General features: G+C 36.3%; 1 long non-coding RNA gene across 1 annotated transcript; it reads left to right on the top strand.

Annotated features, from left to right (window-relative positions):
• The first annotated feature begins 42,206 nt into the window (after positions 1 to 42,206).
• LOC145691575 (uncharacterized) lies at positions 42,207 to 102,978 on the top strand. Its single transcript, XR_014132414.1, has 3 exons — positions 42,207 to 42,268; positions 92,587 to 93,000; positions 97,088 to 102,978. It is a non-coding gene; the product is annotated as an uncharacterized LOC145691575 (long non-coding RNA).
• Positions 102,979 to 144,179: the final 41,201 nt, after the last annotated feature.

Below are 144,179 nucleotides of genomic sequence, written 5' to 3'. Positions count from 1 at the left end.
GTAGAGATGGGGCCCAACTCCACATTATCTGCGGAGTGGTCCCCAAGCTCTTAGTTACGCCACTGGTTCCTGCTACTTGCTCTGCTTGCAATCGCACCTTTTAATTTCCGCACTTCCCGATGGGTCATGAAGGAAATTCTCTAGTAGAAACATCTCCATATTAAAATGCTACGTTTACATGTCTATGACCAATATTACGGTTTATGTTTGTGGCCAATATTAAGTTTATATATGTGTGTACTCAACTCCTTTCAACAATGAGGTTTCGAAAACCACAACTTCTGGCTAATCGATACCAAATTTGTATAAATTTGCCAGTTCTTGTTCAAATTTTAATAAAGTTCCTTTGTTTCAGTATTTGATGTTTTATTGCTATGAGTAGTGATGTGAGGTGGAAAATTTTCCGCTATATTTTACCGGAAAATTTTCCGTTCTAAAAAAAATATCAGTAATCAAGTAACAATTCAGTAATCAAGTGAAATTGATTGAATTCATGTATAGAAATGTTAAAAAGTGAAGATTGTTTAAAGAATCTGAAAATTTTCATGGCTCAGACAATTTTCAGTACTATGTAGGAACAAGTTAAACAATTTTTCATGAATCGAAATATTTTCTGCCTTATATGGAAAAATTGAACTTTTTATGAGTCGGAAAGTTTTCATCATTTTGAAGCAAAAGTAAAACAACTTTTCTGTGATTCGCAAAGTTTTATTGCTCTGTAGAAACAAGTGAAAGAAATTTTCATAGATCGGAAAATTTTCATCACTATGTAGAAAAAAGTGGAAAACACTTTTCATAGGCCTGACAATTTTGGATATTATGTATAGTGATGTTAGGTGGAAAATTTTCCACTATATTTAACTGCACATAGAGCTACAAAATTGAATTTCAGTAGAGGAAAGTTAGTCAGCAACAAATTATAATTTTCCAATTAGCTTTCGGGAACCGGAAAATTTTCTATTTTAAGTTGGGAAACAAAATTTTACAGTGTTTCTCTCTCTCTCTTGCTCTGCGAGCTCCTTCGTTGCTAAGCGGTTAGCATACGCACCTTTGGCATGGAAAACCTGGTTTTGATTCCCAGCGGGAACTCATGTAGTTCGGATTCCACGTTAATCAGTTGGTACCGTTTTATATAGTCTCGCTGTTCAAAGGGACGTTAAACTCAAAATCAACTCAATTCAACTACTCTCTCTCTCTCTCTCTTTCTGTGTGTGTGTGTGTGTGTGTGTGTGTGTGTGTGTGTATGCAAAGTGCAGAGAACATTCCTCGAGTTCGTAGAGTACAAATATCCCATTCTATTATTTAAAATTTTAATTTATTAAGTCATGAATATTTTCCAATTCATAAAACCATACTCCACTTATTCATTCGATTCATGAAAAATTGTTCCACTTGTTCCTACATAGTACTGAAAATTGTCTAAGCCATGAAGATTTTCAGATTCTTTAAACGATCTTTCACTTTTTAACGTTTCTATATATGAATTCAATCAATTTTATGAATACTGACGAATTGCTACTTAATCACTGTTTTGTTAAAAACGGAAAATTTTCCGGAAAAATATAGAAGAAAATTTTCCACCTCACATCTCGACTAAACAACGATGTAGGAATAAGTGGAGTATGTTTTTATGAATCGGAAAATTTTCCGTTTCAAAATTTTCCGGAAAATTTTCATCACTGGCTATGAGCCCGTACGATTAACGCTGATGTGACGTGCGGGTAGTGGTGAACTCATCATTCATATTTGTTCCATGAGACGATATGCCTTGAAATTATACAATTCCGCACAACCACTATGACGTGCGGGTTGTTGACGGGCTAGGCGTCTGGGAATTTTGCTTCCACCAAGATTAATCTTATTAATATTATCAATTCGTTTGCAAATCATGGGTTTTTTCTAAATTTCTCATTCCTACAATTATTACACTTGAAAACTATGCTATCGGAACTCTTATAGAGCGGCTACGTCTGTCCGTCTGTGTATCTGTCAGTCTGTCGACAGATATCAGAGATAAGACAGTATGAAATATCGAGAAGCGGATTTTTGGAGTCGATTCAGCGTCCCACGATTAAGTTCCATTTTCTCCATTAACTCTATATTCAAATCGAAATTTGTAGAAATCAATTTACAGTTACCTGTTTCAAACATGGTAAGAGATATCGAGAAAGAAAAAAAAACTTTCAGTTGGACATTTATGCCTCTATATGAACCACAAGTGGTGGGAATCTATGATTTCATATTTTAACATGGATTGAAATAGTGGAAAAATGGTAGTAGAGAGAGAAGTGAAATTTCTAATATAAAGTATCTGGTTCATGATAGTTTTGTTTCACTGTAGTAATTTCACAAAAGAAAAAAAAATATCTCTGAACAAAGTAAGTTTTGATTTAAAATAATAATTGTGTTCAAGTTTCGACAACTGACTAAACATATTGACTTCATCCGACTCATTACCACGATATTATTTATTTAAAAATATATATATAGTTCCACTAAACGCCGCTAGAGGGATCTGCCAGGACTGGTAAGTTTTGTTCGCAGTTCAGAATATTTGTAGTATTTGTTTCATGTTCAAAATAATATAAATAATATTTTTCCAATGATATAATTGAAAATTCTTGCATCTCTGAGAGTTCACTCCCTTTGTGAATCTTCACGTTCTTCACTTGTGTCTCTAAATACAGTAAAGAAGTGACAAGGAAATTCATGCTCTTATTAGAATGATATGCTATATAGACAGCGTACGTTCAGCTAGTGCCTAGTAAAATGGGAAAATTGATAATAGCATAATTCTTTTCAAGACATTAGAAGAGATTTATGTAAAGATAGACTGTAGTAGTTATTGTATAGTATTCTTTAGGTTTGTCAACATGGCGGGAATAAAAATAGGAAAGTCCTTATAGACTAAGCCTTTCGAAGGCAATACGAAGATTTTTTCTGTATCGAAATAGTAAACTTGTACTCAGCATGTAAAAGTTTCCAGTGTTTAACTAATCTCTTAAGTCTATTTTAAATGAAATGAAATGAAAATGTCTTTATTGAAGCGGGCGAGGTTCAGCCATGGCTGCTTTACCACCTAACCCTTGTCAAAAGAATACAATATTAAACATTACACATCAAAAGGAACGGGGGGAAAAATTTTAAAAAATACAAGTAAAAGAATAAATCAGAAAATAAACAAGTCACATATGCAATAAAAAGTATCGATATTGTTGGACTTAGCTAAGTTGTTACATAAAACTGCATGTCGTAAGTGCCAGAGGCCAGTCGCTGGGATTTCATCAAATGTGATTTTAATGAATTTCGAAATGAATTAAATGATTCTATTTCCGTGAAAGCTTTTCGTATCGCATTCCATACTCTTGGACCTGCTCTAGAAAATTATTTTTGCACTATCTTCAGTTTAAGTCTTTGTATATACATTGAATTTCTCACTGTTGCGCGTAACGTGAGAGTGAATTTGTGACCGCTTTGTAAATTTACAATATAAATATTGTAGGGATTGAGTTTTAAGGATTTTATATATCAGACAACTATAGCGCAGGTATCTTCTCGACATTGTTAAAATATCGTTTCTATTTAGCACTGGTAGGATATGTTCCGATTTCTTTAAGTTAAAGGCAAGCCTAATGCACGAGTTCTGTATTTTCTGTATAGTTTTAGATTGTAAACGGAGAGAGATGGTCCATATACAGCGTCACAGTAGTCTAATAACGGTAAAACAAGAACTTGTATGAGATATAATTTCATAGACTGAGATAGAAAGTATTTGGCTTTGTAAAGTCGACGTAATAAAGTAATAGCTTTATTACACTGAGTAGATATATGATTATTATAATTTAGTTCCTTATCCAATATAAGTCCTAAGCTTTTCACATGGGTAGAGTAAGAAATATGTGTCCATAATTTTTATTTTTAGATCCGCTGACTTGATTTTACTCAACTGTTGTGGGGTTTCTATAATCGTAAATGTACACTTACTGTGGTTGATGACAAGACCGTTATCGGTACACCATTCAGATATAGAGGTCAAATCTCTATTAACAAGTTCTACAGTTTGTTCAATATTTTGTGGTGATGACATGATGCAAAGTTGTGTGTCATCCGCGTAGCAATACAGTAGAGTATTTAATGGAATCTATGAAGTCAGCAATGTAAATAGAAAATAAAAGGGGACCCAAAATTGATCCTTGAGGTACTCCTTTGCTTATAACGAGTGACGAAGATGAGGGATTTTGAGCTGTCCTAAGATATACTTGTTGCTTCCTGCCTAGTAAGTAGCTTTCAATCCAGTTTATAACGGTATCAGAGAATGTATAATACCTTAGTTTAGCCAACAACAGGTTATGATTAATTAGATCGAAGGCCTTAAAAGAACAATATCAATGTGTATTTAATTCTCCTGATACCGCAAGCCACTACATTGACAAAATAATAAGTCCTTTGATACCGTAAGCCATCGTATTGGCGTATGCAGAGGGCCCGATGTGACATGTGACTGGCCGGTTGGGAAACGGAGTTTTTGGTTCGTTTGGGTGTCGAATATATCTTCACACATAAAATTAAAAATTTATACTAATAATACTAACAATAAAAAATTATAGTAATAATACTATTTCGTCCTAACACCTAAACCAAACAGATTTCGCATTGGGAAGGTTGTAGCTACATTTCAAATAAAATTATTTACAAACCAAATTGAAAACGGGGGTGTTTTGGGGTGGTTCCCCCCAAAACACCCTTTTTTCTAGAATTTTCGGCTTTTGCCCCCGTGGCCCCCCTGAATTTGAAAAAATATCATGAATATCACAAAAATTAAACTAGAGACCCTATACAACAAAATACTTGTTACTTCATGTCTCTATGCACAATAGAAGTGATGCTATACGCTTTTATTTCATACACTATAGACTATTAAAAATCATTTAAATGGCTCGCGAAATCGCGAAGCATACTGAGTGTTGGCGGCGGTATCAGGAGGGTACGATAGGTTACTTATATTTGTAAAATGTGCCGCCACTGAATTTCATACCTTCCTCCAGTGCATTTCCTTCTTGATAATTTAGGTATTATTTTACCTTTCAATTATTTCTGCCCCCTCCCCAATCCCACTCAATGCTTTCATTCCTTATACCTGGAAGTGTCATTATTCAAATATTAAAGGAAGGAAAATGTCGACACCCAAAAGGAAAAATATAAATGCTTATTCACGTGTTGTGCATACCTCTCCTCCCCCGAAACAAAATCCTAAATACGCCACTGACTGTATATATAATAGTAAAGTCATCCTAGTAAATTAATGCAGTCATATTTCTTGCAGTTGCGTTTTACATTTCCTGTTGTAATGCGTGCGGTTCTTTGCATTGTCTAATACAAAAAGTCCCTTCTTGTTCATAATTGCAGAATGAAATCTAAGAATCATAAAGTAAGTTGCAATATGGATATAATTACGCCCGGTCTCTTTCTTTTTTTTCTTACGGTACATTTATACATGAAGTGTGTGTTTATCAGCAGACTGGATCTCCATGAGTAATGCCAGAGATATTTCAAGGTCGAAGAGGGAGGCGTGGCACTGTGATTACGTGTATATCTGTGTGTATGTGTGTATGATTACTACAATTACCCACCAGGGGGCACTAATGCGGCTGACAAGATATTGAAATTTGCCATTTTGTTCACTGGCTGGTACCGATTATTTCCCCATCGTTTGAAACGGAAATTATCTGTGACGTTGGTCTGCTCATATTTATGAATTCTGGCGTGACAGCAGCAAGTATAACCTTCGCCTTGAAAACCGTTCTTCTCTGCGTGACGAGATGACTGCCAAGCACAGTTAAAAATAGTTCACATTTTTTAAGACGTTGTCAAAAGAAAGTGGTAGTATTTTATATATAATTGGGTTCACATAAAACTACATTTTATAAAGGTAAAACAATGTTATTAGTTCCGCCATGCATTCTTTTTTTCATTTTTTTTTATTGCAATGCATGTTATCCTGCATAACTTTCAGAAAATGCACTGACTTTTTTTTATAGCCAATTTAATTTTTAACAAATTTCAAAAAGTAGATAAATGCTGAAAAACAGTTATGAATTCCTCACAAATTTATCGACATATTGATTTTACACACACAATACTAAAACTATTCACAAAAAAAGAAAAAAAAAAGAAAAACAGCTGCACATAGGTGCCCTTGTAAAATGTATGCATGCGTTTTCCAATAGTTGTCCACAATACCAATTTTTAATCATTATTAGTAATCATAGCCATTTTGAATGTTAACATTCTGATTTTATAGCCATTATCAGCGATCTCAACAATAAGAAGAAATTAGTTTTCAGTCTATTTGGAGAATTTTTAAAGATTTTGCCCGTCATATTGGATTCGCCATTTTGAATTTTTGATTTTTGACCTCATAATCGTTATCAGCGTCCTCGAATACCTATACATTCATAACATCATGCAAATTGAAGAGCGTTTTCATATTTTGACCAACTTTTTGGGATTTCAGCCCACAGTACAACTGCATCTTCAGTCACAACTGCTATTACGTGTGCTATTTCTTATTTTCAGTAGCCAAAGTTAATTAAAGACGCCCACAGGTACTTGATCTGGTACCCTACATGAGAACCCCCTTATCTGCGTTTCTTCTGTGTTCTATTATCACTTCTACATGAAATACCATAAATTTTCTACGTAGTGCAATAGTAAGAAGTATCCATGTGCACAAGACATGCGATATGCGTTAAATCCCCCCCTCCCACACACACACACATAATCATAGATAAAGTACAAGGGCACTACACATGCAGATATAAAGTACACGTACGTCCTTTTTAATTTTCGTATCAGTCGATAAGTAAATAAAAGTCGCTTTGTTACTCCCTTTGTAAGTTCGTACATACTCAATGAATAATCCCTAAAAGTATATGCGTCCTGCTCCTTCGGGAACTGATGCAGCTTCATGTATACTATATCCCTTGATCTTTATAATTATATACTTGAAAGTGAAAGTACACAATATTGATGTTCCTTCAACACATCTTATTTATAACGAGGACACAGCTTAATGAATTTCTAAAAATTAGGGAAAGAAGTATAGAATCTAGCATAAGGAGTCCATATCGGAAGGTCTTTCAGGATAAGACAAGAAATCGTAAAGCTGAGATGTGTGCGTGCATGACTAATCTGGAAACTGACTGAAGTAATGAACACAGCGCCACGATGGCACGGAGCAGCTAATGAAATCTGTCACGAAGTGTTATAGAAAACATGCAACTCCTAAGTAATGAAACTCGTCGCACTTACACATTCTCGTTTCCCTATCATATTATCAGCTGATTCACAGACTCACAGAAAAATTGTTGAGAAACTCTTTAAAAAGAGTTAATATAATGTAGAACTTACCTTTAGTACAGTACAAGTAGGTGTAAATTTGAATTATTTAAATAAAGTTATTTCGAAAATAAATTGGAATACATAATAGATAGTTTCTGACGTCAGTATTTACCGAGTTTGCAACGATAATATTTATGTGTTGTTAAGGATAATGATCCAGTACGTAAGATATCATTTCTCAGTAGCCAGACCTGCACATTTATACTGTTAAATTTTGTGACCATGCTTGTACATATAGACTGTTAAGATATAATAATTAAGGACGTCATCAATTATACAGGATGTGATTGAAAAGTACCGGAACTTTTCCCGCCGCGTGGCTCCATGGCGTTCGAAAAATGTTAGGGGTGGGGGAAATATGCGCGGGACCTTCCTCTTTCAAGCGGAACTTGGCCCAGTGCGCTGCGAGCAGCGGTTGAGAAAGCATCGCTGTCCGCGCGAACGTCGTTTTGGTCGTCGGTCACATTTTTTGAGCGCCGAAAATGGGGAAGATGTGATGTCCCGTACTCGGATCTTTGAGTGGCACAAGGCCTTCAGGGAGGGCCGGGAGGACGCCGATGACAAACCACGCTCTGGGAAGCCGTCGAAGTCGAAACCCGATGAAAACGTCGACCGAGTTCGCGAATACCTTAACCTGGACCGTCGGAAAACCCTTCGGGAGATCAGCAAAGAACTTAATTTGACATACTATGCAGTGCAAAAAATTGTGACTAAAGAATTGAACATGCGGAAGGTGTGCGCCAAACTGGTCCCCAAGGCGTTGACCGAGGAGCAAAAAGAACTGCGAGTGAAAATGAGTCGTGAAGTGCTGGATTGTGTGGAAGCCGACGAAGAGTTATTAGACAGTGTGATCAGTGGTGATGAAACATGGTGCTACATCACATCTTCCCCAAAGGCTTCCTTGAGCAGGTCCTGGGTCTCGGTGAACGTCTTTTTTAGTTTGACACAAAACTTGATGGCGTAGCGTTGGTCAAACTTTGACTCCATTTTCGGCGCTCAAAAAACGTGACCGACGATCAAAACGACGTTCGCGCGGACAGCGATGCTTTCTCAACCGCTGCTTGCAGCGCACTGGGCCAAGTTCCGCTTGAAAGAGGAATATCCCGCGCACATTTCCCCCCACCCCTCACATTTTTCGAACGCCATGGAGTCGCGCGGCGGTAAAAGTTCCGGTACTTTTCAATCACACCCTGTAGACGTGTTTTCGAGATATACAGCGAAGAAACGACAAGTATTAAGGAAATATAAAGTTTTAAAGGAACAAAAATAGTTTAATTTCTTGAAGTAATTTTATTGGTAATAATATTGGTTGCTAAAACTAGTTTTATCGAACTGGGAAACATATCTAATTGTGTAATTGTGTGTTACAAGTTGGTTTCTTAGATTTGACTAGAAATGCAATCACTTAATAAACTGAATGCTAACCTTTATACTGAAGAAAACAGCAACAATAATAATTTGTTTGGTGCTATTGATATGCCCAATTTTGCGTCCTGGGGAAAATTATCTTTTGTAACGCAACTAATGGCTGGACAGAGGTCACATGTATGATGTTACAAACTCCGTATAAGTTTACAGAGCAGACTGAGGCGGCCAATCATTTAGGGGCAGTACGTTGTAGAATATGCTCGTGTGAAAGTGCACCGTGAAGGACACACAATTGTGATTATGAACATTCTACATATCTAGCCCTGAAGAATACCGACCCTGTGGTGAATGAACGTCACCGTATACCGTTGATTAGTAAAATTTCGTGCCGGTGACACAATATTGAAAAAGAAGTCCCTGTATATAGACCAACAGTTTGCCTTGATAAGCTCCTTAGGAATACAATAAAAGCGTATCCTCGGAAAAGCATTCGTACATACCACAGCATGTTCTGATAAGCTTCTTAGGAACACCATAGTAACAGATCCTCGGAAAAGCGTTCGTGCAGTTAGACATACACCATACCACAGCATATCACAGCATGCCCTGATAAGCTTCTTAGGCATACCACGGAAGCAGGTCGTCGGAAAAGTGTTCGTGCAATTAGGCATACACAACAACACAGCATGTCCTAATAAGCTCCTTAGGCACACCACGGAAGCCGGTCACCAGAAAAGCGTTCGTGCAGTTAGACATACTCCATATCGCAGCATGTCCTGATAAGCTCCTTAGGCACTCCACGGAAGCGGATCATCGGAAAAGCGTTCGTGCAATTAGGCATATATCATACCATTTACATTCAGCAATCGGTAAGAAAATAATTGAATGGGTGTCACAGAAGTTGACTCCGGCCAACAAGGCTCGTGTGAAGTTCTCTGAGCGTGCGGAATGTCTGGAAATGTTTCATGCATCGCGGATAGTAACCTCTGATGAAAAATGGATCTGCTGTGTCAATTGCAAACGGTCAAAATATTAGCTGGATCGGGATCAACGTTTAGGATGGTTTTCCCGGGCACGGGATACCTAGCCCCCAGCTTTTTGAGTGACAGAAATTATTTAAGCTATTATTTACATATTTTTGAAAGTTTATAGTAAACTCACGATATACCTATCATAGTCTGGGTTTTAGCTGGCCCCCCAGTTTTTACCGTCCAGATCCACCACTGGTTTCCAAAGCCCTCCCTCTACCCGTTGAAGTTGTGTTTCTGATATGATGGTCTATGGTGGGGATGATGTATCATGTATTCATCCGTCGAGGCGAAACAATCATTGTGAATCGTTAAAATGGTGAACTCCATTTGATACAACACAAATTTGTTCGTAACCATTCAGCAATGATCAACAGACATGGCGTCCTCACATTGTAGAATAATGAACACCCAAACTTCTTTCAATGGAAGATGGCGACTCCCTCTTTCAGCCTGAGCGTTGAGGTAGCTGAGCCCTCAATGGTTTAGTGTCGTTCAGAGGCTGATCCAGAGTTTTCTTGAGCATGGGGCACAAATCTACGAATAAATTAGAGCCATTTTAAATGCATATATATTCGTTCGAGCATGTCCCTGTCAATGTTCGCAGTGTCCTTAAACTGCAGACTACGTGCTTAAACTGTCGATAGTATTACAAAATGCTTTGGTGGGTTGGTGGTTGTATGTTGTACTGTCTTCGGAACGCACGCTGCACGGTTCTGTCTGCATATATTCCATCACACAAAATGCTTTCTGTTGATTATTCGCCATTTTGCAAACTGTTATCACCCTGCCACCTGGTGAGTCACAACGGAACCTGCAATGACATAAACAACTTTAAAGTATGCTCTTTCGATTGGTTATTAGTACAAATAGGTGGGTATTAAATATTTGAAACTATAAGATTAATCATTTGTAATAACCCAGTATATACTATGTAGACTATGTTAAGATTTCTGATCGTTCCGACAATTCAGTTCTCAGTAGTGTTGACAGAAAACTGTTGTTCTATTATACTAATCGAGTCTATATCTAACAATTCCCTTTTTTCGATTTAGAGTAATTGAGCCCTCTACAGTTCCTGACGAGATAAGAGTTGAAGTTGTCTCGTCTCGAAAACATGTCATGACATGATATTTAGTCTCGGAAAGTATATGCCTATTTGTTTTTACTAGAAGACCTCTGTTTTGTCACAAAAAAAAAAAAAAAAAAAAAGTTTCGTATCGATGCTTAGGGGAAGGCGTTGTACCTTTGAAACAATGTACCTTTGAACACCTGTGCTTTTCTCGAATTCAGAGCTATCTAAGTGCAGTGATTAAAATTCATTTGAAAGATTAAATAAGAAAAAAAGCACTACAAACGCGTTTGGCTGTTGTTTACTGAGTGTTGTGTCAAGTAATGTTCCTTTTAATTTTTTCACCCCCAAAACGAAGATTTTTTCTAGTTAACTTTTGAGTTTTGTGCTCTTCGGTTTTCGCAACTTGTGGTATTTATTTGTCCAAACTTGGGGTAGAATCATTGGTGAATACAGTAATATTTTTAGTTTTAACTTCTGTTCAATATTTAAGCTAGTGGAGAACTTTTTTCATAATGGTGGCCCTCTTGTACCTATGAACATTAATGCATCCTGTACCTTTGAACGATAAATAATACTGTTTAAAGCTACACAATGTAAGTAGTTAAAACAATTGTTATATTTTATACAGGTTAGGTTAGGATATAAAGTTATTAATTATAATTTTAGGTAGTTTCTATATATTCACTTATTGTATAACATAATGTTAAGAGTTGTATACGCTTAACTTTATTGTTAACAAGCTTTTGTTAGAACTTTTCTTCAATTTTTAATTTCATTGATAAAATTTTAATTCTGGGAAGCTTTTTATAGTTAAACCTTTTATTGCAATTTATAACTGTTAATATTTGTGGTTTCTTTTTATATTATTGCCGCAGAAACATTGTAATTATCACTTTTCAAAGGTACAAGAGGGTCTGTTCAAAGGTACACGACCATAATGTACCTGTGAACAAAACGGATTTGTTCTTTTTTTATCTTATAAAAGCTATTGTAATTATGTAACACGTTTAAAATCATCCTATCTGATAGCAAAGAGATGACTCTTCAAATGTATGACAAAAATTGGGGAAAAGGTGCTGAATATTAGCACCAAAATTTCAAAGACTTTAAAAGTGTTCACAGGTACAACGCCTTCCCCTATGTATGAGACATTGAATCATACAGTTAATGGGGATCCGAACCACGTGAACTCCCACTGCCACATATTTCCGTCATCGTCAAATCCAGGCATCAAAACCGTTTTGGAAAACTTCAGGGGTTTCCTTCTTTACCAATAATTTTAGAGAAGTTTCAACTTCATTAAAGTCATTGTATAATATCATTGACATGTTCTATACCATATGACAATCAGCCAATGTAAATGGTCATTGAACGCAATAAAATTCAATTCAATTCAATTCAATCTTGACTTTGTGATATCCCAAGTCATCATTTATTCCTTGTGCAGAGCCATACAAGCATTCAATGCACCAGCAACATTCTGCACCGTAATGCGCCTCTCTCCTTGAATCAATTCATCAGCACATTGTCGATTTGCGTCTGTCGGCCACTTCTCGGTTTATCTGCAATTTCTTCTTTCTCCCCGTTTCTAAACTTCTTCACCCAATGCCACACATTGCTGATCTCCATTAAAGCGTCCCCATAAACAGTTTTCAAACGAATATGGAAAAAATGAAATAAAATCTTTTGAGTTTTACGTCCCACGATTATGCCGGTTAGGCGAAAGGAGACAGCGATGATGAGTAATGAATAAAAATGGTGGAATGAAGAAAGTGGGAGGAAACGGGAGAATCCCGAGGAAACCCACGCACATGGCGTTTGTCCACCACAAAGTTCACTTGGCGGAGGCTGGGATCGAACCCGGGACCCCAAGCCCCAAGCTCTACCACTGAGCCACCGCAGCCCCTAACGAACATGTAGTTCCTTAGGTAGACAACCTTCTTTTGTCACAAATTGAATGATGAATCTTTCTTTTAGCTTGAGACCCATGGCTCTAAGCAGTCAATCAGAAGAATTACAAACTACATTAGTAGAGTAAGCTTACCTCTATAATAGCATGCATAGAAAGTTCATTAGCTGAAATAGAAACAAAATTATAGCATAAGCATTACATTTTGATCGACCCTTATATATATATACATATATATAGGGTGTAACAAAAATTTGTCACAATAATTTGGAAATAGATTCCTCATATCAAAATAAAAAAAAAAAGTTCACATGGACCTGTGGTAGGAAATGCATGGTTTCGTAGTTATAAGGTGCCGGAAACGTGAAAACACGAACTTTAAAGGTTCATAGTACCACTATTATAGGACCGACCGTAATCGGGTCAAGGCATCACTGAGGAACTAGTAGTATGTGAACTATTCAAATATCCATCTTTCAAAACCTCCGGTACTTGCACAATCATTTTTAGAAAGGCTATTTGGGAGTACTTGAACACTCTCCACCTACCTCTCGTAAAAATTGATGTGCAAGTACTGGAGCATTCTTAAACATGAATATTTGGGTAGTTCACATACCAGTTCCTCAGTGACGTCTTGACCCGACTACTATAGGTCTCATAGTAGTGAAGCTATGAACTTTTAAATTTAACTTATTTCACATTTTCGACACCCTATAACTCCGAAATTATCCACTTTTTAGCACAGGTTCATATGAACTTTTCTCTTATTTTGATGTGACAAATCTGTTTCCAATACACACACACACACACACACACATATATATATATATATATATATATATATATATATATATATATATATATATATATATATATATATATATATATATATATGTGTGTGTGTGTGTGTGTGTGTGTGTGAGAGAGAGAGAGAGAGAGAGAGAGAGAATGTCAGAATAATTTTAATTAAAAGTCAATTTTCAGTGCTCCAATATTCTTCCCCATTTTCTTTTTTAAAGTTATCTGTTTCATTCATAATGCAGTCAAAATGGACTAGAGTTACAAAGCTTCATTGCACCTACATCAAACAATATAGTTTCTTTTTTTTCCTCTGTCGGACAGAAAAAGATCAGAGTTTGCAGAAAAAAAAAATGTAATTTTATTCAACGGAAAAGCAAAATAAAACAAGTGATGCGAATATTTTCTAATGAACAGTTCGTGGTCCATTAATTTGTATGTAAGCTTTTTTTTATGTACATTTTTATTATTTTTATTCTTTCAGATATTTCGTCTGTTGTTCTCCCTTTCTGTGTATGATGGCGTCCATTGACCTATCGTATAGTTGGACAATGCGATGCTCTTTTGTCCTCGACTCCTGATTGGTTTTCACGATGCAGTTTTATTTGATTACTGGTTTTATTTTTGTTAGCTCTGTAAGTGGTGGAATAAAATGGCGCATTGTATAGAATGTTGTAAAAAGATATTATTCTACAGGATATTTAGCATGTCGCGTTGAAAATTAGCATCCGCTGTTGTTTGTTGTTGTTGTCTAAAAGCAAGACACTGCGTTCTTCACTCGATTTGCAGGTGTTAGATTTCTCTTCAACCATTTGAGGTTCAAGGTAAAAGAAATATTTCTGCTACTGTTGGATTAACCCTTGGAGTACCAATATATACATTTTACTTAAATACCCAAAATGGGGTCAATTTGACCCCATAGGTTTTTGTGACTCTAAGGCCAGCAAAGAGATCAAATGATATTCTATTGTTACAAAACAAGCAATGAACATTTATTGTAAAGAGGAAAATGTACCACATAAGAGAAACTAACAAAATGAGGGTGGCGTCAAAACTCGCTTGCACGAAAATGCCATGCCCTCGGCGCCATCTACATTTGGCGGGATGAGAAACTTTTTCTTCCCTCCTCTCGGAATATGACTGAAAACTCTTTTATTCCATGATTGACCAAGTTGCGGTCATTTTGAACCCATTTTTCGTTTCTGTAAATAAAGAAACAAATTAGACTCTACGATACTTGTTAAGTGTACAAAATTATTCAAGAGATTCTTATAGAAGTATTCCTAGCAGACCATTTCAGCATATATTCTTTTAATGCAATAAAAAATGAAGATGTGTCGCTGAGGTCAAATTGACACCACCTTGGTACTCCAAGGGTTAAAATATTTTCAGTAGTCCCCCATAGACGGATTTTAGGAGCCATTTTGTGTCCATGAGAATATTTGGAGAGAAGAACAATTTTTGATTGAAAACAGCAATACCAAATTTCAGGCTGATAAAAAAAAATAATAATTTTGGGGAGTTGTGCCCAAGTCTTTTATGGGATAAACGCATCTGGATACTTTTATCGGACGAAGAGAATTATTTCTTGTTTGGGATAGCAAATTATTTTGAAGAAGAGCTTTATAATAGTATTAGCATTAGCATTCAGTGAAAAATCCAGTGTCGTGCCGTGAGGGGGAGGCACAGCCTCGGACGCCGAAGTAAGGGGCGCAAAATTTTGGAGGAAACAAGAAAAGAAGGATAGATAAAAGGAAAAATTACTTGGAATATTTTAGATTAACAGCAGTATTTTTCAATCTAATGTATAATTTGAATGTGTAATTGTCAAGCTCTCCAGTCACTCACTAAAGATGTTTATCTGTGCAGATCTACATTCCTCCGGATTCAACTGTAACGACATATGAATTGTTTTATGAATTTATTGAGAGTAATGTTCCAATAGGAAGTACCGTTGTTTGCATAGGGGACTTTAATATAAGTCAAATAACGTGTTCTAACTTTGACCTCCTAGTTTCAACAAATAAATGTAAAGACTTAAATAACTTTATGTCCCTGTATAATTTAATATTCCATAATGATATTCAAAATATAATGGCCGAAACTTAGACTTAGTGCTCTCAAATTTTAATGGCGTTTCCGTAATAAAAGAGTGTTCTCTTGGTTATAAAGAAGACAAGCATCACTCAGCTTTACTTATCTCTTTCTCATTTAAACATCTGCAGAAATACAAGAAAGAAGTTAAGGAACCCGGTTTTAATTTTAGAAAAGCAGATTTCCAAAAGATGTATATACATAGAACTCTTTCAAGTAAACTGGGATTGCCTTTCGCAATCTGATTATGTAAATATAGCATTAACAAACTTCTATCAAATGATTAACAACATATTTTCTATATGTGTTCCACCCAAAAGACATACCACCATAACAAGTGGAAAAAGGGATCAACAAATATACTTTATCATCGCGATCTATTTGCGAGACTGCGTAAAGAAATAAAATCTTGCATAAAATTAGCCTACAAGACTTTTATTTTAAACTCAGAATTCTCTATCGAAAAACACCCAAGCCAGATCTGGATCGCAAAACATAGCATTTGTCATCAAACTCCCTTACATACAATGGTCATGATATTCAATATGTCAATGAAATGACACAGGCATTTGCACATTATTTTCATTCAGTTTACAACAAAGTACCTGATACATGTAACGTTGACTCTTTGCTTTCTAATCGGACCGAGGTCCTGATAACATTCCTCCTTATGTTGTGAAAGGTTACAGTGATATATTTAAATACCCATACTATATTCATACTATATTTAATATTTCTATTAGAACAAACACTTTTCCAGATAAATGGAAAGAAAGTTTAGTTTGTCTATTAGCAAAATCTGGAAACAAGAGAGAAATAGAAATTTTCTGTCCGATTTCTATTCTCTAGTCCTTTGCCAAAATTCTTGAAAGTATATTATATGCGCGAATTTTAAGTCGTGTAAAACCTGTTCTTTCAACTTATCGACACTGCTTCTTACGTAATAGGTCTACTTCGACAAACTTATCAATTTTAACAAATTTTATAGTAACAGAATTAGATAAAGGCGGTCAAGTAGATGTCGTTTATACTGATTTTACCAAGGCATTTGACGTCGTTGATCATGATGTCTTACTACTAAAAGTAGCTTCCCTGAATTTTTCGAAACAAGCAATAGAGTATCTTGTATCACACTTGCATAACCGAAAACAGTATGTTTCATACATATGTTTATTGAAAAGTTTAATACTCTATTAGGAGTCCCTCAAGGATCTAATCTAGGTCCCCTGTTGTTTCTTATTATTATTAATGATATTCTTCTATGTACTAAAACTTCTCAAGTTCTTCTTTTTGCCGACGATCTCAAATTATACTCCAAAGTAAGTTCAATTGATGATTGCGTGAAACTTCAACAGGATGTAGAGAGAGTTCAAATGTGGTGCGATAAGAATAAATTAGTCTGAATGTATCCAAAAGTAATTCTGGAGTCCTGTATCTTTCAGGAGGAAAGAAAATCCAATTAACTTTACGTATACAGTAAGTGGCACTTCCTTGTCTACCTCAAATACTATCAAAGATCTAGGAGTTATATTCGATAGCAAATTAACCTTTGCTCAGACGCGATAACGACTAGCGCATATAGAAACCTAGGTTTAATTTATAGAATAGGACAGGATTTCTACAAAGAATCGACATAAGATTATATTTTTCGTATGTGAGCTCAAAACTAGAATACTGTTGTACTGTTTGGACACCAAATATCACTAAATACTCTGATGCAATAGAAAATATACCGTTTAAATTCGTAAAAATGCTTGCATACAAGAAAACCGGTCTCTACCCAAAGTATGTTTCCTGTGAAGACTTAGTAATGAATTTTAATTTCCAAATATTAGAAAAATGGGGGTGGGTTTTTGATTTGTTGTTCTTACATAAATTATTAAACGGTAAAATTGATTGCCCAGAATTAGTTTCAGAAGCATTATTACGTGTCCCAACAGGTACGATTAGAACAGCAAACACTGGGACATTCTATTGTAAAAAAGGAAGTACTAACATATTACATAAGTCTCTTCTGTGGAGAATGTGTGCTTCCATATAAAGAAATGATTAAAGTTCATGTAGTAGATATATTAAGTATGTCAGAAAACAAGTTCAAACGAAGTGTCAGGCAATAACTTATGTATAATTAGACGACGTATATTTGTGTATGTATATAATGTATGTATAATAGTATGTTAAATAATTATGTATACGATACTATAACTGGGCATTAAGCCTGTTGTGTTGTCCTTATAATATAATATAAAATAAACAAATATATAAATTTAACCAGGGTCAAATTTATATGTACTTATGCACATGTATAAAATGAAAGGAAAAAGTACTAAAAAGTGCTCAAAATCAAGGAAAAGCGGGGTTTATTTTAGAAAATTTCTTTACGCTTCGCGCCAAACATGGTGGTGCTTCGCTGCTGATCTGTCGATCTCACTCATATGTACGGTGGTGCTGTCGTATACTCTCGCCCGAGCGCTGATTTTCCACGGCACGGCACTGGAAAAAGCTAGTGGTTAGCGCGCGACTTTGGTGCACGTACGGAGCAGCACTTGAGTTTGATGAAACCTTAAGCTATGACAAATTGTCTGCAGCCACTCCATGCATAACGTAGGCATCTGATTTACATACAGGAATGAGCAAAATATGATATTTTAAAGAGCAGACTAGCAGGAGATGCCCCATTACTAACATCCATACTGATCGCGAGGAATCGTGAAGCTTGACCTAGATGTACCAATTTCAGCATCCAATAGAAAGCGAGAATGTGTCTCAGTGTCGTTTGTTGCGCTATACAGAGAAAATCTTCTTAGGGTACATTGTTGTCGGATTCACGCTAAATTTCGTTTTGTTTATTTTTGTTGTTGTTTTATATTTTTACTGTTATTACCACTGAATTTGAATAATTGTTAGTGTTCATGTCATGGTTCTTTATGCTGTTTTGCTTTGTCGATGGTTTGCCATGTCTTGGCAACATTGTTGGTACACTTACTCATGTTCTGTGAGTGGTGAGCTCCTCCGTGGCTAAGCGGTTAGCGTACGCGCCTTTGGCGTGGGAGACCCGGGTTCGATTCCCGGCGGGAGCTCATGTGGTTCGGATTCCACGTTAATCAGTAGGTCCACGTCTCATATAGCCTCGCTGCTGAACGGGACGTAAAACTCAAAATCAATCAATCAATCTGTGAGTGGTGTAGAAAGCCAGGCTTCACGAGTCGTTGTCATCCCTATAGGAACCCACACAATACAAAACATTGTTTTTATATGTAGATTTTGTTCTATTTTCCTTTATCTTATATTTTGGAAATGTACGTATATTCAGTTTATTACAGTGAAACCTCCCTTAACGAACACCTCTCAATAACGGACACCTCTATAATACGGACAGATTTTTTTGTCCCGGCAAAAATATATGTTCTCTTATACCAGCCATACACTGACGTATTTTTCCGCCGTAGCCATAAAATTTCATGCGTTAGTCTTGTTAGCAGCTGTCAATACGTTAGTGTATGGGACCTGGCGTACGTTTACGTACCGAATTTTTATACGCTCGAAAAGTCTGGCTGCTTTTAACTTCGAGCGTAAATACGGCGCGTAAAAGCGGCTCAGATGAAAGGATTTTCGAGCAGCAGGTGGTCTCTTGCCCTTTCCACGGCCTTCTCCCTGGTCTGGTCTTATTGTTTTCAGAAGAGAAAACCTGTTCTTGTGTTGTCCTCGCGAATCGTTGCTGAGGTTTGCTGGTAGACTCACCAGAAATCATCATTCCAATCTAGTTTCAGTCTTTTCATACAATATGCGATTTCGGTTAAACTAATATTTCCTATTGCACAAAACGAGACATTATTTCCTAATTAAAATTCATAATTAATTTTGAGTGCACAGAGAAAAAGGTATTTAAATCCAATACTTCCTAATCTGAATTCGCAAATTATGAGAGCTCCTCCGTGGCTATATAGTCAGCGTACGCGTCCTCGGTGCGGGGCGCCCTGTTCGATTCTAGGCGGGAGCTCATGCGATTCGGGTTCTACTTCTCATATAGGCTCGCTAAACTTATCGAACCTGATGCCTTTCGACTGGGAATTTAAGATTTAATTTAATATTTGGATATTAGTTTTTTTTTTCACACAAGTAAAGGCGCATATAAAAATGAAGTCATACCTTCAGAGTTACCCATGTTGTGATACTGAAATGAAATCTTTGAGTTTAACTTCCCACGATTATGCCCTTTAGACTAAAGGATACAATAATTAAGGCAAGTGAATGATGGTGAGAGAATTGGTGGAATGAAATGTGGGAGGAAACGAGAGTACCCTGAGAAAACTCACGGACATAATGTTGCCCACACAAACTTATTTGCACGGGGATTGAACCAGGGACCCCACGCACCAGAGATAAGTGCTTTAGCACTGAGCCGCTGTGGCCCTCTGTTGTGATTTTTTTTAAAGTATGACTGTCAATAGCATTTGACCAATTCTTGCCGAATTGAAAATTATAAATCATATGTTGCTCTCACTATTGAGTATTGTTCTCCTATCTGGTCTATGGCCTGCCCTACCCATTTAAAAAATTAAATTCCGTAATTAATTTCTTTTTAGCCTTTGTATCCTACCGAGTACCTTTGAATATTTTTCAACATTGTATTATATCTCATCATGATGGGGATATGTTTACGAACACTTACCTGAAAAGTGCAATAGATGTAAGCCCAAAAGAGATCATAACTGAGACCAGAATTGAAAATTACACCCATTTACAGGAAATACACTCATAAATTTATATTAACTTATTAAAGCATTTCTCAATCTCAGTGTTGGGACTACTATCAAGCCTTCCTAGATAAATGTCAACTTAAGATATATTGCCATAAAATATTATATAACACTCAATAGTTGTCATTTAAATAATTTATTTCACGAACAACTCAATCGTTTTACTATGTTTATAAGTAGTATATGCATCATTATTAGGAGACTTGACATAATTGACGCAATCTGCTACTTAATAGTGTATATTTTTCATAGACATTACATATTGAACATAGTAGAAACTCATCTTCAAGACTGCTTCGTGTGGATGTTTCCATATTGCAGGCTATTAATTAAACATTTATTTATGAAATATGAACTATCGCCTAAGGCGTTTTTCAGAAATTCGAAAAAAAAAATTCTCCCGTTGTGGATCTTTTCAGGGAAAAAATAGTTATGTCATATTGCCCGGTTATTAATAAAAAATTTGTTTATCAATTACAAACAAAATTAACTGACTCGTGTTTGAGAAAATATCTCGAAAAAACTCACAGGCAAGAGTAAACTAACCTTTTTGTATTTTTACCACAGAAATAACTTATCCAGATAATAAAAGTGGTAATGAAATATTGATGTACGAGCAGAATCGTTAGTCATTTTCGATAAAATCGCGCTTGTCTTTTTATTTTCATCTATCAGTGAACTTCCTTTATTTTGGGGGATAGGAAGAAAATTCGAAGACCTTCCCTTGGAAATCTGATAAAAGTATTAAGTTTAGAAACTTATCACTCGAATTTAAAGAAAATTGTCCGATGTTGAGTTCGCCCTTACTACTACTCAATTGATTTGTATGTATATGTGGAAACTCTAAAGTTCGGGTGGATTTTACCCTCATGTCACATACCCGACAGCAAGAACGAAGAAAAAAGTCATTAAGTGTTTAAAACATTATTTTAATACAGTAAATTGCTAAAGACTACATTTAAAGAAAACATGAAAATAAACAGTGATAAACTGGCAATAAACGAAAACCAGAGTAGAACTGAATTTAACCTGACCCCGCATGCTAATACCGGGCGGCGGTAATTTTGTCACCGAAAAATTCGTCACGGTAATTTCGTCACCGGTAATTTTGTCACCAAAATATTACCATATAGGTAATTTCGTCACCGAAAATAATGTCACGATAATTTCATCACCAGTGTCTTTTAGAACATAATACAAGTACAATGAATGAACTCGAAAAACTTTTTGAAATTGTTTTCTTTAATCTTCAACTGAAGCAAAACTATGCAGCATAATCAAAATAGATTATTATTATTAAATAAAGAGTTACATATTTTAGATATCGTATTTGAGACAAGAGATAAAAGTTTCCAGTAATTCTATCACAGAAATATTGTCATATAGGAAATTTTGTCATGGTTATTTCTTTACCTTTGTTGAATTAAATAGAGACAAAGCAAACGATCAAACAGCTTACGTTATTTTAATAAAACTTAGAAAACAATTCAGTTGGTGTTGAACTCTGCAAAATTGAAGTTTCTGGTACTCGACGCAAGAACAAGCACCAGTAGAAGAAAATAATGTCTGCTTGAGCAAATGTTAAAAGCACAGGCAACATGGGGCACTAATGGGTTCATTATTCACTATTTACAAATATTAAATTTCGCGAATATCAAAATTTCAGAACAGAAAATAGCAAACGAATATGGGAAGATACGCCAATCTGTTAATTTTCCCGCAGAATAGACGAAAATTTTCATCGTTCTAGTACCGTTTTCTGAGCCCAAACTCTTGGACCTTCCAAGTTAAGAGTCATTTGAAAAGAGTGGCCTTTTTTTAGGAGCTATTAAAAATTATATTATAATTATTTCAACTCTGAGTAAACATTGGCAAATTGTTATTGGATATATGTGAGGAGAACAAATTTCTATAAATGAAGAAAAACGTATAAACATTTCTGGATGTTTCCTTTAAATATAGCCTTATGAAGCTATTAAAAAGTGAAACATGGATAGTGAACGCCAACTTCCGATGGCTCAAAAAAAAAAAAAAAAGTGTATGTTATTTGAGGTGAGACTTCCTTTACTAGGTATACGCCCTAATGTAGACCAAGACACAAAATTCATATGAAGAACTGCGGTGGTGCATCAGTGCAGTGAATTTAGTGAATATCCGGACCTGTAACTATGGTAATGGATTTTGATATAGCGTAAATGCTGGCTGTAAATGCAACTTTTTGGAGATTCAACTCGTTTATAGCGTTACTTTTTTCACCTGACTCAGTCAACGTGGAGGAAGGTCCAAGAGCTTGGACTCTTAGAACGGTACCAGAGCAATGAAAATTTTCGTCTATTTTGCGAGAAAATAAACAGATTTGCATTTCTTCCAATAGAAGATGTGCATCGATTAATACAAGTGACTTCGGAGGAAGAGCTGGAACTTCTGGACTATTTTAATAGCACTTACGTGTCAAACACGTATCGCCGTGTTAAAGCTCGGTCTGGGAATATTTGTTTGCGTAATGTGCCCCGTCTATATTAGGGATGGCCACAAATTTTCGGATCCAGATATCCCGGATCCAGTGTCCGGATCCGGACCGAGATCCGGATCTCGGATTTGGATCCGAAATCCGGATCTCGGATCTGGGTCCGGATCTCGGATCTCGGATCTTGATACGAAATTCGGATCTCGGATCTGGATCCGAAATTCGAATCTCAGATTTTGATTCGTATCCAAACCTACATCTGAAATTGTGATGATAAAATTGAATATCTAAATTTCGTCAAAACTTTTTTTCGGATTCACTAATACAGTAGGTTGCTGTGCTTTTAAATGTTTCCATAACACGTTTGTGCTACCTTTGTTCTTTATTTTATTTTAACCTTGCAATATTTACATGTTTCACTTTCTGTCGAAGTCTCTTTAGTAAAATGTTTCCAAGTTTGACTTCTTCCCATTTCAGAGTATATTGAACTGTCTGAAAAGTGATGTAAATGGTAACAAATTCTTCTGTTTAGCTCCTCTTCGAAACTTAATGTTAGCTTCACATTGAAAATACTTATTTTATTCTGAGAAAATAAACTTCGCTATTTTCTCATATACAAATGAAATATCTTTTAGATAAGGCCCTTCTAATCGCAGGACAAAACAAACTCTTTATTAATAGTAGTTTCTGACTCACTAGAGTCCAACCATCAATAAATGTAATAATGAATATCTTTCATTTCGAAGGTATATACAACAAAAAATATAGACTGGTTGGCGTGGAACAACAGTAGACTTCTAAACATACACACGAGAATTTCAGAAGAGTGATATGATTGTGTTCATTGTATGGCTTTATTACCTAACTTATGTTTGCCCTTCTGAGGTCTGAGATTTCTTTTATTTTTCTTCACCTTCCAGATTTCTTTAATCATACATTGCAGGACGTAACCAAAACATATCCATGCATCGTATCATTGAAGCGTTTTGTGTTTTATATATTAAAGTGTTCAAAAATATTTAACATATTCGCATTTGTTCATGTGATCTCAGGTTCAATTCTCGGTGGGAACATACAAGAGAAAATTGAAAGCTGAAACAACATGAAAATAGTATTGAAAAGTCAGGAAATTGATATTAAAACTTTAGCTATCTATTGGGACTGTAAGGCTGTAGTTAAATTAACAACACGTTTTGTGAAGATATATTACGTCGTTATTGTTTATTTACTATAAGCTACTAGATACATCCAAAGAGACCACTTTACACTGTAGTAATCAACAGATGAAAACAACATTGGAAAAGAAATGGAAGGTCTCCAGAGCCTTAGATCACGGTACCAACCTAGCATTTGCCCAGTATAACTGAGGAACAACCCTGGAAAATCCTCAGTCAGGATGGCTGGTCTCCGAATTCGAACCCGGTATTAACCAATTGCGAAGCAAGAATCCTAACAAGTAGCCTGAACTCGCTCCGTTTAACTCGTAATGTTTTAAAATTAGTGCAAATTAAACCCTGCTTTCTTTATTGCTGATGTTTTAGTTAATAAGCCTACATGAAACATCAGTCCCCCATCAAGAAAGAATACTAGAACTGGAATTCAGGAAGCGGGGGTGAAGAGATTAATGAGGATGAGGAAACTATATACGATGCAAAAACTGAGTAATTATGACTTCGTCACAGATATATTCACTTACATACGTCAATTAATATTTCTGTGATACAGTACACTCTTACTTTCTATAGTGGCGGGAAAATGGCCCGCTTTTGTAAACGAACACACTAAGCACGTGCGTATAGGCGCAATGTCCGTGCAAAGAAACATAGGTAAAACTAGAAAAAAATAGGGAAATCGAGGGGAAAATGATAAACCGCCCTTCAACTTAAAAAAAAAAAAGCTTAAAATAACTAAACTTAGAGCTACGAAAGACGCGAGGCGAATTTTATTGAGAAGATTGTTTTTCCTTAGTGATTAGTTGTGCTAACTATGAACATGAATTAAAAAGAAAACAAGTAGCTAGCTCTGAGTTTCGCAAACTAGTTGTAAAGAAAATATTGGATAAAATTTAATAATAAAGAAGACATTTATGATAATTAAAGGAAACTAAATTCTTGGCACGACAGTCCTTTGGTTCCTACCAGCGGGCTTACGTTCAAAGTGGGGATGTGTAGTCAACGCATCGACACCCGAAGTCCCTAATGGAGGCTTTCTAGACTGGAGTCCGCTACCTCTTACTTAAGATAACTCCCCAATTGTCCTCACGATGCTGGGTCAACATCGAAATTGTTGAGTGACTCTCCGGAAATTGAACCCATGACTACGGGCACCGAAGGCACGCGCTAACCACTATTTTTTATATATAACAAGGTAACAGCTTTTTATCAGATTATTTAACCTGTTGAACGCTTTGCACGGATTACACTGTAACCATTATGACACCACACAGACATAGAAGTAAACAGGAGAGTTAAAAACAGCTATGCCCGAAGCGGGATTTGAATCCAAGACATTCACAGCAAACGATCCACAGTCTAATGCCGCAGACCACTCGACTATGGCTATGGGTAGAGGTCTGCGCGGATACAAAATATCGCATCCGCATCCGTACCGCATCCGCAGCATCTCTATCCGCATCCGCACCCGCATCCACAACATCTCGATCCGCACCCGCATCCGCATCCGCAGATAATGAGGTAGCAAATATATACAACTTACATATTCTATAATACACGTAGTTTTCTGAATCAAGCGAAATAATATATTATATCAGTTTCCTCGTGATCAAATACCAACTACGATAAGTAAAATGCAATATAAACCGTGCAGATACAAATTAAAAATTAATGAACGTTTTATATACTTACCCGAGATATTCAAATGTAGATATCGGACCAAAATAATGCCACGTAGGTAATATCCCCTCAATCGACTAGTTTTAGAGCACGTCACTAAGTTTTTAAACTTCATCATTACTCATAAAAAAAAGAGGGCATTTGTTCTAAACACAAAGGCGAAATAGAAATAATGGTTATTAATAAATAAAAATTAATCACAGGACCGCAAACAAATCCACATATCCCGAACTGACACTAGAACCAGTAATTGCACTAAATTAAAAAAAAAAAAAAAAAATAAGTGACGAAACTAACAACACAATACAATGCATGCTTTCACGACCAAGTTCATTCGTAGCTAAGCGGTTAGCGAACGCGCCTTTGGCGTGGGAGACCCGGGTTCAATTCTCGGCGTGAGCTCATGTGGTTCGGATTCCATGTTAATCAGTAGGTCCACGTGTCATATAGCCTCGCTGCTGAACGGGACGTTAAACTCAAAATCAACTCAAGCTTTCACGATCACGCTTTTACTGAAACTAGGAGTGAAAATAACTTCGAATGCAAATAGGAATAAAGACCCTACCGTTAATTTTGGGAAGAAGCAATAGTGGTAGTTTAGAATTTACTGCTTTTCTTTGTAGCCCCCACTCATTGTTGGACACATTTAGGGTAGGAGAAACAACGCATTGGTTGTTCTTTCTTTCTTTAGCAGAGGCCCAGAACATACATACATATACACATACACACAAGAAGAAAGAGAGAGAGAGAAACAATTGCTGTTATAAAACTCCAATCCCTCGGAATGTTCATTGAGGTCCGTGGCACCTCTCCGAAGCGAGAAATCTGTGGGGTCGCAAATGTGTATTCAGTATCTGCTATACTTCAAAGGAAACAGTGAAAGTTTTTTTTTTTTTAAGAAAGAGAGAGAGAAAGATGAGCGTATGATGTGATTTGTTTACTATTTCGGTAACCTACAACCCAGTTTGTCACAAAAAGCAAAGATAATTCTGCTGACCAGTTTTCAGTTTATGGAAGGGGATGCGGTGTTTTAAATTAGGGTATTGGTTCCTGACCTCTCAGGCTAGAAGAACTTTATTTGAAGACATTTCTTCCTCTTCAAGGCGAATGGTCTGAAAATTTTCAGCTTTGTCAGAGGGGCTTTGGCGGCAATTACTTTTTTTTTTTTTTTTTTTTACAGCAAATAGCGGTACTTGAGGAATAGCGATGGGGCCTGTCGTTTCTTTCTGTTTAGGTCAGAGATGTCATTCACCTACAAAACGGCTGCTAAAAATATTGAAAACAGCAATAAAAGGACAACTCTCTCGTGTCATTTTTTGTCCTTTTGCTGTCACTGAGCCACAAACTTCAAACACACTTGTATTTTGATTTTAGTATTTTTCAACTGGTTTCAAAACGAACGTTTCTAGTGCTCTTTCCACCATTATCAGAAAATTCACAGCATTTTTTTAGGTAGAAAAAATGTAGGAAACATTATCCGCAACTTTATCCGCTATCCGCACAGATAAGAGATATATATCCGCATCCGCGCAGACCTCTAGCTATGGGGTTTTCTCGGCTAATCCGTAGCACATTTAAAGTAACTGATTATTTTAAAAGTTGCTCCTAAATACTGACAATCTAAGTCTTATGTATCAAATATTTCCTGCGATAATACCATACACTCTCCGCCTTCTATAGACGAAAAGCTATAGTTACCCACATTATCTAATACAGAAATAAGTTCTGTTTCTCTAATAGCTGCTGATGGTGATAGTCAAGGTTCACCGAAGCATGATCCCAAACCCAAACTGAGATATTGCTGTCACTGGAACGCCTGAAAAGTCATTGTGGGTAAGTGAATTGCCCTCTTGTCAGGATGAAGGGCGATGGTGATGTGAAATGCGGGGCTGTCAGAGATACTACTTATGATAATTGGATTTATAATATTCTATGTTGCCATAAACCCTCTTCAAGAACATAACTGTTAATCTTAGCTTTGAAAATGTTACATAAGGAGTTTTATTGCTTTCATTAGATTGCATTAGTAATTATCGGATTTATTTTAACGCTTAACTTTTACATCTCTTCTGACTTACGAATATTTAAATCGCGATTATCCCCTTAAGGTAAATTAGTGATATTTTAAATAATTTCGAACCAACTTTATATATGGTTATTCTTGTTATATGGGAATAATTGAGACCAGAAGCAGTCTACAGGCTAAGTCCAAAAGAATCTTGGCCGACCTCCTGATAAACCACGTCTTTCAGCAAGGTGAATTGTGGCAATCCGATACCCATATGAGGAAATCTTCGGTTCAGTGTGAAAGCTTCCATAAGAACCAGCACTCTAATCAGTGAAATGTGCTTTGCTAATATTTCCTCAATGTGAAAGTACCTAACTTTATTGCTAAAAAAGAAAAGGCATTTATTTCAAACAAGTCGCCATTACAGTTTTCGTATTTGAACACAACACTCATGAAAAGTCATGTTAAAGCGCGACTTGCCCCTGAAAAAGAACATTTATCTGTTTTTAGTTTCTCGTGTTCCCCAAAGTACATGCAGAATTAGTGCAAGTGCCTTCCGCTCGCATTACCTAGGTGCAAACGGCTACGATCTTGGTACTAGCACTTGTTTCGGTTTCCAGATCTCAAATATTTATCTTTCAGCCTGATTCTATGTATGAATCCACAATTTCAAATCTAGATAAGTGGCTCTAAAATTCATAGTTTATTCTCGGTGCTCATATTGTGATTTACTAAATAATTATAAAATTTAATTGCAAGGTATACATTTGATATTTTGAGCAGACTGAACAAGATAAATATACGTAAAAACTAGTCAATACTTGTCTTAACTGTTTATGTTTTCTTAACTGTGAATGAAATAGGTGTATTGAGGAATTTTAAATATTCGAGTTTTGTACTCCGGTTTCAAATATAAATATGTGTGTATTTCATCTCGGTCCTGCAACCGGGTGGACCTAGATTCGACATTCAAACTCTCATCCGGATCAAATCAGATTTTTCTTTTTTTTTTTAAGTAAGGCAAACATTTGATCTTTAGTGTAGAATGAAGGAGACAAGTAGACTTGTCAATATTCGTCTTAATTTTCTGTTTTCTTCACTGTCAGGATTTCGTGAAATTTCTTTCGGCGAATTGTTGATATTCAAGTTTATCACAATTTGGGTGGGATGTGGATTTGGATAAGAATCAAGATCTGAGATCCGGATTTCGGATCCAGATCCGAATTTCGAACCCAGATCCGAGATCCGAGATCCGAACCCAGATCCGAGATTCGAGATCCGGATCCTGATCCGAAATCCGAGATCCGGACCCAGATCCGAAATCCGAGATTCGGACCCAGATCCGAGATCCGGATCCGGCCATCCCTAGTCTATATCCCCCAGACAATTGGAATGTTCACCAAGCCACCTTTAAAAGCAATTCTAGGATAAATAATATTTATGAATTGTGGAACTAGAAGTTTCATCATCTAGTGGGAATCTCCCACGTAACTATTTGGAAGCTTATTCATGAAATTCAACAAGTTGAAGCAACGGTTTCAGCTGTGCTTTATCAAGATGCTGTGGGGCAACCACCCAAACAACAAACTAGAAGAGCGTTTCAGATTTTTCAGAAACGGCTCTAGTCTTTGTGCTTAACGTATAACACTGGAATTAAAGGTTTGAAAAAAATTTGCTTGTTATTTCCTATAATGTTATGAATAGTAGAAAATGAACATGTAAACCATTTATTGCATTAATACAAGTTATATTTTGTTTGCTAATTTTCTGTTCTGAAATTGTAATATTGCCAAAACTTAATATTTGTAAATAGTGATATATAAATCCATTACTGGCCCATTTTGCCTGTGCTTTTAACATTTGCTGAAACTGACATTATGTTATTTTACTGCTGTTTGTTCTTGCTTCGAGTATCCGAAACTTTGATTTTCTAGAGTCGAACACCAACTGAATTGTTTTCCAACTTTGATTAAGATAAGGTCAGCTGTTTCGATCGTTTACTTTGTCTCTACTTAGTTCAATAAAGGTGAAAAAATGACCATGACAAAATTTCCTGCATGCTAATATTTTGGTGACAAAATTACAAGTGACGAAATTACTATGTCGAAATTTCCGGTGACGAAATAACCTACATGCTAATATTTTGGTGACAAAATTACCGGTGACGAAAATTCCGGTGATGAAATTACCTAAGTCCGCTAACACCCAACCTTTCAATAAATAAATATTTAAATGACTTTTAACAACTAGATGAAAACTAATTGGCAAGATAAACTTTGATATAAAAAAAGGTAGGTGGAAGCAGCGGGGAGGATCCCTTCAACTTACAACAGCCGAGCTAACAAGGATCAAACTATTTCTAAAGAATGGGGCTGGAGGTAGTTGTATAAGTCTTGTTTTTCCTTTCTGGCCTGTTTTTGAGCTGTGGATAAGGTAGTAAAAATTGGTATCCCGTGAGGGGATAATCTATTCTATTTGTTACTACTATATTCTTCGTTAATTTTGTAAGAAAAAAAAACGAAAGCTGCAACCATTAATAAATCATATTTTCTTTAAATTGAATTTATCATTCAGTAGCTCACTTTTTAACAACCAAAGTCAATAATCTAAAACATTGTATAACAAAAAATCAATCAATTATTTAACTATCGGAACACTCCTTTACTCCCTTATTCTTTGTAAACTGCAGTTCCAAACAATAGACTTATTTCGGAAGGTAAGAGGAAACCACACATCAAGCTCGTTCAGATTGTATTAAATCATCATTGTGTCTGTTTAGAAATTTAAATGTTTGCAATCTACATCGTAAAAAATTGAATATAACTTTTTCCCTGTACTGTGTCCTCCTCCTTGAAGTACGATTTATGTACATATTTAGTGATCTCAGATCATTAAGTACAATGATCTAAGATTGTACCAAAAATAGCCCAAATGGATTGAGCTGCTTGGACGTAATATAGATAAATGTGAATTTTTAATCCTCTACGGCGTGGCTCCCAGTCTGTTTCTTCTATGCTTTCTTTTTATTCTTTTACTTAACAACACAATGTTTATAGCACCTGCACTTAAAACCATGGCCTTAGATAGATCCATCTTGTTCAAGCAACTTGAGTAAACTGGAAAACGCCCATGTGCTCAAACAACAGGCAAGAGGAAGAGCGAAAAATGACCGCTTCTTTTTCTTCTTCTTTTACGCGCCTATTTTTACGCTAGGTGTATGGGCCAACTTACGGACCGAAATTTACGACATCATTTTACGGACCGAAAATGCGCGCTGAAAATACGCTAGTGTATGTTGGCCTTTACGGAACAAAACCCTCCCTTTTACTGACACTCTCAGATACGGACGCGAACAGTCATCCCCCCCCCCAAAAAAAAAACGTTTCAATAACCGCTTCATAACGGACAGGAATTATTCTCGGTTCTGCGATATATTACAGTAGACAGAAAAGTTTTTTTTTCTCCACAGGTGTTTATCATGAGTCTAGACCGGTAAACCATCAAACAGAACAGCTTCAAACTGAACTTGAAATTATTTTTTTCTGCTCTCAATAAACTACTAACTAACTAACTAACTAACTCTATGGCCTATGGAACCCGCAGGTTCAGTGCCGCGTTCACAAAAGCTCTCCACTGACTTCTATCCTTAGCTAATTGCATCCAGTTTCTACTTTGTATTCCTATCTCTGCGAGATCCATCTTAATATTATCCTCCCATCTGCGCCTAGGTCTTCCTAATGGTCGTTTTCCTATGGGTCTTCCAGTCAAGGCTTTGAAAGCGTTTCTACTTTCTTCCATTCTAGCTACATGACCTGCCCACCTAAGCCTCCTAGACTTGACGACCCTAACAATGTTGGGTAAACCGTATAAACTATGTAGTTCCTCGTTATGAAGTTTCCGCCATTCCTCATTCTCGTTCCTCTTGGGTCCGAATATTCTTCTCAGGATCCTGTTCTCAAATACTTTCAGTCTATGTTCTTCCCTCAGAGTAAGTGACCATGTTTCGCAACCATACAGAACAACAGGCATGATTATCGTTTTATATATTTTAAGCTTCAAATTTTTCGACAGAATTCGCGACAAGAGATTTTGAACCGAATAGTAACACGAATTCCCTGCTTTTAGTCGACATTTAATTTCTTCGTGAGTATGATTTTCATCTGTTAATATTGATCCTAAATATTTGAAAGTATCCACTTTATCAAAAGTATAATTTAATATTTTAACGCCCCCACAATTTGCCGTATTACGGTCCCGACGCACTTCCATGTATTTAGTTTTCTCTGCATTTACTCAATAAACTACTTTCTGGTGAAATCCTAGAAAACCTTCAATAAGTAATAACACTCATGTAGGGTCAGTCGTGTGGCCAAGAATTCTATACGAAAGATCTTCCCTTCCCTAACAAATTTAGTCCTTTTTCCTCTGGGCCCTGAATTTTTCCCGACAATTTCATAGATAACAAAACAAATGCTGTTTGCTTTACAATAACATTTTCAGCGAACAATATTTCCTCTTACTTTTTTGGAAAAGTAACATTTTTCTTTTACTTACGATACTGGAACAAGTCTGGGTTGGAGTTTTCCAGGCATTCTTTTTCACTTTTTCTAATAAGATATTCTTTGTGATTGGGGCTGAGTCAATAAACATATGTAATCACAATAACTTGCTTTTTCATCCATTCCGCCAGTACACAAACATACATACACACACATATATTTTTTCCCCAACTGTACTGAGGATTTTCAGAGGACACTTGCTAATGAGTTTAACCGGTTAGTTGATTCCTAACGCATCTTTTAAGAAAATCCTGAGAATTTGAAATAAATTAAAAACGCTTTCCCCTCCTATGTAGGAATAAAATTATTACCATGCACGCATTATCTTTTGCAATATACGAATATATTAACACATCCCCAGCAATAAATACTATTTAACAGAAATCAATTTCTTCTTCATCCCTCAAAGTAATTCAAATACATACTAAATAGACTATTTTCATATTGAATTTTACGTAGTTATGCTCATATATAATGTATTTACTGTATATTACTGCATACAGTTACCGTTGCGAGAAAATAAATTACTGTAACCTCTCTGTAACGGACACCTCTTAGTAACGGACAAAAATTAATGTTCCATTGGTGTCCGTTATTGAGAGGTTTCACTGTATTATTATTATACTAACATTAATTACCGCTTCGCTGGGTTAAATTAAGAAAAAATAGTAATATATTACGTTAGTCAGTCACTTTTTACTATTACTAAATCTTTGATATCAATCATTTTAGATTATTTTTATATATCAGCCTCCCCTCCTCATGTTGCAGGGCACGGCTTCGGAAGTGCCCATGTTTATCTCAGCAACCCCGAAAACTATGAATTCGACACTGATATCGGTCCTTTTCGATCTTTTTAAATGTCTCTCCTCCTCACCTCCCTTAATTTACACCGTCAAAGTAGTATGACAAAAACCATCTCAGGTTCGAACTTCATCTAGGTTGAAAATTTGACCGAGATCGGTCCGGTGGTTCAAGAATTATTAAGTTGTATTTATTTTAATATATCTCTCCTCTCCCCTCCCCCTTCTCTAAGTTCTATCGTCAAAGTGATATGATAAAAACCACACCAGGTCCAAACTTCATCTATGTTGAAAATTTGATTAAGATCGGTCGCGTGGTTTAAACGTGATGAAGTCACAAAGACAGTCACCTTTATTTTTATTTTTTTTTCTACATATATTTCTCCTTCACCTCCCCTGCGTTGCATCTTAAAAGTGAAATCACAAAAACACATCAGGTCCTAACCTTATCTATGTTGAAACTTTGATCGAGATCCGTTGGGTAGTTCAAAAGTGATTACGTTTGATTTATTTTAATATATTTCCCCTCCTCCCCTCCCCCTCCCCTAAGATCTGCCGTCAAAATGAAATGATAGAAAAATTTCCAGGTTCGAACCTCATCAATGTTGAAAGTTTGATTGAGATCGATTGGGTGATTCAAGAGCTATTAACTCACGAACATAGTCAGTTTTATTTTTATAGGCTATATATTGATTTTTGTATATCTCCCTCTCCTCCCCCTCCCCAACGTTGCTCCGTCAAAGTGAAATGATAAAAAAATATCCCAGGAACGAACCTCATCCATGTTGAAAACTTGATCAAGATTTTTTTTGGTACAGAAGTTATTAAGTTTTATTTTTTTTTTATCTCCCCCTCCCCTAAAGTCAACCATTAAAATGAATAACTAAAAACACTCCCAGGCGAGAACCGCATCTACGTCAAAAATTTGATTGAGATCGGTCGGACGGTTCAAGAGATTAAGAGTCACAAACATGGGCGTCTCTGGCGGGGGGGACGGGGGGACGCGTCCCCCCCAATATTTTGAAATACGAAATATTCAATATTTATTTTAATTTAATTTATTACTAGCAGTTAGATCATTTCCTTTGATGTCCCCCCCAAATTTTACATGCCAGAGACGCCAATGGTCACAAACATAGTCACTTTTAATTTTATTATATAGATTTTATAAATGTATTTTTCTCTACGATACAAGAAAATGAAGAAAAGTAGCAGGTACAGACGATAAAAAGAACACAATTTTTTGTTCTTTGGTAAATGACCTTCATGGCAATTATGAATGAACATGTTGAATTCGTTTCCATGACGAAATACTAACCACAGTTCATTAATAAATTTAACAATCTTTGTAAAGAAACGGTAAATTTATGTAACTACTGATACAAGATGATACAGTATATAAAAAAATATGTATTACCTTGAATTAAATGAAAAATAATGCCATTAAAATTTCTCAGCCTTGATTTTTTAAAATGAAAGATATATTTATATGAGAAGTTTATAAAAAAAAACCGAACATAAAATCTTCCTGTACGTATTAGTTTCTTTTATAATGTTAGGATTTAACGGAACTGAGAATGTCTCGCCGTATATCGCTTGTTATTACCTCATTAAAAGCTCAACCATCATAAATCATAACAGAGTTACAGCAAAATGTCAGAAACTGTGTTTTCTGTTATGGTCTGATAATTTGAAGAAAACCTTTAAAAAAAGAAGAAGAAGAAGACAAATTAGTATTTGAAGCTATTAGTCTTGTGCATGCTTATCAGATGGTTAAGAAGTTGGAAGATTAAATAATCTGTGAGCAATCCACTATGTTTTTACGTGTTTCGTTTTATTCTGTACTAATTCAGAGCGGTCAATAAGTTGGAAGATGGACATATTTTTTAACGTTTTGTGTGTGTGTTTGAAAGTGAAAAATTTTCAAGATTTATAACTTTTAGGTGATTCCTCACATCACAATAACAAACAAAAAGTTCATGTGGACGTATGGAGAAAAAAATGAATTTTTTTTAAGTTTTACGTTCCACTGTTATGCTGGCTAGGCTAAAGGAGACGGTGATGATGAGAAATGAATGAAATGGTGGAATGAAGAAAATGGGAGGAAACGGGAGAACCCCGAGAGATCCCACGCACACGGTGTTTGTCCAGCACAAAGTTCACTTTGCGCGACCTGGGATCGAACCAAGGATCCCATGCTCCAGAGGTGAACCGTCTATCATTGAGCCACTGCGAGCCCTGGAATTGTGGAGAGTACACGGATTAGTTCATAGGTTTCTTACCATAAGCGTCAAAACATACATCACATCACGCGTACTTCCGTGAACACGAGAAACCATATGGCAATGTTCGTAGTTTAAAAGAAATTTCCCTACTTTAGGGAAATTTCGTAGGTAAATTTAGAAAAAGGGAAAAAAGGATTTTTGCGATAAAACATGAAAATCTACACAGTAAGAAATGAGGTGTTGAAACAACCCAAAATGACTACCACTTTAGCGTGTTACCTGTGTGTCAATTCAACACCAAGACATCGCCTTCAGAGCATATCAGAATTACCTTGATATTGGCTGTGAGTATTTACATTGTTCTTTATTTTTGGTATGAGTAAAGCTTTGCGAAAAATATTTCGCATTTATGGGAAGTGACTAATAACTTCTTTGTTTTCTGTAATCGGTCACAATAATATTGTTGTAAACCTGTGAATCATCTGACAACAGTTACACAGATAGCAGTGCTTCAATCTATTTCTTTTATCTGTTATTCTTGTGTCTTTGCACATATGAACAGAAGATGGCAGATCTGTTGCATATGTAAATGTTGTCACACGATTCACATGTTTACAACAATATTATCGTGATCGATTACAGAAAATATAGAACGTTATTGGTTACTTGGCATAAGTGCCAAATATATTTCGCAAGGCTTTGATGATATAAAATAATAAATACCAATGCAAATTCTCACAGATAGTAACGAGTTATTTCTTATATGCTCAGAAGGCGATGTACTTGGTGCTGAATTAACACACAAGTAACACGCTAAAGTGGTAGTCATTTTGGGTTGTTTCAACACCTCATTTTTTACAATGTAGGTAAATTCTTGTGCAGGCTGGTTAACCAATATAAATGTTTAAACTTTGATTTGTTCTTCAGAAATTAGCCAATACAATAGCAAGAGAGAGAGAGAAAGTTTTATAATGTAAAAGAAATAGAAACAATAAGCAAATAAATAAAACAGATAAGGTTTGCATTTCTTTTAATGTAGCTATTTTTTTACCACATAACTTCTGTAGTAAGAAAAGGACACTCAACAAACTAGGGACAATTTGGTAAGAAAAGGGAATAAATTTGTGTTAATCGAGGGAAATTTTCTTAAGGAAGCCTACGAACATTGCTGTGAAGGTGGAGGTTCTTAAAGACTTCAGACTTCGCACGGACACATTACATGTTCACCTGTTGCTAAGAATTAGTTATTGCTTACATTGTATTAAAGATGCAATGACTCGGGGAGAGCTTTTTTAGTTTGTGATCTGGGAAATTTTGGGCTTTTAAAAATATCCCAATTTGTAACGCTAATTCTGTCGTGAACTATGTTACATATGCCCTGATTATAAATGTTTAGACAATACACGAGATTATCTGGAATAATTCAACACATTAATGCACTTCAAATATATATATTATTATCCTTCAACGTATAATTTGTTCAACACCTTAAAATATTGTACATTCAGATTACACAAGATGGTTCCTTGTTACATCTATATCTTTCTAGTTACTATAGCAACGACATTAAAACAAGTATACAAATCGTCAAAGCAACGATAACAGACAAAATCTCAATATAATACAAAATATTTAAATTATTTCTTTATATAATTTCTTCTTCTTCTTCTTGATAGCTTGTGCCTTTTTAAATAGCTCATTTTGCCCGTAAATAAAAATGATACTTAAAAGTACATAAGATATACATTATCGTTGTAAATTTTTGTAGAAAAGTAACTACGTTCCACACTTTGTTGTCCCATTATAACACCAAAAGACATTTAATCAATGCAGAACAAAACCGGCCGGAATGTCCTTTTCGCTTGTCACAAATGCTCCCTTCTTCTAAGACATTGTTGTACCACTTCAAAATTGACCTGCCCGAAGGTGGTTCCACATCAAATTTGTGTCTGAACGCATGTTGCACAGACACAACACTCTTTGCTGAGTGAAATTTCAAAACATATCAGCTGCGTTGCTGTTTTGGGAACGCCATCTTGAATTTACTGGTCTCTAGCGGAACAAGGAGTGAATGTTAGAACCTGTAGGGAAGAATCAAAAATGTTTTGAGTTAATGCATTTCCTGACACCTTATTTACAAAGATATTGCAAAAAAGTTTTCATTTTATAATCATTCGAAATCACGGAGTGTTTTTGTGGACACGCTGTTTTACATGATTACTTCTCTTCATGAAAGCTATTCTCTTAGAAGTTAAGTTTTAATTATCCGGGAAGTTATTTCTCTTATAAAATTCAGGGATATATATTTTTCTAGAAAGAGATTTGCCACATCTCGCAATAATTTAGAATTAGTAGGAAAAATGAAGAACACAACATAAAGCTTCTCATGCGAAAGGAAAAAATAAGGAAGTTGTATCAGTGATATTATAGCAGACAAGCAAGGACTTATTTCATCACCATCAGTGGTCTTGTACTGTTATTGTAAACACTGGCGCAAATCCCGGGGGATGACGAGGACATGTCCCTTCCAATCTTGGAACTTCGGAGGACAGTCCCCTCCAATAATCCGATTTGATGTGTGTTTTTTGGGGGAGAAATGTGATGATTTGTGTCCGATTGTCACAAAGGAATGTGAGATGAAACTGATGTCAACCAGAATAAGTCTCAAGTCTGCCCCCCTCCCATTGTTGAGGACAACTCTGCTCCCTTGATTTCTTCATTCCACCATTTCATTCATTACTCATCATCACCGTCTCCTTTAGCCTAATCGGCATAAACGTGGGACGTAAAACTCAAAGATTTCATTTCATTTTTCTGCTCCCTTGATCCTCCACAACATTGATTTTCAACTTCATAAACAGGGACGTACGCAGGAGGTGGGCTTTGGGGGTCCGGACCTCCCCCGAAATTCCAATTGTTCTGCAAATTTAGCCTAATTCTAGGGGCAAGTTGACAAATTTTAATATAATTTATCCTCAAATAGAATTTAACCTCACCAAATACCTTTGACTCCTCCCAAAATAAATTTCTGCGTACGTGCCTGTTCATAAATATTTTGAACATCGCTAAAAAAAAAGAAGATTATGGGAACGATCTTAGCTCCCCCCCCCCCCAATGTTGAAGACAGATTTGCGCTGCTGACTGTAAAAGCTATAAAAAGTGAATTTACAATATTGTATGTATCATAAAATTACAACTGTGTATACAAAATCAACATGAAATGGAAATTAACATCGAAAAATCGAAAGTTACGGAAATATCCCGTGGAAATGTGCTCATATGGGCTAGAGTAGAACTATGAGAATTTGAAGAGGTTGATCAATTCAAGTTATCTGGGAAGTATTTTGACGAAAGACGCTTACTATACCAAAGATATAGAGTCATTGGGGGTGAAGTCGGTGTATTAAGGATAAAATGTACTACACTGTGCTTATGCAGATAGTTATTTGAAAATTAAAACTCATGTGAGATACAGTGAACCTTTTACTATAAACTCAATGGAAATGGACGTAAAGGTGTGAAACAAAAAAGTGAGGAAAGAGAGAAAAAGGAAAGTCGGCGACTTACCTGCTTCACCCCGTTTGTGGGGGTGAAGTCGGTAGGTGCATGGGGTGAACTGGGTACATGTTTATTACTAATCATATGTTCTACTAGGTGCCACTACTTCGTCATAAACCATTATATCTCACGACATCATCACTAGAAATTTTCCACCTTCAAGCACACTTTCAATTCAACATTGTCTGTACACAAAGTTCCATTACAAACATACAGTTTAACATTTTCCACAAACAAACTGTTTTTTATAAAAAGCACCGACACAGTTTTCGTGATACCAGGTGTCGCAACTTTGGCACTGTATCCACTCCAAGAATTTGGTACATGTCTCTTTGCTGTATGGTCGTCCACAAAACCCACAGATGTTTCTGTTGTCAGCAAAATCGGCGGTACGTGCCGCATTGTCTTGAGTACTTGCCACCGCCAACTGAAGAGACCTAGGTGTAGGTCTATGTGCAAACTTACCTCGTTGCCCTGTCAGCTGTGAAATATGATCGGGGGAAGTAAGTATTTCCGTGCCCTGCCTGGCTCTTTTCCCTGTCTTGTGTGAAGCTCTCTTTGCAGGAGAAGGTAGACTCTCCCGCACTCCAAGCGTGACCTGTGATTCCTGTCTTGTCGGTTGCTCATTGTCTATCCTTCTTTCTTCATGAGACGCGTTCGTTACAGAGACGTCGATAATTTTGTCATCACTAATGGCCAGTCTGTTCAATGGAAATATGCCAGTAGCTGTAAAACCTGCTACACCATTTCCCACTGTGGCAGCTTTCCCACATGCCTGATTCAGTAGCTGACCGAACTGCACTTTTGTTAGTGATCTTCCTGGGTTTGAGAATACCCACTGGTTGCAAGCTTGTTTAAAGAATAAACTAAGAGGGCGAAAGGCAGCTTTGTCTAATGGTTGTAAAGCATGAGTCGTGTGACTCAGAAGACACAGAGCTGTGATTTCGTGTTCAAGGCAGTACTCTAGTACTTCCAATGTCTTTGTGTGGGCTGCATGGCCATCCATGAGAAGTAAACAAGGGCCTTGTGGCTTGTGTTTGACGAAGTGTTTTAGCCACTCTAGAAACGCAACGTCGTTGACGTAACCAGAATCCGTGATTAGCACTTGGGAGCCTGGTGGTAAGCCATCACGACATTCGTTCTTTAATCGTTTCTCTTTGAAAATCACAAACGGTGGGAGAAACATGCCCGTAGCATTGCAGCACGCAATCGCTGTTACGTTTTCCTCCCTTTCCTTGGATGTAAGCGACACAACATCACGTTGCCCTTTTCTAGCGACGACTGCGTCTGGAGGCTCGTTGTTCAGAAGCAATCCAGTCTCATCTACATTGAACACATTTGCACCCTTATCTTGAAGATTGAGTTCAATTAATACCCTTTCCAGCATATTGTAAAACTCATCCAGTCTTTCCCGTGTTGAACCAGAAACCCGAGCTTGCGATATGCCAACAGGTGTCCGTATGAAAAGCTCTGGGTGGCGACGCAAAAAGCTGTGGAACCAGTCATACCCTGCTCCACGGCGCGCTTTGTTAAACGGGTGATCTATTTGCAACCATTCAGCATAACGAAAGGCTCCCTACGAACGTCACCTGGTGTAACTGGGAATTCCCTCTGTGCCAATGTTTGTAATCGGTATGCCAGAGCATCTTAAGGCCAAGTTAGGTTCAAACACAGCTACAACAAACATTATATTTATTTTCATACTGAATGTTCATTTTACAAGCATGGAAAAGACGTACCGACTTCACCCCACACAACAGTACCGACTTCGCCCCACATAGGTTATCCCGTTGTTTCTCTGCAAAATTACTATTAGTTCATAAGGCATCAAGACAACAACTATGTACTCTCTACGCAGAAACCTTATCTTACCTCACGAAAAAATGCGCAAGTCAAAACTACACGTGCAACTCATTATACACCTTAGGTTCTCCAGAACGAAACTTATAATAGCAAGAATAAACGGCATGAGTGACTCACCTTCCACACAAAGAAGTCTCGTGGTATGCTCGTTCTGCGATCCAATTTCCTTCTTCTCACCCTCGCTCATACAGCATGACTAACTGTTTCGAAAACAAACCTTTCTTCCTTCACTCGCCTCAACACGATGTTGTCAGTTCGTCATACCTTACACACTACCGACTTCACCCGACTACCGACTTCACCCCCAATGACTCTAAGGTCAAGAATTCCTATAGCCACAGACACATTTAACAAGAAAAATCACTTTTAACTAGTAGCCTTAATATTGGACTAGTGAAGAAGTTGGCCAAGTGTCATATAGTATGGAGTATTGGAATGTATGGTTCAGATATATTACGGAAATTAGAGAAGAAAGAATTAGAGAGGTTCAGAATGTGATGTTAGAGGAAGACGTAGAAGATAAAATGGACAGAAAGAGTAACAAACGAACATGTTTTAAAACGGATAGGAGAGAAGAGGACACTTTTAGCCAGCATCCTCCCTAGGTGGCCAATTGTATTGGACACATCTTGCAAAGAAATTGTCTTGTTCATATCCCATAGAAGGAAAGATGGAAGGAAAAGAAGGAATAGCAAGGAGAACCAACTGATCGATGATTCGAAGAATATAAGATAGTATTGGGAGTTAAATGAGGAAGTTGAAGATCGAAAAATGTGCAAAAAAAAACATTTCCAGGCCAAACCTTAAAAAAATCATTAGTCCCAGAACTTGCCAAAAGGCAGAATTCTTAATAATAAAATAATAATACAAATTACAAGTTATATAGCATTTGAACTTACAATTGTATTTTATCATTGTGCTATGAGTAGTAGACTTATATAAAGGATTTATGAACTTGAAAGTTTAGAGAAATAAACACACTTCTTTCTGGGAATTAAAAAGGAATACAGTATTTAGAAAAAAATTATAAACATTGTGAGTAACGTAAACAAAACCAAGCTGAAGAAAGAAGAAAGGTATTGACATCTCAACTGAGGAATGTGGTGGACGTAGGAAAAGAAATCTCCGTTGCGTGAATGAAAAGTAGGTAGACAGATTATTTTTTCGTTCGCATGTTGGAGACTTGTTTTACCTGTTTTTTTCTGTTATGATTTCCCATTTTGCAGATAAGAACGATGTATTTATAAACTCTTACCTTGACAGCGCAAACCTCTCTTCCTCTGATAACACGTGCTTAACAGTAAAACCGCGACAAGGTAATATTTACAAGTGAAGATATACTACCCTGATGAGATTAACTATTGTAAATCCTTGTTCTAGAAATGTAATTCTCTGCTCACTGATAACTCCAAGCAAATATGTTTTCATTAAATGTACGACAAAACAAGAAATAAATGAACATCACAGTTGTTGATTCTTGGTTTTCAAAAGCAAAACAAGGTAGGTTTATACAAAGTTTAACGTAGCGGAGAGGACATTAAATGCAAGTCTGAACTATATTTAAATAATGTTTGTATGCTGTACATCTAGGTGAAATTGTTTAGTGTTATAAATAAATAAATAAAATAATTTCTGTTTAGAAATTCGTGGATAGTAACAGTGTTGAAACTGCATTTTTTTTAGTCTACTGATTAATATGGGATTTCTATAGGTAGTTCTGGTTTCTTTCAAATGAGTTGGAATTTTATTGAGATTGAGTATAGTCCGCTCCCCCCAGTGATTTTTAACGAATCATAATGTTTCTAATGATTCATATTAGTTCATAATGAATCGGAATCGCATTTTATAAAGATTTAAGATGTAAATCTTGTGGTAAGGAAGCTTTAGTATAAGTAGTAGTAATAGCGGTAGTAGTAGTAGTAGTAGTAGCAGTAGTAATGGTAGTTAGTAGCAATAGTAGTAGTAGTATTAGCAGTAGTAGTAGTAGGAACGGGTTAGAAGCCCCGCGGAGATTGGTTGGGTTCTGTTCTCGATATAAGTTGTAGTAGAAGTAGTAGAAGCAGTAGTAGTAGTAGTAGTAGTACCGGTAGTAGTAGTAGTAGTAGTAGTAGAAGTAGTATAAGTAGTAGTAGTAGTAGTAGTAGTAGTAGTAGTAGTAGTAGTGACTCTTCCAGTTCCGGTGACAAAGAACTGGGGGGAGCGGGCAATACACAAACCTTTTATGTTTGATTTTACTTACCTATCTCTCTTTCAAATCTACTATTTATATATAACTTACTTTATGAAAATTAAATTATATATACGAGGTAGTGTCAAAAAGTTTCGAGACTAGTTCTATAACACGTCAACAGATGGCAGCGCAAGGCTGCACGCACAGATATAGAGAGTACCGAACTTCATGAGTCAGTGTACCGAGAGACATCATCCTGTGGAAACCGAAAGGCGGAAGCTGTGCAGCTGGTGCTATTTTGACCACGCTAACGACAGTGTTGCCAACAGCCTCTGAAGAAAATAGGCTAGATGGCCTTCAGAAATAAGTTTTTTTTACGCAAAAAATGGCTAGATTTTGAACTGCTAACCTATAACCCATATTGTAGATTTTAAATTCCTTTTTTGTGTGTAGAATTATGTTACAGTAAAATTTTAAATGTTGAATTTTATTTACTGAACACTAAAAAGCAACATACACGACTTTAAATTACAATAAAATCCATCAACAATTCATCTGATTTGTGAAAGTCAACAACCATATCATCACTTGAATTTAAATAAGTCATCGTCGATGACGTCGCAGCTAGCCGAGGCGCTGGAACGAGACTGCCATTGTCCCAATTTTCAGTAGTATCTTTTTCGGGAGGTCATAGTCCTTACAAACACTTCTTATTTCTCCGTGAATCATCATGATTGCATTGAGAGTTCTCAAGTTAATTAGATACCATATTTGTTTCCTCTAATAAACAGAAACAATCCCTGTGGCTTGAAGAACCGAACTGTTTACTAAATTTGTATTAGAACACTTTCATTCTTGCAATGAAATGCGAAATTTAAAATAATTAAAAAGTAGCAAATGGAACCGTTACGGGAGCAACATTAAAATTCTTTCAGAGTCGATAAATATTGTAATCTTATGCGAATCTGTGAGTCTGGAGAGAGAAGAAGAATGAAAAATAAGTGTAATAAAATACCCTGTGTCTAGAGAAATCAATTAATACGATAATACATAATGACAAATAGGCTATTTTTTTAAAAATTACACTTTATTAAAAAAATATTTTTAGAATTAATTTAACGGCTAATAAAAAAGCCAAAAATTTCAAAAGAGTTTCATAAAATAAGCTATATTTAAGGTTATAATTATTTCGTAGATTTGTATGGCTAAATGCCTCGCCAAGTAGGATAGATTTAGCCAAAAAATAGGATAAATTGGCATCACTGGTTGCCGAAGTCGGAAGTTGTAACCGCTCTAGCTATGAAAAGAAACTGAATTCAAAAATTTGATTTTGTTCAAGAGAAAACGTGTGAAGTAACGGACGGACGTAACATTTCAATCTTATGAGACACACTAGCGTCATCCTAACAGTTATAAGACCTATAACGGGATCCTAATAGCATTACATTCTTATAAGACCTACTAGCGTGATCCCAATAACATTACAATCTTCTACAACATACTAGCGTGATTCTAATAGCATTAAACACTCACTAGCGTGATCAATAACATTAAATTCTTATAAAACCCACTAAGGTAATCCTAATAACATTGAATTCTTATAAGACCCACTAGCATTATCCTAATAACTTTTCAATGTTACAGGGCCCACTAGCATCATACTAATAATATTGCAGTATTATAAGTCCCACTAGCGTCTTCCCGATAACATTAGAATCTTATAAGACATATTAGCGTGATCCTAATAACATTACATTCTTACAAGACCCACTAACGTTATTCTAATAACAATAAAAGCATGTCAATTTTGGTTCAAAAGAGATGTTTCTCCTTAGCTCCTCTACGGAGAGCTTTTCCATCATTCAGCACTACATATGGACACCCGTGTCCTAAATTCACAATAAGAATCACGTCACATCTTTCGTTTTTATCATATTTATTCTAACTGTAGTTATTTTTAACATTTTTTAAAAGTAAAAGACTTTCTCATTTCTTCATCATTTTTTCTTTTTCTTTCATGGACATTGCGCCTTTGAGCACGTACCCAGTACATGATTCCTGTTTGTTAAACACTTGCGTACCCCTGACATCCATGTGGATGTCATAAAATACTCAGTTGTAAAATACCAGTGACATCCATGTGGATGTCATAAAATACTCCGTTGCAAAATACTAGTGACATCCATGTGAATGTCATAAAATACTCCGTTGCAAAATGCCAGTGATATCCATGTGGATGTCATAAAAATACTCCGTTGCAAAATACCAGTGACATCCGTGTTGATGTCATAAAATACTCCGTTGCAAAATACCAGTCACATCCATGTGGATGTCATAAAATACTCAGTTGTAAAATACCAGTGACATCCATGTTGATGTCATAAAATACTCAGTTGTAAAATACCAGTGACATCCATGTTGATGTCATAAAATACTCCGTTGTAAAATACCAGTGACATCCGTGTTGATGTCATAAAATACTCCGTTGCAAAATACCAGTGACATCCATGTTTATGTCATAAAATACTCCGCTGCAAAATACCAGTGACATCCATGTGGATGTCATAAAATACTCCGTTGCAAAATACCAGTCACATCCATGTGAATGTCATAAAATACTCAGTTGTAAAATACCAGTGACATCCATGTTGATGTCATAAAATACTCAGTTGTAAAATACCAGTGACATCCATGTTGATGTCATAAAATACTCCGTTGCAAAATACCAGTGACATCCGTGTTGATGTCATAAAATACTCCGTTGCAAAATACCAGTCACATCCATGTTTATGTCATAAAATACTCCTTTGCAAAATACCAGTGACATCCATGTGGATGTCATAAAATACTCCGTTGCAAAATACCAGTGACATCCATGTGGATGTCATAAAATACTCCGTTGCAAAATACCAGTGACATCCATGTGAATGTCATAAAATACTCCGTTGCAAAATACCAGTGACATCCATGTTTATGTCATAAAATACTCAGTTGTAAAATACCAGTGACATCCATGTTGATGTCATAAAATACTCCGTTGCAAAATACCAGTGACATCCATGTTGATGTCATAAAATACTCCGTTGCAAAATACCAGTGACATCCATGTGAATGTCATAAAATACTCCGCTGCAAAATACCAGTGACATCCATGTTTATGTCATAAAATACTCCGTTGTAAAATACCAGTGACATCCATGTTTATGTCATAAAATACTCCTTTGCAAAATACCAGTGACATCCATGTGGATGTCATAAAATACTCCGTTGTAAAATACCAGTGACATCCATGTTTATGTCATAAAATACTCCGTTGCAAAATACCAGTGACATCCGTGTTGATGTCATAAAATACTCCGTTGCAAAATACCAGTGACAACCATGTGGATGTCATAAAATACTCCGTTGCAAAATACCAGTGACATCCGTGTTTATGTCATAAAATACTCCGTTGCAAAATACCAGTGACATCCGTGTTGATGTCATAAAATACTCCGTTGCAAAATACCAGTGACATCCATGTGGATGTCATAAAATACTCCGTTGCAAAATACCAGTGACATCCGTGTTGATGTCATAAAATACTCCGTTGCAAAATACCAGTGACATCCATGTGAATGTCATAAAATACACAGTTGCAAAATACTAGTGACATCTATGTGGATGTCATGAAAACGTATCCCTTATTAAGTATCGTATTAATCCTGGAGATGATGAAATTTTTTAGTGGATGCAAGGCAAGACTTAGTTCTACTATTTCTCCTTAGATGACTAGCGTACCAGTGATATCCATCTGGATGTAATGAAAACGTATCCCTTATTAAGGGTTGTATTAATCCTGAAGATGATGAAATTTGTTAGTGGATGCAAGGCAAGACTTAGTTTTACTATTTCTCCTTAGATGGCAGTACCTTACTAAAAAAAGGAAAAACAAAGAAAAGTGTTGTCTCAATAGATGATAGGCGTAAGGGAGCATTCAATTACAATGCACATGTGTTTGTTTTGACCATAAACAATTAGCACCATCCAGATCGGAAAAGAAAAGCCTTTGTCCTTAATCTCCGGTCAATGTTGCCAACCTGAAGCAGAATAAAATCCCTTTAGAACACCAGAATTTCCCTTTTTTTGTGCAAATGCTCCACAATACAAAGGATTGTTTTTTTTTTTTTTATATCAGCAATGTGAATACACTTCTCACGACCGCACAATAAATATGCCCTATATAACGATCTAGACAGTCTTTCAACAGTAAATGAAACCGGTATTACAGCACGCACATAGAAAAGTGACTCCTGGAACGCTAGGGGTTAATGCAAGGATGGGTCTATTTAAGTACTGTTCTGTGGTAAGTCGGACAGACAAAGCTGTATTCTCCAAGTTAAGAAAACATTTACTTATATCGCTTTACAAACTTTTCGAAGCTATTGGCAAAAGAAAGTGTACCGAAGGGGGAGTTCACAAGTGACTGTAAATATGATACTCAAGAAAGAGCACAGTTTAATTTCTAAGTCAGATATCAGCATAACCAATTTATCTCTTCAAAAGGTAGTAATTAATTGAGTGTTCTTCGCCAACAGAATAACGCCATCTTGATTTTTCTCACTTCTTTGGATATGTTAGTTTAAATATTTAAAAAAAAAAATATGTGTTCCCTTTACTACAAACAAAAACTGCAACATATTTCTGTTTGTTTCTAACGAATTGAAGAGGAATAAATAGTATCTGTAAATGTGTATAACAGTTACTCTTATGTTCGCCAACTGTGCCACTTCAACCTTCATTTTTTTAAAATGTGTGTTTTTGTTTCTTTCGGCATACAACATGTGTGCACACATACATAAGCATATAGAATTGCACGACCGGTTGATTGATGAAGAAAATCCATTACACCCACTTAAAGAATGTAGGCCCTTTTTTATGTAATGAAGTCTAGTTTCAATGACCTTCTTTAGGCCTTCAGTGAATCAAAAGAAAAAAGTATATACAAGAAAGTTTTAGTTTACATCAAATGAGTCGAATGAAAGAAGATAGTTCAGTGTGTCAAGCGATATGTTTGTTTGCAAAAACAAGCTTTACACATGTAAATAGTAGTTTTGTGTTTTTTTTAAGATATTCCAGATGTTTGGTGCTTTTCGGAAGACATGTTATAGAAAAAAAGCGAAGATATATATATATATATACTGGTGTCCAAAAATATAGCATAATTAAGAAAAAATGGGAAAACGTGGGAACACACAATGGGAACAGCGGCATACAGCCGTCAAAGGTTTCAAACTACCGTCAACATCGCACGTTCACCAATTCCGGGTCCCTCAAGAGTCACAACCCCTCGACAGGACCGGTATCTGTCGGTAAGAGCACGTCGGACGCGGTCGATATCAGCACAGCGACTGTCATCAGAGCTTGCAGCTGCTACAGGAGCACGTGTTTAAAGACAAACGGTGTACCGGCGACTGCATGAAGTTGGTCTTTATGCAAGACGCCCCGTCGTGTGTGCCTCTCTCTCTCGTGTGCAGCGCAGAACCCGCTTGAGGTGGAGCCAAGAACACAAGCACTGGACCATGGAACAGTGGGGTCAGTGTTCTGTTCTCTGATGAGTCGCGATTCAGCTTGCAGTCAGTTTTCGACGGACACTGATATGGAGAGAACAGGGGACGCGCTACAACCCGCAGAACGTCATTGAAAGGGACCAATTTGGTGGTGTGGGTGTGATGGTTTGGGCGGGCATCATGCTAAGTGGCCGTACTGACCTACACGTCTTTCAGGGCGGTTCTTTGACTGGCCAGAGGTACCGTGATGAGGTGCTGGAACCGTATGAGACTGTTTCGGGTTGCAGTTCGATCATCATACATATTTATGGATGACAACGCACGTTGTCATCGGGCAGGTGTGCTGGATGATTTTTTGGAGGAGGAATATATTCGACGCATGCCATGGCCTGCACGGTCCCCAGATATGAATCCAATATGACATGTCTGGGATGCATTGGGAAGGCGGATTGCAGCCCGACAGCCCTCACTACGAACGATTCCGAACCTGTGTATTGCCCTTCGGACGGAGTGGCCAAGGATACCGATGGACCTCATCAACGAAGTGATCGGAAGCATGGAGCGACGTTGTGCAGGCTGTGTAGCCGCGCGGGGTGACCACATGCCTTACTGATACTCTTCATCCACAACAAACTCATTTGTCTTCTCGCCACACACATTGGGTCATTTTCAACTATGGTGAGTTTTATCAAATAGAGGTGTTGGGACTGTGTGTTGTGTGTTTTCTTCTTCCCTTGCACACTTTTTTCACGCAGGTGTCCACGTTTTGGATCCCTAGGATCAGTCAGGTATGTTTGGTCATGTGGACTAGGATTCTGCTATCTTTTTGGACGCCAGTATATATATTTGAGAACAGGATCCTGAGAAGAATATTCGGACCCAAGAGGAACGAGAATGGGGAATGGCGGAAGCTTCATAACGAGGAACTACATAGTTTATACGGTTTACCCAACATTGTTAGGGTCGTTAAGTCTAGGAGGCTTAGGTGGGCAGGTCATGTAGCTAGAGTGGAAGAAAGTAGAAACGCTTTCAAAGTCTTGACTGGTAGACCCATAGGAAAACGACCATTAGGAAGACCTAGGCGCAGATGGGAGGACAATATTAAGATGGATCTCGCAGAGATAGGAATACAAAGTAGAAACTGGATGCAATTAGCTAAGGATAGAAGTCAGTGGAGAGCTTTTGTGAACGCGGCACTGAACCTCCGGGTTCCATAGGTCATAGAGTTATATATATATATATATATATATATATATATATATATATATATATATATATATATATATACAAGGTCTGTATGATAAGTAATGAGACTCGCCGCGCCGCGGCGCGCGTGTCGCTGGAGCGGGTTTGTCGGTGATGGAGGATGTAGGGGGGGGTCCGAGCAAAGCAACGCACCGCGCGTCAGTTGGCTCCGAGCCTTAGTGGAGCGCGGACAAGCCTTGGACAAAGCCCTTGTGAACATTCTTGTCACGGCGGAAAATCAACAAACATGGAGGGTTCCATCGAACAGCGTTATGCGATCAAATTTTGCGTTCGCCTGGGGAAAACGGCTACTCAGACGCTTTCTCTCATCACGGAGGCCTACAAAGAGGAAGCCCTATCCAAAGCCCAGGTGTTTCGTTGGCACAGTGCGTTCCGGAACGGCCGGGAAAGCGTTGAGGATCTGGAGAGGGCTGGACGCCCGACAACAGTGACTACGGACGAAACTGTGGCAAAAGTGAGGGATCTCCTGAACTCAGACCGTCGATTATCGTTGAGATTGATTGCTGATGAACTCGATATGAACCACACAACAGTGCACAAGATTGTGACGGAACAATTGGGAATGAGAAAAATCTGTGCGAAACTGGTGCCGCGAGTGTTGACTGACGAACAAAAGCAACGACGTGTTGATTGTTGTCAGGAACTGTTGAACCTCATGAACAGTGACCCTAACTTTGAAGATGACGTCATAACAGGTGACGAGTCGTGGGTGTTCCAGTACGACCCTGAAACGAAACGTCAAAGCGCGGAGTGGCACACTCCTGCGTCCCCGCGCCCCAAGAAGGCCAGAATGTCGAAGTCAAAGGTGAAAACAATGTTGATTGTTTTTTTTTGACAATGTGGGGGTGGTCCACAAGGAGTTTGTACCCCAAGGACAAGCCGTCAACGCCGCCTTCTACAAACAAGTCCTTGAGAGACTGCACAGGAGCGTCAAGCGGAAAAGACCGGCGATCGCTAGCCGGTGGAAGTTGCATCACGACAATGCCCCTGCCCACACCGCCTTCTTAGTGACCTCCTTTTTGACCCGGATTGGGGTGGAAGTCCTTCCACAACCACCCTACAGCCCAGATGTGAGCCCGGCCGACTTCTTCCTCTTCCCGAAGCTGAAGCCACGCTTGAAAGGAACCCGTTTTGCAGACGTCACAGCCATCCAAGCAGCCGTGACCACATTTCTAAAGGACATGCCGGCTGCTGACTTCCAGGGGGCGTTTGCAGCGTGGAAACATCGATTGCAGAAGTGCATCGACGCAAGAGGAGAGTACTTCGAAAGCTTTTAAGTCCCTGTACAGATCAGATCAATAAAACAATGTTTCCAGACCTGGTCTCATTACTTATCATACAAACCCTGTATATATAGGGGCTATAGCCCCCTCCCCCCGACGCTCAGATATACACTGGATAAAATGGGCTTCAATTCTGCTATATATATATATAGTGGCGGATCCGGGATGTGACCAATAGAGAGATTAAACCATAGTTAGCCGCTTTATCCAGTGTAAAGCAGAATTGAAGCCCATTTTATCCAGTGTATATCTGAGCGTCGGGGGGGGGGCTATAGCCCCTATAGTCCCCTTTGATCCGCATATATATATATATATATATATATATATATATATATATAGATAGATAGATAGATATAGATATATATATATAGATATATATATATATATAGATATATATTTAAAATACTGTGCTGTGTCACCATCTTTTATGCATGTTTTTTTTTTTTTTTTTTCGAAGCTGAAACTATGAACAGAGATAAATAAATGTTACACCATAGAATGTTACTGCATAGAATGAGTGTAGCGATTATCGCTACATTTAAGTTTTAAGTTGCTTTTTTTTAAAAAAAATAAATTATCAATGTGCCAATTTATGTTATATTAGCGTTAATTACCCGTTTCGCAGGGTTAAAATAAGAAAAGGTTAGTAATATGTTCCGGTAGTTAGTCACTTTTTACTATTACTGAAGCGCTCTGATATCGGCGATTTTGGATTATTTTTATATCTCTCCCCTTCCCGGTCTGAATTTGGATTTAAACGGCATCGGAAGTGTCACTGTTCATCTCAGCAACTCCTAAAACTACGGACTCGATACTAATATCGGTCATTTTCGATCATTTGTATATATATATATATATATATATATATATATATATATATATATATATATATATGTGTGTGTGTGTATACAGGGGCGGATCCAGGATATGATCAATGGAGGGGCTAAACCATATTTTTCCGTTTTATCCAGTGTAAAGCAGGATTGAAGTCCATTTTATCCAGGGTATACCCGAGCGTCAAGGGGGGGCTATAGCCCCTATAGCCCCCCCTTAGATCCACCACTGTATGTATATTAGTGTTGCCACGAGACGAGACGAGACGAGACTTCAGGCTGTCTCGTCTCGTCTCGTGCAAAGCATGTCTCGTCTCGTGTCTCGTCTCGAAAAAATGTGCTCGTCCCGTCTCGTGTCTCGTCTCGAGAGGTTCTGTCCCGTCTCGTCTCGTCTCGTCTCGTTTGTCTCGTCTTGTCTCGTAAAAAATATAGCAGCATACCATGGGAACGAAAGTTAAATGTAGCAGGCTGCACCGTGCTAATCAAGATACAACTAAGTTACAAGTATTAACCAGAACACAAAGACAAGAAATGTCACGGTAGCTACACCGTGAAGCCTTTACCTCTGGTGTATGTGGTAGTCGGTTCGATCTCGGTTAGTGCCATGTGAGCTTTGTGGTGGATAAACATCGAATGTGTGGGAGCCGCGGTAGCTCAGTGGTAGAGCGTTCATCTCTGGGGCTTGGGGTCCCGGGTTCGATCCCAGCCCCTGCCAAGTGAACTTTGTGGTGGACAAACACCGTGTGCGTGGTTTTTTTCGGGGTTCTCCCGTTTCCTCCCACTTTCTTCATTCCACCATTTCATTCATTACTCATCATCACCGTCTCCTTTAGCCTAACCGGCATAACCGTGGGACCTAAAACTCAAAGATTTCATTTCATTTCATTTCATTTTTCGAATGTGTGTGTTTTCTCGAAGTTGTCTAGTATCCTACCACTTTCTTCATTCCACTAATTTTCCCATCATCATCCATTCGGGGTGGGCCAAAGTTGCCTAAAGGTCTTAAAAATAAATTCAAATAAGCTCACAAGGCAAGGACAAATACAGTAGTTTACAAGATAATATATCTCTGCTGTTAGTTGTCTGAGGCTTCTCGACCCTGGCTTTTTTTTTTTTTTTTTACATTCTGAAACATTGAAATTTGTTTCACCAGTTTCAATACACGAATATACAGTAAATTGCTCATAGATACGTCGAAGATGAAGACACTAATATCAAATAATGTTTACACTACAAGCAAAGTTCGATGTAAAGGTGTCACCATCCACGACACTATCGTATACTATAAGCCCACTTGCTTTATAGTGTCTGTATATATATATATATATATATATATATATATATATATATATATATATATATATATATTGGCATAACCGTGGGACGTAAAACTCAAAAATTTCATTTTATATATATATATATATATATATATATATATATATATAGAGAGAGAGAGAGAGAGAGAGAGAGAGACAGCGAGATGGAAAGATATATAGATAAATACAGAGATAGATATGTGTGTACACTTTGATTTCATATATTCCAGCCTTTAGGTTTCCATACCAATCCAAAAACTACTTTCCATTTTAGCATGTTTAGATTTGTTGCAATTATTTTTTTTTTTTTTAAAAAAAGCTCGGAACCAAATAATTTTATTGAGTAATGGAAAGTATTTGATTGAAATTTTATATGTTACTGCACAGTAAGCTCTACTTAAAGTGCCATAGTAATGGGAGCTGAACGACACATCGGACCAAAGAATGCTTGGGGCCAGTCTTCACCTCCATGGTACAAATCTGTTCCCATAACCGCGGGGTGTGTGCCACTATATGGTGGTTGCCCCGTTTGTGTAACAAACTCATGACAGTACACCCAGATTAGCTAGTGGTCTAAAAAAAAGTTGATTTTTGGGTGGCCATTTTGGATTAAAGTTTCTTATATTGTCGTGATCTATTCGCAATCATACAACGTACATCTTCACATCTTCATACCAAGCTGAGCGATCTGCGGCGATAGACCATCGGCTTGAAGGCCCCGGGTTGAGTCCCGGAAGGGTCATGTGTATGGATTTTAACAGCATTTGTTTTTTTCGTATTGTGTCAGGGGGCAAAATCGTACGGGATAAAAGGATTTCAGTCTGAAAAAATTGGAGAGAATATCCTCCCCAGGATACTTTCATGGTAGTAAGGAATTAGCAAAAATATAGGATATACATTTTATAGCAGGTTTAAAATTATGGTTTGGGTATTCTATTTCTTTTCTGTTAATTATGTTCTTCAATGTTCGAATTTTGATCATTCTCATGATTTTTTCTGCTTTCAATGGAGTTCCATGAATATTATACCAAATGTTCTTTACACTCTGTAAGAAACCATTTCTGAAGATAATTTAGGTCCTAATGAATATTATTCACTAGGAAAGGGAAGCATTCCCCTCCTCTCAACATGGAAGCAGAGCAAGGTCCGTCGACCCTACTGTTCCGCGCTTTTACAGGTCCCTTCATAACTCGCTGTTTCTGCGTAGCCACTTTCTCCAACTGTAATGTGACGACACCGTGGTGAAGCAGGGACAAATATCGTGTGGTAAGCCTATGTTCCGTCTTAGCGATTTGGAAAGGAAACAAATTTTTAAATGCAATAAAAGTAAAGACTACATACAGATACACTATGTACTCACTATAGCATTGAGTATCACTTGAAGAACAGCTTTGCATCCACTGTCTTAAAGAACATTCCTCCTGCGGAGTTCCTGTGTTTTTCTACTCAAAAACCGAATTCTGAAGTATGTCTTAGCCTTGTCGAATAGTTTCAAGATCGAAGTGTCTTTCTTAGGACATAAAACGGTCAGCCAATTACATTATTTTTCTTTTCTTCGGTTCACAGTTTTTTGTGAAATATTCGAAATATAACTTCATACTATTTTATTGCTTCCATCCACCTGGAAGAAGGTGAAACGAGACCACCACATAGCCTCATATTGCCACCATTGAACTTCGAAAGAATCGCAACTATCTTGAATCCTGAGACTTCAACTTTCGATATGATTTCGAAGAGTAATTTTTACTTTTCATAGTCTTATCGAAATCATAATACACTGGCTGTTTACACACATCTATTAAGCCTCGAATCATTGGCACCTGTACATTTCTGTGTGGTCCTAAAAATAAATAAACGTTTTGGTCATAGCATACACGCCTATTAACATTCAATTCATCAAATATAAGCACTGAAAATTTTTCCACACTCTTTAAGTAGCGCCCTTGCTAAGTCAAAATTTTCAAAACTGGGGTAGGAATACCAGGAAAAAACGGTAATTTTTGCATACAACGTCGAAATGTTGACACATTGGGTACGGGGATTCGAACTTGTAACCGCAGATGATTGTATAATTTATCAATGAGGCGTGTTGTGTTAATGCACGAATGATATCTTAATCAATCCATCTTAGTTTTTTCTTGCCATTCATTAGCATATTTACTTGGCCCTGTATAAAACTTTTTCGTAATATATCCACCACCGGTTATTAACCACTTTATTGAAACGATCACAATATTATATTTTAGAACTGGCATTTGAAATTAATTCTTTATTATATTTGCTTTCCAATTCTTTTAACTTCGTTTGTAAACATATTATTTTGGCTTTGTACATATTGTTATACGTTTTTCGTTCTCTTTACGCAAAAAGGAAAGCTCTTCTTTTGGTTTATGCCCCTCACTCTCCACAAAACAAACGAAAAATAACATAAACAAAGAGTTATTTTTTATTTCAGTCACAATAGTTATTTCATCTGGCTGCACCCCAATGTCTGATTTGTTTTTTCTTTAAACACCTAACTTCCGTACATTTAATTCTTTCATTATTTACATCAACACGGTTCCGTATAGTAAAGGTAAGTTTAGTGAAGGCACGTCTTGTTTAAACTTTTTCTTGGGTAGAATATTTAGAAGCTCACATTTTAAATTATGTCCATAATCTTCGGGAATAAAATAATCGGAATAGACGCTGGCGTTTTCAACTTTAAAGATGTCTTTCCAACAGCATTTATTTTGCCAAACTTTCCGCTAGAGACCTGCACGGGGCGAATTTTTCGGCCCGAGCCCAATCCAGCCCGAACGTACCTAGGCCCAGCCCAGCCCGGGCCCGAAAAGTTTTCGAGATTTTCGGCCCGAGCCCGGCCCGGCCCGATAAGTTTTTCAAAATTCTTGGCCCAAGCCCGGCCCGGGCCCGATAAATTTTAAAAGTTTTAGGCCCGACCCCGGCCCGATAAATTAAAAAAAAAATTAGCCCGAGCCCCAATCTTTCTCAAAATTTAGTACTAAATTTGACCGAACCCTCAGAAACATTTTCTAAACTTTGGTTCACAACCTGACGCTTGCCTCCCGAATGGTACCATTGCCTCCTAGAACTTTGCCTGTCATCGAGAGAACAAAAACTCCATTCCCTGTAACAAAAATCTAACCTTATTGATTTTTAGCATAAAGTGAAGATGGCAATATTGTTTAGCGACAGGCAAAACATTCCCACCTCTTCTTTTTATATTTTGAGTTCAGTGAAGGTCAAGGTCAGAGCTCAATTTACTGCATAATGCCTGCAATTCTCTATAGTAGAGGTAGAGCCGCTAAGCAACACAAAATGTAAGTAGCTGTTGCATTCTTTGTAACATTTTTCATGGACACACTTCTTCAACGTTTGGCTTTATTCCAATTATCGTTTAACGAAAGTCAATAATTATTAAAGAATTGCAATTGATCGGCCCCAGCCCCGCCCGACCTCAAGAGAAATCAGTGTCGGCCAGCCCAAGCCCAGCCCGGCCCAAAGAAATAACAGTGTCGGCCCGCCCAAGCCCGGTCCGGCTCAAAGAAATAACAGAGTCGGCCCGCCCAAGCCCGGCCCGTGCAGGTCTCTACTTTCCGCAAAGGAACCGAAGGAAATACATGATAAATAACTTTGGAACCCTTAGTATTTCTACTATAATTGCGACAAGTACTTAGTGTAGAATTCGACATGCTTATAGGCTAACACGAGCATTACAGTAACTAATGGTTTCTTAACACAGAAAGGCAAGAATCACTCACTTTCCTGCAAAAATCAAAGAAACAAACAAGGGTGAATGACAAGGACCTTGGGCGAAAGCTGTTTCTGCTCCCGCCGTGACGTCACAATTTTACTGCATCTTCGGTTTTCAAAGAAGGGTAGTTATGACGCGACCTTAAGGTGATCTGGTACCCCTAGCAACCTTGAAAGTTAGTCCATTTAAAAAGCATTGCAAAGTTTTTCACTATTTTCTTCTTTATTATTAAAGTTACAAACGTCAAAATTTGAACAAACCTAGAGGAGACACATATCTATGTCTTGTGTGTTTTAGATTTTGAAAAAAAAAACACAGTAAAAAAGCTTCCATGTTTGATTTTAAAAACTTGGCAACGCAGATGTAACCCTCCCACTCAAATTTTGAGTTGGTGTCTCCTTTTGTTGAAATGTCTATTGACTCCTGTGTGAACCTCCCTGTCCGCGTTTAGCGGTCGTCTTTCTGCCTGTCCTTCGAGTCGTGGTTGCTTGAAATGTGAATACCGACGGATAATCACTTTATGAGTGACAGCAGGAGGGATAGCAGTACAAATGTCTGTGCCGTGAAAAGACAACGGAAAGCGAGATATTCCTGCCGACCGAGGAAAAATTTCGCACGACTTTCGGCTTCAGAAACATAAGAAAAGAGAAGAAAGAAGTGCTATTGTGTTTCATATTTCTGTGGTTATTTCTTCCGTTTCTATGTAGCTTTATTTCAATGCAGTATTTGAATCTTGAATGAAAGATGATAAATCGAATGGTTGATAGACAGGTAAACAGATAGAAGTAATATAATATAATATAATATAATATAATATAATATAATATAATATAATATATATATATATATATATATATATATATATATATATATATATAGAGAGAGAGAGAGAGAGAGAGAGAGAGAGAGAGAGATAAATATAGATAGATAAGCATATAAATGCAGAAAAAATATTTTCTAAAAATGATAAATAGCTAGAAACAATATATAGGACCTAACACATCAAACTGAAGCTCTTGGAAAGTATGTACATTAGTAAAGAAATACTTTCAAACAGTGGCGTACTTTAAGATGTGTTGGTACAGGTTGTAATCCCTCCTTTCATATCTATTGAAATTAGAATATTTTAGCTTTCATCCTGGATCAACAACAATCTTCCTGTGTGGAGAAGGTGCTTACATATACGTACGACGACACATCACAATGTTTAGAAAATGTAAATGAGTAGAGAATATACACACCCAGGCAGAGGTCCCTATTTTCCCCTGAAGGTTACCATTCTTCCCATTTACTGTCCTCCCCCCAAATTTACCATTCTTTATTATGACAATTACTTATTTAAAAATGTTATTCATGCTAAGTTCTCCTTCATACTTAGTGTTCATCAGTCGGTGGCTATCGAGCTCAATCCCCCCTCCCCCCCGAAATAAATTTGTTATATTCACAACTTCATTAAAATTTGTCGGCACCTAAAAGGAAAAATATAAGTGCTTATTCTCGTGTTGTGCATACCCATTCCCGAAACAAATTCCTAAATACGTCACTCGTGTTCATAAAAGCATCATTGTGGTATAATTAAAATTCGATTGTTCCACTTTCGATGACAAATTATGTCCCTCCTCTAAAAAAAATCATAGGTGCAACCTGTGCCCCAAAACTTGACTGTGGGCACCCCTGTAATCCAGAGAAGGCTAGGAAATGAAGTTTCTTTGTTTAAAATCTTTCCCAACCCCATAAACACCCCCTAACACCAACCAAACTTTCTTTACACACATCCCTGGTCGTAACAAAATATATTGCTTCCTTTGCGTTTCTGTAAAAATATGTATCACTATTCTAAATGCTCTCCCTGTTGGGTTTTGAACACCTCACAAAATAAAATTCCCAGCGTACTTACTGATTAAACGGGAGACTCAAGTGAGATGCCCGATTGCAATACGTACATTTCCAGGGTTTCCCACAGGGAAGTATTGCGTCGCACACTACACCATACATCTTTTAGGTGAGAACTGTTAATTTTATGCAAAGATTGAAGACTATAAAGAAATGCATTCCAGTGAAATTAACAATAAACAGAGAGACGGACCACCGAGACTGATTGGAATCTAAAGATGTGGGGGTGGGGGTGGGAAATGTTTATATGGAGACGGACAGTGTCAGAGGAAGAAGTCTACATCTGTTCTACGAAACACAATACTAAGCGGATATTATTATTATTATTATTATTATTATTATTATTATTATTATTATTATTATTATTATTATTATTATTATTATTATGGGCTCTATATTTAAACTCGACTAACGAATATTTCTGGCTACGCGTATGCCTTCAAACATAAATGGAAAACATTCTTATGTATCTTATTTTATCCTGTAGGGATGGTATAGAGACTTGTAGGCGGATCCTGAGGGAAGGGTCGTTCGCCACCTCCAATGGCACAAGCACCAGTGATGCAAAAGTTCAAGTCTATACATAATAAAACTAAAGTAACCCTAAGTAGCAGTGTTACAACTCACCGCTACCCCATCCCTCAGGAATCCATCCTGGATCCGTCCCTGTGTCGTCTGGAGTCGAAAATATGTCATGTAAAAAGAAAAGGTATGAAAAATGTCATCTTACAGCCTTTTGCGTCGATTTCCTTATAAATTGTGAGGCCCGTCCTAGTGTGCTAATTGACGAGGGGATGCCAGGGATTTCTCCTCTGAGAAATTTTTATCCCCCTGCAAGAGAAAATTTTCATTTCAGACAGCAATAACTTTTCCCCACTCTTACGTGTGTGATGGCTGGGTGGGTATATGAGTGAAATTCATCCGCCCTGGGAAAAATATTCAATTCCCACACTGACCCGTCGAGTTATCCAATTTTTATATAACGTAGTGAAGAATTTTTTTGCGAAATAAAGTAGTGGTGTTTATTTTGTGAAATAAAGTACTGGTACTGAGGAATCTACTTACATAGTTGTGCAACTACGGCGGGGGTTAGGGGGCCTGCTCCCTTCCTAAATTTTTTAGCCCCTCAAACCACAATGCATCCTATGACATTGATACGGAGACCCAGAATTGTTACGATTGCCCCCCTAGCATATCTATGCTCCCCAAACTTCAGTAGCTGGTTGCGAGCCTGGTCAACAAGGTTTTCACAGCATAATTTAAACAAATTTGTATAATGCAAAATAAATTTACTACTAAATCATGCTTAGGTATGCGCACGAGACGAGTCGAGACACGGCTTTTCCAATAGAGAAATATACATTTTTCGAGTCAAGACATCACTTTTACAGCAAATTTTCGAGACGAGACAACCACAAATCTTGTCTCGTGCGCATCCCTAATCATGCTCAATTTTAAAATAATCCAACATTATTTACTTACAAAGAACATAAAATGTTGCGTGAGCCGTTACCCAGTTTTATCAAACTTGGTTCTCTTCTGTTCGAACTCACAATGAAAGTTTGCACAAGATATTTCATACGAATTTGAAGGGTGTATCTATGCACATGATACCCAGGTAGAATCTCACAGCCTTCAGGCGCCTTGCGAACTTCATTTATTAGAAAAAAAATCTAAAATTAGGAAATGCTAGTGTGAACATTTCATGGATCTATATTTTTTTCCTTCTCCGCTTCCAGGAAAAGGGAGATATAGACATTACACATGAGTATATGGTAATTTATACAATATTGTATTGTCACCGGACATGTGCATGAAAAATTAAAAAATAAAAAAGTTCTAGGGGATAGTATAGAAGTGGCCATGTGGACAGGCAACAAAGAACGAAAGTGATTTTTAAAAAAGCAGGCCCTAGGAATTTTGCCCACATGCCATTTCACTTGATCATATTTCCCTCAAAAATTATTCATGTAAATATCTCTCAATTATTTCTGAAGAGAGGGTTTCGACCTCGCTTTCAAAGGGTAATTTTTTCCTAGATTGATTCCAACAATATTTTTTCTATAATCTTTCCCAAAGATCACAAATTGACATCTATACTATGTTATTTTGCGGAAATGGTAAGCTGACAAGTGACAACTACCCTTCCAGGAATTCGCAGAATGAAAAGAAAGAAAAAAAGAGAGAGGGAGAGAGATGAGAAAAGAAGGTTTCGGTTGTACCGCTGTTTATGAATCACCTGATTGGAACAACTTGAGCGAGGCAGAGAACTGAACTTGCCGCTCGACTCGGGCGGAAAGGAAAAACTATACCGTTGCAGGGAGTTCAGGTCTTACTGTTGCCATGTTTTCAAAGTTGAAGATAAAAGTTTCCTTACTGTGTTTTTTTCAAAATCTAAAACACACAAGGCATAGATATGTGTCTCCTCTAGGTATGTTCAAATTTTGACGTTTGTAACTTTAATAATAAAGAAGAAAATAGTGAAAAACTTTGCAATGCTTTTTAAATGGACTAACTTTCAAGGTTGCTAGGGGTACCAGATCACCTTAAAAGAGGAAAGGAACAGTAGGGTCGACGAACCTTGGAAGCAGAGGGCAATTTCGCACACTGGTCAGATCAAACATTTCCGCGTAACAAAACGAAGGTCCCCCTGTAAAACCTCATCATTTAAAGTGTTATTGTTAGTATCATAAATTTGCTGAAAGCAAACAATTTGAAGGGTTCGTCGATAATATCTGCTTTTTTTTGTCCTGCGCCCGCCTTCCAAACGAAGAGGTGAATTTTACAACATGACTGCTGTATAATAAGCGAGCGATTGGAAAATGGTAAAAGTGTATTTTTATGTGTATGTATGTGTGTGTGTGTGTGAGAGAGAGAGAGAGAGAGAGAGAGAGAACGAGAGAGAAGACAAAATTTTAGTTGCAAGATGCCATACGTCAATTGCCGTTTTCGGTTAATTTCGGTTCATATAGCAAAAAGAATACCGCCACCAGAGAATCCGCCATCTCAACCAGAACTTTCAACTACAGCCTGTAATGAGTGTAGACCTTATCCAGTTTTCAAATTGAATAGATGGTGGTGGTAGTTCGGTTTCTTGACCTTGTAAAAATCTTCCCTGTCTTTGATTTTGTTTGTCATCATTCCAGCCAGAAATGAAAAAAAAAATGAGAATTCCTCAGTTTACAGCAAGGGGAATTGGGGACAAGACATTAAGGATGATATTCCTGGAAGCTCATGTATCACGATTGTTTCATTCAATAGACAGAGGACACTTTTCTATGAAGGCTTTTCAACATGTTTTCTCACAAAGGGGATTTTCCTTTTGCAATCTATATGACCATTGGCAATTTCAATCTTGGCCATTCCCGCCAGCGTTTTCATTTTCGAGACACGAGACGAGACGAGACATTTCACGAGACGTCCCGTCTCGTCTCGTGTCTCGTCTCGTTTTCGAGACGGGACAAGTAGTCTGTCTCGTCTTGTGTCTCGTCTAAAAGGGTTCCGTCTCGTCTCGTGTCTCGTCTCGTTTACGAGACGAGACGAGACGAGACACGAGAAATGTCTCGTCTCGTGGCAACACTAATGTATATATATATATCCCTCCCCTAAGTTGCACTCTCAAAGTGAAATGATAAAAAGCATCCCAGACCTGAATCTTATCTATGTTGAAAATTTGATCGAGATCGGTCGGGTGGTTCAAGAGTTATTAAGTCACAAGTTTTTTTATTTACTCGTACATAGATTTAAATCGCCTTATTCTATACTAGTTGAATATACCCATGCTTCGTACGGGGGCTGTATTTGAAGGCAACGCTTGCGGGAGTATCACCATTGATCTCAGCGACCGCAAAAACTATGGATTTGATACTAATATCGGTCATTTTGGGCTATTTTTTTTTACATGTCTCGGATTCCCCCTCCCCCCACTGACTCCCGGCCCGCATACAATTGTAATTAAATTTGCAAGTCATCGCTAATGGAAGTGTCACCGTTGATTTCAGCGACCGCGAAAAGTATGAATTTGACACTAATATCGGTCATTTTAGATTACTTTTATGTCTCAGTATCTCACTCCCCTTTCCCTCTCGGTGACCCCCGGCCCGGAGCCGAATAGTGTGAATTTAGAAGTTAATGTGATCGGAGTTTCACCATTGATTTCAGGAATGCGAATACTATGAATTCGACACTAATATCGGTCATTTTCTACTACTTTTACATGTCCTGGTAAACGCCCCCTGAACCCCCCCTGGTTCGAATTTTGACAAAAAAAAACGTTTAACTATGGTCTGGAGCCTGGACCAAGGAATTCGTGACTAAAATTTGGTAACTCTCGGTCAATTTGTCTGGTTCCCAAGCCGGTTCCGGTAAACGCCTCCCCCTGAGATCCCCCTTGTTCGAAATTTGAAAAAAGGGCTTCGTCTTGATCTGGGGCCTGTACCAAGGTGCCCCTGACCAAAATTTGGTAACTCTCGGTCCACTCGTCTGGTCCCGAGGCCGCACACAGACAGACAGACAGACAAACACACAAACAAACTTTATTTATATTAGATTCAATTACAATATTCGAAAATATATATATATATTTTTAATTTGAAATTTAGGTTTACGCACATTTTGACCGTACAAGTATAATTTATATTAAAACAAACCGTTTAAGGAGACAAGAAACTGGAGAGTGTAGTCGAAATCTTGTATGTGTTCTAGAAGAAAAGGAAGAAAATAGATTTGGGGCTGGAATTGTTAAAATGTAATGGGTACATCTCGAAATCCCTTAAGGTTGGAAGCATAGAAATTCGTGTTTAGGATTTGAATTTTAAATGATTAAAGACGTGTTTCAGCTTTTTTCAAATGTTTCTCTTAGAAGGGAAGAAAAAAATAGTCCGAGTTGGAGTTGATAAAATAAGATGGCAATATATCGAAATGGCATTTGAACAAAACATAGAATTTGTGATGTAAGGTCCCACTAATGAAGGAATTTTGGAAATTCGACGAGGAAAGGGGAAAAAAGAGGTGGTAATTATTACCTTAAAATACCGATAACTCAGAATCTCTAAATGTTATGGACATGAATTTTCGTATATGGACTTCTCATTTAAAATAATTAGACACTGTTTCATCGATTTTTGATATTTGCCCTCGAAGTGAAGGAAAGGGAACGCTTGAAGAAAATGGCGGGGTTAGAATTATTATAACTGGATGTTCATATCTTGAAATTCGTTATGGTTAGTGACATAAAAATTGGTATTTAGACTTTACATTTAAACTAATTAAAGACGTGTTTAATCGTTTTTAGAGATTTCCCTTAGAAGGGAAGAAAAAGGATGGGGTTGTAATCTTTAAAGTAAGATGGCGATATTTGGAAATGCCTTGACACTAGCGACATGCTAATTAAAAACGTGATTCAGCATTTTTTTTTAAATGTTTCCTTTAGAAGAGAAGAAAAATGGCGGGAAGAATAAAGAATAGAGGTTTCAATTTTTATAATATTCAGTCGATGCATAAGTTCGAGCCATTTTCTTTTGGGTTGGCAACAATGCGGCGTGCGGCGACTGTTTATCGTTATTCCGTTGTTTTACCGTAGTTTGGAGTTTGCGTGTTGTGAAATATAGGTTTTCTTGATTGTGAACGTATTATTGAATGTATTTCAGACAAACTAATATGGAATGTCAAGCTGAGAAAAGTGATAATTCCCGTCACATTTTACTCTTCGAGTTTAAGCGAGGATCCAGTACAGCAGAAGCTGCGAGAACAATCTGTACAGTGTACGGGAGTGAAGCAATTGCTGAAAGAACAGTACAGGAAAGCTTCTCTTAACCAAGGGCTAACAGATTTCTTCCAGTCAAAACCAAAACAGTTTTACAAGCGAAGCATTGAACTATTACCTGAACGTTGTTGGCAGAAGATCATAGATAATGGAGGTGAATACATCACTGAGCGATTGTGAGTTAATGTGAATGACAGTAAAATGTATGCAATGTATTGTTACACTCGTAGAATATGTTAATGTTATGTCTATGTTGTATTTGTAATTGAATTAACAGAACAGCAGAATAAAAATAAAATATAAAATATAAGAACCGCATGAACTTATGCATTGACCCAATAAGACAACTATATCTCGAAATTCCTTAAGATCGCAGACATGTTGCAAATCTGAAATTTTGTATATAAAAGTCCTTATTCAAAAGAACTGGGAATATGATACCTTTCCTTTTTTTTTTTTAGTTTTTTTCTTTCTCCAAATGGGGGTGAAGGAAGCAGCTTTGAATAATATTACTAATTGAAAATTTTAATTAATGACTAATGGGAAAGAAGAAAAAATATCTCATCCATTAATTGAAGACTCGCTGTAGGAAAAACAATGTAAGTACCAATAGTTACTGTAACAGTAGAGACAAAAGATAGCAAATTGTGCCCAAGCGTTGCAAAATAGAAAATACTATTGCTTAGAAATAAAACGTAGCATATAACGAAATATGAAAATGTAACTAAGGCATGAACGTATTTTTTTAAAAAAAAATAAAATAAGTGAAAAAAATCAAGGTGGCACTTACATTGTTTTCTACAGTGAGTGTTCAATTGTCTCTATTCTTTCACAGGGTTTTCTTTTTTATTATAAAACAAATAAATAAGTAAATAAATAAATAAATAATAAATAGATAGATAGATAGATAGATAGATAGATAGATAGATAGATAGATAGATAGATAGATAGATAGATAGATAGATATAGAGATATAGATAGATAGGTAGATAGAGCGCTTACTTCTGAGTCATGGGGATCCTGGTTCGACCGTCGGTCACGTATGTATGTAGTGAACAACATCGTGTCCGTGTGTTTTCTTGGGGTACTTCCGTTTTCTCCCACATTTTAATTTCACAAATTCTTATATCATCATTCACTTGCTTAATCATCGCCTCCCTTAGCCTAACGGGCATAAACGTGGGACGTTAAGCATAAAATGAAAGCATGATTTAAGTTTTGAAATTCCATGCTATAAAAGTTCCCTCATCTCAACCTACTGAGGAAAGGACAGTCGAATAAAATAGGGAGATATAATGAAATAAAAATATAAGAGACAAAAGAAAGTCAGAGGCACAATTTGCGACTGCCTTATCATAAGTCCAAAAGTAATTGGTCAAGGCATGGGAATATGGAAGCTTTTTTTTTTTAGTGTTTGCAGAATTTCAACTTTTAATGAGAAAAGGGGGCTAATTTATTCTCTTTGTCTCTCTCTCTCTCTCTCTCTCTCTCTCTCTCTCTGTCTCAATATGTAAAAATGACTTTCATATTGTCAGTCTCATCATCACGGAGAAACGGGCGAACCATTTGAAATGAATCTTTGAACTCAGTTACACTTGGGGCGAAATGAGTTTTTATAACTTCACTTTGATTAAAATGAGGGAAATGGCTTCTATGATGAAAAGCGGTTAAAATTTTTCATAAATAATAATAATAATAATAATAATAATAATAATAATAATACTATAAACGTTTTCTTGTCGGACGAAAAACGGAAGCAAACGCTGTGAAACATGAGATACCAATGCCGTAGCCCGAGGAAATGTGAACAAAGTCCTGCAGTTAAGCCAAAGGCTAGTAAATAAATAATTTACATCTTCTGTTCGCACTTGTAAACATTAAAAAGAAAGTTGTCTGGCAAAAGAAAGTTGCAGTTTGGTGTATCTGTCGCCACTATATAGTCTCCTTTCCCCAAGAATATTTTCTGTTGATTAGATACTATTAAAGTGCGATAAGCTACAGTCTATTAGCTTACATAGTCGAACTAGTCGTTGATAATCTGTTTTCACAAAAAAAAAAAAAATAATAATAAATAAATAAATCCCTGTAGATTATCTGTTCTTACCCTCATCTCAGCCTTTCATATGAACGAATACTATGCATCAAAGAAGGGGACACGGTGTCTAAGTGGTACAGCCCTTACCTCTGGTGCATGGGGACAGAGTTGGAGTGGGTCAGTGGGTCGGTGGGTCAGTGGGTCAAGTGGGTCAAGTTTTCTGAGTGGGTCAGTGGGTCAACGGCATGTGACCCACTGTGACCCACCACCCACCGTGACCCACTGCGACCCACCGACTCAGTATGATCTACCGACCCTCTCTGCTCACTGCATTGTAGACAGTATCTTCTGAAGACTGGTAAATTTATCTTCGTTTTACTTCCAAGACCTTCATTTCCCTTCCTTTTCCACTTGCTTCTGTCTACTTACCAGAAGTGAGTATATCTAACCAAGTGAAAAAAGAACTTCAGGCGCTTTTGGATATTGATATTTTTAATTGTAAGAATAACAATAAGACTTATACTACTACTTGGCTTTCGAGATCTGTGAGTTTTTAGAGGAGCTAACTACTGGAAAAATACATTTTTGAATCACTGTAATATATAAATTATTATATAAAAAATTGAATGTAACTATATGTGCCTGATCATCACGGCCGAATTGCAAAGTCAAATGAAATTACTTTTGGTATGTAGTTAGGCCTTAATCCAAATTGGGATGTTGTATTGCTTTCATTATAATAGCTACATATCCTAAGGAGGGTGTGGATCCGAATTTTTGCGGGAAAAAAATAGTATCTCGCAAGCCGTTAAACTTACTGAGCTGAAATTCAGTGTATTAACTCTTTATTGAAAATAAACAAAATGTGTAATAGCATATTTTTAAATTCTCTTTTATGGAGGGGGCACTCTATATATGGAAAATTGGTAGTGAGTTGGTTTGTAAAAATGATCGAAAACGATCGATGTTATTTAAGAAAAAAAAAATCAGAAACAAAAAATTACAGTGCTTGTCTTCATATATCCATTGCTTTCTACTATAATAATTGCTGAAGCTTATGTTTATTATATGCAGCGCTTACAGCACAGGGCAATCAACCCAAAATCTTGTGACTAAAATAGGCATAAAATTTGTACTGTAAGCTTAATTACACGGAAATTTTAAGTTTGGATTGTACGCATAATTATATGGAAAATTTTACACTTTTTTTCCTTTACGTTGGTCTACTTACCTTGATTTGGAACTTTCAAATTTCATTCTTTTTTCCACTGAAAAGTATTGATAATTCAACAACGAAATAATTATACTATGATAATTTAATTGAAATTCATCGTAATTTGGCACATGGCAAACAGCAGTGTGGTAATTGAAGGGGAAGAAGGAGAGAAATTCCCATTCACCTCTGAACACTTTCCAGGAACCACGTTCTCTTTCGCTTTCTAGACGGGAGAGGAAACTTCGTAATGGCATCAAACCTTCATGTGTAATTGCAAAAATTAAATTTATAAACAAATAAGAAATCTTCAGTTCATCAGGCTTTAATTGATAATTTATTCACAAGATTCCCTATCGAAGGCGTGGTAGGTGAAGTTTCTGTTCTCCATGAGTCGACATTGCCAACTGACATGGTCGATATGGAAAAGATGTTGTATGGTGATAGAGAGATGATACTTCTTGCTGAGTATTTCAAAACTGACCAAGGAAAATCGTTATCAGACTTAAGTCTAACAAGTAGATTGTCGATGAGGAGTTGCAGAAATTGGGTAGAAGTATTATCAATTTCCACGACAGAGTGCGAACGGGAACTTCCCCTTATGAATTTATAGATGACTGATATTAGAAATTGACTAATGCTCAAACATTGTCTAACTTGTTGTTCATCAATGTTAATGGCCCACCGCTAGACAAGCTCAAAGTAGACAAGCTATTTATTTCTTGGCTGAAGGATGGACACCATTTCGCTGCGGATGATTTACCACGAAAATGTTACCAACAGGAAATAAACCCGATTTCAGGTTTGTTTTAAAGTGGAAAATTACGAGCTATGGAAAATGTATAGGCCTCCTTGTATTACTAATGGCTTATTTGTGTTATTCAACTTTGTACCTATTTTTTAGTAAGTCTCTTCTTTGCTTTTGGTAAACTACTTCGAATAAATATTCATAATAATTGCAATTATGCATATTTGTAACTTAAATTTAACGTGGTGTTTAGTGATTACACAAATTACAATTATGAGCATACTTTATGGAGATGCTCTCACATAGGGTACCCGAGCACCTTTATACACTATGAAAAACTGATTTTTCAGGTCTTTTATGAGAAAAATACTGTGAACTGAGAAACCATAACTTTTTCCATATTGTACAGGGGTATTTTCCTGCGAATAGAAGTTTCTTTTGGAATGCGATGAGAAATTAACGCTTGCAAGAACACTCTCTTAGTGCAAGTATATTTTACACACACACTAATTTTCCCTCACCTCGAACTGTTTCAATTTCCTCACGAACAAACACTTTACCATTTTATATCATAAAGATCAGATCCACCGTTATTATGACAGAGCGGTGCTTGAGCGATTGACTAGAAATTCAAACTCCGATTAGATTAGAGATCGCAGACAATTTCACAGTCATGTTTTATTACAAGTGTAGACTCTTTAGTCAGTACAAAAGAGGCCGTGAATCGTGTTGAGTTGATGATGATGGATTTTGGTTAGTCAGAATAGGTCATAGTGGGTGGTGGGTCACGGTGGGTGGTGGGTCAGAGTGGGTCACCGTGGGTGGTGGGTCAGAGTGGGTCACCGTGAGTGGTGGGTCATGGTGGGTCACAGTGGGTCACCGTGGGTGGTGGGTCAGAGTGGGTCACGGTGGGTCGTGGGTCAGAGTGGGTCACGGTGGGTGGTGGGTCAGTGGGTCGTGGGTCACGGTAGGTGGTGGGTCAGTGGGTCGTGGGTCAAGTTTTCATTGACCCACGCCAACTCTGCATGGGGACTCTGGTTCGATCCCCGCCCAAGTAAGTTTGTGGTGAACAACATCGTATCCGTGGGTTTTCTCGGGACTCCCTTTCCTCCCACTTTCTCATTCCACCAATTATTTCATCATTATTCACTTGCCTTAATCATCATCTCCCTTACCCTAAAGTTCATAATCAAGGGACGTTAAACTTCAGAAATTTCAAACGTGTACGTCTAACAATTTGATGGCAAGAGCACTTGTTTGATAGGCGAATATTTAAAGACAAACTACACATGTATATTCAATGTTATTACCTAGAAACAATAATAAATGGCTTTGTCAGTTTATTTTGTAATTATTTTGAAAGCCCGTCCCTCTTTCGTTATGTGCAGCGGTGATGACACGGCTCACACGATTAGACCAGGCCATCGGATTCTAGAACTTGCTTTTCACACACGAATCTGGGCCAGATTTAGGATAATAGACTTTGGTATTCCAACAAGAGGTTGGCAGGATAACGCAAAACTAGGACAATATCCCTGACTGGATTGAATTGACACAGGATAAGACAAACTGGCTAGAATTTACTTCTACGACGATGAACCTTTGAACTTCTTCAGTCAGATAGTTATTTCGAATGAACCTATATAAAATGGAGTGCAGATCGTCTTTTTCGTAAACAAGAAGCATTCTCATTTAGCAATAAAGAGGTTCTGACTTCGAATTCTTCCACCGATCATCCTGACTGAAGTTTTCTCAGGGTTTCTCCTCAGCCTCATCAGGCAAATACTGTGGAGGTACCTTGAAGTGTAAGCCTTTGCCGACCACTATCCATAAATCCCTTTACATATTTGAAGGGTACGGGGCAAGAACATGATAATCCACAATTTTGCAATTGCAACTCATATTCATACCGCTTCGTTTAACCTTGTCTGCTTAATATTTCATGTCTAGTCTTATGTGAAAAATCAGCTTTCTGACTTTGAAAATGAATTGTGCAACAGAAAACCTCTAATTTCTTAAAATAGTAAAATTTTGGGTTACCATGTTTTTGCTTCACACCCTTCATTTTGTTGTTAATTGACTCTAGTTCAAAATATCATCACAGTAATATTTCGAATGTTGTTAGTGGTCAAGTCAACATCTATCTATATTTTGAAAGTATGATAATTTATTACACTCTCGAAGTATATATACAGGGTGATTCAAAAGTCACCTGACAGAGTTACAACAAAATGGTATGTGTTATTATCAGTTACAACAAAATGTAAGATGGGAAACCGTGTCCAAATAATGTTTTCAATCTAAAGTGAAGGATTTTTTTTTTTAATCGGGCGAGCTGTTTGGACTGTACACTCTTTATGCGCCAAATAATAAATGAAAATGCAACGTTGCCATTTACCTGGACCCACAACATAAGATAATGAAGTGGCTATATCTTACACTAACGGGTCCATGGCCAGCTACACATTCAAAACAAGTCCACATTCACTTTATGTTGTGGGTCCAGGTAAATGGCAACATTGGGGCCGCGGTGGCTCAGTGGTAGAGCGTTCACCTCTGGTGCTTGGGGTCCCGGGTTCGATCCCAGTCCCCGCCAAGTGAACTTTGTGGTGGACAAACACCGTGTGCGTGGGTTTTCTCGGGGTTCTCCCGTTTCCTCCCACTTTCTTCATTCCACCATTTCATTCATTTCTCATTATCACCGTCTCCTTTAGTCTAACCGGCATAACCGTGGGACGTAAAACTCAAAGATTTCATTTTTAAATGGCAACATTGCATTTTTAGTTAGCATTGGGCCCATAAAGAGTGTACAGCCCAAACGGCACGTCCGATTTAAAAAGTTCCTTCACTTTAGGTTGAAAACGTCACATATGGACGGAGACGGTTTCCCCTCTTACATTTTGATGTAACTCTGATGACAACAGTTACCCTATGTCAGAGACACTATAGATAGATAGATAAATAGATAGATAGATAGATATAGATATAGATATAGATATAGAGATAGAGATAGATAGATAGATGTAGCGTTTTATTACTAAATATAAAGGTATCGGTACGCTGGACCTCAGATTCATAATGGTTAAAATGTTGCATACCTTTCAGGGTATTATTATTATTATCATTATTATTATTATTATTATTATTATTATTATTAATAATAATAATAATAATAATAATAATAATAATAATAATAATAATAATAATAATAATAATAATAATTGAATAGATCATATGACCCCTTTAAGAAGGATAAAGTATTAGACCTACTATTAACCAATATGGAAAATAATTCAATAATATTTGAAATTCCACCGTTAACAAAAATTGATCATTTCCATCCACCCTTTCTATTCGAATGAAAAATAACAAAAAATGATAGTAATGACTTTGGGAACTCCTCAAATCAAGCTATAATTTATGATTTTAAAAATGCTGATTTTCTAGGTGTATATAATGGAATTAAGGAAATGGATCGGATAGATACAAAGATTAGTAATATTAATGAATTGATCAATATATTGTATAACAATATATATGATGTGCTAGATAATTGTGTATCTAAGAAACCAATTAGAAATAGGCCTAAATACAAAGACCCTGGATGAACAAGGAGCTGAAATCATTAATTAATAAGAAAACCAAATATTTTGTTAAAGCAAGACAAACAAATAGTAATACATGGTATCAAAGATACTCCGATTTACGGAAAATTGTTAAAAAGAATAACAATATGTTTTTCTGGAAAATATTTAAAAATTCTGATGGCAAGCAAATACCAACTGAAATGAAACATAATGACAAATCAGTTACAGAATTAAATGATGTGGAATTATTTAAAGATATTTTTAGTGAAAATTTTAATTTAGAATTAGGACACTACCCAGATAGCCAGGTTATGAATTCTCCTTCGCTCATTAGCAACCATGACGTCATAGATATACCGAATATCACTGAGTTTGATGTAATTCATGCAATCAAAGTTATTAAGGCGAGCACAGCTCCTGGTCCTGACAATATCCCCTATTATATAATTAAAGCCTGTAGTACCGAATTGCCAACTGTTTTAACAAATATATTTAATGCATCCCTGAGAAATGGTGAGTTTCCTTCAATGTGGAAACAAGTATACATTGTACCAGTACGCAAAACAGGTCATCGTAGAATTATAAAAAATTATAGACCAATAACACTAGTCAATGCATTTTGCAAGATTTTTGAAATTATAATACACAAACATTTATACTTTAATGTAAAAAAAAACAAATTAAGTGAATTTCAGCATGGATTTTATAAAGGGAAATCGATTGTAACAAATCTTGTACATTTTACCGATTTTACACATTTAGGACTTAAGAATAGATTACAAGTAGACACTATATATATAGATATGTCAAAAGCTTTTGATTCCATAGAGCATGAACTTCTTATTGATAAATTAAGAAACATAGGTCTATCTCCATTGTACATTCGATGGTTTGTAAGCTATCTAGCAAACAGAACGTTTAAAGTAAAAATTGGTCAAATAACCTCTAGTGACGGTTATATAAAGAATGGCATACCTCCGGGATCTCCTCTAGGATCCCTTCTTTTTTTAATATTTATTAATGATCTGCTTGAGAAAATTAAATACTCAAATATTTTGTTGTATGCCGATGATTTAAATGAAATGAAATCTGTAAGTTTTACGTCCCACGGTTATGCCGGTTAGGCTAAAGGAGACGGTGATAATGAGAGATGAGTGAAATGGTGGAATGAAGAAAGTGGGAGGAAACGGGAGAACCCCGAGAAAACCCACGAGCACGGTGTTTGTCCACCACAAAGTTCACTTGGCGGGGGCTGGGATCGAACCCGGGACCCCAAGCACCAGAGGTGAACGCTCTACCACTGAGCCACCGCGCCCCCACCCCGATGATTTAAAATTATTTAGAATAGTAAATAGTGAGTATAATAACTACTTACTACAGGAAGATCTAGATACTGTTAGTACATGGTGTAAAAGTAACTTATTGAAAATAAATTGTGAAAAAACTAAATACATATCATATACTAACAAAACCCAATACTACGTGAGCAAATATGTAATTAATGGAGTAACATTGCATAAAGCCGAACAGATTAAAGATTTGGGTATAGTGTTTGACAGAAACATGAAATTTACCTATCATATAAATGATACAATCCAAGGGACTAGAAGAATAATAGGGTTTATTTTCAAACAATGGCCTGAGTTTAGAAATGCCAGCTCGTATGTATATTTATACAAGATGCTTGCAAGATCAAAATTAGAGTTCGGTGTAGTTATTTGGAATAGTATAGGTATAACATTGGCAAACAAAATTGAATCAATACAAAAATGTTTTATTAGGTTACTCTGCTATAAAATGAATAGAGACTACTTCTCACGTAGTTATGAATACTGGTGTCATTTTTGGGGATTGCAGGCGTTGAGCGACAGGAGAAAATTTATTGAAAGAGATTTTATTAAGAAACTACTAGACAATAGCTATCATAGTGAATATTGCTTGCATAATATAGGTATAAGGGTACCCTTGTATAATACAAGAAATAGATCAACATTAGTTCCTTTGAATCCGAAATCTGTAATTTTAAGAAGATTGACCAATTCTTTTAATTTAGTTTAATTTATTTTTATCAGTATAAAAGCATGAATTTTAGAGCATGACAAATATTATTTTTACTATTTATGACGACTATTTTTAGACTAAAAAAATTGGTGTTAATTTCACAAGGAATTATTAATCCGATATTATTTTACTTTATTTTATCATTATGTTTTATTCTTTTAGTATGTAGCTTACATTGTATGTAATATGTGTTTATCTTGTCTGGTAAAGTGCTGTATTTTTGCCGTTAGGCTGTTCATGGCACAGAAATAAACATTATTATTATTATTATTATTATTATTATTATTATTATTATTATTATTATTATTATTATTATTAACAATAAAAATAATATTGTCCAGTAGCATATCACTGCAGATTTGTAACTAAAAACTCTTACGTACATACAATATAAAAATGCTTTAAAAATGTATTATTCTTACATCTTAATTTTGTAATACAATAAACGTAATGATAATCAGTATTTATTAATTTGTTTCTTGCTTTTTCTCTTTCTGTAAACAGGCAAAAGTAAGCTGCTATTGGTTCTTTTCAAAAGACATCAAGAGGTTCACAAATACTGAATTTCTATAACAACACATATATAGTACATTGTTCGCATAATGTTCCTCAGAGTCATGAGCGCCCGCAGGATATTTTCCAAGGGGGAGGGGCAAGACACACACACACACACACACAATTGCTAGAATGAAACCCAACAAAACAAAACTTCATTCCTATCAGCACCACGTCAGCAAAAGAAACAACAAAGAGCGAAATTACCTTTTCAACTCAATGACGGATACCATCATTCAAAATACTTAGCATTGCATGCAGCATCAGATTGAATATAATTATTACTGAAAAAATATGAAACATCACATGGGGGGAGAGAAGTAGATTAAAATCTTAGGAATGTATTTGACTAAATTTTGTTACTCTAGATCATTTAGTGAATGTTGATTTTAAAAGTATACTATTGTCACCAGAAGAGTCTATAAATGTTAACCTTTTTCGAAAATCCAGGTGGGTCAATTGCCCCCCTCTGTGGGCGCCCATGCTCAGAGTACTAGTCATGTTACCAAAATGTTCTACAAATCTCTACTAAATTAATGGATAAACTTTGCGGAAAAAATCTAGGGGATATGTTTACTTAATACTCTTCCAAATAATTAATAAAAACGATTAATTGGATGTACATTGGTATTAAAACACGAACTGACCAAAGGCTCTTTTGCGGAGAAAGTACAGAGGTAGAGTCCCGATATAATTTTTGTACTGGCTTTCAACTTCAGCGACAGACAAATTTTTTTAGATTATTTCGTTGTAGGAGATTAGTCTTTTCAGGAAAAAAAAAAGAATCTGGTTGGATCAGAGCCTTTATGGTTTATATTACCGTGCGAAAAAGGAATAACAAAAAGGGAGGCGCAAAGTCGTGCCAGCGAGCGAAAGACAGAAGGGCCCAAATATTTCTAGTCCATGAATGCAATTAAGAAAGAACAAAGATTCATCTCTTTCACTAGAAAGAAAAAAGGAAAAGGAAGAAGAAAACAATGAAAACTCTTTATTTTCAATAAAACTATCCGGTATTTTGAAGTTTTTCGTCAGCCTCTTTTTAAGGCAGAAGAGAAAATATTCAGTTCTTATTTAGTGGTGCCGGTACTACATACCGTTGCGTACCACCAGTAATAAAACTATATAGTATACCTTTACACCTATACACAAAGTTATATATATATATATATATATATATATATATATATATATATATATATATATATATATATATATATATATATATATATATATATATATATATATAGTGAAACCTGTATACGTTGGCCACCATCGGTTCAATTTTCCATTGAAAAATGGACAACTTACAGAAAATAAGTTTGATTGGTATATTTTTAGAATAGGATTTGTAGTATTAAATGATTGTAAAATTTTAATAAGCAATGGCATGGTAGCTACTTTGAAATAATGTATATAGAGTAATCATAAAAATACACAGTACTAGAAAAAAATACGTATTTTATAGTGGTTCATTCTAAACGTATTTCTTTCCTTCTTTTTGGCACATATTCACACTTTAATTTTGTGGTTCTTGTATAGTATCACCTACCTCTTGTTAATGAGCTACAAGTGTTTCCTTCCGGATAAAAAATATTTTGAGAAAATATTAAAGGCATTCATATCTCAAAACCTCCGCTGCCTTTGGACAAGTCGTCAGGTGCCAATGGTTGACAATTGAGATGGTCAGCTTTAACCTTGAGAGAATTTTCCGGAATTACTAAAGCTCCCAAAGGAGCCGATATAGCTAATCCTTTTACCAAACAGACCATACGTACAACAATTTCCTGAATTCCTATACATGCCTTTTCTTATATCTTTCTTCACCACCCCTTTATCAGGGTAGTGTTGTGGCCACTGACCTCCATGAACAAATCGTGGGAATCCATGCTTCTTTGTCCCCAGTCACAAATACAGAACATCTACCTCTCATATGGGAATACGAAAGAGTAAAGAAAAATAACAAAACAGTATTCTGCGTGGCCAAGATGAGCAGGTGAATTTATCATTATCATGGGGTAAACATTGCTTCAATGTGGCCAACTTCCAAGATAGACAGGTAGCCAACTTACAGAGTAATAAAAGTAATGAATGTCTTATGGAAAAATGCAGGTTCAAGACGAACCAAGTCAAGATGAGCTGGTGGCCAACTTAGAGAGGTGGTCAAGTTGACAGGTTTTACTGTATAATAGAACTTTGTATTTGTGTATAGGCGTACAGTGTTAACGTACGTGTCTTCAACGCATATAGTCCTGGTTCAATCCCCGATAACTCCATAATATTTTTAGTGCTGGTCTACGATTGTAAGACAATTGGGAGCTACTCAGGTGAAATCAAACCTACAATAAAGACGATAGAATCGCATCAGTCAAATAATAACACGAGTCCGCCATAGTCTATGAGACCTAACATATGTGATTTCTCTTTGGGGTGCCTTGAAAGAGAACGTTTTTGCTCAGAAACTGGAGAAACAGTCAACAGTGCTCAAAAGAGTTACGTTCTGACAACTGTAACTCATGATTCAACGATCTGAATTGTATACCGAGAAAAGTGTTCTGTTGTACTTTGTCATAAAATGTGCCATTAAAAGTAAGGAAATATTCGTTTTCTTTCTAATTTGAATGAAAGCTACTTGTAGATTGAATGCTAACATTTCCCTTTTTCCTTATATTTTCCTTATACGTATGCAAAATTATTTGAATAAATCAGCAAAAAAGGAAATTCAAATCAACTTATTCAGCCGGAATTATAACTGAGTGTGACATTTTATTTGACAGATCAATTATTACCATTCTACATCGAAACTAATTAATAAGTTATTATGGCTTATTTTAATGTGTAAAATTATAATTATATTTTTTTCTTTTGAAACTTATTTTACAATTAAGCGGAGTACTGTTTTAAACAAATAAAGCAAATAAATTAGGAGCGCCAGGGAATCTAGTTTACATAATGACACTTTTGTGTTAAGTCTAAGAGTTCAGCTTGAAGGCCATACAAAGGTGAACTAGATTATTTTTCTTCTTTTAAATTTTTTAAGTTGTCAATGTACATATCAACCATGGATATATTATATTCCCTGTAGACAAGACGGTGAATATTAAAAGTAAAGCCCAAAGGACTGGTGTTTTCAAAAGAAAAAGAACCCTTATTAGAGAGAAATTTAAAATGCAAATATGAGTATTTTGAAGAGTTAAGACTTTCAACATCTTCTCTCTCTCTGTACATGGTTTTGCCTACAGTGACTTGTTAGAACTAAGTTGTAAAAGGTTATGTGCTCAGGTACAAAGTTTTATACGTTATAATCATATTGCGTATATCACATATGCACGTGTGGAAAAAAAAAAAAGCCGCACAAAGAGAAGATAGCAAGTGAAAGTAGCAAGTAGGCGACCTCACATAAAAGAGCAACTACATCCATGACTGACGACACACGCAGCAAATCAAAGGTGTGGCCTACATTTCGGTCAGTGCCATGATTGTCCCCCCCTCCCCTTTCGTCCTGGCCTTGCACGTCATCAAACTATCATCATCAGCATCATCTCAAAGGAGAGAGAAGAGATCGCAGTCGTGACGTCAATTTTCACGATTTCGGTTGCAGAGCGAAAAGTTCTTTAAATGTGATGCTTTGCTAGTGGCCACAGACGGCCGCTCCTTGCTGTCCCTGACGTTCGATTGGAAGACACCCGGCACTCCCACGAAACATGGAGGGAAATTTTCTACGCACTCAGAATTCTAAGGATTTAGAAGTAAAACCCAATCCTTAGTTGCTGATTTTAAGATGCTAACTTGAAACAGGTTTTAAATGCGGAAAATAAACACATCAAAATACATAAATATAAAACATAACGCTGGCACTCATAGTAGGGCCTGAGAGTGGGGAAACGGTAGATTAACTAACTGCCAACGTTGGTCCTACGTTATATGGGCCGCTTTTGTCGACCATTTGCCAACTAAGTTAATTACAGACGTAACCCACTACGAAAGAAATATAAATGCAATTGATAGTGAGAGGTTAAAACTGTTGGGCAAATAACTGTAAAATGTCGGTTAGCCAACACTCACTTTATGTTGACCCAACGTATTTTTCAACTCTATTTTTTGCTATTTCCAGTCCCCAACCATGCCGACTATCCATCTGTATTGGATCTATCAAATGTGCTGCTAGGAAAATATCAATTATTTACAAGATCTTGTGAAACAAATGTTCGAATAGTATCACGTATTTGACCGTTCATTAAGTGACGTCATGACTACTGGTTGCATCACTGCGAGGTTAAGACAAAACGAACACTGCAAAACTCCTGATCACTTTGTGTGTGTGTGTGTGTGTGTGTGTGTTGTTTCCTAAGTAACATGCAAGTTTTCCAATTTTTGACTGTTCTTCTTTGTTATTCTTTGTAGTTACTTAGAAAACTGCGAAACTACTGTTTCACAATTGGTTTAGTGTGTTTACTTATTTAAGTTATTTTCTCTTTGTATTCGCTACACTAGCTAGATGTTTGCCTTCTCAGATTTAGGTACACTCATGTCCAAAATTATTGTCGCATATCTATAACTGTCTTCTAGTAAGAATATAATTGGATAATGATTTTGCAGGGTACTTTTAATACTGATACTATGTATATAATCGGGAAATGTTATTTTGGCAACACTGTAATTTCTATGGATGGCAAAATTGAAAATTCTTCAGGTTCATATTTTCTGTCGTAGAATAACACTATCTATGATTGCGGTAAGTTGCAATTCATTATCTTCTTTTTCACTTATGAAAAACAAGCAAAAGAAAAATGGTACATTTTGTATTATCTTTTTAGTAATTCAGGCTCTTAGTCAAGTTTACAAGTTGTAAATTTTAACTCCTTCTACGGAATACTGATTTTTTTCCTTCCTCTAACCTCCATTAAAGCTTTCACTTCACTATCATACTATCGACATGCCATGGTGTTCGTTTTATTTAACAAATAAACAATTTTAACTGAAATAAAAGGAGAAAAAACATAAAGGCAACTTAACTACCTACATGTAGAATGTGTTTAAACACGTCTTCAAGTACATGTTGTTAGTTACTATCTACCGATGTTATTTATTTCGGATGTCTGTGCTAATAGGTATTTTAAGGACAAATCTGTTTTTGTTTCATTCGTGAATCAGGTTGATTTCATGAGAGTTTAACTCGTATAAACTTTATATATGTTTCAAACTTAAAAGATGTACGTATTGTGAGAGCGAAATGATCAGAGGCGCATTCAAAGGGAGGTCCACCGGGTCCAGACACCCCAAAACTTCCTAACTTAACATACATTTGTATACTTTCTCAATAAAACTATACCTGTTTAACAATAATAATAATAAAGATTGATGTAGCATGAAAATTTGATCTTACACTTCAGTTGTACTTTGTCTCTTATAAAAACAATCTAGTTCTATCATTTGTTTCTGAAAATATTGGATCCTCTCAAAGATCGGGCCCCTTCAATAAAAATTTCTGGGTGCGCGGCTGGAAATGGTGTATTTGTCCTGTACATCTTATGCATAATGTAAATTGATAATGTATACTGATGACTCTACGTAGTACTACTAACTGCAACTTTTATTAATTTAAGTTATACTTCATGAAGTAAAATCTTAAAGTGGTAAGCAACTTAAATTATCAGTGGTAGTGCAAGGCTAATTTGTTGCCAAATCGTTAGTAATACATTTGATTCGCTATGTTTACAGTTTGTATCTGCAATAATTAAATATTCCTTACAGTGTGAAGGCTCAATGACCAGTACAGTAATATAATTTAAGCCCGTAGCTGTAATCGTGAAATTAGAACATAGTGTCCTCTATAAAACTTACCCAATTCATATAATTAAATATTATACGCACATTAAATATTACATCACAAAAACTCTCCATTGACTTCTGTCCTTAGTTAACTAAATCTAGTTTTCACTGTGTGTGCTTCTTACTGCGAGATCCATCTTAATATTGTCCTCCCATCTACACCTACGTCTTCCTAATAGTCTTTTTCCCATTCAGTTTCCAGTTGAAAGTTCGAAAGCATTCTTATTTTCTTCCATTCTGGCAACATGACCTGCTTACTTGAGCCTCCCAGACTTAATGACCCTAACAATGTTAGATACACCGTATAAATTATGTAGGTACTAGTTATGAAATTTCCGCCATTGTTAATTCCTCATTATTATTATTTTTTGAGCTTAACGTCCCATAATTATGCTCGGAGACTATGCGAGAGACGTTATGATGATAATATACGAAATAGTGGAATGAATGAAGTGGGGAAAAAAAGGTGAGAGCTCATCGAAAACCCACGCATACGTGTTTGGCCATTACAAAGTCCATTTGGAGTGATCTCAGACCGAACTAGAGACCGCACACACCAGAAGTGAGAGTTCTACCACTTAGCCACCGATTCTTGTAATTATAATTATTATAAATAGTTGAATTTTCTGTTAGAAATTGGTTCCTTTTCCATTGCAATTTTCACAAAGAGCATATCTGGTTTACCATAAGAACCAGACTGTGTCATATGATCAGATCAAAAGTCACGTTGCGTGCTAAATGGAATCCAGATCCAGATGTGAGATATTTCAAGCACGTAACCTTTGCGTGGGGCGTCCTGGGTAATTTGCAGAAGATGCATATACTTTATCATTATCGATTTTACTCAAACAACTTGACTTTTGACAATGTTCTATCCATATTTACCTTACGTGCTATACAGCGTTTCTAAGCTCTTCATTATGTCTTTGTAATAAGCTTTCAATTAGCCATCTTTTTATTATAATTTTTGAAATATATGGACGACTTAATTTTTTCATTGGCTTTCCATTGACTTTAATGTTCATGTTTGGCGCTTTGCTCTTGACTATTTCCATCTATTTTAGGACATTTCTTTTTTGAATACAGAATCTACATAGTCTTTTCTATATTTAAATTGAATTTCAGCTATCTAAACCCCCCTTGTTTTTAGATAAGGGTAGAAATTATTTGTTTTTCATTGATTTTCCACTGACATTAATCTTAATGTTTCGTGCTTTTTTTTTATGGCTGCGAAACATGGTCGCTTACACTGAGGGAAGAACATAGACTGAAAGTATTTGAGAACAAGATCCTGAGACGAATATTCGGACCCAAGAGGAACGGGAATGGGGAATGGCGGAAACTTCATAACGAGGAACTACATAATTTATACGGTTTACCCAACATTGTTAGGGTCGTCAAGTCTAGGAGCCTTAGATGGGCAGGTCATATAGCTAGAATGGAAGAAAGTAGAAACGCTTTCAAAGTCTTGACTGGAAGACCAATCGGAAAACGACCATTACGAAGAGCTAGGTGCAGATGGGAGGACAATATTAAGATGGATCTCGCAGAGATTGGAATACAAAGTAGAAACTAGATGCAGTTAGCTAAGGACAGAAGTCAGTTCAGAGCTTTTGTGAACGCGGCATTGAACCTCCGGGTTCCATAGGCCATAGAGTTAGTTAGTTAGTTAGTTCCAACCATTTCAGGACAATTTGCGTTTGGAATATAGAATCTACATTTGAGCTGAATATCAGACATCTCCTTCCTTTGATTTTTGAGATAAGTGAAGGAATTATTTGTTTTTTTATTGGTTTTCCATTGACCATAATGTTTTTTTTTTTTTTAACTATGTTCCATCCATTTTAGGGCAATTTCATTTCTGAATGTAGAATCTACATAGTCTGTTCTATATTTGAGCTGAATTTCAGCCATCTCCCCAAAAGTTAGTTAACATCATTGCCGCCGGACAGGCCCATTATTATAATTGGGGAAATAAATATAAATGAAAAATGCAAATAAAAATTGGTGGCAAAAATCTGATCCAACCAGATAGAGGTAAAAGTGCAATAAACTCATGTCTAAAGGAGAAGAGTGGGAGAAAATTAATTTATCTAACATAAGATTAAAGTTGACAAACAAGAGAAGTCGTCGTTTACATGTTTTGTCGTCTACGTGATCAATGTCGGATTTTTTTTCTCCTTATTTTAAATCTTAAAATGAGAAATTTTCTCAAACAACTTACAAATACTGGTCACGAAGAAGAAGCTAAGAGAAATTGTGGTTCACTTTGGTGTTGATCCTCTGCCAACAACACACACACACACACACACACACACACACAAACACATTTATCGTAGAAAGAGATAGGAGGGAGAAGACAGGGAGATGACATCTTGTGAATGGTCCTTTCGGCATGCGAAGGACATCGACCAAGTCCTCGGATGATGATGAGGAGGAATAAATGAAAATCATTTTAAATGCAATCCTCGTCGTTCAATTGCCTTCGCGTCTCCGTGTAAGTGGGGAGACTCATAACTACGGTGGAAGTATCTCTACAACTACAAGCCCACCAGTATTAAGAAGAAAATTGGGTCGAAGCACTTGTAGTGCTTTCAAAACTTCTTCATTGAAGTCACGATTGTGTGATACTTTTCCATGTTCCCTTTATTAGTATGCATATACCTGTATCTACAACAACATACATGTCTACAATACATGAAGCTATTTTTACAACAAGAACTTATGATACTAAAACATTAATCGAAAGATATTCGAAATTAAAACTTAATAGTTAACTAGCTGAACGTGCGCTCTCTACAGGGCATCATTCGCATGTGACCATGAATCTCTTTGTCATTCCTCACATCTGTGCATGACTCTTTACAGACACAGCTGAAAGACGTATTAATAAAAATCGGCAAGGATTACCATAAAGGGGAGATTTTATCGATTATTTTTTTAATATCTCGCACCGTTTGCAAGATTTGAGCCCACTTCCGGTTGGAGTTTGTAATTCACGTATAATCAGTGTTTTCTTTCTTCTTGCATACAGTATGTAATATGCAAAAACATTACACACACAATTAATTATAATGTCAGTGATATATGGTGTTGATTGGGCAAAACACTCCAAACAATAAAAATATTCAACTTGGACTGGAGAAATGGTTATCCTTCGTTTTGCATTATTATTTGGCCATGAAACAAAGGCCTGAAAGTTGTACAACCCCTGTATACAAATGTGTGGTGTTGGAATGTATAACTCGTAGGATATGATGCTTTACTTTTCTAAAATTACATTTCCAGTGTACCTCTGAAAATTTAATAAAGAAATATCGGCCATCTTTTAAATATTCAATTAGAACTGATCAATCTACACAAAATTTGCAATCAATCAGTGAAAATGGCATCTTTCTAGAGAACTCATTGTCGAAAGCATTGTCCAGAAATATACCTGTAGAAAGGCCGTGCATTTCTAGAGTTTTAATACAGAGTGACCCAAAAGTAGGTATAAACCTCTAAATTGATCAAGTATAACATTCTAGTTTATGGGATTATTTGCTTCAGCTCTTTCGAGCTTAAGATTTAAATAAAAGCACATTTAGAACAAATAATAAAGAAACTAAGTCTACCTGATGGATAACAATAAGAAATGATATAAAATGCAATGAGCTGATCAGTACGGTACTTATCCCTACTTTTGGGCCATCCTGTATATAGATGATTGTTTTAGATTGCTATATCTCATTAGCCATATTGTGTCCTCCCCTCTTGTTGGTGTATAGTGAGAAGGATAATAGTGTGTAAGTTTAGCAATAGTGTAGGTAGTGTTTTTGAACCTTTTATTTTTTGTCACGATTGATTCGATCCCAACTCGCGCCAAGTGAGCTTTGGGGTGGACAAATACCGTGTGCATGAGTTGTCTTTAGGTTCCCCCGTTTCCTGCCACTTTCTTCATTCCACAATTTCATTCATTTCACATCATCACCGTCTCCTTTAGCCTAGCTGGCATAAGAATGGGACGTCAAACTTAAAGATTTCATTTCATTTCATTTCTTGGTCACAATTGATATAGTCTTTTACCGTTACACAGTGATCCCAATTCCCCAAAACGTGGCCAAAGTCGAAAACATAATTTAATCTTTCTATCGTAAAAGTCAGTACACAGAAGTTTTTGAGGTTGCTGATCTTAAACTTGATATACGTATATATTTTCAAAGAAGATGGCGGATTTAATGTAGCTGAAATTAAATTAAAGATGATTAGATTTCAATGAACGAAAGAAAATTGGCATTAGAGGGTTTCCGAGGTCGCTGGTTTCGAATTTCATATTATAATGACTAATTAGTGTTGGAAAATATAAGATAGTAAATCCAAACTGGTGATTTTAAAATTTTATATACAGTGGCTCAATAAAGAAGTCGGACATATACATATTCACACATTCAAGAGGGAATAGACATTCGAAGAGTAGGCTTCAAAGAACAAAAAATATTTTTTAAATACTCTATATTATTTACATGTGGAAAATAGAAACATCAATGACAAAACTCAATTTCATGGCTACAAAAACTACAAAAAATGAAAATACAGATAAAATCCATGTCAAAAAAGAACTCGGACAGGTTGCACCACTCTCTTTCTTTTTGGACTTAATAGTGGAATTTCCAAGAGTTTGTCTACTTGACAGTTTTAGATGTCCAAAAGAAGCGAGTTGAAGCCGTACTATTTTTACGTGGATGAAAGTCAACGTGGGCAAACATCTTTAGCAGTAAGAGAACTTTTTCAAAAACATTATAAAGAGGGAAAATCAGTTCGTGATACTGTGGAAATAGTAGATAGGTGACTGTCCACAGTTCATGATATTATTAGACGCTTTAAATCAACTAAATCAGTGGAAAATACACCACACAGTGGTTGATCTAGAGTGTTTTCAAAGTCATACTAGAGATGGATTGTACTATAGGTTAATAAAAACTCCAAAACAGGTGTCCTAAACTGGCCAAAGAAGTATCAGAACTTCTTAATAAAAGTTTGCATCCCGAAACGATAAGATTTGTTTTAAAAGAAGCAAGTTACATGTAAGAGTAGCCCGTAAAATACCGTTCGTAAGCAAGTGCAATAGGCAAAAGAGACTTAGTTTTGCAAAAGCTTATAAAAATAAAGATTTGTCGTTTAGGAGCACTGTGTTATTCGCGGGCGAAGGTAAATTTGATTTGTTCCGCTCAGATGATCAATGTTACATCTGGCGAAAACTTAATGGAGAACTCAGAGCGAATAATCTACGATCCACTGTGAAACATAGAGATGGCTCAGTAATGGTTTGGGGCTGTATGTCCTCTGATGGTCCACGTAAACTTTGTGTAATCGATGGTATTATGGACTAAATAAAGTATTTAAACATTCTGAAGCAAAATTTGGTACAAAGTGCTGAAACATTGGGAATAATAGAAAACTTCCAGTACTACCAGGATAACGATCCCAAGCACAAAGCACTCCATGTGCGTGTGTGGCTCCCGTATAATTGTCCGCACGTGCTGGAAACACCTCGGCAATCTCCTGATATTAATGTTATACAGCACTTATGGGCTTATTTGGAAAACCAGTTAAAATAACATACTATTAGAACAAAGGAAAACTTGGAATCAGAACTTCAGACTGAATGGGCAAAAGGTGATCCTTCCTTCTGCAAAAAACTTGTAAAATTCATGCCAGGAAGATTGAAAGCGATCGTGAAAAATAAAGGATTGACTACAAAATATTAAAAATATCTAATAACATTCTAAAATTTTGCTACAAATTAAGTGTCCGAGTTCTTTTTTGACATGGATTTAAGCCATGTTTTCACTTTTTGTATCTTTTATAGTCATGAAATTGAGTTTTGTCATTGATGTTTCTATTTTTCCTAAGTAGATAATATAGAGTAATTAAAATGTATTTTTTGTTCTCTGTAGAATACTCTTGGAATGTTTATTCCTCATGGAATGTGTAAGTATGTATATGTCCGACTTCTTTATTGAGCCACTGTAACTTTAAAGGTCCATAGCTCAGAAATTATGAAACATACCGTAGTCGGGTCAAGATTTCACTGAGGAATTAGTATGTGCCCTATCCAAACATCCAAGTTTTAGAATCCTGGGGTACTTTCGCAACAATTTTTATAGAAAGAGTTTATTGAGCATTTCAAATTATATGCCCATAGACAAACTGCCTTAGGCAAAAATTGTTACGTGAGTACCTTGGGATTCTGAATCATTATTTTTGTATAGCGCATATATTTGTTCCTAAGTGAAGTCTTGACCCGACTACGGCAGCCTGTAACTCCAAAAGGAAGCATTTGAGCACCCAGGTTGGCCTATAGTCTTTGACTTTCTTTTTTGTAAGGAATCACCTTTGATTTTGAATTTAAATAAATTAATGGCAAAATCAATTCATTATTACTTTTACATTTAATATTTTTATTTACATAATAAGCCTTCTCCTCCCCCTGCGAAGAATAGGGATTGCAGCTAGTATACAAATAAACGTAAATGTCATTCTTGTTTTTGTCTTACGGATTTCTGATTTATCTGGCATTCAGAATTTATAATAGACAATTATCTGAGTATGGATCTAGTTTACTAGCATTGTTTTCACATTTTTAAAAGAAAATTATAAGAAAAGACTGAAAAGAGTATCAACTTAGACATTTTTTGATTTAAAATGTGATATTTCGTTAACGCAGTTTGCAGTAAAAAGACAATTGAATATCGAGACTTAATTGCACTTCTTGACGTAAATTTTAGACTTTCAGTCAAACAGCTATTGCTTGCTTACTATTTATCGTAGGATCATGGTTCATAGTAACTTTGGGTTCATACATCGTTCTTTTTCAGAATAGAGCATCCTTTCCAACTGTATCACTCGCTCGTCCGTATTATATACTTGAAACAGGGAAACCGAGAGGTTTTTTTTTTCGAAAGTGTTTTCAAAAATTTTGCGCCCCTCTGGCCTGGGCCTGAGTTCACGTAAGGATCTGAAAATCCATTGAAAAATACGTAGTTATGTACATAATGCCTGTGCAAAGTTTCAATTTGATATCTTGAAAACTAAAGACGTGAAAGTTTTTTTTTATTTTTTAGAAATTTGCTTTTTTTAAAAAAATAATCACGCCCCTCCGGCCCAGATGGCGCTCCGAAGTTCACCATCCAGATCCAAAACACATCTGGGGTGTTCTTTGAACCATGCTTGACTTGACCAATAAAAAAAAAAAAAACGAATTAAATGCCTATTATAGGAGCTGAATAAGCGCCCAAAGACAAAAACAACGCTATGATAACAAAAATTACCATAAATTCCAGAATGGTTAGGAACATTGGTCAAAATCAAATCTTTTCTTCATCATAAGTGTTGTTAATTAGTATTTGTTCAATGCTGTTAAGACGGTTGTATTTTTTTTTTCGAACATGTGTGTGTATGCTTTCTAATCATTTTTTGTTTTGTTTGATCAATCTCTTGAAATAGGATGAAAATAGACATCAAACTTCCATTCCCCCCCCCCCCCCCCGAAAAAAAAATGGAGCTTATAGCTTTCTCCCTTGATGGTCGTTTATTTCCGGTAAACATAAATGTCTGCTTTCACTCAGATTATTATTTAAACCCAAAAAAAAAAAAAAAAAAAACTAGTGGCAAAAAACAAAAAGAAAGAAAGAAAGAACAAGTGAACATGGTGGCAGAGAAAGAGAGAGAGTACAAAGAAATTACTTAGCTAGCAATTAAGTGTTTCTCTTTTAATACATTTGTAAACGTTAATTAGTTTCATCTCTTAAACAACTTTCAAATACACCGAGGAAAATCCATTATCCGGACAGCGGTATATTTTACAAATGTACGGAATCCGTAAGTTTATTACGGAAATCTGTACGGAGCATATATTTTCCATATGGTTCATACATACTGCATTTTTTCCCGCTTAAATGTTACATCATTCCGGTACAGGATGTCTTCTGTATATACATACGTCAGCTACATGTTATATGCGTCCATCTGTATGTGAGATCCTTATCACCTATACAGGGTGTTTCAAAACACCGACAATGTTTGGGAAGTGATTCCTGACACCAAGATAAGATGAAAAGTATAGACGAACGTGGGTGCACAAATGCTTCCTTGAAGGGTTACAAGCTGAAAAAAAAATGAAATTTAAAGGTCCATGGCTCTAAAACTATGAGACCTACCATAGTCGGGTCAAGACTTCACTTAGAAAATATTATGTGCGCTATCCAAACATACATGTTTAAGAATCCTAAGTCACTCACGCAACAATATTTATAGAGGCAGTTTGGCTACAAGCATATAATATGAAGTACTCATCAGCTGTCTCTATAAAAATTGTTGCGGAAGTATTACAGGATTCTGGAACATAGATATTTGGATATGGCACATACTAGTTCCTAAATAAAGTCTTGACCTAAGCATTTGTACACCCAGCTTGTATATACTTTTCGTCTTATCTTGGTGTCAGGAATCCCTAACAAACGTCGGTGTTGTTTTGAAACACTCTGTATACAATCATACGGAAAGTACATATAGATGGAACACTTACACGGAATATTATAAAATATCCGTTTTCATTTATGTTTGCTGCAGAATGTTATATATACGGTAAGACCAAAAACTACAGGATTTACGCCAGTAACTTACATTTTTTACGCACGCCACATGCGTTTTGTTTTCTGTGTATAACTTCTTATTTTTCTTCTTTTCTTTCTTTATTCTCTCTCTCTCTCTCTCTCTCTCTCTCTCTTTTTTTCATTTTTGTAAATTCTGTCTTTTACATTTCGAACTAAAGTTCTAACCGGTACAGATCACGAGGGCTATGGTTTCGTCAGAAGACTTTCTTCCAACCGCATGGCCCGTTACAGGATCGCCCATAAGGGACAGCATAACAACCTTGACGAACATCGCTGGGCCCATGGAAAAATTTACCTTTTTAAGTTTGTTCATTCAATTGTGGTCTTTGTTTTCTGACGACAAAATAATTATAATTTTCTTTCGGATTAAATTAAATATTTTTTTTTAAAAAAAAGAAGATATAGATTTAATCTTCTAATATAAATAAAATAAAATAGTTTGTTTGTATGTCTGTCTGTCTGTGTACGGCCTGGGGACCAGATGAGTAGACTTTGGTCACGGGTACCTTGGTAAAGGCCCCAGACCAAGACAAAGTTTTTTTTTAACCCGAGGGGTCTCAGAGGGCGTTATACACCGGGATATGTAAAAGTAGTAGAAAATGAGCGATATTTTTTCCCCTTTCGTTGATCAGTTACATATAGATATTTTATCTGACCCATGCGAATAATGGATATTTCAGCTGGTGTCTTTATAAAAATTCGAGTTTAGTTCAATGATAATACAGTATAGTAATCTAGTGATTTCTGATTTGTTAGGTGGCTATTTTCATTTAAAAGAAACCCAGTTAATAACGAGGGAGACCCATGAAATTTGTCTGAGGACCTATCAAATCTGTGGGTGGGAGCTTCTGAGTATGGTCAACACATTGGCTGTCAAAGACCATTATTTCCGGCACCCATATTTGGTACTACTTATCAAACAACAGTGGAGGGGGAACATTTTAACTATATATAAAAGTACATGAACTCATTCAATGATATAAAATAACAGGTATTTCCAGTTGACGTGGAAAGTTGAAATTTTGCATGATTGTAGCTTTTTGGAACTAACTCACAGAAAATATTGCCAAAAGTGAATATTTTTAATTTTTAAGGGTCTAAGGGGAGAATGAAATAATTCCCCATGTAATTTAAATTAAACTTTTTGGGGACCTATAATCTAATGTTTTAGGTACTTGCAATTGGAACAAACACTTGAAATTCGATGTTTGTACGATTTTGTTAGCATTACCTAAGTAAATCACCAAAATTTTTTTTAAAAAATCCAACTTTAGTGAGGTTTTATGGGCAATTGAAAAATCTTCCCCATGTTATTTATATGGGACATCTTCTATACTCAAAAAATATTGGGCAATTCCTGTAGGGCTACAATGATTAAACTTGACATTCTGGATCTAAGGCGGAATTATGAAATTCCTCCATGTTATTCAAATGGAAGTTTTTTTTGACATATGATGTCATGTTTTAGATACTTGCAATTAGAATAAAGCCTTCAAATTGGACACGTTTGTTCATTTTCGTTAGCGCTACTTAAGCAAATCATCAAAAATAAAAGTTTTGAACGTTAAAGTGGTTTTATGGGAACTGAAAAATTTATCCCATGTTATTTATATGGGACATCTTCTACACCCTAAAATGTTTAGGCACTTTTCGGCAGGATTAGAATGATCGTAGCCTTCCTGGAGTAATCCACAGGAAAATCGCCAAAACTAAATATTTTTAGTTTCTAGAGGATCTAAAAGGGAAACGAAAAATCTCCATGTTATTTAAATGGGCGATTTCTTGGGATACAAAATCTTATCTTTTAGATAGCTGAAATAGGGAAAGAAATTTGAAATTCGGTAGAACTTTGGGTTTAGGAGGTGCGAGACCATACGGAATGGTCTGGGAGCAAAGCGCCCAGCTGGCCAAGTTCAGAAAATATTATGACCAATGCACGAAATTCACTCTTGATGCAAAGGTTGATAGATAAGAGATGCGAGGTCGTAGGCCGAACAAACGCCGGGTCTAAGGACGGAGACAAAGACTAATTTTAGAAATAAATCTAGTTGACTTCTTTCTGTTCAAGTTGTTGCTGGTTCAGCGATAGACTCAGTATAGCAATATTATGTTCGTATTTCACAACAATTTCTCATCTGCTAAGTTAGTTTGTTTTGGCATTCGTCAGAGAATGACGTAACAAACGTGAATATTAGTATTTTGCATTATTCTCTTATATATTTTGCAAGACATCTACTACCGTTAAAGAATGGAGTAAGTACTTCACGTACCTCAACGGAAGCGCAAGTGTTACCGCCATCTACACATTTATATAACAACTACTTGCGAAGTACTAGTAAAGTCATTGAAAGCGAAGTTGTGCCACATGGTGTCGTTACTGTCCATTGATAGGACCCAAAAGACTGTTTATCAGATTTTGTAATTGTTAATTTCATTGCAGTTTTGTCTCTGTATTTAAATAACTGGATGAACTGAAAGGAAAAAAAAATATAACAACAATAAATTAATTTCAAACACACTTCATCAAAAGTATCCTATTGTGATTAAGTTAGAATATAATGCATAATCTAATTGAACTGTGGAATTTCTAGCCTTACACTCATTGTAGGATTAGATTCTTTGGAGCAGCCTTTCTTAACTAACTACCTCTAACTCTATGGCCTATGGAACCCGGAGGATCAATGCCGTGTTCACAAAAGCTCCCCACTGACTTCTATCCTTAGCCAACTAGATCCAGTTTCTACTTTGTATTCCTATTTCTGGGAAACTCATCTTAATATTGACCTCCCATCTGCGCCTAAGTCTTCCTAATGATTGTTTATCGATTGGTCTTCCAGTTAAGACTTTGAAAGAGTTCCTACTTTCTTCCATCCTGGCTACATGACTTTCTCACCTGAGCCTCCTAGACTTGATGACCGTAAAAATGTTTGGTAAATCGTATAAATTATGTAGTTTATCATTATGAAGTTTCCGTCATTCCCCATTCCCATTTCTCTTAGGTCCGAATATCAGTCTCAGGATCTTGTTCTCTAAATACTTTCAGTCTATGTTCTTCCCTAAGATTAAGCAACCATGTTTCGCAACCTTACGGAACAACAGGCATGAAAATCGTTTTATATATTTTAAGCTTCAAATTTCTCGATAGAGTTCGCGACAAGACATTTTGAACTGAATAATAACACGTATTCCCTGCTTTTAGTTGGCATTTAATTTCTTATTTTAAATCACACCTCCCTTCCATCAGATCCTTTTGCCAGCAAGTTCACAAAAGCAATTTCCGGTTTCTAATAAGCTTTTTGTAATTGCAGCTTATCGCTTACAGTACAAGGATCACCAAGCAGCCGACGGATGCCGCCTCCGAAGAAATACGACATGGACACGAAGAAATACGAGAAGGACACGGAGAGTCACGAAGAGGACCCCTACATCCCCTCCAGAGGCTCTGCTTCCAAAACTGGCTATAAAAGAAAACGCCAAGAAGCTGAAGACATCAGTCTCCAGCTGATCACAAGCTGCTGTGGGCGGGAGAGACTCCCTAACGTTACCTCTGCGCTGCTACGGAGAAGAGGTTCCTTTCCAACTTCCACGCTGTACCGAGCAGGAGATTCCTAACCAAAACTATAAGACCTCTGCTCTATACTTGGCAGGAGGTTCAACTTGTAGAGAAAGGATTATTAGAGACAGTGTAAAAAACTTGTCGTAGAAACTTCTATAATAAAAAGGTGAGAGAAAAACCCGAGTGGGTGTTTATCTACCATATATTACAATCTTCAGTTGTTCACCACTTTCATTTCTTCTTTACTCAAAAATACTTTTTTTAAACGATTCTTTAATTGCGAAAAATCCTTTTTAATATGATTTGCTGTATTTAATAATAATACTGTATCGACATAAAACATATATAAAAATAATGTTTAAAAATATTTTTCCCACTACTAGAATTACATTTTTTTAAATCACTTTTGTTGTCGCTCCCCTAGGTCGATAAACCCTGCTTTACAGACTCGGTATTTGGTAATGCGTGATGATAGTCGAAATTGGTGATAATTTTTGGAGTCGGGCGCCAGGGGCTTGCCCGTGTTTTTGTAAGAATGCCGTATGAAGTTACTCATAATATTTCCAAAATATGAGATTAACAACATACATCTATAACCTATATATATATATATATATATATATATATATATATATATATATATATACAGATGGTGATCAGAAAAATAGAAACACCTGTAGTTGGCAACACGTCAGATGTATGGGTTGGCAGTGGTGTCGTGGCGCCCGCAGCGCCGAACCGTTGGTGGTGGTGTGTTAGATCGGTCTCCATACTACGTCAGGCGCAATGGAACAGCAGTGTCCAGTGACTGCAGCAGACGGAGGTAGTGTAAAATGGGAGACCTCTCAGATTTTCAAAGAGGGCAAATTGTTGGTGCGCGATTATGTGGAGTGAGTGTGACGGCAGTGGCTACTGTGTTAGGTGTGTCGCGTGGGACAGTGTCGAAGGTGATGACGGCCTACACAACACACGGGGAAACCACATCGGGAAAGCGGAACAGTGGGCGGAAGAAAATCATGAGTGACAGGTCCCACCGGGTATTAAAGCGCATTGTCACGCAGAACCGTCGTGCCACTGCGGAGCAAGTGACGGAGGAACTCAATCAGCACCTCCCCCACTCTGTTTCGATAATCACAGTCCGCCGCGAATTACATGACATGAACTTACGGGGTCGTGTTGCACGGGCCAAACCGCTCATCAGGGACCATAACGCTTTCGCACGCCGCAAATGGTGCCGCGACCATGCAACTTGGACCGTTGAGGACTGGAAACGTGTGATATGGTGGGATGAGTCATCCTTCACCCTATTCCCAACCACGGGCCGTGTTTATGTGTGGAGAACGCCCAAAGAAACTTATGATCTGCAGTGTTTCCGCCCAACTGTGAAACATGGCGGTGGCTCGGTGATGCTGTGGGCCGCAATATCATGATTTTCATTGAGTCCTGTGGTCACAGTTAGCGGACGAATCACTGCCAACGATTATGTCGCAATTTTAGCAGACCACTTGCATCCTATGGTCCGGATGTTGTTCCTGGACAATGACGCCATCTTCCAGGATGATAATGCACCCATTCACACAGCTGGCGTTGTTGCAGCGTGGTTTGAGGAACATCGGGATGAAGTTCAACACATCCCCTGGCCCGCCTAATTCCCAGATCTCAACATAATTGAACGTCTGTGGTAAGTCTTGGAAACACGACTCCGGCGACGATTTCTCTCTCACAGAACTGGCCGATGCCCTGCACGAGGAATGGTGTAAAATTCCACTTGCTACCATTCACGACCTCTATGCCTCCATCCCACGTCGCATCAAGGCTGTTCTGAACGCGAAAGGTGGCCCGACACCATATTAATCTGGTAAGTTGCAATTTTGTTCAGGTGTTTCCATTTTTCTGATCACCATCTGTATATATATATATATACGAGAGTCACTACGAAAGTTTTGAGATGTGAAATAACTTACATACTTAAAATCAGTTTAACACTTACGTTTTCTCAAAGTATTCACCATTACACTGTACACACTTTTGCATCATCGAAAACCACTTTTGCAAGCAGTGTTTCCAGTCTTTTTCTTCAAGTGTTGAAAGTTCATTCTCGTAAGCCACTACAGCTTCTTCAGGGCTGCAAAATCTCTTCCTACGCATGCGATCTTTGATCCTGGAGAACAGAAAAAATCACACGGTGCCAGGTCAGGGCTATACGGCGGATGAGTCATAAGTTTGACCTTCGTAGATTCGAAAAACTGAATTGTGATGTTGGCCGTGTGTGAGGACGCGATGTCATGATGAAGCAGGATCCCACGCAATCCAGTTCTTGGACGCCATTCCCGAAGCTTCTGGAACACTTTTGTTAGGCAAACAGTGATGTACCACTGAGTAGTAATAGTCCTTTGTTCTTCAAGTGGAACAGTTGTAACATGGCCAGATTTGGAGAAGAAAGTTGCGACCAGCTTCTTCCCCACACGTCGCGGTCGCTTCACTTTCGTGGGTGGATTTTCGTCTGGAAAGATCCAAACTGTAGACTGGCGTTTATTTTCAGGGTCAAATTGATAGATCCAAGTCTCATCACCAGTAACAATGTCAGACACGCGTCAAGAATTGCCTGCACCAAATCTTGCAAGCATTTCTTCACACCATTCCATACGCATGCGCTTCTGCTGTTCAGTGAAAGTGTGAGGCACCCAACGAGATGAAACCTTCCTGAGCCGAAGATGATCATGAAGAATTTTTGTTACTGCTGGTGATTCAATGTTCACTGTAGATTCAATGTCCTTGAAAGTTGTTCGAAGATTTTCTCGAATTATTTGTTCCATAGCGGCAATGTTTTCATCTGACACAGCTGTTGCCGAACGTCCAGCTCTCTCTTCATCTTTAAGCGATGTCCAGCCTCTTCTGAATTCACAAACCACCGAAAAATTGTAGCACGGGAAGGAGCAAGGTCCCCAAATGCCCTCTGCAAACGATCAAGGCTTTGTGTATCGTTCAAACCACTTTTGAAATCGTAAAGGATCATTGTCCGAAAATGTTCCCTTTCGAGCTCCATTGTAGACAGCCGAATACTGCTCACATCAACAAACAAGTGAAGGCGATACGGCCACGCCGATAAGCGAGGCGAGTTGAAATTTGCTTCGCTTCTTCGCTCTGGATACCACTAACGAATGCAATTGTTGGAATTCAAATACTGTGCCACAACAATGCGTATCTCAAAACTTTCGTAGTGACCCTCGTATATATATATATATATATATATATATATATATATATATATATATATATATATATATATATATATATATATATATATATATATATATATATATATATATATATATATATCTTGCACATGTATGACTATTGTAATATTTTGTAGAAAAACTTTTTCTTGTTTTGTAACCAATAAAAGAAAAACTATTCAACTCTACAGGGTGAACCAGAAGTAGGTATACACAGTGGTGCTATTCAACCGGTTCGCACCGGTTCGCTGGAACCGGTTGTTAAAATATTTCGAGTTCGCAGAACCATTTGTTATATCCAGATATAACAGTAAATTTTACCCAGTTATACCCAGGAACAGTAAATTTTAGTTTAAATATGTTTGATTTTTAGAAATTTTTACAGCTACATGTTAAACATATGATCTCTCAGAACAAGGTATAAACGTATATTTCTTAATCTCAAATGCTCAGATATCAAGAATGAGAATTGGGATCACATGAGTGTAGTGATGAGGGTTGTTTATATTTAAAGCTCATACATACCATTATCAACAATTGTCGATCAGTACAGTACTGTATACCTCTTATTGGACCACCCTGTATATTAAAAATTTATCCGTTTTTGCTGCTTATTCAAACAGTAAAAACTACAAAATGCTAATTGTCTATACTGTTATATACGAGGTTGTATTGAAAAATTTTGCCGTCGCGGTCTATTATAATATTGTTTCCCTGTTCAATATCAATAAATAGCGGTGTAGAAAATTTAAGATAGTGGAATGAATGATCAGTATTTAAATGGATGTGGAAAAATCAAAATATATGTAATAAATAAAGTAATATATAGATAATAAAATAATTTCTATTACAATATCTGGTCTGAGAAAACTTGCCGGCTAGGGCCATTGCTCATGTTGTCCCATGCATAAATACGGGCCTAATAATATATACAGGGTGTGGGCAGGTATTTGACAACACACGTTATAGGTGACACGATATCCTGAACGTCATAGTTACAAATGCTTTCTTTTGCAGGTAAATATGGAAGATCCTTGTCTAACCCAGGAAATGAACAGGCATACTGTCATCTTTCCTTGGCTGCAGACCACTCCGAGTCGGCGATCGCTGCATTCTTAAATGTCTCACGGTCTTTTGGCTTCAAACTTCAAAGAGGATTGGAGGCTGCCAGGATTATTATTATTATTATTATTATTATTATTATTATTATTATTATTATTATTATTATTATTATTATTATTATTATTATTATCATCGGGGGTACGGTGTCTCTGTGGTAAAGGGCATATCTCTGGTGCGTGAGGTTTTTGATTCGATCCCCGGCCAAGTAAATTTGCGGTAGACAACATCTTTCCGTGGGTTTTCTCGGGGTACTGTCGTTTCCTCCCACATTTTCAGTCCACCAATTCTTCCGTCGACATTCTTTTGTCTTACTTATCCATGTGCCTTAGCTTAAGAGACATAACCGTGGGACGTTAAACTGAAAAATTTCATTTCATTTTTCTTTGTTTAAAAATATCCGATATGAGGATTTGTTTCATTTGAGACTTATGAAATTCAGCATAAAAACTCTTAATTAAAAATAAGGGAATAGATACAGGCAGAGTTTTCAAAAATTACACTCCTGAAGGGAGATAGGGAGACCATTTAATATCTTATTCTTCCCGTACGAATAACGGCCTATTCTGCTACTATAATAATTGAATGAATATGATCATCAAGCAGGTGGCGCCCTCTGCTTTTCTTATATACTTAATACTATCCGCTTGGTGTTGGTGTTCACTTTGGTTTGATTTCATGCCAAGTTGCGCGAGGTAGATAGATATCCATGGTACGTTTCTTGCAACACCCTCCGCAAAGAATGAGGCAAAAACTGTTGCTTAACTTCTTCAATAATCTTTCTCTTTTGGCTGTTCCAAGCAGAAAAAACAAAACACCCGTGAAATTAACGGCAACAGAGCAGAAGAAACGAAAGGGCGATGTTATGCTGGTGGAAGTTTGTGCTTGACGATTTGTGTTTGTAACCAAAATGCTAAGGAACGCTTGCCAAACAATTCGTCAACGTAACAAGCAGCTGACTAGGTAATATTAGTATCACGTGAACTACTACTACTACTACTACTACTATTACTACTACTACTACTACTACTACTACTACTACTACTACTACTACTAATAATAATAATAATAATAATAATAATAATAATAATAATAATAATAATAATAACTTTATTTTAAGTGCTATAAACAGCTCATAGGCAAAAACACAGAACTATATTAAAACCATTATATACTAATTTTAAACAAACCAGAAAATTTATAATATAGAATGAATATTAGAGCAGGTAAATCTCTTAGGTTAATATATTCAAATTATAAAATTCAAACTGATTTATAAAACAGGATTTAAATAAAAACCAGTTGAGAATGCTCCAAGAGCATTGCCAGAATTGGCCTATGTTGAGCAGAAGGGGTCCAGCTCTTTTCTCTAAAAAATGTTACAATTTTGGTAATTTCTGTTCACATTCGATTAGTTTAGGATAGGGTTGGTTAGTTTAAGTTAGGTTAGTTTAGTTCATGTTATATTAGCGTAGGAGTCCTGCATAATTTTCCAAAAAATGATAGAATTTCGATTATTTCTACTAAAATTAGGTTAGTTTAGATTAGTCCAGGTTAGCTTACGTTAGTTTATGTTAGGCTATGTTAGATTTCGTTACTTTATGTTACGTCTAAGTACTTGCATCACTCATTTCTCCTGTAAATTTCGTGTTTCTTACGTACTTCTGGACCCCTTGTACTAAACATACCCCATTTTTTTTCGAAATTTATATGATATTGTATATTAAATTTATTGATTAACTAATGATGCAATGAGCCAATAACTGGTAGTGTTATTGAATCAATATTGGTATTGATCAACACCAATATCAACTCGCTATGAATTGCGATTTCCGATATATGGCTCCTTAAATCTCTCGAAATTGAAACTTTTTTTGGGGGGAGGGGGCAATATCTCGGGAACGGTAAAGAGTATCGCGAAAAATTCCATCAGTCTTTTCAGATAGTTTTTGATGCCCTATGGAGGGCTCAAAATTGAAAAATTCGCAAACAACAGACAAACAACACACACACAGATAGATAATTCGGTAGCAAACTTTTTAAGTTCGTTGAAAATAATCAGTTTCATAAAATATACCAGTAATAAACAACTATGCAAATTAAAGTTTCATTCAAATACCATTTAAAAGAATGAGCTAACCTTGCTTAAAATTGCATATCTGCGATGCAAAACTCCTGGTTACTTATTGTTATATTTCAACATAGAAGACTGGTTCTTTCAATAAAAGATTATAATGTAAAGATACATTGAAAATACATAATAACAATAAAATCAACATTGGCAGCTAGATTCCTTCTCAGCGTTAAAACAATTTGATTTTGTAAGAATTGTTCTGTTATTATTCTCGTAACATATTTTCATTTCAAATTCCTGTAAGACGGTGTCATTCTTCTCAGTATTTCGCATTTAGAATTTACAGTAGTTCTACCAATATCCTAACATTATAAATTGGTATATTATCCCTATATTTTCTAAACAATATATGCTCCTATATTTGTTATCCAATACCATTTGAATAAAGAATTTATCAATAAATTTCCTTCTTTCCGATAGAGATTGAAATCTCCAAAAAATTGACCAATATTAATAACATAGTAGCCTTATTAAACATTTCTGTACAGCTTTGATTTTGTTAACAAGTGTGTTAGATAAACTTACACATACAACTGAACCAAATTTCAGTTTGGATCTAACTAGTGTCTTATATAGGTATACATACATAAGAACAACCATTTATAAAATTAGGCCATTGATTAAATGTAAAACGTGTTGCTTTTCTTGTTTATTGCACTATATCATTTATATGGTTACCAAACTTCAGCTGTTTGTCATACATAATACCGAGATTTTAATTTGTCCTATTTTGTTAATTGTTACTCCATTAATTTTATATTTGCTAACAAAATATTGTGTTTTATCAATGAATGCCACATATTTAGTTGTTTTTCATAATTGATCATTAATAAATTATTTTCGCATCAATGATTTATTGTATATAAATCCTTCTGCAGCAAATAATTATCAGACTCATTATTAACCGCTCTAAACATATTTATGCCATCTGGGTATGATAATAACTAGGAATGCAATGGATATACTCGATTGCAATGAAATGAGCTGAGCGAGCTTTAGCAACGTAATCAGTTTATTGTGACTTTTTAAAACAATCAGTATTTTTCATAACAATCGCACAATTCTTCGTCTTGACCTTTTGTTCCGGCTAAAAAAAGTTTAAAAAATCGTTAATTTGTTTTTAAATTGTGATTAAAATTGTAAATTTTTACGCTAAAAAAATAAAAGGGCTTCGCCGCAATTTTTGAAAATCACGCGCAGATTTTAATTGTTGACAAAAAAATCACGTGAAAACTTTTTCCCCATGTTAAGTCTATGGAAGCGTTTTTCGGTGATTATTCCTCGATGGTACATCGGATTTTTGATTTCGACCTATGTTCTCACTCAGCACGACATACTCTATCACCGTGCTAAGTTTGGTTGAGATCGGCCAAACGGTCTAGGAGGAAGCGTTTTTCGGTCATTATTCCTCGATGGTACATCGGATTTTTGATTTCGACCTATGTTGTCACTCAGCACGACATACTCTATCAGCGTGCTAAGTTTGGTTGAGATCGGCCAAACGGTCTAGGAGGAGTTCGCGGACAACCAAACGGCTAACCCGAGTATTAGAGCTTCGCTCGCTCAGCTCAATTATTATTATTATTATTATTATTATTATTATTATTATTATTATTATTATTATTATTATTATTATTATTACGTTAAAAATTATGTTATGCATAAATGTCGGAAGTCTTATAGAATAGCAGGTCCGTCCGTCCGGCTGTCTGCCGATAAGAGTAAGGGATATCAACAAGCTATTTTTTTTTTTTTTTTTTTTTTTTTTTGCAATTGATTCTGCATCCCAAATGTAGATTTCATATCGTAGGCTAAACATCTGTTCAAACCGGAAGTGGGGACACGGTGGCTCAGTGGTAGAGCGTTCATTTCTTGTGAGTTGGGTCCCTGGTTCGATACCAGCTTGCGCAAAAGTGGGCTTTGTGGTGGACAAACATCATGTTAGTGGGTTTTCTCGGGGTTCTCTCGTTTCCTCCCACTTTATTCACTCCACAATTGCATTCATTTCTCGTCATCACCGTTTCCTTTAGCCTAGCCGGCATTACGTGTGACGTAAAACAGAAAAACTCCATTTCATTTTCAAACTGGTGGTAGAATTTTACCATTTCCGTTTTCTACGTTTATCACCATAGAACTAAAACGGTAACAGAAACTAACAAGCTGTTTCTTTTTGTTGTTGTTGTTTTCTTTAATTGGTTCAGCGTTTCAATGAAATACATAATCGAACCGTACTTCCAGTTTCAATGCTGATTTTCAAACAGCAGAAACCGAAAATAATTTTGTTTATTTGTTTATTTATTTATTTATTTATTTATTTATTTTTATTTTTTGATCGATTTAAAATACCTATATTTCACCTCCTCAGTTAACCCTGTATACTAGAAATCATCACTTTTAGTTTCAACGTTCATCATTATAGAACACAAATGGTAATAAAGAGCGACAAGTGCTATTTTACAATCGATTCAGCGTCTTAAGAGAACATAACATCACCACTCGCAAACACATTACGGAAACTGGAAATGATTGAAATTTTCTGGTACTTACTTCCGATATAAATATTGATTTTCATAGAGTAAAAACGGTAAGTGACATCGAGATACAGTTTCTTGCAATTGATTCAGTGTCCCAAGGATAGGTCCCATCTCGTCCGTTAACTCTCTATTCACACCGGAAGTAGTAAAAATCAACCATTTTTTATTTTTAATCTTAATTGCTATAGAACATAAATAGTAACTGACAGAGACAAGAGTTTTTTTCTTTCTTTTTTGCGTTCAGTTCACCACGACCTGTAGCTCTCTACCGAAACCGGAAGTGGTTGAAATTTACTTGCATTTCCGGTTTCAATACTGATATTTTATAGAGCAAAAACGGTATGGGATATCTACTAAAAACGGTTTTTGACACAGATTGAGCGTTTCAAGAATGTTTTGTTTCAACTTTTATATATTTGTCTCCAAACCGGAAGTGATGAAAATCTATTGTTTTTCGGTCACAACACTGATTGCATAATTGTTGAAACGGAAAATATTTGGTGACAAATACTTTGTTGATATGGTTTCAGTATAAGAACATGTTTTACCTCTGATTTTATTCCTCTGTTACAAACTGAACTGATACACAGCAGTTAGTACTTCTGGCTCTAACTCTTTGGCTACCACTTTGATTTCAGTACCCCAACCCAATGTGCCACCTACACTTTTTGCTACATTTAGCCTTTTGCAACAAACTAGCTACATCTAGCGAAAACCAAGCACACCAAAGAAAATGATCAGGCCAACACTGTGTGCCACCAGAGTATAAAAGCTCTATACCTGCACACTACTTTACAGAGAACGTCTACAATGAGAACTATCTCTTGACGCCAAATAGCGTCAATGGCACACAGGAATAGGTATGAATGACGCCATACGGCGTCAAGTGGCAGCCAACGAGTTAATGTTACTCTAAATTATTGGACTTATTTTTGCAATAGTCTTGTAATGAATGACTGGTTTTTTATCGTTTTTCAACTCATAATACGTATCTTTCGTTTCAAAGTATGTAATGAATAAAATGTTGTTCTTCTGAATAAATTTGTTGTACACTTTCTAAAACAGATATTGTATTAATTTTTTATGGCTTATATTACCAGTAAAAATAAAAAAAAAAAACTTTTTCCTTACAAAATGACTTGCTTTCATATATTTTCATTTTCTTAAAGTTGCTGAAAATGGTTTCTATTTTAACAATAGTTTTATGAAATATTGCAGTTATAGTTTCAACAAAAATTTCAACAAAAAACTTAAAACTCAATTTCTAAAAAATATATATTAAAAACACAAAATGGGGACTCATCTAATTATCTATTTGCCTGACGGTGAAGTAGTAGAATTTAGCGCGACTGACAGTCTGAAGCATCGTGGTATAATAATAAGGCTTAAGAATATATGAATATTTTGCCTAGGTGTGTATGCAACCCACAACTGAAATGTGTTTTGAGGTTTGCATGTTAACGTTAATGACAGACTGAAAGGTCTTGCTTTTATAATAGGAATTACTTTTTTTCACGTGACAGACCAATGAAAAGTGAAATTGAATTTGAAGTTTGATTTTCCAAAGCTATAACATATATGTATAATGAGAGAATATTAAAAAAAAAAAAAAAAAATACACACTACACTAAACTATGACAAAAATACTGGAGGAGATAGTAAATGAAAAATGGAAGCAAAGTCTGTGAATTACCGACATGAAGTAGTCAACAACAAACTTACGTGATATGAAATCAAACCTGTGACCACCACGAAGGTGAATACCGTACCACTCGATCGTAGGGAGTACGGTGGCTTAGTGACAGAGCGCTTATCTCTGGTGCGTGGGGCCTCTAATTCGATCCCCGTCCAAGTAAGTTTGTGGTAGAAATCTCTTGTTCGTGGGTTTTTCTCAGGTACTCCCGTTTTCTTCCACTTTCTCATTCCACTAATTCTTCCATTATCATTCACTTCCTTTAATCATCGTCTCCCTTAGCCTAAAGTACATAAAACGTAGGACTTTAAATTGAGATACTTCTACCATTCAGTCACCGATGATGATTTCTATGTGTAAGAAGGGTGCTTTTAACTTTATTTCCTTCTCGGTACCCAAATTTCGATCGCAATCCACAGATTGAGAAATAACTGGTAGGTTGTTCTTCTTTTGCGAAGATTAACAAATAATACAAATTGCAGTTGAACAGAGAACAATATTAACAAAACAGTGTCCAATTCATGTCATTTACTAATTAAACATAGAACTGCGCCTAACGTTCATTAGGGATTACTTTAAAAAAAAAGAAAGAAGAAAGAAAGAGAGAGAGAAAGAAAGTAAAATGTGAAGAAAGAAACGAAATTGAAAGGACAATTCATTTGCAAAGATGCTCACAGCCAAATAACTGCTGTTAGAAAAAGGTCAGTGCAGAAAAATGAAACAAATATCACCATTGCCTATTTATGTTCTTGTGTATGCAATATTAATGGAAATACTGAATTACTGAATCTAACAGCTAATGGATGCAATTCGTTGTCATGGCAATGTTCAGTGGCTCCCTCACACGTACATAGAGACAAATAAAAATACGGTCCAGCAGAATTGAGTTACAGCAATTACTTTCTTCTTTTTCTTCTTCTTTTCTTCTTCTTTTTTTAACTGACGCTGTGCACACTATTTTTAGCATCAGAAGTGCTAAGATGTTGAAGAAGGGTAACGCTATTGTACGTAGATCTGTCTTCATAAAGACAGGACTTGGAGGGAGAGGTATGGAATAACAGGAAGGAAGAGTATTATTAAGATATATTGAGGCCACGAGGCTCTTTCACGTGGAAAACTGTTCTGTGTGGCTGTTATCACACATGGCGTGTCATTGCCCAGGCAGCTCTCGAGTCTTTCTTATCTCTGTAGAACGCAACAACTGACGTCATTTGTTATTTATTTACGTTTCCTTCATTTCTTCTTTTTTATCCTCAGTTGATAAACAGAAGATGCTTATGAAAGTTTATATCATGTAAGTTTTTACTTGTAGACTATTTAAAACATGTTCATGCACTTGTTAAGATTACCAGAAAATAAATTCGAGATATTTAAAATACTGAATATTTGGAGTTTAGATAATCAAGGATCATATGAAGCTAAACCATATGTTTCACAAGACTCAGTGTTTGATTAGGCTTTCGCAGAAACAAATTAAATGTTTATATTGCATTCCTAAAACCGAAGCATAATTTATAGACATTTCTGAATTCATTCTCTGTGAAATTTAGTAAAAAGGAATGTTCTGCATGTATCATTAAAAAAAAAAAAAAAAAAAAAAAACGTTATAATTTACTACATCCTTTTATACGGAATGCAAAATATCTTTCTCCTTAAAGCCTTTCCTAGTAAGATAGTGAAATCGGCCCTTGATCCAAATTGAGTCGTTATTGACCCAAAAGTCAGTTTCGATCTAAAACCATCCCCCCCAAAAAGTTTTGACCCCCTACCCCCCTTACTGAATTATCGTATCATACATACTCAAAATTTAATATTTTAAAATTCTGATCAGGTTGGTCGAACTAATTTGAAAGTTTCTCAGATTGTAGACAGGGGTTTAAAAAATGCGGGGGAACGTCGTCTCTCAGCTCGATATGTACGGCGACCCTCCAGTTCCTAAAAAAAAAAAAAAAAAAAAAAAAAAAAAAAAAAAAAAAAACAATGAGCAAAGATAGGCAGGGGGAACAGCGTGACATCATGCCGCTATCCTACCGTCCCCCCACCTTTTCAGATCTACTTTTACCCCTGATTGTAGATATTATGTAGGTATAAATGTGAACATTTTTCAGAACTCCATACGTATTTTCTTTTTTTTTTTTCTTTTCCTGCAAGTTGAAAATTTCAAGAAGTCGTAAAAAAATTTGGGGAAGACACGTCCCTGAATATATATTTTTTTCAGGGTTTGAAAGTGGTGCTAACATTGTCAAAAAGTTAAAACTGAAACAAAAACGTGCTTTTTCACAGTTTATTAGCCATTTTAGGTCCCTTCCTCCCATTTTTACTTTCTAGATTCGTCACTGCGTGTAGTGTGATTCATAAAGTGTTTCATACTAAAATTGTTGTTACAATTTTAAAAAAAAAAGTCTAAACTGGCAGAATAGCAACAAACATGCTTTGTTTGTTGGGTTCTTTGTGACTTGCTACAATATTTTTGATTGCATCTTGCTTGAACTTCATAATTCATATTGCCTTTTATGAACATTTTTACTTTTTATGACTATTATAAACGAAAAAGGCCTATCTTTACAAAAAAGGGCGCCAATTTCTCTGTAAATTTTTTTTGGGGGGGGGCATTCAGACACTGAGAAAAAAATTTAGGTGGTGCACTTAAAAAGATAGGTTACGTGCGTAATTCCTGTAGTTTTTGGACAACGTACAGCAGACGTATAACTGAAAACTCATGTTTTATAATACTTTCTGTATAAGTGTTCTATCTATACGTACCAGTACTTTCCGTATGAAACAATGTAGGCGGTCAGGATCTCACATACAAATGGACGTATATAACATATAGCTGACAAAGGTAACATCAGTATATGCATGTGATATACGGAAGACTGCTAGATGTCAGACATCCTGCAACGACATGATGTAAACATCTAAGGGCAGTGCCTATGTAACATACGGATAACGTATGCTCCGTACTGATTTCTATAGTAAGCAAGAGGTGCCGTATATTTGTACAATATACCGCTGTCCGGAGAACGGATTTCTCTGTGGAGTTCGATCCCAGCCCCCGCCAAGTGAACTTTGTGGTGGACAAACACCGTGTGCGTGGGTTTCCTCGGGGTTCTCCCGTTTCCTCCCACTTTCTTCATTCCACTATTTCATTCATTACTCATCATCACCCTCATAACTCATCATATATATGAGGATTTAAAGACCAATTGCATTCAAATTATGCCAAATATTGTATATTCATAAATATAATAGGGGCCCACATGAGCTCTGGGGAAGGGGGCGAGCCCCCCAGTATCGGCGGCCTTGTCTTTACCCACTTTCTTTATGTCCAAAATTTTGCCCTGATTTTTACCCCCTTAATTTTATATACAATTGATTATAACCTTTCCCCGTCACGAAAGGTTTACGAAAACTGTCATATAAGAACATTTAAACCATATTTATTATTGGAGCATATTGTGTAATGACTTGCATATCTTTTACGCGTAGATAAATGCTCTTCAATGTATTCACACAATCATTTTAGCAATTTATAGTGTTTATACTATACGCCATGTATCACTAAAACAATGTTAAAGATCTAAGACTTGGTGTGCAAATTCTGTGAATTAGTGTTCTCCACCAAGGTATATAAAATAACAGGTAGCCCCAGTTCGCGTTTAGCATTCTGATTGGCTCCCTGTCCGTGACATCATCTCATGTGGGAGGGACTTTTGTCCATCTTGAAACAGTATACCAACTACTTGTAACTGCATATGCAGTATTTCATTTGTTCTCTTGTATGATACCTCGCGACGCGATACCCAAGGATGTTATAAAATAGAGGATCTGGCTGCCCGTATGTATCTTCATCCTATTAACTGAATGAAGCCAAAAAGACAAACTAGCATTGGTACGTCTGATTGGTTACTCTTGTTTCCGCTATATACATGGGCGGCGATCAGGGGGGCAAGAGGGGGCAGTTGCCCCCCACTTTTTTGAAGTGACGCCCTTATTTATATAATTTTATTTGGAAATGTAAACAGGGTGTCCATACAATTTGGGGAAAAGATCTTTGATTTTTCCCTGACTTTCCACGACGAAAGTTCCAGATTTCCCTGACCCCTTAATAACTTAAAAATATAGAAAAAAGAAAGAAACTATACCCTCCACACTCCCCATAGTTGGCCTTGTTCTCTTCTGCTTCTGTTTTTTTTTTTTTTTTTTTTTATTTTCTTTCCAAAGGAATGTAAATTTACAAACATATGCATTAGGCCGATATTGATTAGACCTACATATTATACAAAATGTAAAGTTACAAACGAAAGTGTGCAGTATACAGAGTACTTAAGATATGAAAAAAATACACATTGTATGTTTACACATTATAATACCAATTACATCCCATTATAATATTGCCTATAGTAATAAACAGCTCATATCAAGGATGTTATAAATAGAGGATCTGCCCATATCTATCTGCTTGTATCTTCATTCTATTAAATCGATGAAGCCAAAAAACAACCGAGCATCGGCATGTCTGATTGGGTACTCTCGTTTCTGTCATCGTCTGATTGGCTACTTTCGTTTCCGCCATGATTGTTGGCTCAAAACATTGCGATCCTATTGGGTGGAGTGGGCAGAGTAGGGGTGGCGAAACTGTGACGTAGGGCTTTAAGATTTTATTGTAAGGGCAGGTCCTCTATTTTATAAGATCCTTGGTTCATACATGATTTTATTGATTATTAAACACACATACACACACACAAACACACCTTATGTAACACACTTTTGCTGGTGCAGTTGTTAAATGCATCCCGTTTAGAAATTTGTTTTCATACTTTCTCGCATAGTTTTCTTCTCATTGATCTGAATATCCTTCTTGTCTTCGCAGTTTAATTTTCTTCTCTCTCTCTTTTCGTAAACCTTTCGTGACGGGGAAAGGTTATAATCAATTGTATATAAAATTAAGGGGGTAAAAATCAGGGCAAAATTTTGGACATAAAGAAAGTGGGTAAAGACAAGGCCGCCGATACTGGGGGGCTCGCCCTCTTCCCCAGAGCTCATGTGGGCCTCTATTATATTTATGAATATACAATATTTGGCATAATTTGAATGCAATTGGTCTTTAAATCCTCATATATATATATATATATATATATATATATATATATATATATATATATATATATATATATATATATATATATATATATATATATCTTCTGCATCCACAGAAAAAAAATGAAATGAAATCTTTGAGTTTTACGTCCCATGGATATGCCGGTTAGGCTAAAGGAGACGGTGATGATGAGTAATGAATGAAATAGTGGAATGAAGAAAGTGGGAGGAAACGGGAGAACCCCGAGGAAACCCACGCACACGGTGTTTGTCCACCACAAAGTTCACTTGGCGGGGGCTGGGATCGAACTCCACAGAGAAATCCGTTCTCCGGACAGCGGTATATTGTACAAATATACGGCACCTCTTGCTTACTATAGAAATCAGTACGGAGCATACGTTATCCGTATGTTACATAGGCACTGCCCTTAGATGTTACATCATGTCGTTGCAGGATGTCTGACATCTAGCAGTCTTCCGTATATCACATGCATATACTGATGTTACCTTTGTCAGCTATATGTTATATACGTCCATTTGTATGTGAGATCCTGACCGCCTACATTGTTTCATACGGAAAGTACTGGTACGTATAGATAGAACACTTATACAGAAAGTATTATAAAGCATACGTACACATGGAAAAGAAAGTATTTGACATTGATAAATTTTCCTTTGCGAACAATTCGGGAACAAGTGAATTAATTTGGATTTTTTGTTGTTATGCTTAGAATAGTTATAATTTGATAACTTGCCGAAATCGGTACTCTAATAGGTTAATTTATTGTGAGTTATTAGGAAAATAAATTGTGTCAATTGAAGAATACTTTATTTCGTGATTGTACAAATAGGAGGGAGAATAAATTATCCGGAATAAAAATTCACAAGTAAGAAAATCACCAATCATAGGATACGTGCGCAAGATGCAAGCATGGCTGTGATCTATGGCTTCACGATTTTGTACTATGGGCAGATCCTTCATGATACCTCCACGTGACGTCACCGACCGCAAAGTATCCTGGGGAAAATGAGAGCAGAAAGGCTAAATCGAGAGTCCCCTGTTCTCGACGAGACTCGTAAAATTTCTGGTCTCGTGTTGATTCTCGATTGTCAAGTTTCTATGCAAATGATTTGGAGTCGACTTAAGTCCTGCCCTCACTTTTTCCCCTCTGAAATGTTGCTTAATCTACTATAGTAACAGTTTTATTGTCTTTGTTTCTTACAGTTAGTTCGCAATTACACATTAAACATATTATCAAGCGCATAAAACTATAACCTTACACCTTATATGTCTCAAATGGTACGATTCACATTACAATTTTGAGATTAGTGCGCTTTAATATGTTAGGTTCTGAAAAATTATGTGTGTAGTACTCAGGGCCGGATTTCCATGTTTTGCACCCATGGGACCTAACGAAATTGCCGCCCCTAGCCACACCAATCACATAGCTCTCCAAAACTTTCATTCTTATGGATCCACTTCTTAAAATATTACTTTTAGTTTACTACTAAATTATAATTATTACTATTACTAGTTATTATGTTCTTATTTCTTATTACTCGTTTTATGTAATAAATTTTAATTCCTATATCTGGCCAGCATTTGAAGTAGATTCATTACAACTTACCTGGCTTCTGCCTAACCTATTTAACATTACATGGTGTAAAAGACCGCAAAATACGGACTACATAAGTACGTTTCACCACGTTCAAGAATGTCTTTCTTTTTTTTAAGAGCAGTGATTTAAATAAATGTAAATGACTTTTCTTTCCGAAGCAAAAATGGTGCTAATGTAGGCCATTCTGTTTCAAACCGAGAGAAATAGCCCTGTTGTTAGAGCGTTGGGTTCGCATTCGGAAGGTTGTGAGTTCAAATGTCACTTCCGACCCTCCTAACTGGGATTTTCCCTATTTCTTTTCTTTGTTGTTATATATCCAGTGTAAAATGGCCTCCGGGTTGTATCTGGTATTTGCTGAATAAATAAATAAATACATGCCAATTTATGAAAGTACGAGTGTCAAGCTGCCTACTGCGTCGCCCTTTTCAACACATCCATTGTGAACCGATGAAACCACCATAATAACCAACTGACTTATGACAATATTTGCTACGACTAAACTGCTACAATATTATCGTAGTCACGGTCGTTAAAAAAGAATAGCTTTTGCTTATTTTATTCAGTTCATAATGAAATATGTGTTTTCAATAGTTTTATCTTTTTTTAAATATATATATATATATATATATATATATATATATATATATATATATATATATATATATATATATATATATATATATATATATATATATATATATATATATATATATATATTTAAATGCCGCCCCTCAAAATTTGCCGCTCTGGTTCTGGGCCCATATGGCCCTGGTAGTACTTGTAAATTACCATCAAGTAAAATTTTGTTTTCTTCTCCAGATATTATTGAGCAAACATTCTGTAAGTTAATATCATGGGCGGCGATTAGGGGGGACAAAGGGGGGCAGTCGCCCCCCCCCCACTTTTCTGAAATGGCCTATTAATGTATATAGTTTCAACCAGGGAAATTTGTATATTAACATTGATATACCAATATTCAGATCATATCTTGCTCCCCCCCCCCCACTTTTAACGTTCAATCGCCGCCACTGGTTAATATGATATAGATTTGTGACACATCTTGAAAACAGATACTATTTTTATTTATTTATTTATTTATTTATTTTACAAATAATTTAGATACAGATTTTAGTTCATTTTACACTGGTAGAATACTACATGCTAACGTGGGTTCCTGTCACCACGGCATGGCGCGTCCTACGGTTGCGGATCGAGGAGAAGGTCTCTAGATATAGAGGTTAGCTGCGAATATACTGAATAAGCAGTCGCGGACAGCCAACTAGGAGTGGTCCTCCAGCTTGGGGGTTTGGGTAAGGCTAACAACCTCACCCTAAGCACTTGTTCAGAAATATTCATAAAAGCCACGGACAAGGACTGATATCTTGGCACGACCTCAGCAAAAGAAAATAGACATGAGATTTGGAACATGGAATATTAGGAGTCTTTATAGGGCAGGCGCGTTAAAATCCGTAACGAGTGAGTTAGAGAAATACAGGATGGACCTAGTAGGAGCTCAGGAAGTTAGGTGGGAAGGAAATGGATCTGTGAATTCCGGAAATTTTACGTTGTTTTACGGGGAAGGAAATAAAAATCACCAGTTATGAACAGGGTTTTTTGTTCACAAACAAATATTATCAGCAATTAAATGGGTTGAATTTGTTACTGACAGACTTTCTTTTATTACTCTTAAGGAACGGTGGTGTGATATTATTGTTTTAAATGTACATGCCCCAACTGAAGATAAAGATGACGATATAAAAGATAGTTTTTACGAAGAAGTGGAACGGATATTTGACCAACTCCCGCGATACCATATGAAAATTCTATTAGGGGATTTCAATGCGAAGGTAGGACGAGAGGATATTTTCAAACCGATTATAGGGAACGAAAGTCTGCATAAGGAAAGTAATAACAACGCTGTTAGATTCGTAAAGTTTCTAACATCCAAAAACCTAATCGTGAAGAGTACAAAATTCACACATCGCCACGTTCATAAATACACTTGGACATCACCAAACGGAAAAACACATAATCAAATTGATCACGTTTTAGTAGATAGAAGAAGGCAATCTAGCATAATTGATGTCCAGTTGTTTAGAGGGGCTGAGTGTGAGTAGTAGTCCCCCCGTTATATGCAACTGAGTCAGCAAAAATTTTTGTGACGTCATAGGTCAAAGGTCAATGACCTTGGCCCGGGGTCAATGACCTAGGGGTACCTAGGACCACCCCCTCTAAATTTTGGCAGGGGTACCTTGGCCCACCCCCTAAATTTTGGCAGGGGTACATAGGACCACCCCCCTTAAATTTTGGAAATTGCCAAATTTAAAAATTGGGTGTGGTAGCCTAGGACCATAGTATGTACCTCTATCAGTATTGGGTGTCTATGTCGTTCCCTTTTATGGGTAAAAAATTGCCAAAAATTTAAATTTCGGGGGTTTTTGACCTAATTTATCCCCTTTGATGAGGTATTATTACCCTATATAGTTATATGGGCGTATACAGGGGTTCATTACCTTTCATAAGACATGGGTATATTAATGCACCCCTTGAAAAATTTGGGAGGGGGTACGTTGGCCCACCCCTTAAATTTTGGAAATTGCCCAATTTAAACATTTGGTATTATAGTACCGGACCCTAATATGTATCATGATAAATTTGGGTGGTCCACCTCGTTCCCTTCTAGGGGTACACAATTGCCAAAATATAAACGTAAGCAATACGTTGTACCACGTGTTTGGTTTCGACCTAAGTTATCCCTTTGATGAGGTGTTATTACCCTATATGGTTATATGGGCGTATACAGGAGTCCATTACCTTTCATAAGACATGGGAATATTAATGCACCCCTTTAAAAATTTGGGAGGGGTACCTTGGCCCACCCCTTCATTTTTAGAAATTGCCCAATTTAAACATTTGGTATTATAGTATAGGACGCTAATATGGATCACTATAAATTTGGGTGGTCCACCTCGTTCCCTTTTAGGGGTACAAAATTGCCAAAATATAAACGTAAGCAATACGTTATACCACGTGTTTTGTTTCGACCTAAGTTATCCCTTTGATGAGGTGTTATTACCCTATATGGTTATATGGACGTATACAGGGGTCCATTACCTTTCATAAGACATGGGTATATTAATGCACCCCTTTAAAAATTTGGGAGGGGTACCTTGGCCCACCCCTTCATTTTTAGAAATTGCTCAATTTAAACATTTGGTATTATAGTATAGGACGCTAATATGGATCACTATAAATTTGGGTGGTTCACCTCGTTCCCTTTTAGGGGTACAAAATTGCCAAATTTTAGTACAACCACGTGTTTGGTTTTTAACCTAATTTATCTCCTTGGATGAGGTCCTATTACCTTATATGGTTATATGGTCATGTATAGGTGTTCATTCCCTATCATAAGACATAGGTACATTGGTGCACCCCTTTAAATTTTTAGGAGGGGTACCCTGGCCCACCCCTTCAATTTTAGAAATTCTCCAATTTAAGCATTTGGTATTATAGTACAGGACCTCATTATGTATCATGATAAATTTGGATGGTCCATCTCGTTCCCTTTCATGGGTACGAAATTGCCAAATTTAGGTACAACCACGTGTTTGGTTTTTGATTTAATTTATTCCCTTGGATGAGGTCCTATTACCTTATATGGTTATATGGTCATGTATAGGGGTCCATTTCCTATCATAAGACATAGGTACATTTTTGCACACCTTTAAATTTTTGGGAGAGGTACCTTCGCCCACCCCTTTAATTTTGGAAATTGTTCAATTTAAACATTTGGTATTACAGTATAGGACCCTAATATGGATCACTATAAATTTGGGTGGTCCACCTCGTTCCCTTTTTAGGGGTACAAAATTGCCAAAATATAAACGTAAGCAATACGTTGTACCACGTGTTTGGTTTTTGACCTAATTTATCTCCTTGGATGAGGTCCTATTACCTTATATGGTTATATTGTAATGTATAGGTGTTCATTTCCTATCATAAGACATAGGTACATTGGTGCATCCCTTTCAATTTTAGGAGAGGTACGTACCTTGGACCGCCCCTTAAATTTTGGAATTTTTTTGATTTAAGCATTCGGTATTATAGTACAGGACCTTAATATGTATCATGATAAATTTGGATGGTCCACATCGTCCACTTTCATGGGTACGAAATTGCCAAAATATAAACGTAAGCAATACGTTGTACCACGTGTTTGACATTTTGACCCAATTTATCTCTTGGATGAGGTCCTATTACCTTATATGTTTATATGGTTATGTATAGGGGTCTATTCCCTATCATAAGACATAGGTACATTTGTGCACCCCTTTAAAATTTGTTAGGGGTACCTTGGCCCATCCCTTAAATTTTAGAAATTGCTCATTTTATATATTTGGTATTATAGTACTGGACCCTAACATGTATTATGATAAATTTGGGTGGTTTACCTCGTTTCTCTTTCATGGGTACATGTTATATGGGTATGTACAGAGGTTTATTACCTTTATATGTTTATGTTCCCTTTTAAATTTGGGGAATTATCAAATAACAAAATTCGGTAAACCTTTTTCTAGGACCCATTGTAGATGTTGGTGTTCCTCTTATGGCCAAATATTCAAAATTTAAAGGTTATTGACCGGCTTTATTATTGAATAAGTACAGGATTTATTACTTTTTCATAACACACAGGTGTATTTGTGTACCAATCTTAAATTTTGGGAGGGGTACATTTCTTATTGTCATATCAATTGGTAATGGTTCTTAAAATTGGATAGTATCTCATTCATTGGGTAAATCATTGTGAAATATGAGTATGATCACGTAATCAATTATTGACCTATGATGGAATTAGGAGTCCAGGACATTGGAACATTGAAACTTTGTAGGATAATTTGAGAATTGTCAAATGAAATTGCGTCATTGGTTTTGATTATTCCCGCCAAATATAAACGTAAGCAAGACGTTGTACAACGTGATTGACCTTGATGAGGTAGTGTACAGGGATACATAGCTAACCTTATTGAAACTTATGACTCATAGTCTTAAGGGAATACATGCTACAACACTGGCAAAGTTATTGTTGATGCAATTTGATTGGCTGATCACTATCTTTCGTGCAATCTGATTGGTTGATCACTATCTTTCGTGCAATCTAATTGGTTGATGAGTTTTAAATGTTTGCTGTATTCAGTTTTTAAGTTTTGTTTTACATTTAAAAATCTTGTTTTCGTTCAACATTTTGCACTCAATGATAAATATGATCAAAACCGTTTATTTGTTAATCGAATAGTTAAAAACCGGATAAAGTTTGACGGTTAACCATGAAACGTAAAAATTTTTTAGTTTGAAATTTTTTTTGCTTGAAACATTTTGTTTGAAAATTCTTGCTTTCAAACTTTTTGTTTGAATTTTTTGTTTGAGAATTTTGTTTGAAATTTTTTTTGACAACTTTTGTTTCAAAATTTTTTGTTTAAAATTTTTTTGTTTGAAATTTTTTCGTTTCAAAATTTTGTTTGAGATTTTTTCGTTTGAAATTTTTGTTTGAAATTTTTTTCGTTTGAAATTTTTTGTTTGCAAATTTTTGTTCGAAAATTTTGTTTAAAATTTTTTGTTTAAAATTTTTCGTTTCCAAATTTTTTGTTTGAAATTTTTTGTTTCAAAATTTTGTTTGAAATTTTTTTCGCTTCAAAATTTTGTTTGAATTTTTTTTGGTTTGAAATTTTTTGTTTGAATTTTTTTTTCGTTTCAAAATTTTGTTTCAAAGATTTTTGTTTGAAATTTTTGTTTCAAAGTTTGAGTTGACATTTTTAAAAGTTTGTGCACTTATTAGTAAAGAACTGGAACTGTTTAGAACAAAAACCTTTGACAACATTGTGGTGCAATAGTACACGTCAGAACCTGGGGTTGTACTTGAAATGAAAAAACACAATTCATTGAAATGGATCATTTTATTACACTCCACATACATCCATACCAGATAGTGGTTCTGGATATTGTCGATACAATGTATTTTGAACTTCTTGCACTAGTTTGTCTTTAGCGTATAATTTTAATTCCAGTTGAAGTCTTTTAAGGTCTAATGCAATATCAATTGGTGGAAACTCAATGTCCATTTGATCACAAATAAACTGTTTATCAATACAGTTATGCACCCACGAGCGATGTTGACAACCATCACAGTATCTAGATACATGTTGTACAATATGCATAACACATTTTTCAAAATAGTACTTTTTCAGGAATATACTAGTTTTGTTGCACACTTCCACTGCATGTTTAACACACGGAAATACGTTGATGAATTTGTTCCATTCAGTTTGTGTTAGATACACCATGTTGCGAGGGACATGGAATGTACTCTTTTTACGTAACAACACCATCTTCTCTTCGAGGACTGTACGCAGCACCACTTCATGATTTGAGCCTAATGATTTGACTATGGTCACATTTAGCTCATCATGAAAATAATCGTTCATTTGGTCGATTCGTGAACATAATATTTGCCATTCTTCACAGGTCAGTTGTACACCAAATTGTTCTGCTTTGCCCAATCGAATCACAGGTTCAAATGTTCTAGCACTGATACCAATCATCACATGTTTTGTTTGAAATATATTTATTGGATAATAGCTTGCGAAGATGAACTCTTTATCGTTAGAAGTACACATCTTTCCTCCTAAAAAGCACTTGCTCAAATGATTTCGTGGGATGACACTGTATTTGCTGGTTTATAGTTATTGCTGACGTCATTGGTAAGGAATGTGCTGACGTTTGAATTCATGATTTCATCACAGTTCCTGACGTCATGCCGACCAATCAAATTCATACAACTACAGCTGACGTCATTGGAAAGAAATGTGCTGATTCATGATTTCATCACAATGGCTGACGAATCTGGCTGTGTACTGATGACTTCGACCCAAGGATCCTTTGTAACATAAAGATACAGATCCAGTATTTAAGAAACGCAGCAGTTCTTCTTGTTTTGATGGTTCCATGGGTAAATATCTTGCTGGTAAAATTATATTCTTATCATTTTCAAGCTTCACTACGATTCTTAATCCAAACTTTGTAGGGATCATTTGGCTAGCTAAGATTCTATAAGGTACATTCTGTTGTAAATCAGTAATCTTGGTAAATGATTTCATCACATCACGTGTGTTTAGAAACTGCAGACAAGTAGCCATGATGACGTTATCATGAATACTAACGCGAACGATACTTATATATGATGCAAAACTGATGACGTTGCATTATCATGTTCTGACGTGTACTATTGCACCACAACGTTGCCAGATGTTTTTGTTCTAAACAGTTCCGGCTAGTGCATACCTGTATTGATAAATAGTTTATTTGTGATCAAATGGACATTGAGTTTCCACCAATTGATATTGCATTAGACCTTAAAAGCCTTCAACTGGAATTAAAATTATACGCTAAAGACAAACTAGTGCAAGAAGTTCAAAATACATTGTATCGACAATATCCAGAACCACTATCTGGTATGGATGTATGTGAAGTGTAATAAAATGATCCATTTCAATGAATTGTGTTTTTTCATTTCAAGTACAACCCCAGGTTCTGACGTGTACTATTGCACCACAATGTTGTCAAAGGTTTTTGTTCTAAACAGTTCCAGCTCTTTACTAATAAGTGCACAAACTTTTAAAAATGTCAACTCAAACTTTGAAACAAAAATTTCAAACAAAAATCTTTGAAACAAAATTTTGAAACGAAAAAAAAATTCAAACAAAAAATTTCAAACCAAAAAAAATTCAAACAAAATTTTGAAGCGAAAAAAATTTCAAACAAAATTTTGAAACAAAAAATTTCAAACAAAAAATTTGGAAACGAAAAATTTTAAACAAAAAATTTTAAACAAAATTTTCGAACAAAAATTTGCAAACAAAAAATTTCAAACGAAAAAAATTTCAAACAAAAATTTCAAACGAAAAAATCTCAAACAAAATTTTGAAACGAAAAAATTTCAAACAAAAAAATTTTAAACAAAAAATTTTGAAACAAAAGTTGTCAAAAAAAATTTCAAACAAAATTCTCAAACAAAAAATTCAAACAAAAAGTTTGAAAGCAAGAATTTTCAAACAAAATGTTTCAAGCAAAAAAAAATTTCAAACTAAAAAATTTTTACGTTTCACGGTTAACCGTCAAACTTTATCCGGTTTTTAACTATTCGATTAACAAATAAACGGTTTTGATCATATTTATCATTGAGTGCAAAATGTTGAACGAAAACAAGATTTTTAAATGTAAAACAAAACTTAAAAACTGAATACAGCAAACATTTAAAACTCATCAACCAATCAGATTGCACGAAAGATAGTGATCAACCAATCAGATTGCACGAAAGATAGTGATCAGCCAATCAAATTGCATCAACAATAACTTTGCCAGTGTTGTAGCATGTATTCCCTTAAGACTATGAGTCATAAGTTTCAATAAGGTTAGCTATGTATCCCTGTACACTACCTCATCAAGGTCAATCACGTTGTACAACGTCTTGCTTACGTTTATATTTGGCGGGAATAATCAAAACCAATGACGCAATTTCATTTGACAATTCTCAAATTATCCTACAAAGTTTCAATGTTCCAATGTCCTGGACTCCTAATTCCATCATAGGTCAATAATTGATTACGTGATCATACTCATATTTCACAATGATTTACCCAATGAATGAGATACTATCCAATTTTAAGAACCATTACCAATTGATATGACAATAAGAAATGTACCCCTCCCAAAATTTAAGATTGGTACACAAATACACCTGTGTGTTATGAAAAAGTAATAAATCCTGTACTTATTCAATAATAAAGCCGGTCAATAACCTTTAAATTTTGAATATTTGGCCATAAGAGGAACACCAACATCTACAATGGGTCCTAGAAAAAGGTTTACCGAATTTTGTTATTTGATAATTCCCCAAATTTAAAAGGGAACATAAACATATAAAGGTAATAAACCTCTGTACATACCCATATAACATGTACCCATGAAAGAGAAACGAGGTAAACCACCCAAATTTATCATAATACATGTTAGGGTCCAGTACTATAATACCAAATATATAAAATGAGCAATTTCTAAAATTTAAGGGATGGGCCAAGGTACCCCTAACAAATTTTAAAGGGGTGCACAAATGTACCTATGTCTTATGATAGGGAATAGACCCCTATACATAACCATATAAACATATAAGGTAATAGGACCTCATCCAAGAGATAAATTGGGTCAAAATGTCAAACACGTGGTACAACGTATTGCTTACGTTTATATTTTGGCAATTTCGTACCCATGAAAGTGGACGATGTGGACCATCCAAATTTATCATGATACATATTAAGGTCCTGTACTATAATACCGAATGCTTAAATCAAAAAAATTCCAAAATTTAAGGGGCGGTCCAAGGTACGTACCTCTCCTAAAATTGAAAGGGATGCACCAATGTACCTATGTCTTATGATAGGAAATGAACACCTATACATTACAATATAACCATATAAGGTAATAGGACCTCATCCAAGGAGATAAATTAGGTCAAAAACCAAACACGTGGTACAACGTATTGCTTACGTTTATATTTTGGCAATTTTGTACCCCTAAAAAGGGAACGAGGTGGACCACCCAAATTTATAGTGATCCATATTAGGGTCCTATACTGTAATACCAAATGTTTAAATTGAACAATTTCCAAAATTAAAGGGGTGGGCGAAGGTACCTCTCCCAAAAATTTAAAGGTGTGCAAAAATGTACCTATGTCTTATGATAGGAAATGGACCCCTATACATGACCATATAACCATATAAGGTAATAGGACCTCATCCAAGGGAATAAATTAAATCAAAAACCAAACACGTGGTTGTACCTAAATTTGGCAATTTCGTACCCATGAAAGGGAACGAGATGGACCATCCAAATTTATCATGATACATAATGAGGTCCTGTACTATAATACCAAATGCTTAAATTGGAGAATTTCTAAAATTGAAGGGGTGGGCCAGGGTACCCCTCCTAAAAATTTAAAGGGGTGCACCAATGTACCTATGTCTTATGATAGGGAATGAACACCTATACATGACCATATAACCATATAAGGTAATAGGACCTCATCCAAGGAGATAAATTAGGTTAAAAACCAAACACGTGGTTGTACTAAAATTTGGCAATTTTGTACCCCTAAAAGGGAACGAGGTGAACCACCCAAATTTATAGTGATCCATATTAGCGTCCTATACTATAATACCAAATGTTTAAATTGAGCAATTTCTAAAAATGAAGGGGTGGGCCAAGGTACCCCTCCCAAATTTTTAAAGGGGTGCATTAATATACCCATGTCTTATGAAAGGTAATGGACCCCTGTATACGTCCATATAACCATATAGGGTAATAACACCTCATCAAAGGGATAACTTAGGTCGAAACAAAACACGTGGTATAACGTATTGCTTACGTTTATATTTTGGCAATTTTGTACCCCTAAAAGGGAACGAGGTGGACCACCCAAATTTATAGTGATCCATATTAGCGTCCTATACTATAATACCAAATGTTTAAATTGGGCAATTTCTAAAAATGAAGGGGTGGGCCAAGGTACCCCTCCCAAATTTTTAAAGGGGTGCATTAATATTCCCATGTCTTATGAAAGGTAATGGACTCCTGTATACGCCCATATAACCATATAGGGTAATAACACCTCATCAAAGGGATAACTTAGGTCGAAACCAAACACGTGGTACAACGTATTGCTTACGTTTATATTTTGGCAATTGTGTACCCCTAGAAGGGAACGAGGTGGACCACCCAAATTTATCATGATACATATTAGGGTCCGGTACTATAATACCAAATGTTTAAATTGGGCAATTTCCAAAATTTAAGGGGTGGGCCAACGTACCCCCTCCCAAATTTTTCAAGGGGTGCATTAATATACCCATGTCTTATGAAAGGTAATGGACCCCTGTATACGCCCATATAACTATATAGGGTAATAATACCTCATCAAAGGGGATAAATTAGGTCAAAAACCCCCGAAATTTAAATTTTTGGCAATTTTTTACCCATAAAAGGGAACGACATAGACACCCAATACTGATAGAGGTACATACTATGGTCCTAGGCTACCACACCCAATTTTTAAATTTGGCAATTTCCAAAATTTAAGGGGGGTGGTCCTATGTACCCCTGCCAAAATTTAGGGGTGGGCCAAGGTACCCCTGCCAAAATTTAGAGGGGGTGGTCCTAGGTACCCCTAGGTCATTGACCCCGGGCCAAGGTCATTGACCTTTGACCTATGACGTCACAAAAATTTTTGCTGACTCAGTTGCATATAACGGGGGGACTACTACTACTGTGTGACACTGATCACTACCTGGTAACAGCGATAATACGAGAGAGATTATCGTTGAATAATGGTAATATTCATTGTCCGAAAACGGAGAGATTCAATTTAAAGAAATTAGAAGAGAGCCAGGTAAGAGAGGAATACCAGATTGAAGTTTCGAATAGATTCTTGGCTTTAGAAGATTCGGAGTGCACTAGTGTTGAGGATAACTGGATTGAAATTAGAGATAGCATTAAAATTTCAGCAAAAGAAAAATTGGGACACGCGGAAATACGTAGGAACAAACCATGGTTCGACCAGGAATGCATTAAAGTAGTAGAGAAGAGAAAACAGGCAAAATTACGCTCGCTACAAAATCCGAATGAAATAACTACACAAAATTTCGCAGATATCAGGCGGGAAACTTCCAAAACTTTTAGAACAAAGAAACGCGATTTTTGAAAGCTAAAATTAAGGAACTTGAAGATAATAGTAAAAATAAAAACATCCGGGACATGTATAAGGGGATCAGCGAATTTAAGAATAGTTATCCACCTCGTGCTTATATATTAAAGAAATCTGACGATACAGTTCTCACTGATACGGATAGCATCTTAAATAGATGGAAAGATTTCTTTGACGATTTGCTTAACACGCAACCAAAAGCAAGACTGACCCCATATGGAGATGAAATTATTGGAGATTATCAGTGCGGATTTAGACGAAATCGATCAACTATCGACCAAATATTAACCATTCGCCAAATACTGGAAAAAAAAGTGAGGATACAATATCCCGGTACATCAACTATTTATTGATTTTAGAAAGGCGTAAGACTAGGTTAGGAGAGAAACATTAGATATACAACGTTCTTACAGAACATGGAAAGCTAATTAGATTAATTAAGATATGTTTAAATAAATCCCAAAGTAAAGTCCGCGTAGGAAAATTTTTGTCCACGACCTTTCACGTCGAAAATGGCCTGAAACAAGGAGATGCGTTGTCTCCATTATTATTTAATTTTGTGCTGGAATACGCTATAAGGAAAATCAAAGATAGCAACCAGGGCCTAGAGTTGAACGATATTCACCAGGTTATGGCATATGCTGATGATGTAAATTTAATAGGGAATGATAGGGGAACAATAAAAAGAAATACAGAGATCTTATTAAACGCTTGCAGGTACATGAATTTAGAAGTAAATGCAGAGAAAACTAAATAGATGAAAGTGCGTCGGGACCGTAATACGGCAAATTATGGATGCGTTAAAATATTAAATAATACTTTTGATAAAGTGGATAGTTTCAAATAAATAGGATCATTATTAACAGTGGAAAATCATATTCACGAAGAAATTAAATGTCGACTAAAAGCAGGGAATTCGTGTTACTATTCGGTTCAAAATCTCTTGTCGTCGCGAATTCTATCGAGGAATCTGAAGCTTAAAATACACAAAACGATAATCATGCCTGTTGTTCTGTATGGTTGCGAATCATGGTCGCTTACTCTGAGGGAGAAACATAGACTGAAAGTATTTGAGAACAAGATCCTGGGACGAATATTCGAACCCAAGAGGAACGGGAATGGGGAATGGCGGAAACTCCATAACGAGGAACTACATAATTTATACGGTTTACCCAACATTGTTAGGGTCGTCAAGTCTAGGAGGCTTAGGTGGGCGGGTCATGTAGCTAGAATGGAAGAAAGTAGATACGCTTTCAAAGTCTTGACTGGAAGACCAATCGGAAAATGACCATTAGGAAGACCTAGGTGCAGATAGGAGGACAATATTAAGATGGATCTCGCAGAGATTGGAATACAAAGTAGAAACTGGATGCAGTTAGCTAAGGATAGAAGTCAGTGGAGAGCTTTTGTGAACGCGGCATTGAACCTCCGGGTTCCATAGGCCATAGAGTTAGTTAGTTAGTTTAGAATACTAAATGCAAAGAGCGACATTGAAACAAAGAATATAAAATATTTACTATATTTACTTTATGATTGTCCAATTTTGTTAATAATTGTGGAGATCTCACTCAACACAAAGATACTCAATAAACATCCAGTGGACATCTGACATGAACTGACGTCCATTGGATGTCCGTTGAATTTTATTCCCGTCTTTTTTTGTCTCCAACATCCGTTGACATGATACGGACATCTGGTATTCTAAGGAAATGCACTGGTGCTTGTCTGATTCAGAGCTGCACCTGTCTCTGAACATGCTTATACGAATTTATTTTCGCAAAATTTCATGTGCATTTCATCTTTTAAAATAACTTACTCCAGCACACGAAAATTGCAGTCGCTCTATATCATGCAAATACGATGCGCCACTGAATTTTAGGTATAGTGAAATTATAAGAAGAGATTTGGAAGAGCTTTTGAATCTACGATGGCTACTGTTTGAAAGAAAAGAACGAAAATCTTCGTTTACTTTCAATGATAATAATCGGTGTAGGAAACCAGGTAGGCCTATATTGTTAATAAAACAACAGTCGTTTACGCGCAAGGACTACTGACATCACATTGTACCCTTCAATTTTACCTATGATATCATATGTGGTCATGTAGTACTGACTGACGTAATGATACGTGACAAAGTACTTAATGTCACCCAAGTCGATTGAAACGGGTTCTATACAGGTATTGGATTCTGCGTGTGGGTGGGTGACTTTGTAACTGTGTCATTGAATGTTAGAACCAAAATCATTTATGTAAATAGGCCTACCCTATGGTCGCACTGAAGAAAACTTGTTTTTTTTTTTTTTTTAAAGTAAGATATATCTCGTATGGATTAAGAGCTTTGATTTAATATAAACTATAAACACTTTTCAGTATAAGTCTGGGGACACCCCCTTCCCCAGACTTGTTCCATTATGAGTAGGCATCGGATTTTTATGCACTTAAAATTCATGAAATACTCATGCAATTATTCAATTAACTATGTTAAAATATGTAATTAATATGCATTAACAATGCAATAAAAGACTGCATTTTCAAAACATGCAGCAAAGTTATAACAACGTTTTGTAGGTGAAAGATAACATCGAAAGTGTACATTACTTTTCAAGTACTTGTCTTCAGAATATATTTTTATAGTATTTACAGTTAATATACTCTTAGCTTATTAAAACATACAAATTATGAGATTACAATGAACACAGTAATATGAAAACACGATCTCTGGTATTTCTTAACTTTTTTGAGTGCGTTTACTTTACACGAAAAAAAAATACGAACCTCACTTTTCTACATGTGTCCACTGTACAAAAATATAATTTTTTTAAGAATTTACTGCTTCCCATAATCTTACAGTATATCACGATATGCTTCTTTATATATACACAAGGGCGGATCCAAGGGGGGCTATAGGGGCTATAGCCCCCCTTGACTCTCAGGTATACACTGGATAAAATGGACTTCAATCCTCTTTTACACTGGATAAAGCGGCAAACTATGGTTTAGCCTCTCCCTTGATCATATCCTGGATCCGCCACTATATATATATATATATATATATATATATATATATATATATATATATATATATATATATATATATATATATATATATAAGTGTCAGTTTGTGACGTTTGTAGGCTGAAATGATCTCTGAACTTCACAGATGTTACTGAACAATATTTATAAAGAGGAGCAAGTGTAGTATCTGTATTTTCTGGTAAGTTAGAATCTAATCCTTGAAAGTATTTTCCCATTTCTTCAATTGTTTTGTAATTAGAATTTCTAGCAAGAACATCCATCAATTTCTTTTCCACAGAGCGCCTGAATTGACCACTGACTGAAACTTGTTCTGAATTTCATCAACTAGTAGGGATGCGCACGAGACGAGTCGAGACAGAATTGTCCTGACAAAATTCGAGTTGTTGGAAATAGGTAGTTTTGAATCTAAAATGCTGGATTTTTTTCTTTCAATCGCAGGAGCTTTTTGGGCTGCATACTGGAAATGCACCGTATGTTAAAGCGTTTGAGAACGTGCTGATCGAATAGAACGTAATGGTGTGCAAAAATGACGCTGTAAACATTGTTATGTGAGGGGAACCTAAAACACCTCGAATCTTTTTCGAGTAATAAGGAGTCCAAAGTAATAGACCACTTAACTGGCAACACTGCTTTTTTCATTTAACATAAAGCGCCTTAGCAGTGTTGCCGTGATTGGAAAAATTCCATCATTTTAAATTGAAAAAAAAAAACTATTTCCGAAACTTTCCTCTCTTTACATTTCTTCGTTTGGCACTTTATACGGAATCTGAAAAAGAAAATCAATGAAATATTAGAAAACTTGAGGAAGGGGTTGTGAAGAATATAGGATGAAAATAAATGTTAGAAAGACAAAAGCCATGGTGATTGGAACGAAGCGGACAGTGTCAAATATACAAATAGGAGAGGAGAAAATAGAACAAGTGACCAATTTTCGATACTACCTGAGTAGTATTATTATTGATGATATAAAGTGTGGATGTGAAATAAAAACAAGAATAGAAATGGTAAAAGAAGCCTTTCGAAGCAAGAGAATACAATTTTGTGGGACCTTGAATAAAAAGTTGAGAAAAAAAGGCTCATAAAATGTTTCGTGTAGAATATTGTGCTGTATGGGGCAGAAACATAGACATTACGCAAACATGATTAAAAATGACTGGATGTTTTCAAAATGTGGGGGTAGAGAAGAATGGAGAGAATTAGTTGGGTCGAGCGGAAAACGATTGAGAGGGTGTTAGAAACGGTGAGGGAGAAAAGAACAATTTGAACAATTTTAGACATTATTAAGAAGAGGAAGATAAACTGGTTGGGACATTGGCTAAGAAGGAATTGTATCACGAGGGACGTGCTGGAGGATATTGTGGCAGGGAAGAGAGGGAGAGGGTGAAGGAGACTACAATTAATGGACGATCTCAAAACAAAAAGAAATCATACCAAAAGACGAAGAGGTTTGTGGAAGACAGTGGAGCATGGAAGCTTCTCAGTTGCAGTAAGTAAATGGCCAATAATGGCAGAATCAAGGGCGCCCATCAGGGGAGGAAAGGTGGGGCGCTCGCCCCTCCTAAGAGAAAATTGTACTTGGGAATATTGAAAACTCCATAGAATTTTTGCATTAGTTACAGCAAAATTTGAAACTATATTTGAAACGTCGCTTATACTTGCCCCCCCCCCCTTGGAAACAACAACATGGGCGCCTTGGGCAGAATACTATGATGATGATTACTCATAATAGTTAGGGTATTGCCCTGAATTTTTTACACACCTTCTATCTAGGATCGATGAATCTCTTTTAGAGAGCATAATAGTTCAGTACAAATGTTAAATACGTAAATGCTGCTGTACCAATGGATGCTTCATGAGCATGTTAAATTTGTAATATTATCATAATGGTTTCCTTGTGGTTTTCGATTATTAATATAATAAATGAAGGGGTGGATTCCAAAAGAGCCGAAGTCAATTTTTGTCAATTTTGAGATATTGGTTCTATTAACTTCCATTTCAATATCTCCGTATATTAAACTGGAGTTCATGCCAAAACTCCATAAATCAAATTAATTGTAGGCAAAAGAAAGCAATGTTGTTTTCCAAAATGTCCTTAGTCAACAGTTTTCTCTTAAATTATTTTCTGACTCACGCCTAAAAACACTTATAAAACTCCTTCTATAGGTGATAATTTCAGTTATTTTACGAAAAGTAGCCAATTACAATTTACTTTCATTTCACAGAAATACAATGATGGGAACACACACACACACACAAGTCGGTTTTTTTTTTTTTTTTTTTTTTTTTTTTTTTTTTTTTTACTTAGACTCTTTTGGAATTAAGCTCTTCAAATTTCAACTCAGTATCACAGGTGCACCATCATTAGGCTAAATGAAATCTTTAAGTTTTACGTCCCATGGTTATGCCGGTTAGGCTAAAGGAGACGATGATAATGAGAGATAAGTGAAAATGGTGGAATGAAGAAAGTGGGAGGAAACGGGAGAACCCCGAGAAAACCCACGAGCATGTGTTTGTCCACCACAAAGTCCACACGGCGCGAGCTGGGATCGAACCAGGGACCCCAAGTACCGGAGGTGAACGCTCTACCACTGAGTCCCCCCACCACCACCATCATTTGGCTAGATGGAATCTGAACATAATATCAACTAATGATAATTTTAACTTTATATTTTTGTTGTTTAACTTATTTTGAGCTGTAATACGCTTAGACGACATAAAAATAGTTGACCCAGTAACCGTTTTCTTTTTGGATATCTCTCAATCTTTTCTTCCACGTGTGGAAAAAAAATCTATATTAAAAAAGAAAAAAAAAAACGATTTAAGATGTATCGTAAATAAAACGTTCTATAATTAACAGAGAATGCCTGTGGGCAAACGAGAGCAACAAATGAGCGTTTATTTTCTGCTGTTCGAGCAATGCCCTTGCGAGTAACTGGAGGTGCGGATGTGAAGTTCACGTGAACGCATGCATCTCAGTCGTTCGATGAGAGTGAAACTTTTTTAGTTTTTAACTCTGACAACAGATTCCAACTAGAGGAAGGAGTCCACAACTTTTAAAAAACAGGTGAAAGCAAGTAATTTTCTTAGTTTCGGAATAATTGGTTAAGCTCTTCTCTCTGATCAAAGACAATTTCTTCTTACAACCTTGAACCGCCGGCCTTTTGGCAAGGCCGCCAAGTGAAAAGAGCCGCTTACAGCTTCTGGGTGACTGATGACGATTCCAGCGCTGTGACCTGGCTGGCAAACTTTCAACACAATTTCTTCTCCGAAAATCAAAAAAGCCACCGTTCTATAGCTTTAGGCTAAATCGCTTCTTTTGATACTAGGTGCAGTGGCGAATCCAGGGTTGGCGATCGTTCCCCCCCGCCCCGAAGGGGAAACTTTTTAAATCTTGTATATAAATAAAACCCATCCCAGAGTTTGGAGCTCTAAAAAGTAGCTCTAAGTAGCAGTATTACAACCCACCGCCCCCGCAGAAGTCCGTCCTGGATCCGCCCCTAACTAGGTGCCTCATATTTAAGTTTAGATTTGGCAAGCAGGAAGAAAGTTAGTACTGTATTCCACAGAGAAATTTATTTTGCATCCTGAGAATTATGCCAACCGGTAAATCTGAACAGCACTGTGAATAGTTTATCAAACAAGGATATTCGTGTAATTACCACATAAATATCCATAATTATTCACATATGAATACAAGAATTTTTTTTTTTTTTTTTTTTTTTTTTGATCGTCCACATTTTGGCATCAACGAATTCAATTCCGAACGTTTGGCTATCTATATCCAATGGCGGATCTATCCCGGGGCGGGGAGGCCCTAGGTTTTTGAGTGACATAAATAATTGAAGCTATTATTTACATATAGGGATGCGCACGAGACGAGTCGAGACATGATTTTCCTGGCAAAATTCGAGTCGAGACACGGCTCTTCCAATAGAGAAATATACATTTTTCGAGTCGAGACATCACTTTTACAGCATATTTTCGAGACGAGACAGCCACAAATCTTGTCTCGTGCGCATCCCTATTTATATATGTTTGAAAGTTTATAGTAAACTCTTGATATACCTATCATATTCTGGGTACTGGTTGATCTCACAGTTTTTAACTTCTACATCCGTCACTGCCTACATCCTGTCCAAAATTGATTGTGTTCCATCCAGAGTACGTATGCACCACCTAGGCTTTCGTAACATTTGGAATTTCCTTCTTTGGCTGGAAATAAACATACGAAAGCAAGAATTTTAAGAATGATCAAAAAAAAAATGGATCAAAAGATCGCGATCTTGGCCAAGAATTTTAGAAATGATCAAAAATTGCGATTTAGTCAATACATTGGACTCTCGTTAATTCGAACTTGGATAATTCGAAATATTGGATAATTCGAACAGAAGTCCATTCCCCTTGAAAACTGTATTGAAAACAATAGTAAAAACTCATGCATAAATCGAATTTTTGAACCTATGTGTTGGATAATTCGAAGTAAATACAGTTGAAAATTTTTAATGTTGGACAGGTGTAAACAGAGAAATACGGTTTTAACGTGTTTTCAGCTATCCCGATGCAGCCATAGGAAAGAGTAATACAAAAGATAAATAGAAAATCTATGTAATGATAAAGACAAAGGTGAGCTGGGGAAGAAGTAAAGATAGAGAACGTGTGCCAATCTCATCTTGTTTCAGAATTGGTTGAAAATTTAAGATGAATTATTGATAAAGTAGGAGGGGAGAAAATAGAACAAGTGAATAGTTTTCGATACCTGGGTAGTATTCTTAGTAATGACATGAAATGCGAACGTGAAATAAAAGCAAGGATAGGAATGGCGAAAGAAGCCTTTAAAACAAAGAAAAGCCTGTTTTGTGGGACCTTGAACAAAGAGTTGAGAAAAAGACTCATAAAATGTTTCGTGTGGAGTGTTGTACTGTATGGGGCGGAAACATGGACATTACGTAGAGGTGACGAAAATCGACTGGAAGCCTTCGAAATGTGGGTGTGGAGAAGAATGGAAAGAATTAGTTGGGTCGAGCGGAAAACGAATAAGAGAGTGTTAGAAATGGTGTGTGAGAAAAGAACACTTTTAGATATTATTAGGAAGAGGAAGAGAAACTGGTTGGGACATTGCCTAAGAAGAGATTGTATCATGAGGGATGTCCTAGAGGGTATGGTGGCGGGAAAGAGAGGGGAGGGGCGAAGGAGACTACAATTAATGGATGATATTAAAACAGAAAGATCATACGCGAAGACGAAAAGGTTAGCGGAGGACCGTGAAGCATGGAAGCTTCTCAGCTGGAGCAAGTGACCTGCCAATAAAGGCAGAATACCTATGATGATTGATAAAGTTAACCAAATGTTATTAATATCGTATTCCACGCTATACATGAAATTCAAGATTTATTGACCGTACAAAAACAATCAAATTTAAGCAAATGAGGTTTACGACTTCTTAAAAGTGAGAACAAAATATTCAAATTTTTACTTGTGTTTAATTGTTTGGGCTATTCAATGTATGTTGTAGTGTTGTACTTAAATATATTTTTCATTGTACACGTAGTTTGAATTAAGTGGAGTCAATGTCGTTTGTTAAAGTCTTCACCATATGAATATGTTTTTGATGCACAGTATTTTGGTTTGTTTGTTGTTATAAATGTGAAAATGAATGTTGTTGGATAATTCGAATTTTGGATAATTCGAAGTTTTTTCATGTCCCCTTGGACTTCGAATTAAAAAGAGTCCACTGTAATTAGTTTTTGGATCAGGAGCCACAAAATTTTTAAACAGCCCCTAAATCGAATTTTCGTATCTTTTACGGAATAAACACATCATACTAAATTAAGTGTTAGTTTTGGTTTGGCTACACTAATATATAGTTCTCCAGATATAAGGCGTGCAAGAAAATTTTTGATTGAATGAGATATATAGGATTTTTTTTTTTTTTTTTTGGTTCAGAGGCCACAAAATTTTGAACGGCCCCTAAATCGAGTTTTCGTGTTTTACGGGAAAAGCACATCTGGCTGGAAATAGAGCTAAGAAAGAAAGAATTGAATACGCAGCAGCACCTAGAAAATCTGTATGGAACCTCTGTAAAAAGATAAGAAGAATGTATGCAGCACCTATGCTTTTGTAACACCTGAATTTTCCTTCTGGCTGGAAATGAACATACGAAAAGAAAAAGAATTGAATACGTAGCAGCACGTAGAAAATCTGTACGGAACATCTGTACAAAGATAAGGAGTACGTATGCACTACCTAGGCTGATCTGGCTCCAACGCAGTGCAGAACATCTGCACCACAACACAGATTGCAGTTCTGCCGTAGCACAAGTAGCGCCAAGAAAGCCATCTGTATAGCCAGAACCTACGAATTTTCCTTGTAAGTGTGCTCGATTTTTTTCTTCCTGTGTAAGTCCGGCTTTAACATAGTCAATGGAGTTTAAATGACTGATTGGCTTCCAAACATAGTATTATTTGAGTCTTGTTGCCTTGGTCTTATGGCTAGTACGTGTGCCGTGCGTGCACGGAGTCCCGGTTTCTATTCCCGGTGGAAGAGCATTGACTGTTTTAGTAGTGGTTCGGGTTCCATCTTAAACTGTAGGTTCATGTGTCGCATAGCCTCGGTGCTCAAAAGGGACGCCAAATGTCACGAAACAACCCATCTCGCCCCCCCAAAAAAATCAGTCTTAAAATTGAAGGAGATAGGGGAGGGAATTTTTAGTACGAATTTAGCAGGCCTCAAAACTGCTCAATATTCACATCATTTGACTGAAAGACAGCAATGTTAGCCAACGTGTCCAACGGATGTAATTAGCGTAGTTAGTTTGATGTAGAAGAATTCGACCTTGTGCCTTATGTTTTCATGTTTCAGTAAGCATCGTGATTGCGTCACGCTATCTACAAAGAAATAACCAGACCATTTATTACCGATTTTTTTTCTCCTGTATTTTATTTAGTCGAAATATAATATTAACGAATACCCTGCAGCAACTAAAGGAGAAGGTAAATAGCTAAGAATAAGTCAAAGCATGGAAGCAATTGGCTAATCGTGATGACACTGACCTTCCACAGGTAAACAGCATTTTCAGATGGCGTCAGTAATTATTTTCCTTCGAGGAAGAAACTTGATTACTTTCGTTTTAACCTTTCACACTCTATTTCATTAAAGAGTGTGTTTTAAAAATGTACAGGGTGTTTGAAAAAGAACTCCCTAGTTTTAAGTATAAATTTAATTGGGAAATTAATGAAAACTTACATCAATGAGTACATATGATGAAAGAGGATTCCTTCAAGTTTTGTTTAATGTTGGTAGACTTCAACGTGAAATCCATTTGTGGCCCTGCACACGTCGAGACGATATTTCACTTCTCGACACGTATTCACTAATATTTCAGGTGTAACTGTCCCAATCGCCAGGACGATTCTTGCTGTAGGTGGTTCACTACCATACTGACGTCTAAAATTACGTTGCACTGTTATAACTGACTCAGTTTTCACAAGCCAAATAACACACTGCGCTTTCTGTTCTGGAGTATACATTGTTGTTCAGTTGCTCTGCACTGCACGCCTGCCTGGACTGAACTGAGGAAACTGGTGCCGTTTCAAGGTCAAGCAGACCTGCCAACTGCAGGGAACCGAACTTGGATAGTTGATGAATCAAACAACACAAACTAGAATAGTGTATGTCACTTTGTATAGATTCTAGGACACATTAAAACTAGGGAGTTATTTTTCAAACACACTGTAATATATAGCGTGACACTGTAATGTAAAACCGAAATTAGATATTGGATACTAAGATTAGGATGGAACACTTGTTAGATTTGAATCAGAACTCAGGTATAGAATGAAGAAATTTGTAAGTAGGACTCAGGAAATTAAGATTATGGTAAACACATTTACAAATAGAAATTGAAAATCAAAGTTCGCAAATCGGAAATCAAGACTATCGGAAATCGGAAATCAAGACTAGAGTGAAAAGATACGCAAGTAGAAGTTGAAATCAAGATTACAGTGAACAGATTCACAAACAGTATAGAGTGAAAAAAAAAAAAATAAATAAATCTCTAATAGAAATCTGAAACCAAGATTAAGATGAACAGTTTTGGAAATAGAAATCGGAGACTAATAACATGGTGAATCATGAAAGGTATTCTGCCCTTATTGGCTCGTTACTTTCTGCAGCTGAGAAGCTTCTATGCTAAATGGTCCTCCACTCACCTCTTCATCTTCACGTATGATCTTTCTGCTTTTATTATCATCCATTAATTGCAGTCTCCTTCGCCCCCTCCCTCTCTTTCCTGCCACCATAACCTCAAGCATGTCACTCATGATACAGTTACTTCTTAACCAATGTCGCAACTAATTTCTCTTCTTCTTCTCAATCATAGCTAAAATTGTTCCTTTCTCCCCCACCACTTCTAACACCCTCTCATTTATTTTCCGCTCGACCCAACTATTTTTTTTCCATTCTTCTTCATACCCACATTTCGACAGCTTCCAGTCGTTTTTCATCATTTCTGCGTAATACTCATGTTTTCACCCCATACAGTACAACACTCCACATGAAGCATTTTATAAGTCTTTTTTTTTTTTTTTCAACTCGTTACTCAAGGTTCTACAAAACATACTTTCCTTCCTCCTAAAGGCATCTTTCGACGTTCGATCCTTGCTTTTATTTCACGTTCCCACTTTATGTCATTACAAACACAGGAAGGTCAAACAAGTTGTTGCTCAAATCTGATTGCCGCATAGCACATCTGATAGAGCATCATGACAAATGAACATGAGCAAAATTTAAAGTTCTGGAGTTTATGGACCAGAAGGATAGGAGCTACGGGTATTCAAAATTTGAATATCCAAAAAATTATATCATGACATTATGTACGTTTAAAGTAAATATCTTGAAAACCGTTAAAGCAATCAAAACAAAAGTTGCACAATATAATGAGAATAAAATGGCATTTTGAAAACCACAAACAGTGTTGGCATAGGTAAGTGTTGGCATAGGTAAAACAGTGTTGCCACGTCAGCATTTTTTGAAATAGCACCATACACAACTGTGCACAGATATAAAATGCACTATTATCACTAAACATAACAGTGAAGTGTAGCGGTATAGTGTTTCACCTTGTTGGAGCTACTTGTGCTCAAAATGTACAACGAAGAAGTCTGATATGTGTCAACAGATAGTAATAAAGGAATCTGGGTCTCATACTATGACTTTAGTTCAAATGCTTAACACCGAGTATAACATAGCAAAATGTCAACAGTGTCACAAAATAATGATGTATTTGAAAAACTAAATTGCGTAATGCCATTTTTACGTCCTGTGTCAGCTCCGAAGCTATATAGGACGGCACCCATAGTGTAAAGTGGGATCCGAACCACTATGAAAGAGAAAGATAACAATGAAATGTAAGGTGAAAAGTACAACAAAACCTCCATGCCCGAGGGGGGATTGGAACCTGCGATCCCTAATATGCCTGTTATCTAGCCTTCTAGACCACACGGCTATCCGGGCCGACTAAAATTGAAATGATGTAGTAATAAAATAATTATATTTCTAATGTGAATATGGTAATATTACAGTGTACAAACATAATCATATGTTATATAGAAGAGGAACTAAAAGAATATGTCACTTAACACGAAAGATATAAACCAAGAAAGTACCCTTCCAAATATTGATAAGATAAGCAGTTTACAGAATTAGAAAACACTTGTTTCTTTCCTCGCGTGTATCATTTTCTTTTCGCGAGTTGTTTGCTTATTCACTGAGGCTACAGAAGTATAATGCAAAATCCTCACTTTTTTCTAACGCATTCCTTTATTACTATCTATCTCCACATATCAGACTTCTCCATTGAATATTTTCAGTACATGTAGGTCCAACAGTGTGCAACACTGTACGAATACACCTACACTTCGCTGTTACGTTTAGTGATAATTGTGCATTTCAAATCTGTGCAAACTTGTACATGGTGCTATTTCAGAAAATATTTTTATGCTGAGTTGGAAACACTGCTTCACATATGGCAACACTGTTTGTGGTTTTCGATAGGGCATTTAGTTCTCATTATATTCTGCAACTTTTGCTTTAACGGTTTGCAAGATATTTACTTAAAACGTATACATTTCCATTATATATATATATACGAGGGGAAGTCAAATGAAAACCATAAAAGTAGAAATAAAAATCCGCATATGGCGCCAGTGAGCTGTAAGTTGGCATGCCTGTTTACGATAGTATGCCGGATGTCTCCTAGGTGGCAGCAGCCGGCAGATGCACAAACACCGGCGCAACAACAGTTCCAAAATGGCAGCCCCACTAGCCACATGCACCAGCGAGGAGCAGCGTTCTGTGGTTCGGTTTTTGCGAAGTGAAGGTGTGAAACCGATTGACATTTTTAGGCGAATGAAGGTTCAGTATGGAGATGGTTGTTTGTCACAGCCACAAATCTATGAATGGTGCCGGAAATTTGCAAATGGTGTTACGTCTGTTTCCGATGCTCCACGCCCCGGCCAGGCTCGGCGCGTAGTGACTCCAGAGACCATTGCAGCCGTTGGAGCCACAGATTTGTAGCTGTGACAAACACGCATCTCCATACTGAACCTTCATTCGCCTAAAAATGTCGATCGGTTTCACACCTTCACTTCGCAAAAACCGAATCACAGAACGCTGCTCCTCGCTGGTGCATGTGGCTAGTGGAGCTGCCATTTTGGAACTGTTGTTGCGCCGGTGTTTGTGCATCTGCCGGCTGCTGCCACCTAGGAGACATCCGGCATACTATCGTAAACAGACATGCCAACTTACAGCTCACTGGCGCCATATGCGGATTTTTATTTCTACTTTTATGGTTTCCATTTGACTCCCCTCGTGTACATATATATATATATATATATATATATATATATATATATATATATATATATATATATATATATATATATTGTATATTTAAATCTTGAAGCCCCGTAGGTCCTAACCTTCTGGTCCATAGCACCTTAAATTTTGCTCATTTTCATTTCTCATGATGCTCTATTAGATGTGCTACGTGCCAATCAGATTTTAGCGACAATTTATGGGATCTTCCCGTGTAAGGATACTACCCAAGTGTCGAAAATTATTCACTTCTATTTTCTCCCCTCTCACTTTTATACGTATTTGACACTGACCTCTTCGTTCCAATCGTCATGACTTTTGTCTTTCTAACATTTATTTTCATCCTATATTCTTCACAGCCCTTCCTCAGGTTTTCTAACATCCTATTGATTTCCTTTTCAGATTCGGGAACAAGCCTCATATCATCTGCAAATTTTATGCATCTAATCATTCTACCTCTTACCAAAATGCCATCTTCTTCATCATGTAGACTCTTTTTCACTATCTCTTCTAGGTAGAAATTAAATAATGGTGGCGAGAGACACATATTCTTCATGTAGACTCTTTTTCACTATCTCTTCTAGGTAGAAATTAAATAATGGTGGCGAGAGACACATCTTCTTCATGTAGACTCTTTTTCACTATCTCTTCTAGGTAGAAATTAAATAATGGTGGCGAGAGACACATCTTCTTCATGTAGACTCTTTTTCACTATCTATTCTAGGTAGAAATTAAATAATGGTGGCGAGAGACACATCTTCTTCATGTAGACTCTTTTTCACTATCTCTTCTAGGTAGAAATTAAATAATGGTGGCGAGAGACACATCTTCTTCATGTAGACTCTTTTTTCACTATCTCTTCTAGGTAGAAATTAAATAATGGTGGCGAGAGACACATCTTCTTCATGTAGACTCTTTTTCACTATCTATTCTAGGTAGAAATTAAATAATGGTGGCGAGAGACACATCTTCTTCATGTAGACTCTTTTTCACTATCTCTTCTAGGTAGAAATTAAATAATGGTGGCGAGAGACACATCTTCTTCATGTAGACTCTTTTTCACTATCTCTTCTAGGTAGAAATTAAATAATGGTGGCGGGAGATACATCTTCTTAATCATGTAAACTGTTTTTTCACTATCTCTTCTAACTAGATATTAAATAATGTTGACGAGAGATAGCATCCTTGTCGAAGTCCCCTTCCAATTGCACTTTCCTCTGTAAGTACCGCTCCTACCTAAACACTTACTTGTTGATTCATTCGCAAAAGGAAGTTGGAAACCAAGGCGAGGGTGAACAAATTTGCAAATATAAACAGAAAAAACAAGACTAGAATGACCGAATTCGTAAATAGAAGTTGGAAACCAAAGTTAGGATGAACGGAATCGTAAACAGAAATTGAAAACTTAATTCTAAGATGGAAATATTCGCAAATAGAAATCATAAACCAGGCTGAATAGGTTTCTCAAATAGGAGTCTTCAAGAAGTAATAAGGTGAACATATTAGCAAACATAAATCGGAAGCAAAGACTAGAATGAACTAATCCGCAAATAAAAATCGGAAACCAAGATTAGAGTAAACAAATTTTCAAGCAGAAATCGGAAACCAAGATTAGAGTAAACAAATTTGCAAGCAGAAATTGCAAACCAAGATTAGAGTAAACAAATTTGCAAGCAGAAATCGGAAACCAAGATTAGAGTAAACAAATTTGCAAGCAGAAATCGGAAACCAAAGCTCGGGCGAACAGATCCGAAAGTAGAAATTGAAAACTGTTAATAGGGTAAACAGATTTCTCAAAACAGTAATTGCGAATTCAAAAATAGAAATCGGGAAATAGGATTGAGAGATGGAACAGGAATGCGGAAATCAGATTGTTATTATATAGGGTGTAATAAGATATCTATAAGGAAAATCAAAGATAGCAACCAGGGCTTACAGTTGAACGGTATTCACCAGGTTATGGCATATGTTGATGATGTAAATTTAATAGGAGATGATAGGAGAACAATAGAAAGAAATGTAGAGATCTTATGAAACGCTTGCAGGGACATGGGTTTAGAAGTAAATGCAGGGAAAACTAAATACATGGAAGTGCGTAGGGACCGGAATACAGCAAATAATGGATGCGTTAAAATACTAAATAACACTTTTGATAAAGTGGATAGTTTCAAATATCTAGGATCAATATTAACAGAGGAAAATCATATTCACGGAGAAATTAAATGTCGACTAAAAGCAGGGAATTCGTGCTACTATTCGGTTCAAAATCTCTTGTCGTCGCGAATTCTGTCGAGGAATTTGAAACTTAAAATAAACAAAACGATAATCATGCCTGTAGTTCTGTATGGCTGCGAAACATGGTCACTTACTCTGAGAGAAGAACATAGACTGAAAGTATTTGAGAACAAGATCCTGAGGCGAATATTCGGAACCAAGAGGAACGGGAATGGGGAATGGCGGAAACTTCATAACGAGGAACTACATAAGTTATATGGTTTACCCAACATTGTTAGGGTCGTCAAGTCTAGGAGGCTTAGATGGGCGGGTCATGTAGCTAGAATGGAAGAAAGTAGAGACGCATTCAAAGTCTTGACTGGAAGACCAATCGGAAAAGGACCATTAGGCGCAGATGGGAGGACAATATTAAGATGGATCTCGCCGAGATTGGAATACAGAGTAGAAACTGGATGCAGTTAGCTAAGGATAGAAGTCAGTGGAGAGCTTTTATGAACGCGGCATTGAACCTCCGGGTTCCATAGGCCATAGAGTTAGTTAGTTAGTTATTAATAAGATATCAAATTACACTTACATATGTAAATGGTCTCTGGACTGCAGATTAAGAAAGTCTAAGCGATTCTTTTGTAGATCTGCAAACACTGAAACAACATCTGAGAGTCAGAATTAAAGACAGGTCCATTAACCAGAATAGTACAAAACAAAAAACTGATATCGGAAGGCAACATCTAAGGAAAAACTGAAACAAATTTCGAGATACGAAATCACGGGACAAGAGAGAAAATTATGCGGAAATCAAATCTTAATGTAAAGTTAATAAAAATTCTAAAGTGAAATTTAGAAAACCCACTGATATCGCTCCTTGACTTCATAAAGCTGAATGCGAAATCAAAAGGTCTTGAATGTTAGAAGTCAAATTGTAATTGAAAAACGAATAACTTATTATACACTGTGAGACCAGTAATATTTTACTTTCACCCAGCCAGAAACGTAATAACTAAGATCATATTTATGATTTGAAGATTTAAACATTATATCTTGAAGTAGAAACGAGTTTCAACAAGGCAGAAACAACGAAGCAGAACCATAAGATAATAAATTTAAATGAAGAATGTAAGGTAGTGTGTTTCCAATACATAACTTAACGTACTCGATGAAGCAAATAAGAATATCGTATTGTATGCTAATTAGTGGTAAATATCATTAAAAGTATTTGTGTGCATTTTAATAAAGTTTTGTTGTGATTACCATTTTCATATTTGCTTGTATAGTAATATATAGCAAGTATGTATACACAGAAACGTATATTTAAGTAAATACCAAATATATCCTTAACGTGAGGGACAGTTTCTCTTTGTTACATATAAGGCTGTTGATATGTATACTGTTAACATAAGGGTCATTGTCCTCATAGAATTCTTTCCCTGCAGAGAAAACGTGTGTCTGTATTACAAGCAGCTGATTAAGAATATTTTGAGATGCCTTGTTTGCATTCTTTCATATATTAAACTGTTAAACAACCTATTGAATATTCTAGACGTGAGTCTTGCGTTCACTTCATTAAGGTAAGACGACACAAATTTGGTTGAAGATGGCTACAGGAAGACAACGTTTTGTTGTTGGTTTTCTACATGAACATCTATTGCAAGTGGAGATTCCAATGTTATGTTGTTTTTGAAAATAATTGTTGCCTTCTATTTTGATTAGTTTCTTAATTTTATTTATTTATTTGTCATCAACACAACAGGCATAAGCCCAATTACAGTGTTGGTATAATTTTACAATAGTTTTCTTAAACATATAATTCTTATTACAGATGTCAATTTCTTTGTATGCGATACATATTTTGTTATACAAAGAACATATTCTCCAGATTCGTGACTTCAATAATACGTTGGTCCTTGCTTTTTTGTAATAGTACACGTCAGAGTTGTGAGCACGAGGTTTAAGTTTCGGGACATGAAAATTTAGTGTCGATATCAGATCCGTAAAATTAAACTCGTTTTGTACTATTTTATGGAGAAAAATCAAATCTAACAACGTTTGGCCTTTGTTCAAGTGTAGGGATACAGAAGTTGTCTATTAATGTTAGATAATTTTCATAAGATGGATAGATTCCAGTTCTCTTGTTTGCCAAGTTTTTGATAAGTTTAGATAGGACCTTTTCCAGTTGGTATAGGTATTGCTGTTGCGATGGGTTCCAGACCGCAGCAGCATATTCCAGTTTTGATCGGACATAGGAATAATACATCTTTGTTAATGTGGTAATATTGTTAAACACTTTTCCAGTTTTAACTATGAACTCTTACATCTTGAGAGAGTAAATGTTACATCATTAAATGTTAGTTTCGTATAAAATGTAACTCCAAGATCTTTCACTAAATTTAATATATTTAGTAAGACCCGAGTAATTGAATAATTAAATTCTATTTGATTTTTTTATTCTAGTAAACGATAAAATGTTACATTTGTTTATGTTTACACTAAGTTTATTAAGAGAACACCAGTAAGGAATATTTTCTACGTCATGTTGTAAATTGAGACAGTCACGGATGGTCTTTATTCTACCGTATATTTTGAGATCATCCGCAAAGAGCAATTTGTTACTTAATGATATATGATCAGGAAGATCGTTAATGAATAAAACAAACAATAACGGACCTAGGTCGGAGCCTTGTGGAATTCCAAAATATGCAATATAATCAGATGATCTATACTTTTTGTAGATATCAATTTGTTTACAATTGCTTAAAAATGATAAAAAGAACTTGATCTAGGGAGATGAGAAATTATGTTTACCTAGCTTATCTCTTATTGTTCTTTTCCTCCATATTTTTTCAAAGTTTTCTCGTTACTTAAATATAATATCAGCATTTTCCAACCTGGGGTACGCGACGATCCATTCACGAGTACGCAGAAAATTATCGTATGAGCTGAAAATTCTAGAATATTATTATCAGTTAAGGTGAGTGTAAAGCTTTAACTTTCGCCAACAGATGGCAGCACGTAACCCCTATTATTCCAATGTCTTTTGTATGAACCGATAGTATTCACAATAATTGAATCTACTTAAAGCGATGATATTCATCCTTTGTCCAAAGTCAAATTGAATCTATAATCAGAGTGTAATCCGTGCACATTTTTGATTATTTTGTTTTATTCATTGTAAAGGGTGTCTCAAAAAGAACACCGGATTTGAAGATACTACCAATCGAATTTATTTAATTGAAAGAAACAATCAAAACACGCCATTCCTTTCAGAAGATATTGAGGCTTAAATGTGAAACACAATATCGGGCATATGACCGCCTCCCTCCCCCTCTACTAGCCCAACACGCTATCGTTGGGTCCATGAAATTAACAATCACCCTTTCACCCATCAATTTCGTCAAGGACACGTCGAATTTCTTGTTTGAACTCCAACAGATTATGGAGTTTGCTCTGGTAAACTCGTGACTTAGCGTACCCCCATAGGAAAAAGTCGAAAGGTGTCAGGTCACGAGATTGATATGGGTAGGTTTGGTCTCCTCGTAAGGAGATTAGTCTGTTCGGGAATTTTTCAAGCAGCAGAACGACTGTGTCTCCTGAAGTGTGGAGAGTTGCACCGTCTTGTCAGAACCATAAATTGTCGATTTTCATTTGATCCAAATGGGGCCAAAGGAAAGCAGTGGGTATCGCACGATAACCAACTCCATTCACCGTGATAGCCCTTCCTTGTTCATCTTCAAAATAAATAAATTAATTAATCAATTAAATTGAATAAAATAAAAGTAAGGACCGATTAAGTCCCAACTCCAAATCCCACATCAAACCATAACTCGCTGAGGATGCATATATTTATCATGAATTACTCTTTGGTTCTTTGATCCCCAAATTCGTCAATTATGCTTGTTTATAAAGTCGTTTAAATGGCAGTGAACTTCATCTAAGAAAATAATGCGCTTTGTGAAATCATGATTCACTTGTTCCTTTTCCAGGATCCATTGCAGAAATTACTATCGTTTTCAACGATCCGATGCTTTAAGTTCCTGTGTTAACTGAACTCTGTATGGGTGTAAGTGCAAATATTTTGTGAAGATTCTGTGTATTGTTGCTGGACACATGCGTATTTCTTGATCACGACGGCGACACGATTTACTCGGACTCACAGTAACAGATTGATTGATTGATTTTTTGAGTTTTACGTCCCGTTCAGCAGCGAGGCTATATGAGACGTGGACCTACTGATTAACGTGGAATCCGAACCACATGAGCTCCCGCCGGGAATCAAACCCGGGTCTCCCGCGCTAAAGACGCGTACGCTAACCGCTTAGCCACGGAGGAGCTCTCTCACAGTAACAGAATCACGCACAGTAACAATATTTCTCACTCCAGCCACTTCGAGAGAGTCTAGGGTTTTTATTGAACTATTGAACCGGCTTGTTCAAATTTCTTGATCAACCTACGAACAGTGGATTTATTTGGTGAATTGTTGTGTCCAAGAATCGTAGGTTGTTTTCGAACAGTTTCTGCGAAATTTTCACCATTCTTATATTTTTAACAATCAACACTCACATTTCCGTACTGTATCTTTCCATGACGATACTCCACAAACACTAACCTGGAAAACAAAACCACAATATCAGAACATAATAATCTCAATGATCATTGATAACAAAACATGCAAACACAATGTTGCCAACAACAGTAAATAAAAATAGCAAGCTTTTCAAATCCGGCATTCTTTTTGTGACACCCTTTTTCCTTAGAAGTATGGTTCCAACAACAAGACTCTCTCTATTAATGGAAGAAACAAAAGATCGCAAAAGTGCATGGATTATTATGTACATTTTATTGATTCAATTTGTCTTTGGACAAAGTGTAATTAAATGTGTCTTGAAGTTGATTCATGTTCTTTCATTCAAGTTATTAATGTGTTGTAAGATTATTGATGAAATATGACCAAAATTGCCAAAGTCATTTTTGAGAAAATCGCCCGAAAAACTCGCCCCCAAAACTAAACTGTTTTTTTCTCGATTTGTCCCAGAGAAATAACTTCCACCATAGTATAGGGTTGTTTATAAAATATTGATGTATGAAGTAAATATAAACTAGATTGTTAGAATCATTTTCGAGAAAGCCGTCCGAAAAAAAAAAAAGAAAACCTCCAAGAATACACTAGTCGTAGATTTTTTTAGGACAAATGAGTTGTGGCATATTGTCAGATTATTAATAAAATATTTATTTATGAAATGTGGACAAAATTGACTGAATCGTTTCTGAAAAATCGTTCGAAAAATCTCACTCACAAGAGTAAACTACTTCTCGATTTCTCCTACCCACTTATAGTACGGACTTAAACTACAGTACTATACCACTACACTACACTTATACCACTACAGTTTGGACTTATATGTACTACAGTATGAGATTTTTAATGAAATATTTGCTTATGAAATATAAAGAAAATCGAGGACCCATTTTTAACGAAAAAGCCTTTTTTTTAAATTTTTAACTTCAGTAAATTACCCTTACTTTTAGAGTTAGGAAGAAAATTCGAATCATCCCCTGAAGAATCTCGGGGAAAAAAAAATAAAATTTGGTTAAGATCGTTGAATGGAATGGCCTGTGGGCGAAGTGTGCATCAGGACGAATAGACGGACAGATGTCGAAAACTCACTTTTTCGATATGTGCTATGAAACGTGCTAGTCCGTTGAAATTGCGAAGTCAGTTTTTCCCCCATGATCACCACATTTTCTTCTCTCCTTTCGTCACTCAAAAGTAAGAAAATTAAAATTGTTTTTCAATTAACTAGTTATGACATTGTGAACGTTAATGAGAATATTGAATGACTACATTACCGGAGCATTTACGTCTTGAACTATTTTGGGAAGGACGTGGCCCAGCGTAGCGTAGTCGCTAACGCTCTCGGTGTAAGCGGTCCCGGGTTCGATTACCGGTGGGGACAGGGGTCAGCC

This window comes from Thermobia domestica, chromosome 8 (genome assembly GCF_964235325.1).
Source record: "Thermobia domestica chromosome 8, izTheDome1.hap1.1, whole genome shotgun sequence".
Lineage (NCBI taxonomy): Eukaryota > Metazoa > Arthropoda > Insecta > Zygentoma > Lepismatidae > Thermobia > Thermobia domestica.
This window is presented reverse-complemented; position numbering and strand designations above follow the sequence as displayed.